Source organism: Eschrichtius robustus, chromosome 18, assembly GCF_028021215.1.
Source record: "Eschrichtius robustus isolate mEscRob2 chromosome 18, mEscRob2.pri, whole genome shotgun sequence".
Classification (NCBI taxonomy): Eukaryota; Metazoa; Chordata; class Mammalia; order Artiodactyla; family Eschrichtiidae; genus Eschrichtius; species Eschrichtius robustus.
Window position 1 is genome coordinate 77,995,292 of NC_090841.1, and position 144,179 is coordinate 78,139,470.

At 38.3% G+C, this 144,179-nt stretch overlaps 3 protein-coding genes across 12 annotated transcripts; 2 read left to right on the forward strand and 1 right to left on the reverse strand.

The window, feature by feature from the left end:
• Positions 1-12,776: 12,776 nt before the first annotated feature.
• Positions 12,777-21,698, reverse strand: LIG4 (DNA ligase 4). Of its 7 annotated transcripts, XM_068526759.1 has the most exons (3): positions 18,980-20,171; positions 17,001-17,145; positions 12,777-15,793 (listed from the first exon to the last, which is right to left on the reverse strand). In XM_068526759.1, the coding sequence occupies exon 3, from the start codon at positions 15,760-15,762 to the stop codon at positions 13,027-13,029; it is 2,736 nt and encodes a 911-aa protein (XP_068382860.1). In that variant the 5' UTR covers positions 15,763-15,793; positions 17,001-17,145; positions 18,980-20,171; the 3' UTR covers positions 12,777-13,026. The 7 variants fall into 7 exon arrangements, with proteins under 7 accessions (XP_068382860.1, XP_068382862.1, XP_068382865.1 ...); XM_068526761.1 differs by lacking the exons at positions 17,001-17,145; positions 18,980-20,171 and adding an exon at positions 21,533-21,698; XM_068526764.1 differs by lacking the exons at positions 17,001-17,145; positions 18,980-20,171 and adding an exon at positions 20,229-20,337.
• Positions 21,699-21,978: 280 nt separating this feature from the next.
• Positions 21,979-39,067, forward strand: ABHD13 (abhydrolase domain containing 13). The gene is made up of 2 exons (XM_068526819.1): positions 21,979-22,096; positions 36,143-39,067. The coding sequence occupies exon 2, from the start codon at positions 36,163-36,165 to the stop codon at positions 37,174-37,176; it is 1,014 nt and encodes a 337-aa protein (XP_068382920.1). The 5' UTR covers positions 21,979-22,096; positions 36,143-36,162; the 3' UTR covers positions 37,177-39,067.
• On the forward strand, positions 22,024-106,077 carry TNFSF13B (TNF superfamily member 13b). 4 transcript variants are annotated; one of them, XM_068526823.1, is made up of 10 exons: positions 22,087-22,096; positions 64,433-64,557; positions 69,557-69,671; positions 70,097-70,726; positions 72,040-72,399; positions 72,478-72,565; positions 87,874-87,930; positions 101,873-101,985; positions 102,073-102,223; positions 105,105-106,077. In XM_068526823.1, the coding sequence occupies exons 5-10, from the start codon at positions 72,070-72,072 to the stop codon at positions 105,215-105,217; spliced, it is 852 nt and encodes a 283-aa protein (XP_068382924.1). In that variant the 5' UTR covers positions 22,087-22,096; positions 64,433-64,557; positions 69,557-69,671; positions 70,097-70,726; positions 72,040-72,069; the 3' UTR covers positions 105,218-106,077. The 4 variants fall into 4 exon arrangements, with proteins under 4 accessions (XP_068382921.1, XP_068382924.1, XP_068382922.1 ...); XM_068526821.1 differs by having other exon boundaries at positions 70,097-72,399; XM_068526822.1 differs by lacking the exon at positions 70,097-70,726.
• Positions 106,078-144,179: the final 38,102 nt, after the last annotated feature.

A 144,179-nucleotide genomic window follows, 5' to 3' on the forward strand; every position in this document is an offset into this window, starting at 1 on the left:
TCGTCTGGGCCCCTCTGCTGTTCCCCAGTTTCAGGACATCTCTAGACGGTCTCTTCAGCAGGGCAACTGGACATCTTACACGATGGTTCAGGCTTCAGGATCAAGGTGGAAACTGCCAGTCCTCTTAAAAGCAAGTCGTGGCCTGTCAGGGCATCACTTCTACCGTGCTCTGTTAGTCAAGACCATCACAGGCCAGTCAAGGTTCCAGGGATGGAGAAATAGGCTTTCTTCCGGACAGGACGAGTGTCAAGGAATGTGCATCCATCTGGAACCTCCCACAGCTGCCTAATCTCAGAGAACAGATGGACATCATGGAACCAGTGCACATCTGTGTATTTGTGTTAAGTGGTAGGAAGAACTGGAACATTTATACTGTTTTTCTCCTCCTTATAATTAATTGGTCATATATTCAAATTGAATTTCTTTGCATCTCTCTTCAATTCACTTGACTGTTGTACAAGATGGAACACATTTACGTTTGCAAATACATTTGTTAGTGTTGAGATATGTATCTCTCTCCTGGTCTCAATTTTCTTCTTATTAAACTGAGTAAGAACTTATGTGATTGCTAAGCCTCCTTGGAACTCCATGATTCCAAGATATTTCATCTATTTTGTCATCTCGTGTAATATACTTATAGTAGTTTTTAAAAATATTTAATATATTTAATGTCTCAAAATTATACCAATCCAAACAAAAAAAGTATGTATATGTACTTATATAATTATATATAATATTATTAATAATATATATTATTATAAATATTATATATAATTACCTATATATGTATAAATTATATATATTATATGTATATTAAATATATATATAGTTACCTATTTATATCCTAACTCTCTGCCTCATCTTTCTTTCTGGCAAGTTCTTCAAGAGCTTCTGCATAATTTAAGTATTGCTTACCTAAAGATTTACCACTTTAATTATAGCATCCTCCCTCTTTGAAAATCCTTTAGATGTTTAGGGAAATCTTACAGCTCATTCAAGCCCATATAATTTATTTATATAACATAATTTTAAAGCTTAACTAAAACCTTCCTCAGTTCAAATTATGATTGTTTTAAATCTTTCGACCTTTTTCTATTTCGTATTAAACATACTCTCGCAGCTATAATTTCCAAAAAAAAGTTAGAGCATAAAAAAAAATTGCACCCATTTACTGCAACCTCTAGCTCCCTCTAAAACTGAGTGATAGTGAATCTTTGGATTGACATTCAAACCTAGAAAAGGGAAGAAAAAGAAGGTTACATTATCATAAAAATATCACAGAATTTTCTAGATGTTTCTTTAAAACTGCTGGTATGTAGTGACTTTTCAAGAGAATGAAAAAACATGTTTGTAACTCAGGCCAGAAAAAGAAAAGGGCTGGGATTAGGAGAACCAAACATCTGCAGATGCGTTAGGTTCAGGCAAAGAGTAAGATGCCTGATGAGAATACAATACAAAACAAGAGATGAAAGGTCAAGATGGAAAAGCCAAGGTGCAGAAGGAAAGGAGGAAGTACAGGGTCTGAAGATTCGGGGCTGATGCCAGCCAGGGGCCTGCAGGCGCCTTTCAGGAAATGCAAACGCTCAGGAAAAGCAGGGACTTGCAGTTGATGTGCCCAAACTCTTGTCCATCCCATTTTAGATGTAAAATGGAAACACTTTAAAGATAGTTCTTAAATATACATGGTTTTATCTCCACATTTGGAAAGTAGCTGTTATGGGCTGAATTGTGTCCCCACCCCATGCCAATTCATATGTTGAAGCTACCTTAGAATGTGACTATCAGTACTTAAGAAGGGCCTTTAAGGAGGTGATTAAGTCAAAACGAGGCCCTAAGGGTGGGTCTAATCCAATCAGACTGGCATTCTCATCCGGAGAGGACACACAGATAGGAAGGATATAGGCACCGAGGAAAGACCACTTGAGGACCTTGATTATCTATCTGGCTGAGGTAGTGTCTCCCACGTGTCTGCACCATAACATTACGCTTTTCCTTCTGTGTACACAGTAAGGAAACATTTCAACCACCCTGAACCTGTTTCTTACTGTGGTAAAATATGGACAAAACCCCCTCACACTGTTTTGGAAGCAATTCTGTGAAATGATGTTTTCATTCTGCTGATGGACCCGAGCAGCATCTACTCTACACTTACCCTGAGCAGGACAGGGGAGCTGCCTGTGCACACAGATTTCACACACACACACACACACACACACACCCCTGCCCCCCATCCCAGCCTGGGCCCAAAGCCAACAAGTGTCTTCTAAAGGGCTCTCTTCCAGCCCATTCCCCATGAGCTGCAGCCCCCAATTTCAGATTCCATCCCCTTTAATACCTCTCCTCGTTTTTTTAGTCAAAGAAATGTTGAGTCATAACAGCCATCACTTAATACAGTCTTCAACGGTACAAAAGTCTACCATACTCTCCCCAGTAAATCTTGTGGCCACTTCTATTCAAAAGTCTGGAAAATAATAAATAGCAAGTAATTTTTTTATCATCATCCCTTGATTTCCTCTTCCACTGGTATCGGTTCCATCAGTTACTCATCAGCAACTTTATGGAATATTTACTTAGCACCTTTTGGACACTATTACTGTTTTTCATTCTAACACTACTAAGATAAAAATACAAATTTAAGAGTATAATAGTACATAATATCTAATCAACTAATGATAGGAGTTTACTATATAAATTATAACTGAAGTGGGAAAACTTCCCCCAAAATAAGGGTAAAAGATTAAATTTCCCTGAAAGAACTATTAAGACTACTACAGCTCTAGATAAAACAGAGTGCTTAAGTACCTTTTTTTTTTTTTTTTTTTTTTTTAGGCTAGGAATACTGTAAGAGTTCAGAGAAAAGGAAAGATTAGAGAAGGCTGTTGTGAATGAAAATGTCACCTGCCATATCAGTAAACAAAGGACTTTGCAGCCATCAGGTTACTGCACCCTATGGTGAGCCCTGAGGGGATTCAGGATGAGAAAACACTGGATACTAACCCCAGAGAGCTAAGGTGCATATGAAAGGAATGATTTCAATGAGCCCAGACTCTTGCATCTTCTCATACATAGAAAAGCACTGAATTCCTTTACTTGAGATGTCTGGTTTTCTTTAATTAACAGCAATCTTTTGATGTTCCCACTGCCTGGTCCGTGTTGCAAAAACCCCTCTAGATCCTGGCTCCTTCCTCACCTCTTGGGAGCCGTCCCGCAGAGCTATCTAGGAGACTGCCTCCCGGGCTTAAGTCCTCAGGAAGTCTGCTGAATAAAACATAATTTGCAACTTTTAGGCTGTGTTTTTTTTCTTCAGCCGATGGTGTATGGAGCAGGTGAGAGTAGGACTGAGCCACATAAAACACGATGGGTGTTTCCAGGCAGAGAGGGGGGTCAAGGGTGCTCTAAAATCTCTGTGAACATAAGGAAGGGTGTATATAATAATGATACATAGATCTTTCCTGGTTTTTTACAGAAATGATTTATTATAGACTGATGGGCCACTGGGAAGCCTGTTGATTAGAACAAAGATTTCATGTTGAGAAATTGAAGCTTAATTTGAGCACTAAAGAGGAGGCTATGGTGAAGAGATGATGGAGATTATTGATAAATAAAGAATGAAGGTTCCAGTGAAGGTTCTTTCTTCCATAGAATGACAGGAAATGGCCTTCTGTGGTTTCTCAGTCCCAGGACATTATTTTTTCTAGTTGCCCTCTCCCTTCTAATTTTTATTTGTTGTCCTTAATAGGCGCAATCTTCAAGCTAGATTTTTGATTAATACAGAAATGCTAAACTGTACTTGTCATTAAGCTCATAGTAAAAGTTCCTGAGAGAGGACTGAAGAAACCAAGAAACCTATGACTCCGGTACAATGCATTTGATATATGTTTCTAGCTTCATAATTTATACTTCCTATTATTTACACAAAGGACACCTGGTGAATTTTTACTTCTTATCTTACTTTATTCTGATATACTGTGCCACAAAATCAGTTCTTTGTTTAAAGAATGCAGAAAAATGTGTATGTAAGGCTCATTCTCATAATATTCTATTAATTCTATTCTAGTCAATTCTATTGTATTCAATTCTATTCTATTCTATAGTCTGGGCCCAGTCACTCTTTCCACATTAGCAGAAGGACTGGAGCGAGGGTCTGTGATACTACAGGCCCTATTTGGTATCAGCAACACCACCAATGGATTAGAACCAGATTATACCTAACAACTTACAATTAGAATAAAATATAACTCCTGCTTTCCCATTAGTAAAAAACTTGTGAAATAATAAAGGAATCATTAGAAAGGAATCTGAAAAATTAAATCAGCCAAAAGAAAAAGAAAAAAGGACGTATCTTATGAATTCCACCAGGAGAGAAAAATAAGATTTCTGATTTCAGTGTTCAGTGTCTCATTTTTTTAAAGTTCATAACAATTTCATTTCCCTGGAACTTTTCCCTCAGTGCAAAAGTACTAAAAAATTTAGGAAAACACAAAGAAAAGGAAGTACTCATAATTAACGCATTTACATATAATTGGTGTTCATATTTTGATATATGATCCACAGGTTATATTTTTTTCTATGCAATTAAGTATTTTTAATTACATACTGTTTATATCATTTTGTACACATTGCATGCTATGAAATCTTCCTCAATAATTTAATGTCTGTCTATCATACCATATACTTCATATAGAAGTACTTTATTTTACTTACCCATTTAGATCCTTCCCAAATTTTTCTATTACCGATGGTACTGTGATAAGCATCCTTGCACATACGTCTCTCCATATATATGGAATTTCATATTGAAGAGTGAAGCTAACCAAGAATTAGATCATGAAAAATGTAACCTCCTCATTCTCACTATGTTCAAATAAATGAGTATGGTTAAAATTATGCATATCATGCCTACCTCTCCCATCAGGTATTTGATGGTAACTGATAATTAGTAACTGCTCCTACAGTGATCTCATTTACACTAATAACAAAATCAAATAAGGTTGAAATTTATTGTCCTGTTCAGTGAATCATGAGTCTGTCAGCTGCTCCTACCAAGGCTGGCGTTTGAGCCTGGCTGTTAACAGACTGTCTGAAAAAGTATTTTGCTGATTATCTTCTAATGAACTTATTCTTCGGAGACAATAGTATAAGAAATACATCACCAGATTTCTCTACTGAAAAAAGTGTAAGCTGATTTTACATGAGGATTTCCAACACAAAAGGGGAAACTCCTTCAATTAATAAGTTTACATTGAAGGAAAACCAGGAAACTCTGGGGAACAGCCATTTTGAGCTACCTTTTGGAGGAGAAAACTGTATCTTCTCCAAGCATTTCCTCTGGTGATGTTGGTCAGAGAAAACAACACTGCTGAGTGGAGAATAAATCCATTTGGCGTTTACTGTGCCCTTTAATTTTCCATCTCATCATCTGAAATTACAGAGTATCCATTATGAACAAGTCAGATCTTATCTTTTTATCTGTATTTACAATACAAGAACCAATATCCAAGGGTGCTCATTGTCAGTGCAATACAAGGAAAGAAAACAGTGGGTCTCTGTTGTAATTAGACAAGGCTCTTAGAATTAGCACTTACTCTTGAAAAACAAACACAAGGTATAGTTTGAATTTAGCTTGGCTATCATGCCAAACATAAATGCCAGGTAAATTTAACCTTTATAAAAATGTGTCAAGGAAATAGTCAAGGCTTCTTCATCTAGGCTATTTCAATGAAATAACATCCTTAACTCCAACAATGTTTCTCCATGATTAAACTGGTATCATTCGTGTGCATTTTTTCAATAAACGAAAACATTTTTATTTTAAAATATTTTATTTCTATGTATCTAATAACCAAAAATATGATATAGTTTTTCAATACCAAATCAATATAAAAATAATGTTTGTTTTCTTACCAGAAAGATGCTTATGACATGGTCACAAGGCAAGGCAATAATATTCCCTACATTCCTGAACAGAGTCATGGTGTGAGTATTGGAAAATGCTAAGGACTATGGTAATTATAGATATTAGTATGAACGGGTATTTCATTCATTGGTCCTTCCTTGTTTTCAATAGATAATATATACATGCTACAAAGTTTAGACCCTCACGTTCCTTTGCCAGAGGAGACACTGTGACAATTCCTGTGCAATCTTGAAGAGATGTGATAGCACATATAGGCATACTAGTATATATCACTCTTAAAAAAATAATGAATGGCCACAGCAATCAGAGAAGAAAAAGAAATAAAAGGAATCCAAATTGGAAAAGAAGAAGTAAAGCTGTCACTGTTTGCAGATGAAATGATAATATATAGAGAGAATCCTAAAGATGCTACCAGAAAACTACTAGAGCTAATCAATGAATTTGATAAAGTAGCAGGATACAAAATTAATGCACAGAAATCTGTTACATTCCTATACACTAATGATGAAAAATCTGAAAGAGAAATTAAGGAAACACTCCCACTTACCATTGCAACAAAAAGAATAAAATACCTAGAAATAAACCTACCTAAGGAGACAAAAGACCTGTATGCAGAAAACTGTAAGACACTGATGAAAGAAATTAAAGACGATACAAACAGATGGAGAGATATACCATGTTCTTGGATTGGAAGAATCAACATTGTGAAAATGTCTATACTACCCAAAGCCGCCTACAGATTCAATGCAATCCCTTTCAAACTACCAATGGCATTTTTCACAGAACTAAAACAAAAAATTTCACAATTTATATGGAAACACAAAAGACCCCGAATAGACAAAGCAATCTTGAGAAAGAAAAACAGAGCTGGAGGAATCAGGCTCCCTGACTTCAGACTATACTACAAAGCTACAGCAATCAAGACAGTATGGTACTGGCATAAAAACAGAAATATAGATCAATGGAACAGGATAGAAAGCCCAGAGATAAACCCATGCACCTATGGCACCTTATTTTTGATAAAGGAGGCAAGAATATACAATGGAGAAAAAGCCTCTTCAATAAGTGGTGCTGGGAAAACTGGACAGCTACACGTAAAAGAATGAAATCAGAACACTCCCTAACAACATACACAAAAATAAACTCAAAATGGATGAAGGACCTAAATGTAAGGCCAGACACTATAAAACTCTTAGAGGAAAACATAGGCAGAACACTCTATGACATAAATCATAGCAAGATCCTTTTTGACCCACCTCCTAGAGAAATGGAAATAAAAACAAAAATAAACAAATGGGACCTAATGAAACTTCAAAGCTTTTACACAGCAAAGGAAACCATAAACAAGACAAAAAGACAACCCTCAGAATGGGAGAAAATACTTGCAAATGAGGCAACTGACAAAGGATTACTCTCCAAAATTTACAAGCAGCTCATGCAGCTCAATATGAAAAAACAAAATACCTAATCCAAAAATGGGCAGAAGACCTAAACAGACATTTCTCCAAAGAAGATATATAGATTGCCAACAAACACATGAAAGGATGCTCAACATCACTAATCATTAGAGAAATGCAAATCAAAACTACAATGAGGTATCACCTCACACCAGTCAGAATAGCCATCATCAAAAAATCTAGAAACAATAAATGCTGGAGAGGGTGTGGAGAAAAGGGAACCCTCTTGCACTGTTGGTGGGAATGTAAATTGATACAGCCACTATGGAGAACAGTATGGAGGGTCCTTAAAAAACTAAAAATAGAACTACCATATGACCCAGCAATCCCACTACTGGGCATATACCCTGAGAAAACCATAATTCAAAAAGAGTCATGTACCACAATGTTCATTGCAGCACTATGTACAATAGCCAGGACATGGAAGCAACCTAAGTGTCCATTGACAGATGAATGGATAAAGAAGATGTGGCACATATATACAATGGAATATTGCTCAGCCATAAAAAGAAATGAAATTGAGTTATATCTAGTGAGGTGGATGGACCTAGAGTCTGTCATACAGAGTGAAGGAAGTCAGAAAGAGAAAAAACAAATATTGTATCTAACACATATATATGGAATCTAAAAATAAATAAATAAATAAATGGTTCTGAAGAACGTAAGGGCAGGACAGGAATAAAGACGCAGACATAGAGAATGGACTTGAGGACATGGGGGAGGGGGAAGGGTAAGCTGGGACTAAGTGAGAGAGTGGTATGGACATATATACACTCCCAAATGTAAAATAGATAGCTAGTGGGAAGCAGCCACATAGCACAGGGAGATCAGCTCGGTGCTTTGTGACCACCTAGAGGGGTGGGATAGGGAGGGTGGGAGGGAGACACAAGAGGGAGGAGATATGGGGATATATGTATATGTATAGCTGATTCACTTTGTTATGAAGCAGAAACTAACACACCATTGTAAAGCAATTATACTCCAAGAAAGATGTTAAAAAAAAAAAAAGAATGGTAAAAGAATCTCCACTGTGTCCTGCAGATTTTTTATTCTGCTTAATATATCTCAAAGATACTTCCCTACTGGTAAATACAGTAGGGAAGTATCTTTGTTTTTTTAAAAATAGTTTTATGTTATCATGGGCTGATATACCATCATTTATTTAACCAAACGTCTGTTACATTTAATTTAATTCCTCTCCTTCATTAGAGTGTAATTTTGCTGTAACTATGCTATGCTTGTAAATGTATGTTTTTGTATGTGTGTAACAACTTCTGAAAGATAAATCACTGAAAATTCATTAAGTTGGCTAGAGTATAAATACATTTAAAATTTTGATAGATGTTGCCATTTCCCCCTACAAATAATCAGTATATACATGATGTAAATATTTGCATCAAAAAAGCATGAGGATATCTTTTTTTTCTCACATTCTTATCAACACAAATTATTATCAAAGTTTTGGTTTGTAAATTTGATAGCAAAAAGAAAAATACAACTTTAGTTTGTCTTTGTTATGGATGAGGAGGATATCTTTTTATAAGTTTAATAGCCAAGTGTTTTCTTTGACATATCTTTGTATCTTTTTATATTTTTGAACAGTTTTACATGTAGTTGTATTTTTTTTTTATTAAATAGTTGATAGCCTTTCTTATGGGAGCTCTTCATATAATAGAGAAAAAAGTCATTTTCCTGCTATTTTGGTACAAATATTTTTCCTGTGTCACCTCCTTTGACTTATGGCATTCACTGTAGAGTATTTTTATCAATCATATAAATTAAATTTAGCAATCTTTTCTTCTCTGGCTTCTATTTTCGTTTTTGTTTTCAATACTTAAAATACCCTTCTCCTAAATTTGTATTATTTGTGTGGCTTTGTTTTCTTACTTTAAATATCTGCTTTATCTGAGATGTATTTAAGCAATAAGAGAAGGTTTGTTTTCTAGATGATTACACAGTTGCCTTCAAACTATTTATTAAATAATCCATGTTTTCCCTCATTGACATGAAACGTCACCTTTATTAAACACTGAAGTTCACATATGCGTCCATCAGAATTTGGCAAAGCCAAATCTCACAGCTCAGAATTATTTACCCCAGTATGTCACTACAGATACTTTATCCAGATTGAAGCTGAGTTAAAGATAACATTGTTATTTAAATCTAGAGGTTAGATTCTACCTCCTAAAAGGAAAATGGTCACCCTAGGTAAAATCAAGAGCCATATTGAAATTTACAGACATTTATACTGTCAAAGGATAAAATTATATTTATGGGACATGATTTACACTTCATACCTAGAGAAAAAACCATACTGTATTATACTCAGTTTCTTGGTTTCTTTAGATTTTTGCAGTTCATTTTATTGTCTTCATTTTATCAGACCCAGTCCGAATTACACAGTGACTCCCAGGCCAGAGAAAACCAGTTTATAAATATAAATAGTAGAATTTTTCTATAAATTAATTGTTTCTTTATAATAATTAAAATTGTATTATGGATTCTTGCTACTCCCCTCCCCCCTGCACCCCCCCCCCCGCATACAGTCCTGTGAAATTGGAAGAAACTGACTCTTGTTTAGCAGACATATCCCAAAGCAAAACCTATAGTTTTCTTAGTCTTAATGAGCCAAGTTATACACAGTCATATCCCAGCCATTGAAAACTGGCTTAGGTCCTGATGCCCATCTTTCTCAGTATAAACGTTCCAGCTTATCAAAAATCACGCAGTGCCTCTTAGGCCTTTGAGGCTTGGCTGTGGTCATGAACAAGGAGGAGCACAGTACGGTCTTCCAGAATGGTAATTAATAATATGTAGCATTTACATACGATTTTACATCTTCAAAGGACTTTGCAAACACTAATTAACCCACTTACTAACCCTTTTAAAGGAAGAAGCGGGGATTAGCTTTCGTTTTATGAATGAAAAACTGGCTCGCAATAAATCACCCCCCCGTCTTGACAATCAAAAAGTCTCCAGATGTTACCAAACCCCAGAAGGGCAAAAATCTTCCCCAGCTGTGAACCACTTCGTAGGAGAAAGGGCCAGAAAAGTTTGGTAATGCCCATTACAGGGTTTTCCCTTACAAACACAGTTCTTTTCTCCAATTCACATTCTATTATTACCATGTATCACAGAACCTCTGCACCTATTATTTTTCCTTCTCACATTATGTACAAAAATAATAACTGATAAGATAGTGTTCTAAACATAGTCATAATACGTATGCACACGTGTGTGTGCGCACACACACACACACAGGGTCCTTACAACCACTGGATAAACCAGTTACCACTATTACCCTATTCTATGCAAGAGGAAACTCAGACACATTTTTCTAAATGGGAAAAGAATTTGAAAAAGAATAGATACATGCATATGTTTAACTGAATCACTTTGCTGTACACCTGAAACTAACACAACATTGTTAACCCACAGTACTCCAATAGAAAATAAAAATTTAAAAAAAAAGATGTTTGTTTGAGAAGTCAGGAATTCTACTATAAAATATCTTTAGATGAAATCATGTGATCTAAGATGACTTCAAAATAATTCAGAGGTCTATAAATATGAAAAAAAGATTGATCATTGATAATTGTTGAGAATGGGTGATGTGCATGCAGGTTCATTATGCTATCCTCCTGGTTGCATTTAAAATTTTTTCTATGATTAAAAAAATAAGTTATGGTTGGACACATTATGTTTGAGAGGCCCATGCGACTTCATGTGGAGATGTTATGTAAACGGTGAGAGATGTGAACTAGAGTTAAGCAAAGAAATCAGGGCTAAAAAAAGTGGGTGTTATTAGCATATTTAAAGCCACTGGGCAGGATGAGAACACCTATGGATTGAAAGGAGAGAGAACAGGTCTAGTACTAAGAAACTGAACTCTCCAAGAAAATCTAGAAAGGCATTCTTGCCAGAATTCTGCAATGTGTCTCAAGTCACTGGAAAATACGTAACTATGAATCAGCAATTCCATTTCTACAAATGTAAACAATTGATTACAAAGCTCAGTAAAAAAGTGAAGGTGACTTAGTGACATACACTAAAAGCCAGGCAATAAGGGCCAGCTGGATACATTACAAACCAGTCAATGGAATATTGTGTGGCAATTAAAAATGATGTAGATATAGTTTAGTGACCTGTAAATATTCTCACAATTTATTAGGTGAGAAAAGCTACTCATAGAAAGCATTATAGCTTATTTTATACTTATTTGTTACACTGTAAATATGCATTTTGTGCTTTCCTTACCATCAGTAACCTAAAATAGATGTTATTATCTTTGGTGGTAAAATTATGTACTTTTCTTCTCACTACACATACTTGTATTTTGTAATTTTTCTCAATAGACATTATATAAAAATATACAAGTTTAAAAATTTTAATGAAGCTCAATCAGTAATGTGAAATTCAAAGGACCTGAAATAGGAACTGACTTGAATCAGTCAAAAATTATATTAATACCGTAATGTCTATTTGACTGAAATAACTATTATGAATTGTTTGAAAATAAAGATAAGAAATTATTTTAATAGCACATTAAATATTTTATTTAAATTAAGAAATATAACAAAATAACATACATTTGTTCCATGGGTTCGATAAAATTTTTAACTACTTACAAATAATCTACACACAGTTTCTCAGGTACCAAATTCCAAGTATTTAATTGATGTCATAAAAACATATTTTTCAAAATGTACAGGCTGCATTCCAAAATTTGGTATATTTTGGTATTTATATATTTGGTACATAAATCCAGACATAATATATATATAAATACTCACACATACTATACAAACTTTACATAACTTAAGGGTAAATAAGTCACTTTAAAAAGTCAAAGCAATGTACTTCTCTGTAAAGAAAGTTATAACACACATGCCATTCTGACACATTCATTGGGTTATACTAAAGAAAATCACTCTTTGTGAATACTATTTATACTGAAGTACAAATTCACATAAAAGTATTTTCTTTAAAACATGCTCTATTTTAGAAAAAACATTAAGTGCGGGCCAAGTACTTTTAAAATTGCAAGAGATTTTAAAAATCAAACTGATCTAACTTTAAGTTTTTAGACTGTTAAATCTCATTCAACTTCCCCTGATTTAGCTAATGACATCATTAACAAGGTATGCATTCATGAGCTTGACTTAACCTTAAAAAATAAATTTGTTCACATTTAAAAGAGGAATTTTAGCCTTCAACTTAAAAAGACATATATTTACAAGTCCAATTGTAACAATTCTGATTTTTTTCTTGCAATGCTTTTATTAGACAAAAACTATTATTAAAATTTTTATTTGACTTCAGAAAATCCTCTTTAGGTCACTGTTTTTAATGACTCTAAAAGCTTCTAAATCTATTTTATTAATATCTGAGTCAAAATTCTAGATTTCTATAAGGAGACTGTAACGTTAAACATTTTATTTCATCTTGGTTATAAAAATAATCAAATACTACACTGTTAAAAATTTTTTTCTTGACATTGGGCCATTGGGTGTCTTTTCTATATCAAAAGTTATGATTACTGTGTTTCTATATCTAATAATACTGCTTAAGCATAGATTTTAAGAGATTAAAATAAAATGTAGTTTAATGCGTCAGCCAGATCAGAGGCTTCCCTCACTAGGAAAGCTAGCTTCAAACCAAATATTGATTTTCCTCCTGTAGTTCACTCTTGTCTATTGATTCAGTTACCCAACGTTCTTGTAGGATTTTAAACTTTCTCTTAAGAGTTCTTCGAAAAGCTTTAAAGTCTGCAACCCGACTCTGATCCTCCCCAATGATGACATGAGACACTCCCTCAGCTAAGCAGGAAACTACTTTTGCTCCATGAAATTGAAGCTCCAGGGCTGTGATAGCTAATCTTGCCCCCTCGAATTTAGTATTTAAGTCATTAATAACAGTATACAAGTCCAAATAAACGGTGTGGTGTCGAAACATGCTAAGAGGAGTGTTGTCCCAGGAATACCGGTGTTCCAAATCGGCAATCACAGGACCCATTTCCCTAGGAGTCTGTTCACCAGCATTTTTAATTCCCGAGAACACTTCCTTCAGTTGGTTCAAATCTGTATCGACAAAGTAACTATCCCCGTAGCAGTCGTATTCCCGGGCGAAGTGCTGTTTTGTTGATGGGCACATGTGGATCATGAAGCGAGGCTGCCACGGCACACAGCTTTTGGTCTCTAAACACTCTAACAGCCACTCCGGCTTGACAACATCGTGTTTATCAGAAGAGATGATGTTTTTCACTCGAATGTTCTCAGACCCTGCAATCACACAGTATGTGTCTGGGCCTGGATTTTGGACTATGTAACCACCAAATTCTGCGATTCTGTTCTCCAGATCAGGCTTTGGATGGCTGTTTGTTCCACTCATGACACAAAACTCCACATCTTCAAATATATTAGAAACTTTGTTTACGTTAGAAAGGTTGGGTGCTTTTAGGTGCTCAATAATTCCAATAACTTTCTTCATCTTTGGGGCAGCTTTCCGCTTTTTTTCTTGTGGTTCATCATCATCACCCACATAAAGGTGTCTAGACGCAAGCTTTCCGGAGGCTTTCCCTCGAAGTTGTTCTAAGTCCTCCAGAGATGTACATTCATGCCATTCTTTGTCTTCTCTTATCTTCTCAATTCGTGGAAAACGCAACGTGCAGCCAGTTTTATACATATCACTGGGGACGATCTCTGTGGCCTTAACCTGAACAATGACCGAATTCCAAGGTTCGATGTAGACCTCTGGCTTCTCTGTTCCACATAAAATGCAACTTGGTGGAGCTCTCCTATGAAAAGGCTTCCAGTGTTTGGCCAACTTCAAACCCAGGTCATACAGTTCTTTCATGGTGTAACCTGAGCCAACACGACAGAGAGTATGAAACACTGATGGTTTTTCACCAGAAGGGGGTTTCTGTGACACCGCACACAAAAAATGAGACATCATTCCACCCCGGGAACCTTTCCCCCAGTAGCCCCCCACAATTAAGATGTCCAGTTCATCCATCAGCCCATTTACATACTCTGGTTTAATTTTTAACCATCCTTCACCTCTTTTATCTGGCTTGTAAATGGACAGAGGATGTTTTATCATGATCCCCTCTTCTCTTTTATCTATTGCTTCATTCAAAGCATCAATTACTTCTTTCTTAGTATGAGCTTGTGTTTTTTGCACTATTTCTATTCTACCTGGTATTGGCGTAAAAACACTATTAAGAATTTCATACCTCTTTCTCAGTGTCTCCTGCCCTAGCTTTTTATCATTAACCATCAATACATCAAAAACACAGTAACAAGTCTGCAGATCAGAATCTTCTACCATTCTTTTAATATCAAACTTATTCCCCTTTTGCATAAAAGTTTGTGTATTAGGGTTGTAGGCCATCATCTCACCATCGAGGATGCAGTTTTGAACATCTGTTTTGAATGTATTATGGATGAACGGTGTAAGGGAACCTTCCTGTGGGGAAGAACCAAACTGATCCTCATAGTTATATCCATTGCGGGAGAAGTACCGATACACGTCCCCATCCTTGTGCATTTGCATACGCTCACCGTCTAGCTTGGTTTCGATGTAGAAACTCTGGTGTTTCATGTCCTTCTCAATTCGCTCGATATCTGCTATAGTGGCCAGCATGGGTTTAAAGGCAGAGAATAAAGTGATAGAAATGTCACTGAGCCCAACTGAAGGATCATGCAGTTGCCTACAGACCTTTTCCAGATCTGTGGTGACATTATGCAACTCAGCAGCATCATTATGAAAAACAGAAAATACAGTTTGCTGACTAAAACCAAGCTTCAAGTCCTTTACAATCATCCGTATCAGCCACTTTTGTTCAAGTGCTGAACTCTGAGTTATAAGCTGAAGAACACTCTTCTTTACTAGGTCCTTCCTTTGGGCAGCATTATTGTTGGCAATGGAGTCTAAAATGTCATTTACCTGCTGTATGGTTAAACTTCCCTTCTGTAAACATCTGGGTTTCAACACAAAGTACGCAATCATCGCAAAGTCTCCAGCATCTCCACGAGTTCCGGTAGGTGTTCTGTAGTTTAGAAGTTTGAGGGCATCTTTTCCTTCTCGAGGTAAGTTAAGCAATTCAATATAAAGCTTAGCAAGCATAGTTTCTTTGATGCCATAGGCCATTCTCTCTCTTTCCAGCTGAGGAAGAATAAGTCTCATGGCTGGATAAAAAGAATCTGTGACATCTTTTTGGTTCTTATGAAGGGCATCATGAAAGTTTCTCCAAGAATCTAAAAATTCTTTGAAGTGTCTGATTTTTTCTGCACGTCCTTTACTTTTCTGTATTCGTTCTAAAGTTGAACATAAATCTGCAAAAGGAACGTGAGATGCAACAGTCTGTGAAGTTTGTGAGGCAGCCATGGAAGAGATGGTGAATCTTCGGGTGGTTTATCTGATAAAGCAAAAAGAGAATAACTGTAAAAGATAAAATTCAACTAAATTTTAATGTAAAGACCTTACAGAAAGTGCCCGGTTCATAACAAATGTTTAATAATGTTTGTTAAATGAAAACAGACCAATGTTACAAATGATGTCTCTTTTCAACCTCTACATTGAATGATAATCAACTATTTTGTTTCAAACCCATTTCACTTCTGGGCTCCTGAGGTCTTTTCTTATATTTCTCCTCTTTTTCTTTCAGACCACCACCACACAGCACCAGAAACAAACATTTTTTTTCAATTTACAAACAATTTTTCCCATTTTATTGTTTTATTTTTTATTAAAGTATAGTTGATTTACAATATTGTGTTAATTTCTGCTGCAAAGTGATTCAGTTATACATATGTATATTCTTTTTTATATTCTTTTCCATTATGGTTTATCACAGGATATTGAATATAGTTCCCTGTGCTATACAGTAGGACCTTGTTGTTTATCCATTATATGTAAAAAAAAAACTTCCTAAAATCATGTTTTTAACAAATCGCTAGCTCACTGAATTGAAATTCGGCTGAACTGAACTTCTACATAGATAGGGTCCTTTCCCCCAAGTAAGTACCCTCTTCTTCCAGACAAAGCCTATGACTATGTTTACTGTCACTTCTTCACTGCTATGACAAATCACTCTAGCATTCAAAACCCAAATCAAAATATCCTCCCCGTGAAATTCTCACTTTACCTATCTCTTAACTCTATTATCATAGTTACTTACAGTTTCATAAATTTAAATTCATTAGTGCACTTTTTTGGCTGATAATCCCATGCCAGTAATCCCAAAACCACTTGCTGACTATATATGGGCCATGCATTGTGCTATGGGCAAATACAGTATGTTTCTGCCTTAGGAGTACATTTTGCAATGAAAAAGAGATGTAATGGGAACAACTATAAAATGCTAAGTGCTTTAACAAAAATATAGCAAAAGTAAAATGTCATGAGACAGAGCTTTTCACTGAAATATCTCCTAAAAGTCAGAGAGGAAATAACAGGGGCCTCATTCTAGACCCTAGACCCTGGACTAGGGTCTAGGATATTTGCTAAGGTGGTCACCACAAGCATAAAATTTCTTTGAAGTTTTAAATAATCATGCAAATTCTATTAGAATCTATAAGATATCAGAATATGGTTTAAACTATGTAACACTAAAATATACTAACTTTTCCAAAAAAAGATTCAAGTAAAATGTGCACTCTAGGAATTTAAGCCATGTTTTATCTTGTGGTTTCCAGATAACTCCTGGCATATCCCCATGTAGCCCAGAGGGCAGGGAATCAGAGCAGCTTCCAGGGAGTGGGGAGGTCTCTTGTGGCGCAGAGTCCATGAAATTCCCGGCCCCAGCAAACAAAAGAGAATCACACAGTATTATTAGCACGAGGCTACACTATCTAGCAGGAGAAATCACATGGTTAACTACAATACCACGTTTACTAAACTGTCAGCCTCTGGAGGTTAGAAATCATGTTGTAATCTGTGCCACTAGCTCCTGGCACATAGTAGTTTGGTTTGTTGAATGAATTACTGAAACCTACAGTTGAGTTCCTGGAAAAGCACACTAGGGAAGGCCAGGAGCTGATCTCTCTCTCTCTCTCTCTCTCTCACACACACACACACACACACACACACACACACACACACACAAAGTGGTGGGGTAGTTTGGTTAAAAACACCCAGCAGCTATGACTGCTCTGGGGAAGGTTAACAAAATCCATTTGGGGGCCTATGGGGAAAAAAACCCCTCACTTCTCAGTCTAATTCCTGACAGAGGAAACCCAAATTCTACGGAGTCCATTAGGCTGAGATAAACCCAGGAGAGACCACAATCCTGGGTCTTTTATCTCTGAATACAGGAACTGCTTCCCCTTGCTGTGTCTCATTTGAATAACTGACTGCCCCACCTGGTTAGGTCTGTTCACTGTCTCATCTCTCAAAACATGCTCCCTCAACCCAGCGCATTACAGTATATAATGCCCTGTTTACAATTCATATATAATATATACCAAACGAAGTATGTTAAGAAGTACTTCTTTGAATGTTCAAGATTGGTATAGGGTTTCTGATTTATCTGTAGATTCTATTACAGTCTCAGAGTCAAAGTTTCCCTGAACAAGTCTCAGGCAAAGACTCAAATTACTTTATACTAATGTTGAAATCCACATAATGATGTAAATATATATGCATCGTAAAACTGCTACATAGATAACAAGGATTCCAAAATTAGTACAAAATGAATAGACTTCAAGTATTTTTACATATTAAAATTGTACAAAAAAGTCGAATATTAGGATTTCCACTGCTTTTTAAATACTCTTTTAATTTTATTTTCTGGATTCTGGGGATTTTAGCTGATGTTTTTGATTTGTGAAAAAGCAATACAAAGAAGTTTGTGGTTAGGGCTCAGGCTCTGGAGTCCAATAAATCTGAGTTTAAATGTGGAGTCTAACACTCCATAGCTGTGTGATATGGGGCAACTATTTAATTTCTCTAAGTTTCAGTTTCCTTAAGTGTTAAGTGGGGTTGATAACTATGTAGAAATTAGGATGATGCCTGAGAATTCACATAAGATGCTTAACACAGTACCTGGCATTTAATAAGCCCCTGATCGATTTTAGTACTATAATGCTTGTTGACCCAAAAGACACTCAACACATGAATATTACAAAATACTAAGCGGATAAGAAGAGAGGAGGACGATTCATTTTGACAAGGATAAGCAAAGCTTTCAAGAGAATATATACAAATAATTAGTACAATAATGACTCATCCATTCAGCTGCTGCCTATATACAACAAGACACACTAGCAAGGTTTTATTCGGTGAATATGGGAGATGACTCAACGCTCTTCTACCGGAGAGAAAGGGATGGCACAGGTGAAGTTTCCTTCGTGCAACCCTCGACAAGACAGAAGGGTTGACAGGAGCCCACCTTCCACAGCACTTTGTGATATTCTGGGAGAACCTCAGGAGAAAGAAATTAGGGGTGAGGAAAAGCCAGAAAGCTGTGGGAGGCGAGAAGTTAGTGAAAGACAAGGTGTAAGAAGAGAAACAAGCATATTCCCTCCCTGCAAAATCACTGGACGGTCCACACTACCCTCATCAACGGATGCCGGGGGAGCCCTGGCCCTGGGCAAACCGTTACCTCTGAGTCCAGGGGTCCCCAGCTGGCGGGGCGGGCGCCGGAATCAGGTCATTCAAGCAGCCAACACGACTCCTGAGAGTCAAAGGCGGGGGACACTACAGTCCCCTCGCCCCACGTCCCAGGGGGTGCGGTCCAGAGCAAGAGCCCCGAACCGGAGACCGGGCTTCTAACGCGGCGGGTCGCCAGGGTGTCGGTGCCCCTCACCCGGGGACCCGAGGAGGATGAACCGAAGGACGAAGAGGAAACCTGAACTCTTAAGACTGTAGCATTTCCTGGACTAAGAAGACGCGACACGGCCCCCTCTTGTTCGGCCACACCTGCCCAGCCTCCGCCTGCCCAGACTCCACCTCTGGATCCTCCGTGGAATCCGAGGCCCCTCCCGGGCCGCCACACAAACCGCCAACCTGACCTGAAGCCGCTGCCGCCGCCGCCACCAAACCGGAAGCGGGAAGACCGAGGGCCGGTTCCGCCAGCTGCTCCCTGCGCAGGCGCAATCGCTTCCTGCGGACGGAGCGGCCCTGACTTCACGCGGCTGATGTACGCGAGCGCCGTCGCCACCTGCGGGCCCAGAGGCTGTGACGTCAGGAAGATGATGTGCGCAGGCGCGGTACCTTTCCGGAGGCACTGGGAGGACCGCCCACCTCGCTGGGCTGCAGAGGCCCCGAGGGAACCGGGGTTACAGTGTGGTCACCAACACATCTCCCGTTGGCCTCAGCAGCAGGTGCTCTTTGCAAACGGTTGGCCCACGAGAGTGGATTTCGTCGCTGAGGGAGACCCCCAAATACTTTGTCCACTGGCTCCTTACTGGGACTTTGAGCCTGAGCCTCTCTGCTTTGGCTACTCTTAGCAAGTGACAGCCTGTCAAAGTTCTGCTCCCTATGTGTAAAGAGTGGTACCATCACTCATTTCCGCGGTTGTGAAAGCACCCAGGGGAGAAGAGGGCATCTTCCCTCCCAAATCGTCTGTTTCATTTAGGTGGAAAAATATGCTTTTGCAAAATTGTCTAAGGCAGTTCTTTCCTATTTGTTTTTCATGATGGTGCAACTGTGATGTGAGCTCTTGTCTCCTAACACAGAAATAATACATAATTCACAATACAGATACAAACAGTTGCATACTCAGAAATCAACAACGGACTCCTAGTTTCTATTCAAGGATTCAAAATAAAACTGTTCCACAAATCTCTACTGAGCACCTACTATGATATTGTAATTGTGCTACATACAGAGGATTGAGAAATGAAAACAACCCGAATCCTTGTGTTCCAGGAGCTGTGGCTTTCTACCAGTATCTTGCTATGGTTTGTCCTCTTCCACCATGGAGAATTGAGAAATTATTCATAAACTGTAGGAGGAAACAACTTTTAGAATTACTTCATTTTAGCATAAAATATTATTGCTTTAAAATGAAAGTGAAATTTTGCTACAACAAGCTCTGAGAATACATTTTGGAATTTTAAGTGCCCTTAGGAGTTGTCTAATGTACAAAAGCCTCTTTTTACAAACTGACACACATTTAATCCACAGTACTAATTTGTAGTAAAGCTAGACTTAAGGCTCCTTCTAGCTCAACAACAATTATATGTCACATCAGCTATGTTATCTACTTTTCTAAAATCACTTGAGTCATAAAGTCACATGGTACTGTTTTGTGGGTAATTTTTCCACCTACTAGTCAACTTAATTATCAATTTACTTTGGAGGCGCAGCCAATACTGTTAAGTTAGAGGACCCTCCACGTGCCCATCTTTTGCGAAGGCCTTTGTGTACATTTTTGTACCCTGTTCAACATCTACTGAGCTTGTATAATGTCGGAGATAGCACTTTGTATTAGTGATATAAGAGGGGAACAAGGAAACCAGACAAACTCCAAGTTGTTTCAAATCCCCGTCTCCAAGTTACCATGTTATTTTAGCCTTCTGATGCTTGGTTCAAAGAGAATCAAGAGTTTTTCATTGAGTATCGTCTAGAGTTGCTTTGATTATTAGTTTATTTTTGTAAGTGGTCGATCTACCACGGTGGGTGGTGCGTATCAGATGATGTACCACCTGATAACAATTCCTGATAATAATAGGAATTATTATCAAGAGCCTCTCTGACCTGGAGCTCTCAAGTTGGTAGCAGATTCCAAGCTTTAAAAAATTGTTACATATCCTCTGTATATATAACACAGGGTACAGAGAATAGGGAATGGCGGGGGTGGGGTCAGACATCTATAAACAAACAATTGAGTACAATTTGGTGCGCAAGGCGGTTGTCAGTGAAGGTAATGACGCTCCAGCTTCAGGGGCCCATTTGTATGGTCACTTCCAAGGCCTTGGAAGGGGCCCTAGCAATGTTTTCATGGTCTTGTGCTTCTATAAAATTTGGAAAAGTAAGGTAATGTTCCATTCTCTTTCTTTACAAGGTCCGTCTAAATGGTACAAGTTTCGGGCCTCATAAAACATGCATCCGCCCGTGACGGTCCACTCTGTCAAAGGTAGGAGCGGCCTGGGTTGGGAGAAGACAAAAAGAGAAACAAAGTTAAGGAAGCGATTTAAGTGCCGGAACTCACTCCTATACCCCTAACAACCGACTGGGGCAGACACCGTTTCTTCGGGAAGACATGCATCCTGCAGGCGGATCCGGCAGGCTCCGAGCTCTCACCCCGGAGGCCTCGGAGGCGGGGCGAGAGGCCTCCCGGTGATCGGAGGGAAGAGAGGCTGCGGGTCAACCCGCCGCTGGGTACCCGGCCCATCGCGAGCATGCGCGTGCGGGCGGCCCGTTCCCGCGGTATCTTGTCCGTCCGGGCCGCCGTCGCGGGGGGTGGGGACACTCCTCCGGCCGCGGGCTCTGCGCATGCCCGGGAGGGCGGGCCGGCTTCCCACTCCCGGGAGGAAGGCGAGAGCAGGTGATGTGGGAGCCGGCGGGTGTATTTGCCGGCTACACCGAGCGTGAGCCGGAAGTGGAGGAGCCGAGAGCGGCGCCGCAGGAGCTCCGGGCTACACCGTGGCGACGGCGGCGGCCCCTCGGCTGGAGGAGGACGATGAGGAGCGACGGAAGCGGCGCGGGGGGACGCTTCTGCGCGGCGCCGGGTTCCGAGTCCGCGGCCGACTGCGCAGCCTGCGAGCAGGTCTAAGTAAGTGCGGTGCGGGCCGCCGAGCCGCGGGGCCGCCGTGTCCCGGGGCCGCGGGGGGCGGCCGGCGGGGGCCTCCCGGGAGCGCGGGGCTGCGCGCCCAGGGCCGTGCGGGACCGGACGGAGCCCGCTCCGCAGCCTCGCCGGCCGAGGGGGGGAGAACCCCAAACGGACGCCGGTGTGGGAACCGAGGCGCGCCGATTCCCGACCGCCCTCCGGTGCGGCGCCGGGACGCTGTCCTAGAAGGTGTCTTAGAATGCGCTGTCAGTGGTGTTTCCAGTAACGTGTACGAACCGGCGCGTGGACACCATCCGTCCCCAGCCCAGCCCTCCCCCGCACACAGGAAAAGTGCAGAGAAAATCCCAGCTGCCAGGTGTGAGGCATGGAGTGGTCCTGATCCACTCACGTCAAGAACAGGTTTAGCCCTGCGAATTCCGTGGCAGGAACTTTGGGGTGTTTATGAAACAGGGCGGTTGCACCCCACAGAATTGAAGTCAGTTTTGCTGTAGAGTCTTGTCAACATGTGTTTTCTGCAAAATGCATTACGAGAGTTATTGCCCAAGGTATCAGAACCCCAAACAAAGTCTTTTATTAGATAGCTCTTTGACTTAGGTTCACCATGTTACAGTAACTGCATAGAAAGGCACAAGAAGATGTGGGCTTTAAGTTTTGGTGCTTGGTTTTTCATGGATCCTCTCCTGGTATCTTTCGGCACGCGTTAAGAACTTGTGTGCAGGCGTGGGTTAATCACGTATCTTGCTGAGAGGTTAAGTTTTATTCCACAAGCTAAGAACTCTTGGTTGACCATCTAGTGGTATGTCATAGTTGTCCTGCTTACGCTCTAGACGGCTCAATTCAGTAGTTGTTAATAGAGACTTACTGTGTGCCAGGCATTGCTCTGTCGACTGAAAATACGGATTTGCATAAGATGATGTCACTGTCATCAAGGAACTCACAGTCTCTGTAAAGCAGATGAATTACACTACGGTAGTGAGTGCCGCCACATGAATTTGTACAAACTGCAGGATGTGGAATGGTTGGCAGTAGGGAGTAGAGGACCAGGGAAGGCTTTCTGAAGGAGCTGCTACCTGAGCTGGGTTTTGACAGGAAAAAATAAGGCAGCGCCCTAATTCCTTCCTGTGTGCACCTACTCAGGTGATCTCCAGTGAGTCCTACCATTATTTCATCCAGGTCTGGCAGACCTTCTGGTTGTACTTACTCTGCTCTAGTAGATAATAAAATGTTTTAACTTTTGTCTCGCGCAAGTAGCTGCATGTATTAACACACTGTGTTACAGTTGATCTCAGCCGTGTTTCAGTTACGTGTTTGACCCCCTTTATACACACCAGGAGACATATATTTAGAAAGCTTAAGTGAGTTGTCAGAAGCCGCCCAGCTGTCAACGTACAGAGCCTGAAAACACCCTCCTTCCCACAGCACGACGCTGCCTGCGATTGATAGGTCCTTTGGAATGATGTAAGTGAGCCAGCTTATGAATATCTGTGCATACGGACCTTGGCAAGCCTCCTGGCTTCTCAGCCTCACCTCGGGCCTGAACGAGAGCATTTACTAACCAAGTTGTCCTGGGTCAACATTGTGACTTTAGAAGTGGGAACAGGAAACAATCCAACCTACCCTTTTTCTGTGATCTTTCCTCTCTGGTCACTTACCTCAGGGAAATCTACTTCTGTTTCTCTGTTTTTCTTTAATTTAGAACTCGGTTGTTACTCAGAGATTCTAAAATCTTTCTAATTATTGTTTAGTCACCTCAGGAATGTTTGAGGCCCTTATATACTCTTTTTAGAATAAACCTAAAAAAAAAAAAGGGTTCTAGTTTTTCTAATTAAGATTTTTTCCCCCTCAAATGATAGACTGCATAATAAATTATTACATTTTATGTTGCTGTTTCATATAAGTCTCAGCTCCTACAGCAGTATATTGTACTGGAATTGCAAAACTGTAGTATTTCCAGGGTGTGAACTGTGTGCATTTATGAGCTAGCCTGAGAATCTTACTTCTTCTGTAACACTGATTTTATAACAAAATAAATTCTAAGTTTCACCCATTTAGTTAATAGTATTTAGAACACTATCCCGTCGTAAGTTGGAAACTTACTGAATTTCATTATCAGTTTTAATTCTAACATCACTGTTTGCATTTTTAGCCTTGTGGATCTATTTTTTTAACCCTTTTCTTTCTTTGATATTTATAATCTCAGAATAAATTGTGATTGATTTCCACAGTGACAAGAAACTGTTATCTTTGTTTTCTCAGAGTTGACTATATTTGTGAAGTCTTCTGTGCTTCAAGCAAAAGAGAAAGCACAAAAATGCTGCTAAGTTGTGCCTGGTATAATGTTCCAGATGTCTGCTCAAGCCGATTGAAATCCCAGTTTAAATCCAGCATCTCTATAGGCAGTTACTGTTGATTTGTCCCATAGGACTATTAATACACACTTTTTCATTATTGATGACACGTGGGTAACCATTAGGGAAATAGATAATTCATCCTGTGGTGTCTCCAGCACACTGATAGTGGCTGTTTGTGTTTTCATTTCAGCTGTGCAGCTGGCATGGTTTCTTAACTTTCCAGTGCTTAGCAGAAAAGGAGATCCATTGATGCAGCAGGGCTGAATCTGCTTTCTCTATTACTTGAAATGTGATTGGAAGCTGTGAATTCCCCTAGAGGATACCATTCTCCGCCTGTGATGTAGACGTTAGGCGTGACACATGAATTTGCTTTCCACTTTTTAGTCTTCCCTTGAACCTACACATGGTTTTGTCACTTGTCGGTATGTTTCTTTAATGTACGAGCAGTTTTTATTTTTAAACAAGATGTTCCTAAAATTATCAATCGAGATGGATATAAAGGCCTTTAAAATAATAGTACATTTATGACTTTTTAAAATTGTATTTATAATTGGTTACTCTTTAGTCAGATTGTTTTTGGGGAAGTCATATTTAATTCATGTATAGGTAAAACATCTTTTATAGTTTTCAAAGACCTTTTACTGTTGGCAGAATCAGTAAATGAATATATACTGTGCAATACAATATAAACATCTGCATTTAAAAAGTAATGAGAATAATTAGCATTTACTTTTTTTTTTTGTGAGACAGTTCCAGCCTTCATTAAAGTATAATTTTATCTGCCATTGAAAGAGTAACATATTTGTTCAGTTTACTCTGCTAGTATTATTGGGGCAGTCATAATTAAATGTATCCATTCCCATAGTTTGAGTTTTAGTTCTTGACATATCTAAGTTGTTAATCTTTATTTATTTTAAATTTTTGGATAAAATATTGCTAAATGAACAAAAATAAGTGGCATAGACAGCTGTTTGATGGAAAGTAAGAGAAATTCTTAACCCTAGAGTTGTACTTTGTCCTGTTTTTAAAAAATTGGCAAAAATTTCCCCATGGTTTCTTTAAGTATTCAAGCGTAATGAAATCCAGAGATTACTAAAATTATGTTGTGAAGGGCACATAGTTAAGGTTTTCTTTTTCTTTTGCTCTATTTAAGGACAGTGTTATCTTTCTCTAATTTTCCTTGGCTCCTCTATAATTAAATTTATGTTAGACATATACAGTTATATATGTCCATGATTCCTGAGTAGATCGAGGGTTACTGAGTAGATCATGAGCTACTTAAGAATAAGACTGCATATTTATAAATTTTAAATAGTCTACAGTGTCTGAGCACTATGATTCAGATAGCAGATGTCTGCAAGTATTGGTGGCATTGTCTTTAATCTTTAAATAGTATGATAGGATGCATTGGAATCTGATGAGGCTGGGAAACCAACCCTGGGACCATTTTGTGGTCTGGGCTGGGTTTGAGGACTCCCTTGGGGGACGTGTAGTTGTGTTCTGAGGACTCATATGATTGAGGGTGGGCATACGTTTGGTATTGATCTCTCTTTTTTTTTAAGCCTCAGCTTATTGAACAGTTATTTAAATATTTTTCCTTAGAAATGGAACCATTTGCGATCTTCCAAGTACATATATGAGGGAGCACATAAGGTGATTACAGGAGGTCAGATGCACATGTTCATCACTCACTCAGTTGACTTGTCACTCAGCTCACACTGTAACCAACATGGTGGTTCTGACAGCTTCACAGCTATAAATTGTTTATATTTTTAGCCTTAAATGGGTTATTGTGTGCTTATATGGGCTGATATTTAAAGATAGGGAGCATATGGAGCAATAAAGGTGAACAAAACAAGTTAATGACTATGGAATTCTCAAGATGATCATCATCAGATTTCTACTTTTCATTCATCTGATCGAAGTGCTTATAGAGTATAAAAAGATATGACTAATATTTCAAAACCATTCTTTTAAAAAGAAAACAATCATAATTAGATTTACTTTGTACATTATAATAAAAATTAGTCATGTTTTTAATAGATTATTTCTTGAGAAGTGCTCACTAATATCAGTATGACACCTCTAACCACTTCATCTAAATAAAAAGCACAAAAACTGTTTTTAAGGTTGATTTTTTTTCATTCAGATATAAGACCTGTGCATGTTATAATAATGTACCTATTATTGATATTGTAACATAGTTAAATTTACTTTGCATGTTATTTTATATGTAGCTCTAGAATCAATTGTTTTTAAAAAATGTATTTGTTTACACATCATGTTTTTTTTGTTCATAATTAACATAAAGCATGTAAAACATTAGATGAGGAGGATTTGTGTAGTTTTGGATAAGTCTGTGTTGTTAACGAAGCATCAGGTACTCAAGGAACAGATAAATTGAGATTATAGATGGAGTAGACATGGAGAATGGGAATAATTCATAAACAAGTATGATGGTTGGAGCCATGAGAAAGAATGAAATCCCTGAGGGAAAGAAAGGTAAATATACGGATCCTTGGAAAATGCCTACATTTAGGTGTGGGTCAGAGGGAGAAACACAGGGATTTGATTATACTGGAAGCTGAGGAAGATTCCAGGTTTGGTGCTACTTAGGGGTACGGTGTTGCAGTGTGGATTGAGAAAAGTCCATTGGCTTTATTAGTAAGTGAGGTTTGCTTTTTATGAGAGATCGTCACAAGAGCTCACGCATCAGATTCTCTGCTAGTGAGTAGTTAGCAGTTACTGGGGTGGTTGAAGCCATAGATGGGCTTTAGAGACATTTGATATGTGAGAGCTGGTGTGATAATTTGGCAAAGGCAGAATTGAGAAATGGGAATAAGTGAGGTATTTATTTAAGATGTAGGCATAAGATTAAAAACAGAGTAATAATGTAGAAGAAGAATGGCAGATGAAGGATATTGGTTGACCGAGCTTCTATGCTCTACAGGTCTAATGTTCTTTCCCTCTAAGAAGCCTTTTTAATTAGTATAAACATTGATTTCACTTGGAGTATATTAAACTCACATTTCTCTTGATTGTTTATGATGCTAAGATGTTATCAGCAAGTGCATTGCAGCATGCAAAAGAACCTGGCAAATAACCATCTCTTCTGGCAACACATTTCATAAATTTTCCTCATAGGATGTACTTTTTAAGGGGTAACTAATTGCTTTGCTTATTCTGCATGACCAGCAGCAATGGTCTTGGATTCAGCTGGACATTCTCATTCTCAGAAGACCATACCTGGCACCAGCCTCCCTCTGCTGTGTGGAAAGACGCGGGTAGAAAACCTGGCCTGGCAGCATCAGGTAGATTGTTCCAAGTAATAGCTCAGGTTTGTGGAAAGATGGCACTTGGGTGGGAGCAGGTGCCACCGTGAGTTAGCTGCTTCGTGCTCCACAGGAAACGGTATTTTTTGTTGCAGCGCAAGGGCATAGCGAGCAGGACTCAGCAGAGGACGCACAGTGTGTCCCCTCTTTGCGTTCCCGCTGGGCATTGCAGCACAGCTCACTGTCCTCTCAGTCCAGGCTTAGCTCACTAGCAGGGGTCAGGTTTACCGCACAAAATGCTGCTGAGAAACATAGCGGAATCCCACCTTTATGAGGTTTCCAGGGAAGCAGTGCTAGAAGGTTAACCAGAGGTCACTTTTTTTCATGGAGGAGAAAAGCTTTTTGTTTTTCTATTTTTTAAATTTTATTTATTGATTTTTGGCTGCGTTGGGTCTTTGTTGCCGCGCGCGGGCTTTCTCTAGTTGTGGCGAGCGGGGGCTACTCTTCGTTGTGGTGCGCGAGCTCCTCATTGCGGTGGCTTCTCGTTGCAGAGCACGGGCTCTAGGTGCGTGGGCTTCAGTAGTTGTGGCACGTGGGCTCAGTAGTTGTGGCTCGCGGGCTCTAGAGCGCGGGCTCAGTAGTTGTGGCTCACGGGCTTAGTTGCTCTGCGGCATGTGGAATCTTCCTGGACCAGGGCTTGAACCCATGTCCCCTGCATTGGCAGGCAGATTCTTTTTTTTTTTTTTTTTAAACTTAGAGCCAAAGATACTGTGTCCGAGGTGGGGATTAAGGAGACGTGTGGAATCATGCTATGGAACTAATTATGTATGTGAATTTAAAATTAATTCTCTTTTTTTTTTTTTAATTTATTTTATTTTATTTTTGGCTGTGTTGGGTCTTCGTTTCTGTGCGAGGGCTTTCTCTAGTTGTGGCAAGTGGGGGCCACTCTTCATCGCGGTGCACGGGCCTCTCACTATTGCGGCCTCTCTTGTTGCGGAGCACAGGCTCCAGACGCGCAGGCTCAGTAGTTGTGGCTCACGGGCCTAGTTGCTCCGCGGCATGTGGGATCTTCCAGACCAGGGCTCGAACCCGTGTCCCCTGCAGATTCTTAACCACTGCATCACCAGGGAAGTCCGAGAAAAGGTTTTGTTAACCCTTTATTCAAACTAATTTTTTGGCAAAATAAGTGGAAAACTTACTGTTAGCTCTAGTATCTGTGCAGTGGACTGTACCTGAGGCAGTGTTCATTTTTATTGATCATCATAGCATCTGGGTTTATGTGAAGTTGTCTTTACATCTCAGCAGATGGCTCTAGTAATTGTACTTTGTTGATAGTTTCAGCAAATTTATCAAATAAAAAATCCTCCCTATATTGTTTGATAGGTCCAGTTCCATTAAGAGCATGGAGGTATGATATAGAAGGAGGAGCAGAAATTATTGGCTAATTAGGTTAGGAAAAATAAGGCAGTTCGTGAGTGGAGGTCTCTTTGTAAACCACCAATATGCCGTAATGTATTAAAGAGAAGAGACACACACTCTAGAACAGTTTTTATTAACCTGTCCTTAAAATTGACTTCCATTTGATATTCCTCAAAATGAATTGACTTTTATTGACTTCCACAGTTTAACAATCCATTGCAAGATTACCTTTGTTTATTGCAAAGTCATTTAATTAAGGCAGCTTTTCAGGAATGCTTTGCGGAAAACTGCAAGGTTAATCCCTATTGTTCCTAACCAATAATGGACTCAAATATGCCATTTTTCTGATGTCCAGTCTTAAATATATATGTCTGACACTCAGAATGCAGTTGTGTTTTCTTAGAAATCTAATAATTCAGATACATTACTGGATTGTTCATTTAAAAAACATTTTAGTTTTGAATATATGTAAAGTGGTGTACTACCCATAGGGATACAGTAGTGAAAAAGAAAAATACAGTTCTTGGGCTTACAGATTTAAATTCAATATTGTATGTTGAAAAGATGCTGAAGACAAAGCAGCTGTTATAGGAAATTACCAGTGATTTAAGAAGCATCCATACCATGAACATAATGAGATTCTAAGAGACTCAGAAATAGTTAGATGCTTTGAAATCAGAGATTAAGAGCTTTGGGTCAAAAAGGCTTGATTTCTTGTCTTGTCTCTAGCATTAATCAGCCTTGTAAATGTTAGCAAGTTGCTTCACCTCTCTACCTGTTTTGGTTTTTTTTTTTTCATCTGTAAAAGGGAAATAACATTACATGCTTCCTTAAGTTGTGAGGATTAAATGACTTGAATTGGAAAAATGAGTCAGCTGAAAATTAATGAAAATTGCTCAGACATTGTTACAGCCCTCAGAGATGCCACCAGAGCATGAGGTATACTGGGGGCTGTGGTTCCTGACGGAGGAGCCCAGGAAGACGGCTGCTGTTATTCACTAACCGTGATCACAGGGAGACCACACGTCTGTCCCAGCCTCACTTCACTTCGAAATATGTCATCTCAGCCAGTGAGCCGGTCTCCGGATATTGAGAGCTAGCGCATCAACAATTCCCTATTCCGGGGTTAAAATGACCTTAAATATTTCTATAGTTACAAATGGGAGAGCTGGTTGGATCGACAGTGAGATGCTTGAGCACAACTTATTTCAGAAGCTCTCAGTGGTCACGGATCCTGTCCTGTTCCCATCCTCTGGAAGAAAGAGGAGAAGGGAGAGCCCAGTGCGAGAGACCAAAAGGTTGATCCCTGTACAGAGCTTGTGATTTCTGGGGAAGAGCTCAGAAACTTGTTTTCAGGAAATTTCTCAACAAAAGATTTGACTGTCATGTGATGCTGGCATTTCTCATGTTCTCAGGCATTTCTCATTATATCAGGTTAGATTTACTGTATATATTATAGAAAGACCTTTAAAAAATAGATGTTTTGCCATAATTTCCTATGAATGATCATAAATATATGCAAGCAACTGTGTGTTTAAAAAAGCAAATTTATCTTTAAACATCTAGTTGCAGTTCCCAAGAAGGACAGAAAGAAATAGGGTGATGTAAAAACAGAGATGATGGTAATGATGATGGTAGCTGTAGCTGTTTACTGAGCCTTTTCTGTGAGTGAAGTCTTGTTTTGGAGGCAGCAAAAAAAAAAAAAAAGAAATAGGCTGCTTTTTTAAAAAAGATATTTTTTCAAAGTTTGAAAATCGAAAACTTTAACTATATAGTTTAATCTATGTAGGTGGTTTGAATTTCAAAATATGCCCTGTCCATGTATTAGGAGCTTTATGTTTTATTTAGTGTTGTATTAGTTTTTTATAAGAACTTTGATTTGAAAACTTGAGTCAATTCACTCCTGATTATCCAGGTTGTAGGAGTGCTTTGCCATGCCCTTATCAAATTCCTAGATTTTTTTTTTCTTATAGGTGCTTGGTAAGTTCTAATTTTGATGTTAATTCAAGCAGAACATGGTTAAGAATGTAGTAGTACAGCCAGAAATACTAGTCCCAAAAGCAAATGAAGTTAATGTATCTGTAGCATTTGTAAGTGCTTTTTAATTAATTTTATTTAATAATGCTGACCAGCTTTATAAACAGGCATTTTTAGAATTCTCATTCTACTGAAAAGGAAATTCAAACTGGAAATAACTGATACGATTATTTAACAAATATATGGTAGAGCAGACTTTAAGCGTGATGGAATTTTAGTGTGTTTTTTTCTACTATATCACCAAATAAGTGATATTTGAGTTACTCATCTCTCTGATACTTCTGTCATAAACGATTGGCTTGACTATGAAAAAAAGTACATTTTTTCCCTAAAGAAATATCTTAAATGGTATCTTATTTTCCAAATGATACAGTGCCTTAGTATATTTGTATGTTATATCCCAAACCTTGTTAATCCTAATCATTATACAAAAATTATTTTATTTTGATGTATAAAGTAAATGCCAGTCTGTTTTCAGATTTTCCTAATACAACTTCTGGGTACAAATGAAAATCATTCTCTTAAAGAAATAAAATTAAGTAAGCATTAGATGAAAAATTTAAGTGCTCAGATGTGTTATTCAGACTTATCCACTACAGTGAAGGATTATAGAGTAGCCCTGTATAATTTAAGTTGTTGATGAATAGTGGTCAGAGATTGTAAACAGCATTGATTATTGACCTGGAACAGTTATTCAGTATTCAGTGTAATTGGCTTATTTGGCTGCTGTAGTGTAGTCTCTTTCAATCTGGCTCTTATCCAGGTCTGACACCTAATGCTCAGGTATTGCTTCTGTAGTTGTTAAGCTTGGATTTTTGGTTTACCTCACATACCTGCTTTTCTCTGGCTTACCATAGTGCTTATTGTAATAAAACTTGCTGCAACTGGGTGGCAGTGTTGATTTTAGATGAAACTTCAGAAAAATGCTACACTGTTGGTTTATGTTCATAGAGAGTTATTTGAACACAAATTCAGATTTGAAAGTCCATGTTTAGCAGAATAGTAAAATATTTTTGGTGAGATAATAGTGAAAAATCGAATCTATTAAATCGTCTAACTCATCTTTGTAGCCAGTATAATTTAACTTGGTTTTCAGTGCTTAAATCTAATTTGATGAACTAAAATGCCACACTTATTAGCTTATGGCGTACAGTAAAATTTTAAAGATAAGTCATTAACAATTATTTATTAAATTTAAGAATAACTTCTTTATGGTAGCTTTGTTAGTGAGTAAAAGAGAATGTAATTTTTAAAAATGGTAAATATATAAGTAAATGAGTACTACATAAGAAAAATTGTAACGTCTCACCTCTTGTGCCTTTTTAAGACGACACACATAAACTTTATTTGATAACAAAAACAATGACTTCTGAAAACTTTTCTTTTGTATTTTCTTTACATCAGTTATGGTTTTTAGCAAACTTCAAAAAGATTTTTCTCCAGTAAGTCGTTTTCTTCATTTATCTCTGGTTCCGAAATAGAATTTCTTTGTCTTTGTTTCACACTTATCCCCCAAGTGTTTATGGCCTTATCGGTATACTGTAGCAATCTTTGTTTACCCACTGGTATGAAATTGCAGTAAGGGCGCTATAAAAGATTGAGCGTATTTCACAGTATTAACAGTCTAAAGTTTCTTTTTAATCAGATATGAAAGACAAATTATTAGATACAATATTAGAAACTAGTGTTCCATTTAAATTATTTTTTAAATTTAGCTGTGAGAACCTCCAAATAGAAGGGAAAATATTTTATATTTTTTATTTTAGTTTAATTATAATTTTTTTCTATAATGTGAAAAAGAAAATTGACAATAAATTCTATTGGATTGGTCTTGATAAGTTAGAATCTGTTAACTACCTCTTTAATAAAATTTGCCCTCAACCTACCTAGCTCAGTGAAGTTGTAGGATACAAAATCAATATAAAAAAGTCTGTCATGTTTCTATATGCTAATAATGAACTGTCAGAGAAATTAAAATGATCACATTTACAGTTCCATCAAAAAGAATAAAATAGCTAGGCAGAACACTCTTTGACATAAATTTCAACAATATTTTTTTGGGTCCATCTCCTAGAGAAATGGAAACAAAAGCAAAAATAGACAAATGGGACTTAAACCTAAAAGCTTTTTCACAACAAAGTAAATCATAAACAAAATGAAAAGACAGCCTATGGACTGGGAGAAAATATTTGCAAACCATGAGACCAACAAGAGCTTAATTTCCAAAATATACAAACAGTTTATACAGCTCAATATCAAAAAAAACCAAACAAACCCGCAACCCAATCAAAAAATGGGCAGAAGACCTAAATAGACATTTCTCCAAAGAAGACATACAGATGGCCAGTGGCACATGAAAAGATGCTCAGCATCACTAATTATTAGAGAAATGCAAATCAAAACTACAATGACATACCACCTCACACTGATCAATCAAAATGGCCATCATCAAAAAGTCTATAAATAATAAATACTGAAGAGGTTGTGGAGAAAAGGAAGCTCTCCTAAGCTGTTGGTGAGAATGTAAATTGGTGCAGCCATTATGGAGAACAGGATAGAGGTTCCTTAAAAACTAAATATAGAATTACTCTATGATCGAGCAGTCTCATTCCTGGGCATATATCCAGAAAAGATGAAAACTGTAATTCGAAAAGATGGATGCACCCCAGTGTTCATAGCAGCACTATTTACAATAGCCAAGATGTGGAAGCAACCTAAATATCCATCAACAGATGAATGGATAAAGAAGATGTGACGCGCGTGTGCGGGCACACACACGCACACACACACATATAGTGGAATATTACTCAGCCCTAAAAAAGAATGAAATAATGCCATTTGCAACAACATGGATGGACCTAGAGATTGCCATGTTAATTGAACTAAGTCAGACAGAGAAAGATAAATATCATATGGTGTCACTTATATGTGGAATATAAAAAAATTATGCAAATGAATTTATTTACAAAACAGAAATAGACTCACAGGTATAGAAAGCAAAGTTATGGTTACCAAAGGGGAAAGAGGGGGAGATAAACTGGGAATTTGGGATTAACAGGTATACACTACTACATATAAAATAGATAAACAAGGACCTACTATGTAACCTAAGATACATTCAATATCTTGTAATAACATAATGGAAAAGAATCTGAAAAAGTTGTATATATGTATATATATATATAAAACTGAATCACTTTGCTGTACACCTAGAACATTGTAAGTCAACTATACTTCAATGTAAAAAAAGAATAAAATACCCAGGAATAAATTTAACCAAGGAGGTAAAAGAATTGAACACTGAAGACTATAAGACATTAATGAAAGAAATTGAAGGATACACAAAAAAGTGGAAAGGTATTTGGGACTCATGGATTGGAAGAATTAATATTGTTCATACTGCCCAAAGCAGTCTACAGATTCAGTACAATTCCTATCAAAATTCCAGGGGCATTTATCTCAGAAAAAAAAGAAATAATCCTAAAATTTGTATGGAACTACAAAAGACTGAATAGTCAAAGCATTCTTGAGAAAGGAAAACAAAGGTGGAGACATCATGCTTCCTGATTTCAAACTATATTACAAAGCTATAGTAATCAGAACAGTATGGTATTGGCATAAAAACAAACACATAGATCAGTGGAACAGAATAGAGAGCCCAGAAATAAACCCACACATATATGTTAATTAATTTATGACAAAGGAGCCAAGAATATACAATGGGGAATGGACAGTTTCTTCAATAAATGATGTTGGGTAAACTGGGTAACCACATGAAGAAGAATGAAACTGGACTACTGTTTTACACCATACAGAAAAATTAACTCAAAATGGATTAAAGACTTGAAATTTAGCACTAACTCAAAAAGATACATGCACCACCATGTTCACTGTAGCGTTATTTACAATAGCCAGGATACGGAGACAACCTAGGTGTTCATTGATGGATGAATGAATAAAGAAAATGTGGGATGTGTGTGTGTGCACACACACACAGTGGAGTATTATTCATCCATTAAAAAGGAGGACATTTTGCCATTTACAACAACATGGATAGATCTTGAGGACATTATACTAAGTAAGTCAGAGAAGGACAAATACTGTATGATCTCACTTATGTGTAGATTCTGAAAACAAACAAAACAACCCCATACTCATAGATAGAGGGAACATATTGGTTGTTGCCAGAAGCTGGGGGTAGTGAGCAAAATAAGAGAAGTGGGTCAAAAGGTATAAACTTAACAGTTGTAAAATAAGTCATGGGGATGTTATGTACGGCATGGTGACAGGTTAATAATACTGTATTGCATGTTTGAAAGTTGCTAAGCGTAGATCTTAAAAGTTCTCATCACAAGAAAAAAATTTTGTAACTATGTATGGTGATGGATGTTAACTAGATTTATTGTGATCATTTTGCAGTATATACAGATATTGAATCATTATGTTGTACACCTGAAATTAATGTGGTATATGTCAGTTTTACCTCAAACTAAAAAATTGCCCTCACCTTACGTAGCTGACCAGTGGGTGCACCAGGAGCCTTAGAAGCATGCTCCTTAGTCTCCAGGCTCTTCTGCCTGCAAAGCTGGGACACGGCCACTCCACTTATGCTCCAGAGCCTTTGTTCCCTCATATAAAAAATTGGGAACATGGCATCAACTTATTTTTCTGTCAAATCAAGGAGAATACATGAATGAAAGTACCTGCATTTTTTTAGAAAATGAATATAGTTTGATGAATATTTGTGTTTCATATATACAGCAGTGGAGGGAGAAAGGAGACCTTGAGAACTGAAGGGATGAGGAAAAGTAGAACAATCGATTTTGTGGATGGATTGATGTAGGTTTCCAAGAATTCACCTAGTACCATGATTTATTACATCATGGATCTAACTTTTAAAATAATAGATATAGGTTGAATTACTGATTCTCCCTATCTCTGTCTCTCTTCAGGACGCTTACGGAGAGCCACAATGGAAAAGTCCTGGATGCTGTGGAACTTTGTTGAAAGATGGCTAATAGCTTTGGCTTCATGGTCTTGGGCTCTCTGCCGTATTTCTCTTTTACCTTTAATAGTGACTTTCCATCTGTATGGAGGCATTATCTTACTTTTGTTAATATTCATATCAATAGCAGGTATTCTCTATAAATTCCAGGATGTATTGCTTTATTTCCCAGAGCAGCCGTCTTCTTCACGCCTTTATGTTCCCATGCCGACTGGTATTCCACATGAAAACATTTTCATCAGAACCAAAGATGGAGTGCGTCTAAATCTTATTTTGATAAGATACACTGGAGACAGTTCGCCCTATTCCCCAACTATAATTTATTTTCATGGGAATGCAGGCAACATAGGTCACAGGTTACCGAATGCATTGCTTATGTTGGTTAACCTCAAAGTTAATCTTTTACTTGTTGATTATCGAGGATATGGAAAAAGTGAAGGAGAAGCAAGTGAAGATGGACTCTACCTAGATTCTGAGGCTGTGCTAGACTACGTGATGACTAGACCTGACCTTGACAAAACAAAAATTTTTCTTTTTGGCCGTTCCTTGGGAGGGGCAGTAGCTATTCATTTGGCCTCTGAAAATTCACATAGGATCTCAGCCATTATGGTGGAGAACACATTTTTAAGCATACCGCATATGGCCAGCACTTTATTTTCATTCTTTCCAATGCGTTACCTTCCTTTATGGTGCTACAAAAATAAATTTTTGTCCTACAGAAAAATCTCTCAGTGCAGAATGCCTTCTCTTTTCATCTCTGGACTCTCTGACCAATTAATCCCACCAGTAATGATGAAGCAACTTTATGAACTCTCCCCATCTCGGACTAAGAGATTAGCCATTTTTCCTGATGGAACTCATAATGATACATGGCAATGCCAGGGTTACTTCACTGCCCTTGAACAGTTCATCAAAGAAGTAATAAAGAGTCATTCTCCTGAAGAAATGGCAAAAACTTCATCTAATGTAACAATTATATAATGTTTTTCTTTTTGATTAATGCATTGTATTTTAATTTGTGCAGAATGATAAAGTATGTTCCTTTCTAGAAGTGTGTTATATCTGTACTTGTCTGAAGAGTGACATTAAACTTTGAAAGGACTTCAGTGCTCCTTTAAAATGATCCAAATAGTTTTTTACATTTGAAGAACTATAATTATTGGGATTTCATACATTTTCATCGAACCTTTCAATATGGTTATGTATCCATACCTTTAGTTTAATATGCTATCATAATAGCATATTATATTCAAAAGTTTCTTGTTGCTAAAGTTGTGTAATCTATGTGACACTTAGATTAATGACTAAGTGTGGAAGGAGACATGTAAACAAGAAACCTTTGGGTATTATTCCTTTAGTAAATATTGGGACAGTCATGGTAAGCAAACTTAGTTCTGTAATTGCATTTTTCACCTTAAAAGTTAAAATGAAATGCATGATGGTATTTTATTCCTTGACTTATGCAATGCAATGTTTTTAATGTAAATACTGATCATATACCAATGTATATGGTAACCTGGGTTATATCTATTTTTATGTAAACTCTATTTTGTTTTTAGCAAGAAATGAGATTGAGGCCTATGTGCAGGTTGCCATTGAATTTTGCTCTGGTGAATGCTGAGATCCAGCTTTTTCTTACAAATAAATGGGACCCCATTTTCCAATATAAACGTACCGTGTTTTGTTAGGTACAGTCTGGATCATGGCATGTAAAAATAGAAATCGAGAATTTTACTGCAGCTTTGATGTGCATATTTGAACTTTTTAACATTTGTAATTTTGGTGGCAAAGAGAATTTTAGCTTCTGTCGATTTTGTAAGTCTACAGCTGAACCACTAATAGCAGTCATAATGAAGATTAGAATCTGTTTAAGAATTAGGAAGTCTTATCATTACATTATTGTACATACTGTTTTACAAGAATTCCCACATTTCATTTTTAAGTCCAAGTATCTAGGTATATCTATCCCACTAAAGCCAGGATATCATTTATTGGACTTTATGAAAATAAAAGTTACAAAAACAAAAGTAAATGAAAACTATATTCTTTGGTCTGATGTTTCAGTTATGAAATAGAAGAACTGCATCAAAAGACAGCTTTAGGAAGTCTTATTTATTTTCTACATGTGAGAATGTGCGGATAAAGGAACTCTAGAGCTTTTGATCACAGAACGTGTGACCACATTTAACAATTAAATGGCTGTAAGTGGGAAGTAGTATTTAGACATATAGAAGGTAAGAAGAATCTTATTTAAAAAAAGAGCCCCTTAAAACTTACAGGATTTACCTTAATATATATAAGCTAAGTTGTTTCAAGCAGTCCTCAAAAATTAGATGTAATTGAGCTCTGTACGTTATGTCAGCTTTAACATATGATATTCTGAGTATTTTAGCTATATTTATTGGCTTTGTGCAAGCAGCTAGGGCAGAGAAATAATGGGTCAATAATCTTGACCTTAATTGAAACTCTTTCCATGGAGATAGGGCTAGAAATACTTTTGCCAAATAACATTCTTATCATTCACTTTATGTCAGTATTTAGAAAAAAATATAGCAAGTGTGATTTCTAAAGGATAATGTTTTCTATAAATTGTAAAAAAGTCATGGCGTTTTTAAAAAAAGTTGGAAACGCGTATTATGGAAGGTGTATTTTGTATTTATAAATTCACTACAATTAAAGGCTACTTTTCATCTTGTCAATCATTGCTATGTAGAATGACTATCCTAAATAGTAATGTATTAACAAGAACGTTAATACAACAAAATGTAGTGTATTTAGACATGAGCTTAAATGGCACACCTTAGACTTGTATCATTCTTTAAAGTTTACATAGTACCTTATGTTTTCATGTGATGATTTAGTCTAGTACACTATGGAGGAATTTATCAACTTTAGTTACAAATATTATGCTGATGAAGTATAAAAAGCTTTTTCTTCATCAGTGTTTTGTTTTATGCTGCTCTTTTTTTTTTTTTTTTTTTTTTTTTTTTTTTAGTATTCCAGGTTTATTAACAATCCCCCCCCTCTTCTTTTTGACCCAGGACTTAAGAAGTTGTGGAGTACATGTGTCCCATCCCTACCTTCATTCTCCTCTTTGGGTTGAGGAGCCTTTCTTTCTGCAGCAAAAGGAAAAGGTGTCTAGGGTTGTAGCACATCTTTCCTTCCTAGCTTCCTTCTGTATTTGAGACTGGTTCCTTAGATGGGAAGGGGGTAGAAGACAAACTCCTATTATCAGGGGTCCATGAAACCTGTGGCATCATTTTTAATAAAACGTGAATTTTTCATGAGTCACACCTTCATTTTGGGCTCATCTCTTAGTGGAATAGGTGTGTGTCTATCTTGTTTATTAATTTCTGGCTCATTGATGTAAGAGCAGCTGTAGGAGTTTCTGAATGAGTTTTTAAGTTATTAAGCTACTGGAATTTGGAAACCCTAGAGTGATTTTAAGTATGGCAAGATAAAATCCACTGAGATCAAAATCCATTATTTTAAAAGGGATTATTGGGGGTAAAACGGCAAAAAAGATCCTAAAAAAAGATATTGCAAGATACAGGAAGAAATCATTTGTAACAGATAAAAGAATATTAATAGGATAGAAACAACTGGAAAGGGAAATGTGACATTCTTAAATGTAGATCTAGGAAATAATTAGCTGGTGAGGTTGGTGAAAAGCATAACATGTAAAACATCATTTGAACTCATGGTGCTTCTAACAGAGAAGGCAACTGGAGCACCTGATACTGCATCTACCCTATGTTTTTGCAAACACTTTGACTGTAAAATTGGTGTTTTCATTAAAATGGTATTCTGAAATTTGTTATGGGGCAGCTTAAATTTATTTTTTCATGACTGTAGACAGTTGATAATAACCCAAATTCTACCTTTGGTAATGCGTCACCAGATTAATGATACCGTAATATTTATTGAGAATTCATACCACCTGATGCTTTCATACTCATTTCTTATGTTTATAAGATTTGGTTTGAGGTGGGTATGGGCTTGTTTGGTGGAATTAAAGAATGAAGGCCATATTCAGTTTTATATAAACTATCATGCAAGCCCAGCCAAAGTGTCGTTTTTGACTGAGTCCTGTCCTTGAGGTTAGGAATAAATAAGGTAAACCTTAAAAGAGGGTGTCGCAGAAGTCACTTTTTAAATTAGATCATGATTGAGATATACTGAAAACCTCCACTGACCTCTCCCCTCTCTGTTTTTCTTATTATGTTTGACAGCAATTATGGAGAAAGAAATGTGAAAAGAATTAGTCATAATGCTTTTGGATTATCCTTAAATTTATGTATTTTCATATCACTCAGGTAAAGTTGGGAAATGACAGAGCACAGACATTTTTTAAATCAGAGTAGAAAATAAAAAGCACTTCTGTTGACTTATATTGCCATATGCGCACATCATCTCAACTAATCAGAAATAGTATATTCATTTGTATGACAAAATAAATGCATTCATCCTAATAGTAGTCAACACATTTTGCCAGATGGTGCAAATATACCTCCATTTATATTTTGTATCTTAAAAATGTAGTTTAACAATAGGACTGTGTGTAAGAGACACTTCTTTTACGGAAAGTGTCATATATACATATGTAACAGGGATGAGTGTGTTGTTTAACATCACTTATAACAGAATTTCTGTCAGTACTCCGTATACTGAAAATTCAAGTTGTTTTCAACCTATTCAGATACGTTCAGGATAAAATAAGTTAATCCAACTTCATAATGTAAATCATATTTTTGTTATTTGCCATATTTTATTTGAAGCAGTGATAAAATTTTATAATTCAAATCTGAATGTTACAGTACATTATGTGCTAATCATGGCAAAAGCAAACATTTACATTTGTGTTTTTACAATAAATTTCTTTTAAAATACACTTTCTATTTTTCTGTACTGACATATGCAATAAATTGATACATTAAAAGTTTGATTAATGTCTTAAGATAGTTTGTATTCAGTCTTTTCTATTAACCTAGATTATATGGTAGGACATTAAAGCTTCCTTAATGATCAAATAAACTCCTGAATTTGTACTGAAATTAATTTTTATTGTACTAATGGTGTGAATAAAAAGTAGAAGTTAGATTTATTTTCCCTCTCCTCGTATTTTTCTCCCACATACATTTCATTTAGGCTAATATTAAATATTTTCTATATGTGAACTGCTGGTGAGTGAATAGATCCAAAGCATTTGATTAGTTACATTAATCTAGGAATGAAAAGATTTTAACTGTTCATAGTCATGTTGTCTTGAGATTTCATAAAGTGCCTTTTCATGAAATTTGCTTTTTTTTCTCTTATTAGTACTGTGTTAATGATTTGGGATGATTACAAAAATGGCCTAATATTCATTCGACCTTGAGGGGGCTGTAGCTTGCTTTCCCTAACCAGAAATTTGCATGCTTGAATAGTGTCACAACCAGCTGGATGATAGGAAATGTATGACAAACCTTAAATGGCCCCCTGTAAGTGCAGATGAAGAATTCACCTAGTGGAGACCATTTTTCCATGGGTAGATCTGGTGGGAAGAAGCATCCCTCATGTGCTTCCCTGAGAGATCACCAACCTGAATCCTTTAGATAACTAGTTCTTATTTTCAAGCGATAATTTTTTCACATTCCTATTTCACTCTTCAGCTCCTGCTTTACATCCTAAAGATGATGAGCAGTTGGATCTGGTTAGACTGTAACTCCTGTCTTACGAAGGGGAAGGGAGGGAAAAGATACCCTTTGAATACCTACAAGTGTAGAATGTGTTAATGTCATTGAACCCTCACAGCAAACTGCCTAGTAATTTGCACATAAAAGTCCCATTTTATAATAAACAGGCTCAGAGTGGTTCAGTAATATGCTCAAGATTACCCAGAATGGAGCCGGGATCTGAATGTGTCTCCAGTTCTCAATCTAGGACAACTGCACATTGCCTCATTTACTCAATGAAACAATTTGTTTTTATCCATGTTGGAGTTGATTTAAGACATTGAAATGAAATTAAAAGTGATTATGTATAGAAAACTAGGAATATAGAAGAAACTACACTTTTTTCAGAGTAGTTAAATGTATGTCCCTGCAGGAAAATGTAGACGTTAATTAACCTCATAAGACTTCTCATCCTCTTTCCTCAGCCTTTTATAGAAAAATTTAGGAGTCATCTTCCTCGTGAAGTGAAACTGATATATTTGATCTTGCTGTTTCTTTTTCCAATAAGATTTATTTTCCCAGCCTTTCCACTATTACCATACCACCATACCAGTCCCTGGAATTATTTTATAATAGCTGACGTTTTAATTGAATGCTTGTTATGTACCAAGTATTGTTCTGACTCCTTTTTGTCATTCTTTTTTTTTTAATTTTTTGGCTGCCCTATATGGCTTGTGGGATTCTAGTTCCCCGACCAGGGATTGAACCATGGTCCACAGCAGTGAGAGCGGAGTCCCAACCACTGGACCGCCAGGGAATTCCCTGTTATTTATTCTTGATAACTGAATAGTCTATGATCTGGTGTCCAAATCCACTGACCCCACTCCTCCATGTTTGTCCTGTTCTAATTTGTCAGAAAAAATCTGCATGCCTTTCCCTAAGAGTATTTAGTGACTTCATTTCTCATTAAAGTCAAGACTTCTTGGTCTATAAGATCCTTCACCAACTAAACAATCTCGTTGTGAAAGAAGTTTTCTCTATCTGTTTCATAAGCCAAACTCATTCCTCCTCTATGCGTTTACCTATGTCCGGTGCTTTAACTGCTAGGTGGAATGTCCTCTCACCTTGCTAGGCTCCCAAGCTCATCACCCGAATTCAACATTGTACTGGAGGTTCCATGCAGGACAGTTAGGCAGGAAATAAAAAGCATCTAGAGCAGAAAGGGAGAAGTAATATTATATTTACAGATGATGTGAGCTTGTGTATAGGAAATCCTAAGGAATCCACTAAAAATATGAGAACTAATAAATAAACTCAGCAAGGTTGCAGGATTCAAGATCCATATACAAAAATCAATTTCATTTGTATACACCGTCAATAAACAACCCCCAAATGAGAGTTTTGTAGCTTGGATTATGTACCCCAAAAAGATATGTTGAAGTCCTAACACCTGGTACCTATGAATGTGACGTTACTGGAAATAGGGTTTTTGCAAATGTCATTAAGATGTAATTCAAATGAGATCCTTCAGGAGTGGGGTGTACCATTAATATAATATGACTGGTGTCCTTATCATAAAAAGAGAAAAGACATAGAAACAGACATACATGGAGAGGAGAATAACATGTGAAGACACAGACAGAGGAAAGATGGTCGTGTGGCAATGAAGACAGATTGGATTTATGCAGCAGCACCAAGGAATGGCAAGGATTTCTATCAGCCATTAGAAGCTAGGAGAGAGAGTATGGTCCTGCTGACACTTTGATTTCAGATTTCTCTCATTCAGAACTGTGAGAGAATGAATTTTTGTTGTTTAAGTCACTTAGTTTGTGGTTCTTTGTTATGGCAGCCCTAATATATTTTTAAAAATTCCATTTACAATAGCACCAAAAATAATGAAATACTTAGGAATGTACTTAGCAATAAAAGCAAAATGTCTTCTCTGCAAACTACATAACACTTTTTAAAGAAATAAAAGAAGACAAATAAATGGAAACTAATCACATATTTGTAGATTGAAAAATTTATTATTGTTAAGATGGCAATCAAGGGGTCAATCCAAGAAGAAGATATAACAATTGTAAATATTTATGCACCCAACATAGGAGCACCTCAATACATAAGGCAAATGCTAACAGCCATAAAAGAGGAAATCGACAGTAGCACAATCATAGTAGGGGACTTTAACACCCCACTTTCACCAATGGATAGATCATCCAGAATGAAAATGAGTAAGGAAACACAAGCTTTAAATGATACATTAAACAAGATGGACTTAATTGATATTTATAGGACATTCCATCCAAAAACAACAGAATACACTTTCTTCTCAAGTTCTCATGGAACATTCTCCAGGATAGATCATATCTTGGGTCACAAATCAAGCCTTGGTAAATTTAAGAAAATTGAAATTGTATCAAGTATCTTTTCCGACCACAACGCTATGAGACTAGATATCAACTACAGGAAAAAAAAATGTAAGAGATACAAACACATGGAGGCTAAACAATACGCTACTAAATAACCAAGAGATCACTGAAGAAATCAAAGAGGAAATCAAAAAATACCTAGAACCAAATGACAATGAAAACACGATGACCCAAAACCTATGGCATGCAGCAAAAGCAGTTCTAAGAGGAAAGTTTACAGCAATACAATCCTACCTCAAGAAACAAGAAACATCTCAAATAAACAACTTAAACTTACACCTAAAGCAATTACAGAAAGAAGAACAAAAAGAACCCAAAGTTATCAGAAGGAAAGAAATCATAAAGATCAGATCAGAAATAAATGAAAAAGAAATCAAGAAAACAATAGCAAAGATCAATAAAACTAAAAGCTGGTTCTTTGAGAAGATAAACAAAATTGATCAATCATTACCCAGACTCATCAAGAAAAAAAGGGAGAAGACTCAAATCAATAGAATTAGAAGTGAAAAAGGAGACATAACGACTGACACTGCAGAAATACAGAGGATCATGAGAGATTACTACAAGCAACTCGATGCCAATAAAATGGACAACCTGGAAGAAATGGACAAGTTCTTAGAAAAGCACAACTTTCCGAGACTGAACCAGGAAGAAACAGAAAATATAAACAGACCAATCACCAATCACAAGCACTGAAATTGAGACTGTGATTAAAAATCTTCCAACAAACAAAAGCCCAGGACCAGATGGCTTCACAGGCGAATTCTATCAAACATGTAGAGAAGAGCTAACATCTATCCTTCTCAAACCCTTCCAAAATACAGATTGCCAACAGACACATGAAAGGATGCTCAACATCACTAATCATTAGAGAAATTCAAATCAGAAATACAATGAGGTATCACCTCACACCAGTCAGAATGGCCATCATCAAAAAATCTACAAACAATAAATGCTGGAGAGGGTGTGGAGAAAAGGGAACCCTCTTGCACTGTTGGTGGGAATGTAAATTGATACAGCCACTATGGAGAACAGTATGGAGGGTCCTTAAAAAACTAAAAATAGAACTACCGTATGACCCAGCAGTCCCACTACTGGGCATATACCCTGAGAAAACCGTAATTCAAAAAGAGTCATGTACCACAGTGTTCATTGCAGCTCTATTTATAATAGCCAGGACATGGAAGCAACCTAAGTGTCCATCGACAGATGAATGGATAAAGAAGATGTGGCACATATATACAAGAGAATATTACTCAGCCAGAAAAAGAAACGAAATTGAGTTATATCTAGTGAGGTGGATGGACCTAGAGTCTGTCATACAGAGTGAAGTAAGTCAGAAAGAGAAAAACAAATACCATATGCTAACACACACACACACATATATATAGATTCCATATATATATATCTATATATCTCTCTATATATATAGATTCCATATATATATATACGGAATCTAGAAAAAAAAATGGCTCTGAAGAACCTAGGGGCAGGACAGGAATAAAGATGCAGACATAGAGAATAGACTTGAAGACACAGAGAGGGAGAAGCGTAAGCTGGGATGAAGTGAGAGAGTGGCATGGATATATATACACTCCCAAATGTAAAATAGATAGCTAGTGGGAAGCAGCCGCATAGCACAGGGAGGTCAGCTCGGTGCTTTGTGTCCACCTAGAGGGGTGGGATAGGGAGGGTGGGAGGAGACACAAGAGGGAGGAGATATGGGGATATATGTATATGTATAGCTGATTCACTTTGTTATAAAGCAGAAACTAACACACCATTGTAAAGCAATTATACTCCAAGAAAGATGTTAAAAAAAAAAAAAAGATGGCAGTACTCCCCAGTTTGATCAATGGATCAAAACACTCCCTATCAAATCTGTCTCTTTTTTTTTGCAGAAGTTAACAAGCTGATCTTAAAATTCATGCATAAATGCAAGGGATCTAGAATAGCTAGAACGATCTTTAAAAGAAGAACAAGGTCAGAGGTCTCATATATCCTGATTTTAAAACTTGCTGGAAAGGTATAACGGTCAAGACATACAGGCATAAGGATAGACATATAAATCAATGGCCTACAATTGAAAGTCCATAAATAAATATATATTTACAGTTAACTGATTTTGGACAAAAGTGCCAAGATAATTCATTGTTGAAAGAACAGTCTTTTAGCAAATGGTGTTGTGTCAACTGGATATTCACATGCATACGAATGAACTTGGACTCCTACATCTTACCATATAAAAAATTAATTAAAAAGGGAGTAAAGACCCATGTGTAAGAGCTACAACTGTAAAACTCTTGGTAGAAAACGTAGTCACATCTTTGCAACTTAGATTAGACAATGGTTTCTTGGTATGACACAAAAAGCACAAAGGACAAAAGAAAAAAAATAGATTAATTGGGCTTGATTAAAAAAATATTCCTCAAAGGACATTATATATTATCAAGAGAGTGAAAGACAACTTATAAAATGGGAGAAAATGTTTGCAAATCTTATATCTGATAAGGAACTTGTTTCCAGAACGTGAAGAACACTTACAACTCAATGATATAAAGACAAACAACCCAATTTAAAAATGGGCAAAGGCTTTGAATAGACGTTCTCCAAGGAAGACATACAGGTGGCCAATAAGCACGTAAAGAGATGTTCACTCTCGTTAATAATAAGGGAAGTGCAAATCAAAACTACAATGAGACACTTCTTCATATCCAGTAAGACAGGTATAATCAAAGAGACAGAAAACAGTGTGTCAGCGAGTGTCCGCGAGGATGTGGAGAAATTTTGAACACTCACATTGCTGGTGGGAATGAAAAATGGAGTAGCCACTTTGGAAAACATCTAGCAGTTCTTAAAATGTTGAAAATGGAGTTAGCATATGACCAGGATCTGCACTACTAGGTATGTATCTAAGAGAACTGAAAACACATGTTCATACAAAACTAGTACATGAATGTTCATAGCAGCATTCTTCATAACGGCAAGAGTGGAAACAATCCAATAGCTAATGATTGAGTAAATAACATGTGATGAATCCTACAATGTAATGTTATTCAGCAATGAAAAGAAATGGAATTCTGATAGATGCTACACATAGACAAACCTTGAAAATATGCAAAGTGAAAGAAGCCAGTCACAAAGGACTATTCATTTGCAAAGTCCAAAATAGGCAACTCCATTGATATAGAAGGCAGATTAGTGGTTGTCTGAGTGTAGGGGTATTGGGTGGGGGGGAATGGGGAGTGACTGTTAATGGATATAGAGTTTCTTTTGGGGAAGATGATAATGTTCTAAAATAGATTGTTGTGATCAATCTATCACGACTCTGAAAATACTGAAAATCATTGAATTGTACCTTTAAATGCATGAATAGTGTTGCATGTAAATTATATTCAATAAAGCTGTTATAATGGGTGAGACTAGCAATATTCTAAGTAAAAACTCTTGGATTTAAATGATGGTAGTGGATCTCGAGAGAAGTGGATGGATTCAAGATATACTTGGGGTGTAAGTGATTGTGGGAGGTCCAGAAGACTATAGAATGAATACGTCTATATCTCTGCCTTTCATACCTGGTTGATTAAAAGAACCCAAGAATGTTCTGGGAGAAATATCAGGAGTTCAAGTTAAATTCATAATGAGTTTGAAGTGTCTACTAAAGAAGGTATGAGCATTCTTCATCCTTTTCAGCTGCCTAGCACCTGCCCTTTGCTTTGGCAAATGTTCCATCTGATGGGTCAGAGCTGGATGCTCCTCTTGCAGCTGTGATGACCCAGACTTTGTCAACGAGGTACACTTGGTGTCAACCAGGTAGAGGCTGGTGATGTGGGAAAGGAAGGCCATTATAATATCCATGCTAATGTGGCAGTACCAGTGAGCCCCAGCAGCAGCCAGATGCAGATTTCAGAGCCTCCAGCACCTATGCTTCTAGCAGCAGGTACCCAGAGCTATGACTGCAAGTGGTGGTCTGTGCCCAGTTGTAACAGCAGTGGTATTTTTATGGGCTCACTTCTGTATTGTGATTGCGAGAGGTATATATATTCAATCCTCCAAACATGATTAAGCATGATTCTCTAATTCTTTCCATAGATTCTGCAAGTTACCCTAAATCCTTTCAATAGAATCCTTTCTATCTGATTAGCTAGAGATGGTTTATGTTGCTTGCACCTAAGAGAAACCTGAGTGGTATGACATCCAAAAGAAGATGCTGAAAAGGCCGTTAGGTTTGGGGAAAGAGATCGGAGCTGAAGATACGAGTGTGAATAGCCATCAGTGATACTGTTGATACAAGAATTGGTGGTGCACAGCAGTGTGCTTGTACCTAATACACTGAACTGTTTATCAAAAAATGGATGAAATGGTAAATTTTGTGTTATGTATATTTGTCCACAAGAAAAAAAAAGAAAAACAAGAAGGAATGGATGAGAATGTTTAGGGCAAGAGTCTAAAAGGAAAGGAGAACGTAGGACCTAGGCTGAGGCATTTGAACCTTTAAAGGATAGGAGAAAGAGATATGTCCCTAAAGGAGAAAGAGAATGAGGTGTTTTATTCAGCTCTGCGGAGTAGCTGGCACTGGGTAGTCTTGGAACAAGGTTTGTAGCCTTGTTCCAAATCTGAATGAATGAATGAGTTTACTCTTCAACTGGGGAGCTCCTGAGCTTGTTGAGTGTTAATTGCGTCTGTAATTACACATGGGTTATAAAATTTGGTGTATAGCATCATGGTGAACAAGATTAGCAGTTGGGGTCATGGCATAGAACAGCTCCTTTTATTATAGTGCAGAGTCCACAGGAATCCAGGGTCCAGGACGGGGACTGAGAGACACAGTACTGTTTACTCTGCACGTAATCAGAAGCAAGGCGCCATTGCCTGAAAACACTTTTATTCAGTCTTCACCTACAATCATATTCCCGACATACAATCTAATTCAGTTTATTGTTTCTCTGACAGTGAGATTTCTTCATGAATTTGGGCCACGTTCTGCAGCTATTATCAACAACCTTCACTACGATCGATTGCCACACCTTTCTTTACTTAGTAACATCCACTCCGCTAAGGTGGCAATAAAAATAATGACAAAGTTAAGTCTTATATTTTCTTTTTTTCCTTAGCTGGATACTTAGAGGTGGCAGAAGTGAACATATATATGATTAGGATAAAGCGGAAGAAAGCGAGATGATGGCATTTAGGTTTAGACTTTCTGTTACTGTGAAATTTTAAGATTTGGAATTATAACCACTCATTGGCCAAGAGCAGATGATCAAGACAGTTTTTGATAATATTGACTCTGCTGCTTTTGTAGCAGCTGAGAGACAGAGACAGACAGACCGACACAGAGTTTCTGGCCTTTTTATTCTGTCCCATTGACTTCTCTACCTTTATTTCAGTACCACTCGCTTACTTATTAAAGCTTTCTAGAATGTTTTGAAATCGTTCAGTGTAAATCCTCAACATTTATTCTTTTTCAAGATTTTTTCACTATTCTGAATCATTTTCATTTCCATACAAATATTGAAATGTTATTTTCTTTAAAAAAAAAAACCCATCAAATTGATGAACTATTTGGGTCAAATTAATATCTTAAAACTATTCATCTTGAGGCTTTCTTTAAGTTCTCTCAGCATTCTTTTTAAATTTACAGTTTATCTTCAAATAATTTTAGACCTCTTCACATGAAATTTGAGAACCTATAAATGGTATACTTATGTTCTTCCCCCTCTTGCCTTTGTGCTATTTTGGTCATATATTTTGCTTCTGTATATGTTATAAATTTCACAACTGTAATTATTTTGTCATTAGTCAGTTATCTTTTTTTCTTGTGGTAAAAGTCACAAACATAAAATTTACCATCTTAATCAGTATTGAGTATATGGTACCTTAGTGTTAACTATATGCACTGTGCAACGGATCTCTAGATTTTTTTCATCTTACAAAACTGAGACTCTCTACCCTTTGAACAACTTCCATTTCCCCCTCCCCAAGCCCCTGGCAACTATAATTCTACTTTCTGTTTCTTTGAATTTGACTACTTTACATACTCCGTGTAAATGGAATCATGCAACATTTGTCTCCTTGTGACTACTTCACTTAGCATAATGTCCTCAAGGTTCATCCATGTTATAGCATAAAACAGGCTTTCCTTCTATTTTAAGTATTCCATTGTGTGTATACATCACATTTTCTTTATCCAGTCATCAGCCAGTAGACATTTAGGTTGCTTCCACCTCTTGGCTATTGTGAATAATGCTGCAATGAAAATAGGTGTGCAAATACCTCTTTGAAATCTTGTTTTCAATCCTTTGGCATATATACTAGGAAGTAAGATTTGCTGGATCACATAGCAATTCTTTTTTTTTTTTGGTGCGTATATATATATATATTTATATATTTATATATTTTAATTAATTAATTAATTTTTGGCTGTGTTGGGTCTTCGTTTCTGTGCGAGGGCTTTCTCCATTTGCGGCGAGCGGGGGCCACTCTTCATCGCGGTGCGCGGGCCTCTCACCGTCGCGGCCTCTCCCGTTGCGGAGCACAGGCTCCAGACGCGCAGGCTCAGTAGTTGTGGCTCACGGGCCCAGTTGCTCCGCGGCACGTGGGATCTTCCCAGACCAGGGCTCGAACCCGTGTCCCCTGCATTGGCAGGCAGATTCTCAACCACTGCGCCACCAGGGAAGCCCAGCAATTCTATTTTTAATTTTTCGAGGAACTTTCATACTGTTTTCCATACTATCTGCGCCATTTTACATTCCCACCAACAGAGCACAAGGGTACCAATTTCTCCATATCCTTGCCAACACTTTACTTTCTTTCTTTTTTCTTAATAGTGACCATTGTAACGGATGTGAGGTGGTATCCCATTGTGGTTTTGATTTGCATTTCCCTGATGATTAGTGATGTTGAGCATCTTTTCATGTGCTTGTTGACCATTTACAAATTATCTTCTTTGGAGACAGGTCTATTCAAGTCCTCTGTTGATTATTAAAGCAGGTTTTGGGGGGATTTTTGTTGTTGTTGAGTTGTAGTTTTTTATGTATCCTGGATACTAATTCCTTATCAGATCTGTGGTTTGCAATATTTTCTTCCATTCTGTAGATTGCTTTTTCGTTTTCTTCATTGTTTCCTTTGCTATGCAGAAGTTTTTAAGTTTGACGTAGTTCCATTTGTCTGCTTTTGCTTTTTATGCCTGTTCTTTGGGTACCGTATCTAAGAAATCATTGACAAATCCAACGTCGTGAAGTTTTTCCTGTATGATTTCTTCTAGGAGTTTATAGTTTCAGGTCTTACATTTAGGTATCTAATCAATTTTGAGTTGATTTTTATATATGGTATAATATAAGGGCCCCATTTTATTGTTTTGCATGTGGATATTCAGTTTTCCTAGCACCGTTTGTTGAAGAGACTATCTCTTCCCCATTGTGTAGCCCCAAAAACTTTGTCAAAGATCATTTGACCATAGATGTGAGCGTTTATTTCTGTGCTCTCTCTTAAATGCTGTTCCATTGGTCCATGTGTCTGTTTTCATGCCAGTACAATACTGTAAATTTGTGCTATGTTTTAAAATCAGCAATTGTAAAGACTCTATAGTTTTTTTGTTCGTTTTCCTGTGAAGACTCTAGTTTTGTTTTTTGTCTTTCTTAAGATTGTTTTAGCTACTTGGAGCCCTTTGAGATTCCATATGAATTTTAAGATGATTATTTCTATTTCTGTGAAAAATGCCATTGATAGTTCGGCATGGACTGCATTGAATCTGTAGATCGCTTTGAGTATTACAAATATTTTAACAATATTAACTCCTTTAACCCATGAACATGGAATGTTTTTCTACTTATTTGTGTCTTGTTTAATTACTTTCAGCAATGTTTTATAGTTTTCAGTGTGCATGCCATTTACCTACTTGGTTAAGTTTATTCCTAATTATTTTATTCTTTTTAATGCTATTGTAGATGGGAGTATATTCTTAATTTCCTTTTCAGACGGTTCATTGTTAGTGTACAAAAACACAACTGATTTTTGTGTGTTGATTTTATATTCTGCAACTTTACTGAATTTACTCTAACAATATTTTTGTGGAATCTTAGGGTTTTGTCCATATAAGATCATGTCATCTGTAAACAGACAATTTTACTTCTTCCCTTCCAATTTGGAAGCCTTTTATTTCTTCTATTTGCCTAATTGCTCTAGTTAGGGCTCCCAGTACTGTTTTGAATAGAAGCGTCAAAAATGGGCATTCTGGCCTTGTTACTAAGAGGGAAAGTTTTCAGTTTTTCACCATTGAGTATGATGTTAGCTGTGGGCTTTTTAAAAAAATTTATTGAATCATAGCTGATTTACAATGTTGTGTGAAGTTTTGCTGTACAGCAAAGTGATTCAGTTATACCAATACATATATGTATATTCTTTTTCATATTATTTTCCATTATGATTTATCACAGGATACTGAATATAGTTCCCTGTGCTGTATGGTAGGACCTTGTTGTTTATCCATCCTATATATAATAGTTTACACCTGCTAATCCCAAACTCCCAATCCTTCTCTCCCCAACCCCCATCCCCCTCGGCAACCACAAGTCTGTTCTCTGTCTATGGGTCTATTTCTGTTTTGTATATAAGTTAATTTGTATCATTTTTTTTTAGAGTCCACATATAAGTGATATATGATATTTGTCTTTCTCTAAGTGACTTACTTCACTTAGTATGACAATCTCTAGGTCCTTATGTAACAACTTAAATGGGAAAAGAATTTGAAAAAGAATAGATACGTGTATATGTATAACTGAATCACTTTGCTGTACACCTGAAACTGTCACAACACTGTTAACTATAATCCAGTATAAAATAAAAAGTTAAAAAAAATCTCTAGGTCCATCCATGTTGCTGCAAATGGCATTATTTCATTCTTTTTTATGGCAGAGTAATATTCCATTGTATATATATACAACGTCTTTATCCATTCACCTGTTGATGGACATTTGTTTCCATGTCTTGGCTATTGTAAATAGTGCCGCTGTGAACATTGGGGTGCACGTGTCTCTTTGAATTAGAGTTTTCTCTGGATATATGCCCAGGAGAGGGATGGCTGGATCATACGGCAACTCTATTTTTATTTTTTTGAGGAAACTCCATACTCTTCTCCATAGTGGCTGCACCAGTTTACATTCCCACCAACAGTGTAGGAGGGTTCCCTTTTCTCCACACCCTCACCAGCATTTATTATTTATAGACATTTTGGTTTTGGCTGTGCCATGTGGCTTGTGGGATTTTAGTTCCCCAACCAGGGATCGAACCCGGGTCCTCAGCAGTGAGAGCACAGAGTCCTAACCACTGGACTGCCCGGGAATTCCCTGTTTGTAGACTTTTTAATGATGGCCATTCTGACCGGTGTGAGGTGGTACCTCATTATAGTTTTGATTTGCATTTCTCTAAAGATTAGCTGTGGGCTTTTCATATATGGCTTTCATTATGTTGAGGTAATTTCCTTCTATTTTAGTTTGTTGAATGTTTTTAATCATGAAAGAGTGTTGAATTTTGTAAAATGCCAACAGAAGCAGACCCTGCCATGACCATTTGATCAAAGAATCAATGAATGAAGCTTCTCTCTGGCTGGTCTGGAGTCACATGGTCTCATATCTCTGCTTTCTCTTAGCAGATCGACTTCTGCTCTGCTTGGACTTAGCCCACAATTGGTGTCACCAAAGATGCCTGCAGCTCCCAGCCCAGTTATTGGGCTATGCATGGGGCAGATGGTCCAAGAAGGGGATGTGAAAAAGGGAGGAGGGTCAATTAGCATCTTTAGTACTAGTTTATTTCTTTGGCATGTATGAGTTCTGGGAGGATTTGTTGGTTATTATATTTTAAAATCACAAGAATTTAATTTTTAGTAAAATTAGTATAGAATTAGGACTTTCTACTCCAGAGGTAGCTGGAATAACAGTTTAATTTGGTGTCAGTGTATAAACAATACACTGTTTTGTTTTTCAAGTTTAACAGGAACAAAATTTAAATAATTGATAAAATCTCATGCTGGCAAGAGTACAAGGAAGTGTTGCTGGCAGGATTGTGAATTGCTACATTTTGGAGACCAGATTGAGTACATCTGTGAAACATTAAGTTTTGTTTTATCACTTTTTTTTTCAATTTAATTAATTAATTAATTTACTTATGGGTGCGTTGGGTCTTTGTTGCTGTGCGCGGGCTTTCTCTAGTTGCGGTGAGCGGGGGCTACCGTTCGTTGTGGTGCGCGGGCTTCTCATTGTGGTGGCTTCTCTTGTTGCAGAGCATGGGCTCTAGATGCCCAGGCTTCAGGAGTTACGGCTTGCAGGCTCTGGAGTGCAGGGTCAGTAGTTGTGGCGCACAGGGCTTAGTTGGTCCACGGCATGTGGGATCTTCGCGGACCAAGGCTCGAACCTGTGTCCCCTGCATTGGCAGGCAGATTCTTAACCACTGTGCCACCAGGGAAGCCCCTGTTTTATCACTTTTAATCCAGTTTTCACTTTGGGAAATCTATCCTAAAAATATAATTAGTTGAGAGCATGTGTAAAATTATATCTTAATGGAGCATATATTTGGTAGTAGCCAAAACAAAGAAGCAAACAAACAAAAACCCTGCAAAATAGCTTGAAACTCCATCAGTGAGAAATAATAAAATAAATTATAAAAGGAATTAAAATCTATATTTTTGATCTGGAAAAATACCCTTGATATATTTTATTGAAGAAAATCTGTTGCAGTGTAATGTGAACAGTATTAGTCCATTAGAAAGCATATATATACATATAATAATATGTACGTGTTTGTGTATATATGTATACATATAAAGAGAGTGGTGTTGGCTTAAAATTTTTTTGTATATGCTATCTGACTGTTTATATATGATATACAGTACATGCATTAAACTGGTTTTTTTTTTTTCTGATGAAGTACAATTTATCAATTTTTTTCTCTCTTTTTTTTTTTAAAGCATATATTACTTTTCACATATTTATTTATTTATTTATTTATGGCTGTGTTGGGTCCTCGTTGCTGTGCATGGGCCTTCTCCAGTTGCGGCGAACGGGGGCCACTCTTCGCTGCAGTGCACGAGCCCCTCATTGCAGTGGCCTCTCATGCTGCGGAGCACGGGCTCCAGGCACGCGGGCCCCAGTAGTTGTGGCACGTGGGCTCAGCAGCTGTGGCTCACAGGCTCTAGAGTGCAGGCTCAGCAGCCGTGGCACACGGGCTCAGCTGCTCCATGGCATGCGGGATCCTCCCGGACCGGGGCTCGAACCCGTGTCCCCTGCACTAGCAGGTGGACTCCCAACCACTGCGCCACCAGGGAAGTTCCCTAAACTGTTGATATTAATTACATATCAGGGAAAGATTGCTACAGAGGGGAGAAGGCAGGAAGAGATCATTAGTTGGTATAGAACTCAAAATTGTTTGACTTATACATAGCATGCATTGTATCGACAAAGTATAAGTGAAATAATTCTTAATAAAAAGGAACCTTTGGGGACTTCCCTGGTGGCGCAGTGGTTAAGAATCCGCCTGCCAGTGCAGGGGACACAGGTTCAAGCCACAACTACTGAGCCTGTGCTCTGGAGCCCGCGAGCCACAACTACTGATCCCGAGTGCCACAGCTACTGAAGCCCGTGCGCCTAGACCCCGTGCTCCGCAACAAGAGAAGCCACCGCAATGAGAAACCTGCATACTGCAACGAAGAGTAGCCCCCGCTCATTGCTACTAGAGAAAGCCTGTGCACAGCAATGGAGACCCAACGCAGCCAAAAAACAAAAAAAAACAAAAAAAGCACCTTGGACAAAAATGTGGGTTTTCATGTACTTAACACTGAAAAGATAAAGGAGAGTTTGTATGTGATAGCTTTAATAATTTCCCCCTCCCCTAGTTCATAGAAGAAATCTTTTCTAGTGATATGTCTGGTTTTAAAAGTCAGAGCACTGTGGGAATTCCCTGGTGGTCCAGTGGTTAGGACTCCACACTTTCACTGCTGAAGGTGCAAGTTCAATCCCTGGTCTGGGAACTAAAATCCTGCAAGCCATGGGGAGTGGCCAAAAAGAAAATAATAAGAATAATAATAATAAAATGGCTAAAAAGGAAGTCACAGTGTTGTGGATCAGCTTGTAAATTTGCCTGAAATATAGAAACGTTATTTAAAGTATTTCGGTTGTAAATTGCCGAACAACAGTCATTATATATACACTATATATATATATACATACATATATATCTATAAAATATTCCATATATCCCCCATCCATCTATATCTATCTGTTTGTCTATCTATCTGTCTGTCTGTCTGTCTGTCTGTCTGTCTGTCTGTCTATCTATCTGTCTATCATCTCAGTCTATCCATCTGTCTCCACTGACTTCATCCTAGGGGTGTAGTAGCATTAGATACACAATTTTCTCCACCATTCATTTTCCACCTAATATGTTTAGGAGTATTTTTAAAATGTAAGAGAAGTATTTTCATATTGTTGAAATCTGAAGGATCTAAACTTAATTAGAAAGCACAAAAGCTTATATTGATCTTCAGATTTCAAGTCCCTTTAACTGACGAAGTTTATTTCCTAGATCGTCAGCTGTAGCAAATATGCTTATACTTGTGAGTCTCTAGATTCTCTACATGTTAGAGGCACCTAGCACCCAGACAGATGTTACTACGAGAGCAGGTCTCAGACTGAGTTCCTCTACGTGCACAGACTCTAATTCTCAACCAGCGTGACACATCGGATAGAGGGGAAGAGGTTCTTTGCTCTGTCCTCTGGTCCTTCTAACACCTGTATCAAACACCTGTATCAATGGGTCACTCCAACGTTATTTGATAACGTTTTTGAGACAGGAGCCGCATGCTTTGTGGGTCAGCAGCGTAGCAGGATTTCCCTTGAAATAGATGCAAGGTTAGCAGGACCCATGCTTGCGGGGCACCGTGGATGGCTGGGCTCGCCAGCTTCTCATCCGTGTGCGTGCAAAGGCCGTGGGCCCTGCCGTACCAGTACTCACTAACACGTATCTTGTAGTCCACTGATTTTGCCAATGAAAGATAATCTCTGACAATCTTTACATTTCTTACAAAACCTAAGATGTAATACGGACAAGCTAACTCTTTACAATGATTACTTAATGTCTATTAACTAATTCTAATTAATTCACATGTAGCACATTTGCCATACTGAAGTGTAAACAAATTACCAGAAATCCAAATATATTGTCAACTGAAGACATGCTGATGAGATTTTGATATGGAAGAATGTTGAAATAATGTGAAATAGGACAAAATAGCTGAAATGTTTATATATATATATATATATATTCCATTAATAAGCAACTGCACATTTAGATAAACTAGCCTCAATTATTGATTGATTTATAGCCTAAATTATAATTATTGATTATATATAATTATACTATATATAGTATATAATGTACATAATATTATATAATAATATAATGGATATTATTTGTTTCATTAATTGTTTAAATGAATGGAGCATTTATAGTGTGTTCTGTCACTGTACTGTATTTTGGTTCCATAAAGGCAAGCAAAACAGACGCAGCTTCTGCCTTCATGGAATTTGAGAGATGAACAATGAACAGGTAAATAAATAAATATATACACATGCAGTACAAATAGTACATGTTATAATTAGAAAGAATAGATTTCTCTGAAAGAGAATGTACTCCCTTGTACTTGGGAGCAGGAAAGATCCTGTTTCCTTGTTTTTCTACATCAAATTAAATCTGACTCAGCCTTCATTGATCTTCCTGGCTGGATTGTTAATCTTGGTGATCAAATGGTTCTGCTGTCAGGGTCCCCTAATCTCTTTCTTGAGACGGTTCTAGAGCCATTTGACTTATGGGATCTAAGACAGTTGGAGCAGTGCCTCAGGTTTTCAATATAATATGATAACTTCTGGGATGCTTGCTATTTAAATCTTGTTGGGTCTTTCTACTCCAGAGTTTGTTCTAAGGCGGCACCGTTCCTTCCACACCAGGCTCAGCCATGAGTCTATTTTCCACGGCTTCTAGGGACACTGTGTGTCTCTGGCCTCCACACAGACCCCCCATCAGAGGCCCTGCAGGTGGCAGATGCGGGTTTCCCTACTTGGCGGAAACCATCCCCTTGTCTTTCCAGTCTCTCCTGAGTGCCGGTCTGTTGGAAACTGACGAAGATGCTGCATGATTTAAAAATCCAGAATCAACAGAGCATGTGATGGGCATAGATTCTGAAGGATAAGAGTACAAAGAAGCTGACCTGCCTTCTGGAAGAAAGGGCAGAAGCAAGAGAAAGTATCATTAAAGCTCACACATCTTACTTTTTAGAAAAAGGATTGTTATGTACGTGGACGATAGACGGAGGGGCTGCCTCCAATGTTTTCTTTTCACAGAACTTGTAAGAAAAAGGTGATTGACCTTTTGTTCCATTTGTGGGGTTACAAAGTTTTCATGCATACGGAGCTATTGAGACAGGGGTAAAATGGATAACCATTCACTTGGCACTTAGATTCAGAATTTGCTCATGTTTTTCTCCATATTTGCTTCACCTGTCAATCTGTTATATCCATCATATATCTATTATTTTATGTTGAACTATTTCAAAGTAAGTTGCAGGTATGATGACACTTTACCCATAAATACTACAGGATGCATCACCTAAGAATAAGGGTGTTCTCCTACGGAAGCACAATACCACTATTACACCTAAGATACTTAACAACAAAGTAGCCAATCTGTATTCATCTCTCCTCAATCTCTCCCCAAATTTCTTTGAGCTTTTTTTTTTTTTTTGATCCAGGATCTTCATCTGGTTATATATTGCATTTGGATTTTATGTTTTATATTATAGAACAAACAATAATAGATTAAACATATGCAAAGTCTCCTTAAAAAGTAGAACGTTTCAGGAAAACAGTGTCTCAATTAGAGAGGAGTGGTCAGGAGTGGGGCCTGAAAAATGGAAGTCAGATTAGCAGTAAGTCTCCCACATGACCGAGGAGACTGTGACCTAGAGAGTGGGGTGTAAGGGCAGGTGTGTCCTTATAGACGATGTAGGTTTATTTTGCTAACATGGGTTGATAACAGTAACTGTGAAATTAATCCAAGAAATCCCCTGCTCAATTCCAAAACCTGTGCTTCTAATGTTGCTTCACTAGTGTATTTACACATGAATATCTGAGCATATTTGAGAAAACTTGCTGATCAATAAACAAGAGCTGTATCTATAGTTTTTTTCACATTGTTAATAAGTTAGCTTCTAAACGATTTTTTAAAATGATTTAGATAATATTTATATTGGTCTTTGATCGGTTCCTGATGCAGAGTTCCTAAATCCTTTGGAATATCCTAGGTGATAGTAGTGTCTTTTGTTCTGATGAGGAGACTCTTGGTCACCGAATGAGGGGTGGTCACCAAAAAGACCAAGCCATGATTAGAAGTTTGGAATTTTCAGCCCCACTTCTCATTCTCCAGAGATGGGGCTGGAGCTGGAGTTAATGGGCAATCATGCCTAGTGAAGCTTTCAGAAAAGTTCCAGAAGTGTGGGGTTGGTGACCGCCTGGAGGTGCTGGGAGCATGGCATCCTGGAGGGGGTGTGGAAGCAAGGCACCGCTTCCCCCATACCTCTTCTGTCTGGGTGTTCATATGTACCCTTTATCGTATCCTTTTATAACAAATTGGTAAACACTAATTAAACCATTTTCTTGAGTTCTGTGGGCAAATTAATCAAACCCAAGGATCGGGTCGTGGGTTCCTCTGATTTATAACCAGTCTATCAGAAGCACAGTGACAGCCTGGACTTGTGGTTGCCATCTGCAGTGGGCTGGAGTTAGTCTTGTGGGACTGAGCCCTCAGCCTGTGGAACCTGAGACGAACTCCAGATAGATGTGTCAGAATTGAATTAAACTGTAGGACAGCCAGCCGGCCTCACAGAGAAGCGCCCACACATTTGGTGTCAGAAGAGTTGAGAGATTGGTAGTGGTGTGACGGTAAAAAGATACATAGAAAGATAAAACAAACAAACAGAAAACTAAATTAAAAAAAAGGAAAAAAGATACATAGGAGGAAGATTGAGGTTTTCTTTACAAGCCTATTTGAGAAGATGTGCCAGTCAACGCACAAGAACTGTCTATAATTTTATTTCACATTGTAAATAAGTTAGCATTTGTGTTATTTTTTAAAGTAAACTTTAAAGACCTTCAAAAAATGTCCATTGTTCATGACTAATCAGGGAAATGGAAATCAAATCCACAATGACATATCACTTCACTTCTGTTGGATGGCTACTATCAAAAAACGGACAATAAGAAGTATTGGCAGGGATGTGGAGAAACTGGAACCCTTGAGCACTTTGATGGACATGTATCAATAAAATGGGTGCAGCCGCTACAGAAAACAGTATGGAGGTTCCGCAAAAAATTAAAAATAGAATTAACATATGATTCAGCAACTCCACTTCTGTGTATTTGTCCAAAGGTATTGAAAGCAGGATCTCAAAGAGATTTTGCACACTCATATTCATAGCAGCATTATTCACAGTAGCTAAGATGTGGAAGCAACCCAAACTGATCACTGAGAAACCCAAGTTGATTATCATCCGTCATCGGATGGATGAATGGATAAACAAAATGTGGTATTATATTAATCAGTGTTTTCCAGAACCAACAGGATGTGTAAATATACATGTATTCCAGTATGTGTGTGTGTGTATACACACACACACACACACACACACATACATACATACATACATACATATTCCAGTACAGGTCTGAAGTCCTGATAACCAGGGGATCTGATATTGTAGGTTCCACTATGAAAGTTAGCAGGCTCAAGACCCTGGAAAAGCCAGTGTTTCAGTTCAAGTCTTGAGGCAGGAAAAGACACGTGTCCCCCTTAACAGGTAGGACGAGTTCATTCTTACTCAAGGGAAAGTCAGCCTCTTTGTTTTCTGCAGACCTTCGATGGATTGGATGAGGGCTACCTACATTACTATCACAGGCAAACATATGTACATTGGAATATTATGCAACACTGAAAAGGAAGGGAATTCTGACACATGCCATCCCATGGATGAACCTTGAGGACATAATGCTAAGTGAAATAAGCCAGTCACAGAAAGACAAATATTGTATGATTCCACCTATATGAGTATCTGGAGTAGTCAAAATTATTGAGATAGAAAGTGGAATGGTGGTGACCAGGGCCTGGGGGAGAGGAAAGGGAGTTCTTAGTTCAACGGGTATGGACGTTCATTTTTGCAAGATGAAAAAGTTCTGGAGAAAGATGGTGGTGATGGTTGCACAACAGGGTAAATGCACTTAACACTACTGAATTGTACCCTAAAAGTTGTTAAGATGGTAAATTTTATGGTATGTGTTTTTAAACCACAATTTGAAAAAAAAAATCTAGGGCCACAGGGGACACTGTAGGTAAAGGACAGTCCTGGGAATCAAAATGCCTTTCTCTGTACTGATGAGAGTGGAAGAGACCTGAAAGAGAAGTGAATATCCTTCCACAGAGGAATGAGATGAAACCCAAGGGTGAAGGGACCAGACCTAGTCACACAACTGTAATCAGGACGCAGATTTTCTGAGTGCTGGCCGGGGATTTGTCCGCCACGCACTGCCACCTTCTGGAGCCTGAGATGATGTGTACAGTGCCTCCTACAGTCCTCTTCGTGTTGCAAATCCATGACATATGGAAGTTTCCCCAAATGAGATACCTTTCCTTATCTGGGATGGGGTGAGGATTATAAATTCAAAAGTTAACCATATTGGGACTTCCCTGGTGGCGCAGTGGTTAAGAATCTGCCTGCTGATGCAGGGGACACAGGTTTGATTCCTGGTCCTGGAAGATCCCACATGCCGCGGAGCAACTAAGCCTGTGTGCCACAACTACTGAGCCCGCATGCCACAACTACTGAAGCCCATGTGCCTAGAGCCCGTGCTCTGCAAAGAGAGAAGCCACTGCAATGAGAAGCCCGCGCACCGCAACGAAGTGTAGCCCCCACTCGCCGCAACTAGAGAAAAGCCCACGTGCAGCAACGAAGACCCAACACAGCCAAAAATAAATTAAAAAATAAATAAATTTATTAAAAAAAAAGTCAACCATATTAAAGAGAAGTTGAAAAGTGACTTCAAAAGGGTAAGGTGGATACAAACGACTATATATAAAATAGATAAACAACAAGGACCTACTGTATAGCACAGGGAACTATATTCAGTATCCTGTAATAAACCATAATGGAAAAGAATCTGAAAAAGAATATGTATATAGGTATAACTGAATCACTTTGCTGTACACTGGAAACTAACACAACATTGTAAATCAACTACACTTCAATTTAAAAAAAGGTAAGGTGGTAAATTTTATGTTCCGTGTATTTTAACACAATTTTTTTTTAATCAAAAAGATGTGGTACATATACAGTAGAATACTACTCACCCATGAGAAAGGGGGAAATCTTGCCATTGGTGACAACATGGATGGACCTTGAGGGTATTATGCTAAGTGTGATAAGTCAGATCGATAAAGACAAATACTGTTTGGTTTCACTTACATGTGGAATATAAAAAACAAACAGACAAAACAAAACAAAACTCAGATACAGAGAGCAGATTGGTGGTTATCAGAGGGGAAGGGGCTTGGGGAGGGTGGGTGAAGGGGATCAGTTGTACAGTAACAGATGTTAACTAGACTTACTGTGGTGATCACTTTGTAGCGCAAAGATTGAATTATGTTATACACCTGAAATAACATAATGTCATATGCCAATTTTACCTCAGTTAAAAAACCTCAAAAAATGTCTACAGTTAATGATTTAAGATTAGTGTTCTAAAATACTGAAGGAGTTTAATAGTCACCAGCAGAGCCCAGTTTATACTTTATTTTATTTGACTTGTTATCCTTGGTTAATTATTAACTAATACTGCTGGCTGATAAGTGATAGTGAAAATTTCACGTGAATTTTGTATTGCATCGTGATCACTTCTCTTGAGTGTGGAAATACGAACATGGGTCTGGATTGTGTTTAATTTTTGAAACTAATAGAAACTCATTATTTAGTTTAAAATATGTAAACAGCTGTAGCTGTGAGATAACAGATTATGCTTTTGGTTAAAATTCTGGAAATCACCCTCTTATTTTTATACCAGTGGTAGAACAAAGAGGCTTATATTTAAAAGGAATAGACAAAAATCAGCAAATTCATTTTAAATGCAGTGCATTCAGATGTAATTAACAATAAATGCAATTTATGAACTCTGACATATTAGACATGTTTTACGATACTTCACGATTATCTAATACAGCTTTTGCAAATTTTCCTATAAAATTATATTTCTGTTGAGCAATCAGACTTGGTAATAAAACAATCTGAGATTAAGAGAGTCTTTATGTTTATATTTTGAGTAGCAGGAAAACACAAGAAGAGAAGTTGCAGATTTCCAATAGAGGACTAAACATAATGGAATTTAATTTTACCTGAGACTTTATATGTTTGCAATTTTCTACTGTTTTTTCCTCTCACGGATAGATTTTCACCAGTAAGATCGTTGAGCTGAAGTGTCTATGTGTTTTCGTTGTTACTAGGTATTGCCAGAGTCGTTTCCAAAACAACTTTATTATTTTATATTTTTGAAAGAGTACCCTTTACTCACATTCTAACTAGCAATCATAATTAACAATTAATCATCAATGTTTATTATCTTTACTAGTTTTCATTTCCTGGATTATTTTGCCTTATTTTATTCCTTTTCTGATTTCTTCAGATAAGCATTTGATTCCTTTGAATATCATATGTTTTGATCATAGCTTTGTTTTCAATGCCATAATTTTATTAATGAGTATTGCCTTTGCTGTTTTAGTATATAAATTGCTTTCCTTCTCCTTGCTTTCTGGGTAGTTTCTAACTTCAGTTTTCCATACCTTTTTGCTTCACAGTTTGTGAATGTATTGTTACATTTTCAAGTAAACAACTCTCTGACCTTTCGTAATGATTTCTACTTTTATTAACTACAACCAATGAATGTGATATTTCAGTTATCTGTTGCTAAGTAACAAACCACCCTAACTTAGTGGCTTATAAAAGTGATGATTTGTTACTTTTGTGATTCTGTGGGCTTCCCCCACCTCAGTTCTCTCTTGTGGCTGCAGGTCCCTGGCAGCCTGGCTGGGCTGGAATGTTCGAGATGACCTCACTCACACATGTGGCAGCAGATGCTGGCTCTTGGCTGGGCAGTTTGGTGCCTCTTCATGTGTCTTCTCATTCCCCAGTAGAGGTGAGATTGACTTTCTTACACGGTGGTCTCAGGGAAGCAGTCCAAGAGAGTGGAAGCTGGAACTCAGTCATATCTGCCATATCCTACTGGTCAAAGCAACTCACAAGCTCAGCTCAGATTCAGGGGCAAGAAATTAGAGAACCTTTTGACAGAATACAGAGTCACTTTGCAAATGGGTTTCCTCCAGAGGGTTTGTTCTCACAGTCTTTGCAAACTATCCATCACAGCAGCCTGTAAAAAACTCTTTTTTTGAGTCATTAGTTAAATTTTGTAAGTGTTCCTTGTACATTTGGGGAAAAAAATCTCTTTTTACTAGACATGAGTAAGCATCACCCTCTTTTTTGAATATCCTTATGCTAAATAATATAATAAATAATATAACATCAGTAATCGTAAAGTTAAAACCAAAGGAGAAACAACGGGAAATACCTAGAAAAAACACTAGTTGTAGGAGACTTTAGCTGATCTCCATTAGTCTGTGACAGACCATATTAAAAAAAAAAAAAAGATATTGAAGATTTAAATAATAAAATTAATAAGATTGTACCTTATTTTCAAGTGCCTGTGTTATATTCACACAAATGACAGTATTATTAATCTACAGAGAAACTCTAACTAAATTTTGTAAATAGAAATAGTAAAAGAAAATTATAATGCAATGAGTAGAAATTAGTAAGACAATGGAAAAAATGCTTGAAAAATTAAAACAAATTAATAAATACCTCTTAAAATGACTTTTTGAGTCAAAGTAGGAATCCAAACCAAATTGTCAGATTTTCTTTAAAATATTAATGATAAAAACGTTGCTTATCAAATAGGATTTAATTTCACTCAGCAATGCTCATAGGAAATTTAATAGACTATATATTGAGATCAAATAAAAAAGGAAATGAATGTTTAAGCATTCCACTGAAGAAGTTAGAACAAAGAACAACAAAATAAACTTAAGACAAGTAGAATGAGGCAAATCACAAAGATAATAAGTAAAACCATCTGTTGATTACTTAAACAACAATAACAAAACAAACAAGTTTTGGCTATCCTCCCATGAAATAAAGGGAGAAATCACAAGTAGACAATTTTTGAAAAAGAGAGAGAGCCACAGATTGAAATTGAAATGGAAAACCAGAGAAGAAACTATTTTGCATAAATCTATCAAATGAAATTTGAAATTGTTCAAAATGGATGATCTCATACAATAGAATTTAAGCTCCATGAAGCAGGAGTTTTCAATTTTTCTTTCTTTCTAGTACCTAGAACATTAATGAAGAACTAAATGTTGACTGCCCTTCATCTGGCAACCACCTTCCCTGCTTTATTATTTCATTTTCCTTGTACACAATATAGAAATGTATGTAAACTCCCATTCCCCCTTATTATTACTGCAAAAATTTGTTCATTTGTTACTTTCTTTTTAGCATCTGTAATAGCTCTAGAAATGTCCCCTTTTTCATTTGTTAGTGCAACTTTGTGCTTTCCTTTTTTTCTTCGATTTGTCTTCCCCCAAATTATTCATTTTGCCATTTCAAATAACCAATTTTCTTTATCCTCTCTATTGCGTGGTCGCTTGCTATCTATTTCATTAACTTCTTCTCTTCTTTTTATATTTCTTTATCTTTAAGCTTAATTTGCTTTTACTTTAATTTTTTTTAGGACCGTGTGAACTATATTCACTTTTTTTATTCTTCTTTTCTAAAATATGCAATTGAAACTGTCATTTACATCATAAAAATAGATTTAAATGCATCTCACAAACTGTGAATGTCCCACACATTTTGCTACTTTCAGGAATTTCATCAGGTCTTGCTTGGGTCTATTTTTCTGAGTTTCCACTTGGTGAGAACTTTCAAACTGCAGTTTGAGGTCCTTCATAGATTAAGAAAGGTATTTTCTTTCTACAAGCTTTTAAATCATTGTCTTTTAATCTATCGCCCACCCCCCTGCCCCTAACATCTCCTGTGTTGTACATGTTAGCTCTCTACTCTGTGTTTTGAGGTTTTACTTCCACTTAAGCCAACAGGCCAGTAATTCAGACCTCAAAAGTGACCATCCTTTCCTTTCTAATTCGTCTATTAAACTGTTTCATTGGAAAATGATGGGGATCTTTTTTAGTTTCTAAGAAAACTTCCTGCAGTTGAATATTCTATTAATTTTTAGAACTCAAATTGTCCATCGCCTCTGTTTTGCATGTTCGCGAGAGGATTCCTGTTTCTCTTTCCTTCTGTGCCTGTTCACCTCTCCTAAGCATCCTATCATCAGTTTTCTTTACTCGCTCAGCTGCTGGGAAACCAAGTCCTCTCCATCCGGATAAGCCAGCCTGGTGCCGGCAGAGAAGCTTGCCGCCTACAGATGAGACATGGGCGTTGGGGAGGCTTTCGTTTCCTCTCACCCCTTACATTGTCCCAGCTCCAGGGACGGGAGGAATACCTCCACTCATCTGGTTCCTCCATGCCCTCTCCAGGTCAAGGACAGCTGGCACACTCATGGGGGGCTGATGGCCCCCACTGCCTGGGCCCACAGATTTCTGCTCTGCCATTTATTCAAAGACCCACTGAGACTCCAGTCCCAGATTCAATACTGTACCTAACCTTGCTTTGGGGGAAGAAGCCTCACATCATTTTTCTTTGTCTAAGACCTGTCAGAGCCCAACATCCAGCTGCCTCTGGGTTCCTCTGTAGTTTGGCTCAAGAAAGACGGATAACTCAGAGCCTGTACGAAGGAGAAGAAAAATGGATTCAGGCTGCATTTTTCTCAGAATACGCTGGGCTTCCTTTGGTTTTTCTTTAATTCGAGGTGATTCCCTCCTTACATGGTGACCCACAATTCTGATTTCCTATTTCCCTTTCTGAAGAGGTGACTGAATTTATTCTGGGTCCACATAGAAAAGACAGATCCCTTCAATACATCTCCACAGAATAACACTTTTAAAGATGTTGTTTTCTTAAGTTTCCTGATTCTACTAAATAATTGAAGTTATCAAAAAGTAACTTTATAGTAGAAATGGAAATAAGATTCTTCTTAATGAATGAGCTAGTTTTTCCAGCAGTAAATGCTAGATGGAATATAAAACAAAAATTTCTCTTTACATTGTAATTTTTAACATGAAGACATTTGGAAAAATTCTGGAAGAACATTCGAAACACAGAGTTTTTTGGTTGTAGGAATATAAATATCCTCAAGCTAGCAGAATTAGTTAGGATGTTTTGGGATCCATTAACATCTAATCTTGTCTCGAATTGGCTTAAAGAATAAGGCACAAGTATTACTCAGTGTAAAATATCCCCAAATAGGGAACACGAGGAGCTGATTAATTCAGCAGCACAACAGTGCAGTTAGAGACCCAGGTTTTCTTCCTACCCTCCACCTGTCGGCCTGGACAGCACAGCAGTTGGTGGGTGGCCAGCACAGTTCTGTGTTGTCATATGTCAACATCTGGCAGTGCAGGAAGGATGTCTTTTTCTTGGGTTGCTCTTTAAAGAAGATGAACGCTTTCTCATGAGCCCCCAAAGGGACCGCCCCTCCCATCTGATTGTTAGAAACCTCTCTTACCCGTCCACTCTTAGCAATCAATGCTGATGCGGATGGAATCACCAGGACTGCGTTGCAGGGATTAGAATGGAAGCTTGCAGTGGGTCAGCGTCCCAGCAAAATGGCTATCTAAACAAGATCAGTTTCTGGATTTGGGGCAGGAAAGAGTCTGTTAGGATGGTAAAACAAAATCGGGCACACAGATGTGTCTGACTTCAGAGGCCGTACATCTCACCCCCATCGTTCTACTTCTCACATTTAATAAGCACAATTTCAAATAGGATTAAAATTAAAATATAAAATTGAAATTGAAATTGAAAAATGTTTGCAAACTCTGCTTTACTCGTTTTTAAAGACAGAGAGAATTTCGTAAGTAATGTTCCCTGCATGGATAGAATTAATCCTTTCTCCCAACATTTTTGAGATGGTCAGATCTGACCAGGTGTTATTTGAGTGCCCCTCTGTGTCAGTGTGTATTGTCTGTGTCATGCATGTAAAATAGAAAAATTAGTTGACGTATATGAAATAGATAGATGGTCACATGGACTGCCACATATTCATCTTAATACTCATGAAAATATTCTCGTAAGTATTATAAAGGTAAAGAATAACAAACTAAATTGCACTTTAATTGAAAATAGTATTAAACAGAAATTTCTTAAAAACACACACTTAAACACTCAAGAGAATTAAATCTGAAAGCACTTACACTACACATTGAGGACAATGCACAAATGAAACTGAATTCTTAGCGGATTTTTTTTCCAAAACGGACAAAAATTAAGCTCCAGTAAATACATACACCTCATTTGAATATAACTATTAAGAAATAGAAATCAACATCGCAGGCGCTGACATTATTTTTTGTATAAGAAATGACCCGTGTTGTCTATGTTTAAAATCACACCCTTACTTCCTGGTTCAGTTTCACAGAGCGATTAGCACTTGGCCTTCCAACTCAAGTTTCACTATAATTATAATAGCAACTGACTGCATGTATATATTTCTACAAGAAAACAACATGATTTTTTCTGAAATTAATAATTATTTGCATCAAGCCATCTTCCATGTTCTGAGCACGTGAGGAAGCCAGCTTTACCTAGATCTATTTTTAGGTACATACGCATTTCTAGAAGAGCTGCTATCTCCATGCTTGAGTTGTCCAAATCCTTATGAAAGACACTTTTTTCCTCAAAGAAATGGGTAAAGGATAGATTTCTCAAACCAGCTAATTCTTTATAGGATTGTTAAGCCAGAAGTTTAAAATTAAGCTTTCTGAGTTTTTTTGAGGTTGTCACTACAAGAAGCAAGCAGTCGGAGTGGATGTTTGTTTTATGCTGTGTTTCATCCATCAGACAAACTCCCGACTTCAGTTCTTTTCAAATATACTCTCCCGTGTTCCTGTCTACCCTCTCCTGAATAGATGGGACGGGAAACATGGGACTCACTTTGTTTATTCAGTTTGTTTCAGCTCTGTTGCAGGAGAATGGTTTACACTCCAATTGAGAAAAAGAAGTGGGTGAAAAGGAGCTGAACCACGGAAGAGAACTGTTTCTCAGGTCCAGCCCTGAATAAACGTGAATGTGGTGAGCTAGTCAATGACTATGGACTGCTTGCTATCTGTTGAACAGAATTTCAGTTAAATTATTGTCACACCCTTTCCTTTGCAGGAAACAGATCCTTGATTGATGGAGTAATAACTTCCTTTTGTTCCTCTAATAAGAAATTCGAGAGCACATAAATGCCACTTCGTTTTCTACCTGTCTTCTGAGAAACTGCGTTGTGTGATGGCTGTGGAGGACATCTCCTGGCCATGTCCAGTCTGGGCCAGCTGCCCTGCTGCCTTTGGTCGAGGGGGCACTAGCCCTCCTCTGCTGGGGCTGCCCGCTGGTGGTCCAAGACCAGCTCCTGGTTCCACGCTGGCTGCAGGCAGACTGCTCAGTGGCTCTCCCAGGAGAGCAGCTGAGGGCAAAGGTGATTCCCTAAAGCAAGTTATTCCCTCTCTCTTCAGAACTTTTACAGCAGAACACGGAGCGGAGTGGCCTGCCAGAAGGGGAAGAATGTCCATTCACAGAAAGAAGCGGTGGCTGCAGGTGTCCAGGGTGGAAAAGGGAGTAATTGGTTTCTAGCACCGCCTTGAATTCTTTTATATCTCTCTGTATTTAGGTACTATGAATGCACACACATATAATCTGAGAGAGTTTCAATTACTTTCAGTCAGAAAGTAATCCCCAAACTTGTCCTTTTTGAAAAAATTGAAACGTTATCTAGTATGTTTCACCGTGATTGATCTGGAAACAAGGACTGTCACAAAGGAGTTGCATTACACGAAAGAATCTGCACGCTCACTTATAGAAGACAACTTCCACCTGAGAACAGCTAACTGGGGGGACCACGGGAATCACTAAAACCTTTTTTTAAACAGAAAAAAAATTTTAAGTCGTTTTGAAAGGTCTTGGAACTTGCAGATGCAAAGGAAAAAACAAGAATCCCAAGAGGTAAAAATGAATAAGGCGGATGACATCGCACTTAGTGAGACAAGGATGAAACAGGCGGTCCTGGGAGGGAGCTCAGAGACACCTGGTCAAGGTGACTATGTGCTCTTCTCCAGCAGGTGTGTGCAGCTGTGACCAGGGGACAGGTACAAAGACGTCTATTGCAGCACTGTTTGTAAGAATGAAAAATATTCCATGGACTGAATAAATGAAACACTCCGTTCATAAAATGAATGAATGAAATAGATTCCACATGACGAATGAATGTAATGAATGGAAATGAATGAAAAATGGGAACATCTTAAAGGTAGCTTGTTCTACATTCCTGTAAGTCTCCTTACAGCTCTCAGGGACAGTTATCACCCCATCCAGCAGACGAGGACACTGAATCACAGGCGGGATTGGTGTCCTTACAGCCACGTCACGTCCAACAATAGAGATTTGAAACTATAGTCTGTCTGGGTCGAGTCGGGTCGTCTTGTATACAGGTTAGATTGGGGCAGAGTCAGCCTAATGTGGACGAGCAGATAAGCTGCTTTAGGGAAAGAGCAGTTAATGACGGGACCCAGGCATCTGGAGCTGAGCTAAGACCGATTCTCCCCCAAGTGGTGTCAGACGGAGCAGGGGCTTGCAGCTCCAGAGGTGGGGACGGCAGAGGTGGGACAGCTCCGGGGGACTGGCCATCCTGTGGGTGACTGCCTCTCTAGCAGTGAGTCCCAGGAGGAAGAGGATTGCTTAGGGTCCCTTTCCAAATGCATACACCTGCATATAAAGAATCCCCTGCGTACCTGATCTAAATAGGTCCCCCAAATTTAGGCACATTCTTCTTATTACATTGCTAAGGTGATAGTGGGGAGAGTACTCCCCAGCGGACTTTTATGCCTCGTCTGAGGACATTTCATTTTATTTCCCACTTAGAGACTGTTAATAAATCACTCTCCAGCTGACTACAGTTCAATGCTAGTGTACTTAGCTTATCTGACCTTGGCATCCATTAATTTTATCACACCAGCAGGAACTTATTAATGTTCTTTTCCCCCTTCCCTACAAAGCCACGTGGCCCCAAGTGGACCCAGTTCTCTCCTAATGCCTGAGGGGGAGCTCCTTAAACACCTTTCTATCTTAAAAGTTGTCCGGAGGGTGCTGGTCCAAACCCCCAACTCCTTCCCGTCAGTAGATTTAAGCGGCCCGTTTGTGCATGAGTGTTCTGAGATGCCATTAAAATTCTTACAAAAACTGAAAGTGAAATGAGGAAGACTGATTGAGCAATCACATAGAAGGGCGAATGCCAGGAAGACCTATCGTACAGTAGGGGCAGAGATGCAGCCGGGCAGAGAGAAGAAAATTCAGGAGAACTCTCCGGAGGGCGAGCGCCGGGCTGGGCCATGTAGTCAATGTAGGACATCAACAAACACAGATGACAGGAAATGATACGTTCTCTGTGGTCACTTATTCTAAGGGCCCGAACCTTCAAAGCTCGAGGAGGGAAATGGATGAGTCCACAGGGGAGCAGTCACGCCTTTCTCGCCCTAAGACCAGAGACGAAATGAAACCGAAGGAGACAGTCTCCATCCTCCCCCAGGAGGAAAGCCCCTCTGTGCGCTTCTGCAAAGACGGAAAGCTGCTGGCCGTGACGCTGCTGCTGGCCCTGCTGTCCTGCTGCCTCACGGTGCTGTCCTTCTGCCGCGTGGCCGCCCTGCAAGCGGAGCTGGGAAGGCTCCGGGCGGAGCTGCGGGAGCTGCCCGGCGCCCCCCAGGCGGGAGCCGCAGCCCCCAGGGCCGCCCTGCGGGAGGCTGCGGCCGCCACCTCCGCGCTGCAGGTGAGTCTGCGGCAGCCCCAGCCCCATGCTCCCGCGCCCAGACGCCCTGGCAATAACGGGGGGCTCTTCTCTTGACAGGGGAGCTTGGCGCTACCAGCTCCAGGAGAGAGCAACTCCAGCCAAAGCAGCAGGAGTAAGCGTGGCCTGCCGGATGCAGAAGAAACAGGTATGTTTGGGGCACAGAAGCGGCTAGGAGCCAGGGATCCCAGTTCACAGGTGAGGAGGAGAGGGGAGCCAAACAGGACCTAGGAACTTGGAAACTTACCATGCCAGCCAGGTGTGGCTCCAGGGCCAAGCCAAGCCCTGGCCGACGTCATAGGCCGACAGCACGTTTTGTCCTACAGTGAGCACATTTCGTGGGGAGAGGTATTTATCTGTGCGGCACTTTAGGAAAGGGGCGAGGGGCCCACATTTCCCCTCAAATAGGTAGTTCGCTCCTATGTCAGGAGCATCGTCTGGCAGTGCAGGAGCAAAGCACCACGTGCCAGTGCAGAATGAGCTTTTGTCAGAGGAGGGCAGCCAGACAGCATCTCCTGGGGGGCGTAGCCGCTGTGAAACCACGTGTAGATCAGCCCGGAAGCAGGTGCATGTTTGTGCTTTATTTGGTGTCTTGCTTTTTTAAAAAAGCTTATCGTACACACACACACACACACACACACACACACACACACACACACACAGATTTTAATGCTTTTCTTTAATGTGTGCTTTTCCTGGAGCTCCACACGTTTATAATCTTCTTGTAATAGTTCCTTAGTGATTGCTACCTTTCTTCCAGCTCCACGTGTTCCACAGAATTGTATGGATTCCTGACACCTCAGGTTTGGTGGGGCCTCCCAAGACGTGATTCAGCTCTAGTTCCTTCATTTCAGGGCTGAGAAAGAAGCATTTGCATTGCATTTACTAATATTGCAATTTAACAAATCCTTGGTGCTGTTTCCCTTTTATATTGAAGGAACCTTTTCTTAAGCCCCTAGAATGTGCCAGGCAGGCTTGTACTAGGAGAGGTGTGTCCTTTAGTCTTCACGGTGAGTGTGAGGCAGACCCAACAGGTGTAATTATTTACATGTATTTGTACTTCTGAACAGAAGTGCACGAGAGACAGAATAGGTGTCCTATCACACACACACACACACACACACACACACACACACACAGGATGCTCCTTCTGTAAACTTATTTGTCACTAAATGCCTTATTCGTGGAAAAAATTCTTCCTCGTTTTATACAACCGTAAATTTTGTATCTGGTTATCATATCTTTGTGCCAATTATCAGAAACAATTGGGTTTAAACATTTTAAAACTGGAAAACACTCATATTTTTACTATACTTTAACACATCGATTATTTTCATATTTTGCGTCTTATCATCTATATTTTTTACATAACTGAAAAAATACAGTATATATATACTGTGGTATATTTTTGTATTCACTTATTACACAATAAACGTTTTCCTTGTTTCTAAGTAATTCTCACACATCCATATTTATTTGTTATCATACAATCATTTATCATGATCATTTCCAATTTTTTTGATAGAATGGAACATGCCAAAATTTTTGTGCAGATCTCTTTGTTTCTGAGGAATTGTATGCATATATTGAATATAAATTCCATACATGGAATGTCTGAGCCAAAGAGGATGAACATCTTTAGCACCCTTGCTACCTGTTGCCATACTGTTTTCAAAATGAATTACAAATGTATGCAATCAGAAATGCAGTGTACAAGTTCTCCACATTCTTACAGCATTTTATCTTTAAAAATATATTTTGGCTAGTTTAGTAGTTGTAAAGCAGTGCCTCAAATTTAATTTTTTGCTTGCTTACAAATAAGAATTATCTTCTTTCTGCATATTTTGATAAATTCTAATTTTATCTTCTGCTAATTTTTATTTATGACTTCCCTCATTTGTCCTAATTTTAAAATAATTTTGAATAAACTCTATATTAGGCATATTGTTTATCAAAATTTTGATGTAAATATTTTCACAATATCTTGCAGTTTTTTAAACTTGTACGGAGATTTTGCATCTGTATATTTTAATGTGATACACTTTTTAAATTTTCTGTAATACATCAAAGCTAAAAATATATTTGTTCATAATCTCTTAAGTAGTTTATTCTTTTCTCTGCCATTTTGAATTTTTTTAATTTAGTGTTGTAGTTTGGTATTTAATCCATTAGTCCTGGAGTTTATTTTGGTAGGTCATGTCATACTAACTTCCTTTCTTAGGAACTTCCTTCCTTCCTTCCTTAACTTCCCCTTTCTTCTTTTACTTTTTCCTTCCAAACTGTTGCTAAATATCTCGGCCAAATTCATTAGATGATTCTTTTTAACTCATTTGCATTGGAACGCTTACTATATTATATTAAGTTCCTCATTTATAGTTGAATCTATTTTGAGACTGTTTTTTTTCATTGATTTATTTCCTATTTATCTGTATTAAATATTTTAAGTAATTTTATAATAAAGTGAGCGTCAATGTCTAGTAAGGTGAGGATGCCTCAGTCTTCTTCAACCTTGTCTGCTAGTATTCCCCTGCCTCTAAATATTAATATTAAAAATAAACCCTAACTTTTCCATTCCAAAGAGGAGATAGACTCATTACAGCAGATTTAAGAAGGAAAGAATTGAGTAAGAAATCAATAACTCCCTGAGTCCCACTTGACCAAAATATGTTCTATTAATTTTTTAAAATTTCCTCCCATGTGAATATTTTTTCATATTTGTGTTACTAGGGCATCCAAAAGTTGTATACTGACAAAAATTTTCCCCAAATAATTTGCAATTTTTAGAAAGTTTGGAGAATAGCAGAAAGTTCTAACCAATGAGTCAGAATGCACCCGGTTTCCATAGCCCAGATGTAGTCACTATGGTCATTATCATGGTTTGCCTCAGATTTTTATAAACCCTCATGTAGCATATATATGGTGTTTGTGTGTATATATATATATACACATATATATACACATATATATGTATATATATGTATTGTATATATATATACTGTATAAATATACTTAGTACATATATATCTCTAAATCTCTCTCTGCATATATTTATAACATTCATAGATCCCAGATGAAAGGTGTGAAGACCAGAACCTTAGTGATAGGTAATATCAATTATTCCTGGTCAATGAAATTGGCATGAATGTTGTTTTAGACACTATCCTTTTGTGCAGGGAAAATTTATTTTGTTTAGCCTTACTCCAAAATTAATGCATATATATATATATATATATATATACCAAGAAGGTTGTCTGAAACTCCATGATTTTTGTTTGTTTTCTGTTAAATACAGAATTTTAAATTTCACAATAAGACAGTTTTCCTTACATAGGTTTCACTATTCTTTCATAGTTAAATGAAAAAGGGTTTACTGCTATTAGAAGTCTTAGCATTTTCAAATAGCTTGTTAAACTGCTAAAAAACATAGAATTTTCAGTAAATGATATAGTATTTGATCTCAAGCTTTTTATTTAAGCCACGTCAGTAGTACACTCAGTGGATTTATACTTAACAGAATTATAATATCATTCTAGATTTTTTCTAACATACCCTGCTTTCTGTATATACTCCTCAACATCAGTTTGCCATTATTTTATAACTGTGTCAAAAAGGTTCACTGCTGAATATTGCTAAGTAACATACCAGAATGTTACTCATTCTTATTTTTCTATAAATCCAACCCAAATTTCACCAGGCATCTCAATTTTATTGTGTGGATATTCAGTTTGTAAGTAAATTTCAGTATGTTGTGGGCTAGAAAGTCGAACCTCCCCAGCACACAGCAAGCCCAGTTATTGCGTTGGCATTTGATACTCATCACGTATTACCTAGGAAGGTTGTTTTCTTTTCATTTGTGTATACCCCGTCTGTTCAACTAAAGAGTAGAGACTTCTGTGGTCTGGTCCTATTTCTCCTTTTGTATATTCATCATGACACTTGCACCCTGTAGGTATTCCATGAATATGTGTTCATCAATTTTGGGCTCAATATCAAATAAGATAGAATGATTTGGCATCATTTTTTGGGGGGGAAGGGATTTTCCCATATTTCTTCATTTGTCAGGTTTTGATCAAAGGCCATCTTATGAAATTTTTTTAACTTGACCTTTAAAATAACTAATTAACCAAAGAATCAGCATGATCATGAAGCTAAAGTTGCAGGGGCAGTCTGGAAACCCCTTGCTTCAGACTCTCTTGGTGCACCAGGTAGAGGCACTATTTGGGCTCATTGAAAAGTCATAGAGAAGCTCCCATATTCAGCAGCTTCTTTAACTATAATTTCATGGGTTTTTAGCTTAAGTTTTAAAATTTTAATCGGCATATTATTTACATACAGAAAAGGGCATGTATCTTCAGGACACGAGTCAGTGAAATTCACAAGCTGAACAGCAGTAGATGAAGGGCAGACATCACCATCAGCCTACACACCCATTTAGTATTTCTTGCAGGCCACCCCCGGAGTAAACGCGCTGCTTTTACTTCATTCTAGAATTTGGTGCTGTGGCTCCAGTTTTGTTTTTCTTAATTACGTTGTGTTTCAAATGAAAGTCTTAGTAAGTTTCATGTGTTTCATAAGATAATTTCTGATTACAATATAACAAACAGAAATGTGGGGAAATCCAGGATTAAAATTGCCAAATGGCTTACAATAGCCAAAAATTCACTTTTAAGCCCATAAGTGTATTTGGAGATAGTCCCAATTGAAAAAAAACAAAAACAAAAACACTAAAGTCACATGGCTTTGAAAATATTACGCATGAAAATTTCTTCACAGGTGAAATCATGATGACCCACGTTTTGAACCTGCACTTAATTATAATTCTATTTATCTTAAGAATCTAAAGATAAGCCTCTTCAGAGTCCATCAAGAAAGTGAATTCTTCCAAATGGGTTCCTACTGAGCTAAAACAGTTTATTAATAAAATTAGGTGACCTTTCATTTTTTCCCTTGTTATTCAGTAGGGAATTTAAAAGTTATCAGAAACCCATGTATTTTAGATTATAGAAAGACAAAAATTGTCTTTTATTAATAATGTTTAGTGTATTCATCTCAACTGTAATATTAAAAATAGTGGTGAAAGGGACTTCCCTGGCAGTCCAGGCTTAAGACTCTGTGCTCCCGATGAAGGGGGTGTGGGTTCTATCCCTGGTCAGGGAACTAAGATCCCCCTGCTGCATGGCACAGGCAAAAAGTTAAAAAAAAACCCAAAAAACAAAAAAAGTAATGAAGTGGTGAAAGCATGAGCATTTCAAAGAAATATAAAAACAAGAGCAGAAAAATTTGCCCATATTTTATCTTTCAAATATTTCTTGTAAAATTCTGACCAATCTACTTTATTTTTCTCCATTTTTAAATAAACTTTTTAGTTTGAAATTATTTTAGAATTACAGAAAAGTTGCAATAACAGTGCAGTGAGCTGCCATATACCCCTCATGCCGTTTCCCCTAATGTTAACATCTTATGTTACCATGGTACCTTTGTCACAACTTAGAGACCAACACTGGGATTTAACTGAACTCCCGACTTTATTTGAATTTCAGCAGCTTTTCCGCTAAGGTCTTTTCATGTTCCAGGAGCCATCCAGGACACCAGAATGCATTTAATAGTTTTTAAAAATCCGAGTTTTGAATATAATGCACATAAATTAACACCTAATAGTATAACTAAAGTATTTCTCTGGGGTAAACATTTTTGTTGTTAAACATAAAGATATCAGTACTATTAATATTTTTGAAATATTAGTATTTCTTTCTTGAAATCCATAGTCCATTTCCTTTGCAAGAAAAGATGGGGTGTCTGAGGGGTCTGTAACATCCAGTCTTTGCTTCATTGGCATTTTGGGCTCAGCTGTAACTTACAAGGCTGTAAAGTGAGTGTTAAAAGCATGCAGTGTATAACTCAACCATCCTATTTGGCCCCAGATGAGGCTAACGGCAGCCTCTTACCCAGCAAGGGTGTGTTCCTTCCTAGAACAGAAACAGCTGGCTGCTGTCATGGTGATCTTTGACCAGAATCTTCCCTGAGTGTTATTTTTCTTTTCCCCTGCTTCAAATAACGAGAGCCTTCTTTTCAGTGTTGCAAGAGCTGGATTCTGTTCAATTTCCACAAAAGTATTTAAAATGGAAATAGTGACCTGGTAACCAAACCTTTGAACCCTGTTCTTATCAAGTTTAAAGTTTTGGGAAACAGAAGAGCCAGGAAGCGAATCAACCAGTGCAGCCAGAAGCGATACTGTATCTCTTCCAATCTTCCCTGACCTAGGAGGTCCAAGCACTGTTCTAGTTGTTGCGTATTGATTAGAAAACAAACAGATAAAAGTTTCCCGTGCATTGGAGATTACACTGCAGTGAGGTGGAAAGCCATAGAAAATAATCAATAAACATAATTAATGAGGAAATTATAATACTAGAAAATGTCAAATACATTGCAAAAGTGAAAAATTTAGGGCAGGGTTAAGAGAACCAGCAGAGTTAAGGGTGAAGAAGGGTAAGAGGACATGTCTGTATTTTAAATAGGGAAGCCAGGGTAAGTCTTTCTATCTAATCCCTGAAAGCTCAATAATTCTTTATACTTTCAACATTTAAAAAAATTGCAGACACGCGTAGGTATTTTAAAAATAAATTCATAATGTCGAGGGATGCATTCTCATTAATAGTTCGTAGAAATGGGTGATATTAGTTTTAATGGTTAATTATGCTTTTTATAGGTCAAGTCCTACTTACAGGATCTGCACTGGGCAGCTGCTCTTTTGTTGTGGTGGGATTTTCTTTGACCTAAATAGACATTTCTCCAAAGAAGATACACAGATTGCCAACAAACACATGAAAAGATGCTCAACATCACTAATTATTAGAGAAATGCAAATCAAAACTACAGTGAGGTATCACCTCACACCAGTCAGAATGGCCATCATCAAAAAATCTAGAAACAATAAATGCTGGAGAGGGTGTGGAGAAAAGGGAACCCTCTTGCACTGTTGGTGGGAATGTAAATTGATACAGCCACTATGGAGAACAGTATGGAGGTTCCTGAAAAAACTAAAACTAGAACTACCATATGACCCAGCAATCCCACTACTAGGCATATGCCCTGAGAAAACCATAATTCAAAAAGAGTCATGTACCACAATGTTCACTGCAGCACTTTTTACAATAGCCAGGACATGGAAGCAACCTAAGTGTCCATTGACAGATGAATGGATAAAGAAGATGTGGCACATTTATACAATGGACTATTACTCAGCCATAAAAAGAAACGAAATTGAGTTATTTGTAGTGAGGTGGATGGACCTAGAGTCTGTCATACAGAGTGAAGTCAGTCAGAGAAAAACAAATACTGTATGGTAACACATATATATGGAATCTGAAAAAAAAAAAATGGTTCTGATGAACGGAGGGGCAGGACAGGAATAAAGACGCAGACGTAGAGAATGGACTTGAGGACACGGGGAGGGGGAAGGGTAAGCTGGGACGAAGTGAGAGAGTGACATGGACATACATACACTACCAAATGTAAAATAGATAGCTAGTGGGAAGCAGCCGCATAGCACAGGGAGATCAGCTCAGTGCTTTGTGACCACTGAGAGGAGTGGGATAGGGAGGGTGGGAGGGAGACGCAAGAGGGAGGAGGTATGGGGATATATGTATGCATATAGCTGATTCACTTTGTTATACAGCAGAAACTAACACACCATTGTAAAGCAATTATACTCCAATAAAGATGTTAAAAAAATAAAAATTCCTCAAAGGACATATTAAAAAAAAAAAAAAGTATCCCCATTTCTGAGGAGTTAGAGAAGAAACAGACTTTTCTCAAAATAGAGGAGACACCTACTGTGCAAAGCTCTGAGGTAGGCTCTCCAGAATATACAGAAAGGGGGAGAGAAATGAAATTAGCCGAGTATGGTCCATGTAAAAGCTCTGGGTTAAGCCCTGTGGACCTATGATTATCATTTGCCCTCTTCATAACCCTGCAGTGCTGGCATTATTGTCTGCATTTTAGGTGAGAGAATTGAAGCCCAGGCACAGCCAACCCCTCTTTTCAGAAACCCAGTATTGAGTTGGAGAAATTTTTAAAAACTAATGTAAATCAATTAAAAAATAACAATGTCTTTTGCCTTTACAAAACACATGCAAATTATGACTTCAACTAATTGTCAACACTATGAAATAGATATTGTTTTTTTCATTTTACAGATAAGAAAAAATATTTCAAAATTAAGTGTCAATCTCATGATTAAATAGCTAATCGGTTTAAGAACTAAGGTTGAATTTATTATCTTGACTATAAATTCTGAGTTTTTTTGATCATGTGAGCTATATGTGCTTAACATTCAAATAAAGCACCAGATTTGAGAAAAATTATTGGATCCTGGAGAAGCCTAAATTATTATTAATATTATTACCAGTGAGAAGGATGGCTAGTTATGGAATCATAGAATGTCAGTAGTGGAGATCACAGACTGAAAGATTATCTAGACCATGGTCGAGAAGAGCTGAGCTGGGTTTTAAAGGTTGATAGATGTGGGTAAGAGGAGAGTATATCCAAGGTATGGGAACAGTAATAAAACAGGAAATAGAAAAAATACAAGAGACCTTATTATAGTAAGCGGCCATCTCCTTGGGGATTTTTGCAAATGTTGATTGATTGAAGTTCAGGCTTTCCTCTTCTCCTCTCCATCCCTCTCCCCTGACTGTCCTGTGTCAGGTAGACAAAGAAATGGAAAATAAGTGCTTCCTGGTATCTGCTGACACAAGTTGTGAAGCTACACTTCAGCTCATCTTTTCTCCCTTCTATCTACTACCCTAGAGCTTCTTCTGGCAACTAGAGAGTAAGAAATTCTAGAGAAATAGCACACAACCATTTACTTTAAAAAATATTATAGCGTGCTACAGTTCTGTGGATGACGTTTCAAGAACTTATTGAGATTATTCGTTATGAAGAATGTTTTCCATAAAACCATGGACCCAAAGATTTATTGTTACAGAGTTCAGACATCATGGACATAGGTTTTTTTTTTTTTTAATGGAACCTATTTTCCCTAAAACATTAATTTAATTTGATTTAACATGTATTGTAAATTTGGATGTAAGAATGAGGTTTTTAAGAATTATTTGGAAAGGTTAGATGTTGGTATGATATCTACTTTCTTTTCTAAATTGTTCCACAGACTTTTTTTTTAATGTGCTGTAAATCAGACGCTGCAAATTTGTAAATGATGGCCCTTAATATGAAGTGACTCACAGTCTAGGGATGGAAGCAGTTATAGAAACAATTAGTACATATAGTGAAATGTATTTCAATAGATGTACGTACAAAGTGTAATGGCATCAAATATTTAGCTAGAAGGATCAGGGAAAGATTTGATATGTGGCCTGAGCCCTGAAGCATGAATGAAGTTTCACCAATTGGAAAGGTGAGGAATATTTAGCCGTAGGGAATGGCGGATACAAGGTCCTGGAAACATGAAGCCGACCTCCTGTTCTGAGAAGGCGTGTTTAAGTACAGCGGGGGTGGGAGAGGAGGGTCATGAGGCTGTGCAGGTAGACTTGGATTTTGTGTGCAAAGAAACCCTTTGAAGGAGTTACAAACATGAAAAGGACAAGACAGGATTTGGGTTTAGGAAGATAATTCTGGAGGAAATGCAAGTGATGGACTAGGAATTGTAGAAAATGGAAGAGGCACAACTAGGTAGGCAAAGGTAATTGTGAAGAATGGTGAGGTTAAAGATCTGAATTTAGGCTACGATGCTCCCCATCTTACCATTTCTCCCTCTTTTTCTCCCTCTCTCTCTTTCCCTCTCTCCCTCTCTCTCTCCCTCTCTCTCTCTCTCCCTCTCTCTCTCTCTTTCTCCCTCTCTCTCCCTCCTTCAGCCAAACTTGCCACCGTTCAAAGAAGCCTTCCTCATTGGATCAGATGTCTGGGCACTGTATCTCTCTTACAGTTGCAATTTTAATTCTGCTTTGGTGCTACTGATTCATGCCTGTTCTTCCCACTAGATTGTAAGCTCCATGGGGGTAGGAATTATATCTCCTTTTTTTTGGTATCCCTGAGTGCAACATGTGACACAAATTTAGTGCTCAGTAAAATTGTTGAATGGATGAATGAGAGATGAAATCTTAATTGAACGAAAGTTAAAAGTTCAAACCATTAGAACTTGGTTATTAGTTGAATTTCAAGATTGAGGAGGAAGGAATAAGGCATGTTTATAAAGTTTCTAGTTTGGGCAACTCAGAGGACAGTTATATATCCACTAAGAGAGAAAACAGAGAAGGAGTGAGACGTGAGTGTGTGTGGAGAAGATCAAGAAATAGATTTGAGGCAGATGAAACTTGAGGTATCACTATGGCGTTCAGGTGGGAATGTCCAAGTGGGAGTTGAAAATGTAACAGCCAACTGTGCAATTTATTGCTACCTTTCTCCAGATATTCAGGTGTATTTCTATTTTTGGTTTTACCTTCCTTGACTTCAGACCTGTTTGCACGTTGTGTTATGAAGCTAATGTCCTTCACTGGTAAGTTAGCGATACCCAGTGCCTTCCGAATATGCGTCATTAATAAAGTGAAATATCCTAAAATAATGCAAAGAAGTCATGACCAAAGAAAAAACATCCTGTGGAGATGATGACAACTATAAAATTGGTAATTTTAAGTTAAAATATTTGATCATTTGCAAAATTAAACAACATTAGATGAAGATGGTATTTTTGGTTTTTTTTTTGTCTTTGTTACTTTACTCTTACGAGGCTACCAGAGGGCTGCCATCTTACATATCCTGCCTTACTTTAGCCATAGAACATGATTATATTGTGAGTGGTACATGGCAACTTGCAGTTCATGTCAAGACTCTTTCTGTGCACATATACACATAGAAAATCTTCAATTCAAATATACTTCTTTACTTCTATCAGTTATATTTATTTCTACTTTATCAACTTCATTCCAAGCCCTCCAAAAATTCAGCACCCCTTTCTTACTTCCCCAAGGCCTGCTGCCATCTTTGTGAATTCCCCAGAATTGAAAACCTGCTTTTATTATTAGTTTTTAATTCTCCTTCAAACACATATACTCATTAGTCAGAAACTTTTAAATTTTTTTCACAGTTTGTCTTGGGTGCTCCACTTATATAATTGCATTTTAGACCAAATCACCCACATATTATATTTATTACCAGTCAAGAGCTGAACCTTGGCTTTCATTCTTCCTTTACAGCAATTTGTTCTACACATAGACACATGTATGACCTTTCTCAAGCACAACATGTATCAGGCAAGCCCCTCTCAAGATTAAGAATTCCTAATATTTTTTCTATTTTCTAGTAAGTCAAATACAGACTTCTCAACCTAGCTCCCTAGAAATTCTTTCAAGACTCTCTCAATTCATTGTTTTTGTAAGTTACCAATAAGTAACTTAATAAATGTTGCCAGTTACACAAACTGCTTATCCCTGATCAAATAAAACTTTATAATCCAGTTTCCACCCCTAAAATTTTGTCTTCCCGTTCCAGTAGAAATGTTTATCCTAAAACCATGATTTCTTTGATTTCTTCATAAATCTATGCCCAGCATTAGGTCAATATTTAGAACTTTAAGGGATTTCTCTTAATTAAACTTTTCCAGCCACTGATGATTTATTCAAAACTAGCTCAAGAAAATTCCAACTCCTACATTTGTCATGACTTCCGTATACTGAATGAAAGCTCTACAGAAATGAAGACAGACATCATCTTCAGAGTCCTCATTCTTGAAAAATGTACAATGTAATAAGTAAGACAACAGAAAAAAGAAGAAAGATAAAAGAAGATGAAGGAAGGGCATCTCATTCAGACTGACGAGCTTAGACGAAGCTTCTTGAATGAGATGAGTGAGAACTATGGGAGTTAGTGGGTGTAGGTCATATGGATAGGACACGAGTAATGGGAAAAGCTCATTGCGGGATGCTTTTCATGGGAACCACGCATAATCTGCAATAATTGCATTATTTACAGTAGTTTCTATTAGATTTAGCTTTGTTGAAATAATGTATAATAAACTGGATTCCAGTTTGAAAAGGTTTGGTTCCAACACAGAAAACAATACAACAGATATTAGCAATTCCATAAACCTATAAATCTCTTTTCCTGATTAAAAGCCACTTTAAAAGGTGGCTTTCAATCTCAATCAGTCCAACCACTATTCTAATTGTGAAGTTGGTTGGATCTTATTGTATCAAATATTGAGCAATAGCAAATGACTTTTGTCTAAAAGTTCTTATTTTAGGAATTCTCTTTTGTAAGCTAGTTTTGTCATCAATATAATGTTTTGTTTTCAGAAATATTTTTCACATGGTTTAATATTGTGAGTAAATTTTCTTATGCTGTAAAAATGTACTTAAGATTAATTATCTGTGGTTCTCACATCATTATAATATGAAATATTATACATACATATATATATATTTAGAAATATGTGTCTCCCTATTGACACAGAAATGTTTTAATGTATGCTACTGCCTTGCTTAGTTAAAAAGATAAACCATTCTCAAACTCTTGTATAATTCCCCTCAATTGTAGCAGCAGGAAAGATGTGTGAAAGACATTTGAAATCCAAACACAGTCAATTAATACTACAATTGTTATCAATATTATGTTTCTTATATTAGACTATGCATTCTCAAAACTCTTGTGGCTAGATATGTATGCTATTGGGAGATACAAAAACAGTACTGCTCTCTTTTGGCCAACTTTTAGTGAGCAATAATCTATAGTCTAAAATCAGATCTATGTTGAATTGGAAAGAGAATCCTAAAAGACTGAACTGGAGATAAGTTGATAATAGATATCAAATTTCCTTAAAAGGAAGAGTTGAAAGCTGAAGAGGTAAGTAGCACTGATAGGGTTGATGGGACCTGAACAGCATCTAATGAGGGCAGGATGGAAAGTCCTGTTCTTATTTCCAAGAACTTGTCTTCTTGAAAAGCCCAGTGACTTTCTCTGGAATAAGGAAAACTAATGAATAGCACTAGCTTTAGTGAGTATAATTCAAACACTACTCTTGAACTGTCATTTTAATATCTCATTTTCTTTTCTGAAGAGTATTTCATGAAATAAAAATTTCTCTCCATAGTGTATTTTCTTCTAAAAGTTAGATTTCTGCTACTGTGTGATAGAATAGACCATAGTTTTTCAATGTGTAGGTTGTGGCCAAGTTTTAGTTGGGCTTTGGAGATTAAAATTCAGATATTTTCATATCAGTTTGGTAGTTTCCAGGCAGCACTCATTAGGTAAACCCCTTTCTGTCTAAATAGAAAAGGTACGTCTCCTACAGGAGTCTGTGGAAACAGTCAAGGAGAGGGCTAATTGGAATAGTATTTCTAGGGACTTCCCTGGAGGTCCAGAGGTTAAGACTCCACGTTTCCACTGCAGGGGTGCAGGGGGCAAGTGTTGGATACCTGGTTGGGGAACTAAGATCCCAGGTGCCTCGCGTGGCCAAAAGAAAGAAAGAAATAGTATTTCTAGTATTTCCTTGGGCCCTTTATCAGCTTCACTTGGTCTTCTTGCTCTCCTAATGTCCTTCCCTCATGTTCCCAGTTTATTTGGTCCGATGCTACTAAGAACAATACCACTAATAATAGCCAAGATTGACTTTACAATTATTATGTCCCAAGTACAGTACTAAATGTTTCAGATGTATTATCTCACTTAATCTTTACAATATGCATGCACACGACAAAGGAAAGATGGAAAATTTGGAAATTGAACTTTGACTTTCATCAAGATCCTCTTCTTTTTCGTTGTGGAGGAAAGATTAGAGCTTTTCATGCTCTGATTGGCCCTTGCATCCCTCACAAAACTTGTCATGGTGCCTTGTATGTAGTAATTCCTCAAGAAGTGTTTGTTAGAAAAATAGGTTTAATATGGTGACTCTGGACCTTGTGCTTTTCAGACTTTGGCTGCTTTGGATGTTCTGTTGTTCCTTTCTTTCAAGCTGTCCTTATTCACAGCTATTCTGCCTGTTACGACGCTTTTCCATATTTTCTGTGGCAGAGGGTCTGCCACAGTAACTGCAGTAATGAGTCACATTTCCCTGTGGCATAGATATCGCTGCCATTGTTTTCCAGGTCAATAAAAGAACCACAAAGTGGCCAAAATGTTCTGCTCCTATCCAAACCATCACATTAACATAAAAATGTGTTAGAAAAGTCTCGTGGTTATAAAGGAATTGCAGTTTTTAACATTATAGTTCCACCTTTAAATACCAAGGGAAATTTCTTAACGGATTTTCGTATGTGATCACTGCCTGTAACAGTATTCTTTTTAGGCCTATGCATTTGCACAGCTTCAGAATATTACATAATTATTACATCTGTTATTGCATGTTTTCCATTAGTGACTTGCAGCAGGAACTCTCCACTCTGTTAATAAGCTCCTAAAATGTATACATTGCGAAGCATGTTTTTAAAGCATTACTTCAACGCAGAATAAACTACTTGCTATATAATAAACGATCTAAACTAATATTTTCTTAATTTAAAATAGGCACACTTAGGTTCATGTTCCATATTTTTCATAGATATTTACTGCTTTGTTTTCTTTTCCTACAGGCAGTGTACCTATTTTGCCTTTACCTGAAGGCATTGTCTTTATTTAATAGAGTAGTTATGTATTCTTTGGAATACCCTGTGTAATACTCTATATGTGATGTGTGATGTGAATTAATGCTTCCCAGAAGCTTTACTGGTGATGCAGTCTCAGGGAAATCTTCCATTTTATCTTAAAATGACATTGTAGCTCTCTTTCTCTTTCTAGTCCAAAACATTTTACCAAAAGCCTGGCTTCAGCTCCAGAGTGAAACAGGCGTGATTAAATTCTGGCCCTGTCACTTTCTATCCCTGGGGACTGGACAAGTTGTTTACACTTTCCATGACGTAGTTTCCAGTATGTAAATCTTGGGATTTTTGTGAAGTTGCCTGGATTTATATTAGCTCAATGCATTTTAGCAATTATTTCTATTTTCAGTAATGTTAATAGTGGTATTTTCAGTACTAGTGAGTTATTACTTAATGTTAGATTTTTTAAAACAAAAAATCATTTTAGAGTAATCTGATGATTTGGCTTGTGTAATTTGAGAGAATTGAAAAACAAATGACAGTGGCTAAACTTGCTTTCTATACAGGCATAACATTTTAGAATAAGTTAAGCTAAACTGTTCAGATGATATACTTACTGTATTTCAACAGCATATAGAGTTTTTCTAAAGCTTGAATTTCAAGTACATATTGTATTTCAAATACAAGTTATATTAAGAACCTGTGGGCACATTTCCTAAAGTAATTTTAAGAACAGCATACAGGCAATATAGAAAGTATAACTGATTTGGTGTCACTGGAAGAGTGGGTTTACAGCTTTGTATTCTTGGTCATCTTTATTCCCTTACTATTTCTATTCAAGTAACTAAAATGATATATTTTTGCTTTTCAGTCACTCAAGACTGCTTGCAATTGATTGCAGACAGTGACACGCCTACCATACGAAAAGGTAATAAAATATTCCCAGGAACGTTTCCACTTAGAATTCAATTCAGTCCAATTACCTGTTCATTTCAAGTCTAAAGATTGTATTCAAACTCCATCTCAAATCACCTATCTGCCTCAAAATTTCTTACAATCAGATTTAAAATAATACATTTATTTAAAATGATTGGGGAGTAAATATTTAGGCTAATGTAATAACCTAACAAAGAGAATTACCTTAAGGATACTAATACGTACAAATTTTAAATAAGTAGCACATGATAAAACAAAATCAGTACTAAATCAAATTCAGTATTTTATTATTTAGAAATGATTTTGGCTTCTATGGTGCCTCAAGATCCTCTTCACAAATATTCATTCTCTGTTATATTAGGTTGTAGAATATTACAATAGGATGAAGATAAAACTGAACATACATTTTATATTAATTTATCAATAAGTATATGTACAAATAAGTATAACATTTTTGTGATAAATCTCCAGTGTGAAATTATTGCTTTATATTTTACATATACTGGTTAAAAACATGCAATGTTCCAGTTACTGTGTGGGTATTGGGGCTCAGCAGTGAAACATATATATAGGTCCTCATTTTTATGGAATTTACCTTCTCATGAAGGGAAAACAGAAAAGCAAACAAATGAATGAGTAAAATGTAGAATGATAAAATTAAATGGTATGGAGAAAAATAAAGCAGGCGGGGGGCAAGGGAATATTTGAGTTGTGAACCACAAGGGGGAGTTCAGAAGTGTCAGGAAGTTAAGCTGGGGGCCAGGAGTGGAGACACAAGAAAGATAATGAATTTGGATTGGCCTTTGCAATGATTCCTGGGAATGCTATCTTTCATCTGTATTCTTCTATGTGACTTAATTATCCTAAATGTAACCCAAATACTAAAATACTTGAAATTCTCTTATTATTTATTGTTCTGCATTTTCCAAAGTCATATGTTTGCAACTTTTATTAGGTAGCAAATTGTTCCCTAAGAATTAAGATAGAGCCAGAAGGAGACCCTAAGGACCAATTAAAAAATATAACTTGGAAAAGGTTTGTTTTACACATTTGGCCAAAACCAAAAATGCTGTAAATCATGCAAAAAAATGCAGCTGCTACTCCACTGTGAGCTTGAATTTCACAGAGTTGTGATCTTCCTGGTGTGGTGGCTGCTCTACATTGATCCTCCTTGGAAGATCTGGGTGCTTATCTGGGTGCTTTGCCATTTGGGCTGATGCGTTATGATGCCAGTAAACCTTGAACGTGCAAATGTTAGGGTGTGTGGACATTTCAGCAGTGCTGCATCCTGTAAGTTTTGGTATGTTGTGTTTTCATTTTTATTTGTCTTAAGATATTTTTTGATTTACCTTTTGATTTCTTTTTTGACTCCCTGGTTGTTCGGGAGTGTATTGTTTAATTTCCACATATTTGTGAGTTTTTCAAATTTTCTCCTGTTACTGATTTCTGGTTTCAGACCATTTTAGTCGGAAAAGATGCTTGATATGATTTCAGTCTTCTTTAATTTGTTAAGACTTATTTTGTGTCCTAACATTTCATCCATCTTAGAGAATTTTCCTTGTGCACTTAAGAATGTATATTTTGCTACAGTAGGATAGAATGTTCTCTATATATCTGTTAAGTTCGTTTGGTCTGTAGGGTTGTTCAAGTATGCTATATCCTTACTGATTTTCTTTTGGGTGATCTATCCATTGTTGAAAATGGGGTACTGAATTATCCTATTGTTGTTGTATTGCTGTCTATTTCTTCCTTCAGATCTGTTAATATTTGTTTTACAAATTTAGGAGCTCCACTGTTGAGTGCATATATATTTATATTTGTTATATCCCCTTGATGAACTGATCCATTTATCATTACATAATGACCCTCTTTGTCTCATGTGACAGGTTTTGACTTAAAGTCTATTTTGTCTGATTTAAGAAAAGCCACTTCTTCTTTCTTGTTTACCATTTGAATGGCATATTGTTTTCCAACCCTTCACTTTCAGTCTATGTGTGTCCTTAAAGCTACAGTGAGTCTATTGTAGGCAACATATGGTTGGATTTTGTTCTTTCCAATCCATTCAACCACTCTATGCGTTTTGACTGGGGAATTTAATCCATTTACATTTAAAGTAATTATTGATAGTGAAGACTTATTATTTCCCTTTTGTTAATTGTTTTCTGGCTGTTTCACAGTTCATTTTTTCCTTTCTTCCTCTCTTAATGTCTTTCTCTGTGTTCTTTGATTATTTTTTGTAGTGGTATGCTTTGATTCTCTTTACATTTTGTGTATCTACTACAGGTTTTTATTTCTGCTAACCATGGGGTTTACGTAAAACAACCTAGTGATAATAGTCTACTTTAAGCTAATAACAACTTAACTTTGATCTTATGCCAGAACTGCACTGTTACTTCTCCCTCCCCTACACTTTAGCTTGTTAATGTGACAACTTACATCTGCTTATCTTGTGTATGTATTAACACATTATTGTAGTCATAATTCTTTTTTTAAAAAATACTTTTGTCTTTTAGCTTTTATATTTACTAGAGTTGAAAGTGATTCACAACTCATTATAGCCATTTCTCTCAGGTTGTTTACTGGAGATTTTTTTTCTTCCTTTGTGTTGTGTTTTCTCGATTCCTCATATTCCTTGTAGATTTGCTTTGTTGTCTGTGCGTTTGAAGAAGCAGCTACTTCTCCCCATCTTCTTGGACTGATTTTGACTGGGATACACTTTCACTGTCAGCAGTGCTCAGTGATAGTCACTCTAAGGCTGGGAGCAAAGCCCCTTTGCCTCCTTCCTTCCCTCCTGAGGAAAAGTATCAGTTCTCTGCTTTTCCACAATCATGACAAAAAAATTGCTGACTATAAGGGGATGCACTCCCCTTTTTTGCTTCTAACTGTCTCAAGGGACCAAGATCTTTTGATTGTTCAGTGCTCAGTATGAGGCAAGATAGAAACCAGTTCCTCAGAAGGCACCCTGGGAGGCCATGAGGCCTTGTACACAGTCCAACCTCACCATCCCTCCATGCGAGCATCATGGGCTGAGGCAGTCTTCTTGGGGTGGAGCTGAGCCTATTTGGAGGAGGGACTGATGTGAGTAAATTGAAATTGCTTTTCTTACCTGTATCAATATGACTGCTTCTCAGTTTGTGCTCCTCTAGGCTGCTTCTACTTCTTAGCTGGATCCTGAATGTCTCTTCACGGTATTTTGATAACAATATTATTGTTAAATCAGCATTTCTGTGGAGGGATGAGGGGTAAGTCTCCCTACTCTACCATGTTACTGGCATAATTCCTCATTCAGAACCTTAAGTATGTCATCCCACTGCCTTTTGATTACATAGTTTCAAGTAAGAAATCAGCTGTTAATCTTATAGAGCATCCCTTGTACTTGAGGAATTGCTTTTCTCTTGCTACTTTCAAAATTCTGTGCTTGCCTTTGTCTCTCAGCTGCTAGTTATAATGCATCTTGGTATGGCTCTCTTTAAGTTTATTCTCCTTGAAATTCATTCAGCTTTGTGGATATGTAGATTCATTCTTTCTACAAAGTTGGGAAGAGTTTGGCCATTATTTTTTCAAATATTCTTTCTGCATTTTCTCTTCTTCTTCTGGGACTCCTATAATGCATATATTAGTCTGATTGAGAGTGTCCTATGGGTCCTTGATGCTCTTTTCACTTCCTTTTATTCCTTTTTATTTCTGCTACTCAGACTGGATAATCTCAACTGTCCTATATTCAAGTTTGCTGATTCCATCTTCTGCCTGGTGAAGTCTGCTGTGTAACCTCTCCAGTAAAAATTTTATTTCAGCTATTTTAATTTTTAGCTCCACAAGTTCTTTTTAAAGAAAGAGTTTGGTTCCTTTTACAATAATTTTTATCTCTTAACTGATAGTGTCTATTTGTTCATACACTTTTCTCCCAGTTTTCTTAAGTTCTCTGTCCATGGTATCCTTTAGCTCTTTAAACATTTAAAATATGTAATATCTTTGTCTAGTAAGTCCAATATCTGGGCTTCCTCAGAAATGGTTTCTGCCAATGTTTTTCCCTGTGAATGGTCCATAATTTTCTGTTTGTTTGTATGCTTTATATTTTTCTTTGTAAATTGGACAATTTGAATATTACAGTGTGGTAACTCTGGAAATCCCATCCCCAGGGTTTGCTGCTGTTGATTGTGTGGGCTGCAGTTGTCCATTTGTTTATTGAATTTTCCAAAATATTTTTTCAAAAAATAAACTGTACTCCTTGTTCTGTATGGTCACTGAAGTCTTTTTTCTGTTATCTCTGCAGTAATCCTGTTGGAGATTCTTTTATCTCCAATCCTAATCCTGATAGAGATTTACTTTAATGCCAGGAACCAAAACCAAAACCACCACCAACAACAAAAACCAAACTCCCTTTTTCTGAGCAGATAATCTCTGGTCTGGGGCACTCCTTCAACATTTAGCTAGGCTACCAGCAACTGTGCCTTAGACTTCCCATCCTGCTTGAGCAAAAAGCAAAGATCAACTAGAGATGTTAGCTTAGGGTTCTTTCAGGTGTTTTCTGAACATGCATCCTGCTCTGGTCGTGCACAATCCACTGCAGATTCCTTGGTGTATGTGGTAACACTTCAAAGCCCTTATTCCTTGAAGTATCTTCCTCCTTAGCCTCATCCTTCTCAGGCTTTTTGTCAGTCTGCTGCCTGCCCTATCCACTGTTCCTTGTTACAGGTGGCGACAGGTAGTGTATTTCTGTAAAGCTTTTGACTGACATCAGTCTGAGGAGCTGCTCCCATCTAGAGGGAAAGTCCAGGCAGGTCAAAATCCAGAGTCACAGTGTTTTGAGAACAAAGTGAGTATTGCACTTCCTGGCATCAGCAAGACACCAACCGGAACTCAGGCCACCATCTCCATGGCTGCCACTAAGCTGGAGAATGAGGGGTGGTACATGAGTAAGCAAAAATACCACAATACTTTCTTACTGAAATTTACGCCTTGTTTCATTAAACACTCCCTTGGTTTCTATAAGTTTTTTACTAGATTTCATATATCCAAAAACATGGATTCTATAAGTTCTTGCAAGCTTAATTGCTGCCTTAGCAAAGGGACTTTTCTTTTTCTTTTTCTTTTTTTGATTTTTGAATTTTATTTTATTTATTTTTTTATACAACAGGTTCTTATTAGTTATCCATTTTATACATATTAGTGTATATATGTCAATCCCAATCTCCCAATTCATCACACCACTACCACCCCCCATGCCACTATCCCCCCTTGATGTCCATACGTTTGTTCTCTACATCTGTGTCTCAATTTCTGCCCTGCAAACTGGTTCATCTGTACCATTTTTCTAGGTTCCACATATATGTGTTAATATACGATATTTGTTTTTCTCTTTCTGACTTACTTCACTCTGTATGACAGTCTCTAGATCCATCCACGTCTCTACAAATGACCCAATTTCGTTCCTTTTTATGGCTGAGTAATATTCCATTGTATATATGTACCACATCTTCTTTATCCATTCGTCTGTCGATGGGCATTTAGGTTGCTTCCATGGCCTGGCTATTGTAAATAGTGCTGCAATGAACATTGGGGTGCATGTGTCTTTTTGAATTATGGTTTTCTCTGGATATATGCCCAGTAGTGGGATTGCTGGGTCACATGGTAATTCTATTTTTAGTTTTTTAAGAAACCTCCATACTGTTCTCCATAGTGGCTGTAGCAATTTACATTCCCACCAACAGTGCAAGAGGGTTCCCTTTTCTCCACACCCTCTCCAGCATTTGTTGTTTGTAGATTTTCTGATGATTCCCATTCTAACTGGTGTGAGGTGGTACCTCATTGTAGTTTTGATTTGCATTTCTCTAATAAGTAGTGATGTTGAGCAGCTTTTCATGTGCTTCGTGGCCATCTGTATGTCTTCTTTGGAAAAATGTCTATTTAGGTCTTCTGCCCATTTTTGGATTGAGTTGTTTGTTTTTTTGATACGGAGCTGCATGAGCTGCTTGTAAATTTTGGAGATTAATCCTTTGTCAGTTGCCTCATTTGCAAATATTTTCTCCCATTCTGAGGGTTGTCTTTTCATCTTGTTTGTAGTTTCCTTTGCTTTGCAAAAGCTTTTAAGTTTCATTAGGTCCCATTTGTTTATTTTTGTTTTTATTTCCATTACTCTAGGAGGTGGATCAAAAAAGATCTTGCTGTGATTTATGTCAAAGAGTGTTCTTCCTATGTTTTCCTCTAAGAGTTTTATAGTATCCGGTCTTACATTTAGGTCTCTAATCCATTTTGAGTTTATTTTTGTGTATGGTGTTAGGGGGTGTTCTAATTTCATTCTTTTACATGGAGCTGTCCAGTTTTCCCAGCACCACTTATTGAAGAGACTGTCTTTTCTCCATTGTATACCCTTGCCTCCGCAAAGGGACTTATTTTTGAGCTTTCTACTCTGTCATTTTTCATGATGTTACTCTGACATCTATAATTAAATCTTTAGATAATATATATTGATTGTCTACTCTGGTCTGTAATAAAATTAAATATGATTTTTCTTTATTTTCTCTGTCATTCCTGTCCTCCACCATCCATTTTTTGGATAGTGATATTATATTTCTTAATGATCATCTACATACTGTTACAATGTTTATATTTCTATTACTTGATCTCTCAACTTTAATTTATATCCTTTGAGCCCCAGCTGTTACAAATGAGGCAATTGATGAATTTACTGTCAACATTTTTTTCTCCACTACTTCCCAGCATTTGCTAGTTATATAATCTCTACATTGTCATGGCATAAAACTGTTTTATTCTTTATCATCAAACCATCCTCTTTATGTGTTTTTACAGTAAATATATTCAATACCCATTGCAAGTCCTTTTGCTATGGTTTCCTCATTCATATCTTAGTTTCCTGAATTTCGTTTTCTACTAGTTTATTCAAAATCGCCACAGGAGAACAATGCTCTTTTAGTGTTTACATTAATAAAGCTGTTTCCTTGTAGTTTTTATACTTTAAGGACAGATGCCTGGGTATGAAATCCTCAGTTTACCCTTTCTTTACCTGGGTAACTTGTAGGAATTTCTCCAGTGTCTTTTGCCTTTGGCATTATATGCACTTGGAAGAAAACTAAAGTAAGAGAAAATTTTCTTCTCATAAGTGGCTTGACTATCTTGCCTAGTTACACAAAGAATTATATATTTACCTTAAAATTTCAGTACTTATTTTATTATATATCTGAAGGTAGACTATTGTGGTGGGTAGAAATATATTTCCTCAGACATGTCCACACTGTAATCCCTGAAACCTGTGAGTTTATTACCTCACCTGGCAAAAGGGACTTTGAAGATGTGATTAAGATAAGGAATGTGGGCATATTATCCTGGATTATCTGGGTGGTCCCAGTATAATCACAAAGATCCTTGTTATGAGGGAGTTAACAGGGTCAGAGTCAGAGAAGGTGATGTGGCGATGAAAACAGAGTTCAGAATGATGTGATTGCTGTCTGGGAAGAGGAAGGGCCACAAGCCCAGAAAAGCAGGCAGACTGTAGAAGCTGGAAAAGGCAAGGGATGGGCATTCCAGTGTCCAGAAAGAACACAACTTGCCAACACCTTGATTTTTGCCCAGTGAGACTTCTGCTGTTTCAAATGGGAGATAATAAATGTGTATTGTTTTAAGCCACTAAGTTTGTGGTAATTTGTTACAGCTGCAATAAGAAACTAATAAAACTCTGAATCAACTTTCCCTAACACATAATGGGACTTTTAATTCTGCAGTAGCTCTAAGTGGTTGTTCTGCTTGACTTTTTGTTGTTTTTGTTTTGTCTCTCTGGGTTCCAATTATGTACATGCTGGTAATTCTTTACCTATCTTTTATATTCTATAGTTTTACAATTTTTCTCAAATTCTTAACTCTTTTTTTTAAATTTCCATCTCATTTTGTTTTGTATGAAACCTATTTTCCCTTCTGAAACTTTTACTTTTACTTTCATTTAAGTGAGCACTTTCCCTCCCTAATTTCCCAAATTCTTTTAGCTGATATTGACATTTCCTGTATTGTTTGTTTGTAGATTTCTGTGTGTGTGTGCGGGACTCATCACCTTTAGTGAGTTGATTTTGCTGACTCTATGTGAACTTTGCTGCTTCCAGGCCATTGACTATTTCCTTTGCTTCTTCTCTTCACTTTTATGCTCAGCTTCAGTGTGATCTCAGTTGCTTTTGGCATCCCTTGCAGTTATTTTGGAGAACACACATCTACGTTTCATAGGATTTACAGGAGGTAAAAAAGGAGAGATGTGATTTCCACAATCATATTGATAGTGGAAGTCTCTTGTTTATTCTGTTTTTCAACATAATTATTTCATAGAGGCAAGGATGAGATTTAATCTCACAGTAGAATTTGACACTTATTGATTCCCTTCTTTTTGAAACACGTGCTTTTCTTGGTTTGTTTCTCCAACCATGTTCCTAGCTTTTTTGGCCACTGCTTTTTCAACTTCTTTGCAGATTATTCTTAAATTTCTTAGTATTGATGTTTTTCAGACCTCTGACACAGTCCCATTCTCTTCATTCTTATTTCTTTGGCATTCCTAAATCCTCCTATGTTGTCACTTAACATGCATGTGTGATGGCTTAACTGTAGATCTTTAGCCCAGATGACTTTTCCGAGATCCAAGCCTATATATACTTCTGTCTAGTTAACATCTTTTCCTGAGTATCTTGGTGGCATATCAGCGTGAACTCTTTAGAACTTTTCCCCAAGTCTGGTCTTTTTCCAGTGTCTCCTATTTCAGTAAGTGCTGACCACGTCTTCAGCTGTTCAATCCAGAATTCTGGGTGTCATTCTTGACTGCTTCCTCGAAGTCAGTACGTTAATCTCAAAACTTTATCAGTGATTCCTCATATATATAATTTGAACTAATCTGTTTTTCTTCATTTTCATTTCACCATCCTAGTATAAACCACCATCATCTCTCACCTTGGCTGGTTTCCTTGCCTCCAGTTTTGCACATTTCTTACCTGGAAACTACATAGAGATGTTTCTAAAACACAGATATAGTCATTTTTTCCCCACTGCTCACAGCCCCTACAGGGCTTCTCATTGCCCTTCTGGTAGCTCAGCCTGCATGGCTCTGCCTGTCTGGCTTCTGTTTCTGTTGATTGTCCTAGTCTTGCCTCATCTACAGAATCAGGCATATGATTACATGGATTTCACTGCTAAACTATATTTGTTCAATAAAAAAAAAAAAATCCCTATTTCTTTTTTAAAAATCCCTATTTCTTAAATTGGTTTACTTAATCTATCTTCAAAAAATATTATTAGTATCTTCTCCCTTAAAACTATTTCCAGGAGTTTTAAGATAATAAAATAGAAAATCAGGAGAAATAACCAAATGTGATAGCTGTGATTGACAGCTGCTCTCTGGAGCATTTATATTCAATTACTGAGGGAAATAACACTGGAAGTATAAATATTTGGGAGGAAATTTCCTATTCATAAAATAGAATAGAAAACAAATATTAATGAAATAGATCTGATTTTCCTATACAAATTTGTCGTCCTAAAATTTATCTATAGGTCTTTCATATATGTCAGTACAGGAAAGATCTACTCTTTCAAAAGCAGGCATTTTCAGAAATACATGTAAATTATTTTTACATTTAAATACTGGCATTATTTTTATTTAATTTCACATATTAATGTACACAGTAATTTATTAAGTTTTCCAAAACATTTAAATATATCAAGTATTTAAAGCTGAGTGGAGCTGGGAAGTTCACACTGTATATACCAAGATATATCAGTATTTTAGCTGTTGACTAGCAAAATTAAGCATTAATACTCCTAGAATTTACTTCCCCTGACTGAAATAAAAACGCACAATATAAGATCTATGAGTTGGAGTTCATTCTGTGTCTTATTGAGGACTATAGCCCGGGAGACAGCCTCTCAGATAGCTCTGAGAAACAGTTCCAAAAAGGCAAGGGAGGAACCTGGATATATCTAATTTTTTTTTTTTTTCTGGAAAAAAATGTTTAGTCGAACATCAAAAGACGACTGCTAATCGCAAAGCATAGACTCTCAGTTTAATGACTTTAGTGCTTTTCTGTGTATGAGGAGAAGATGTAAGAATCTGTGGTCGTTGAGATTTTTCCTTTCCAAATTCCTAAATACTATAAGGAGTGATTCATACTAGTTTAGATAAGCATCCTACGGAATAGTCATTTAGTGCATATTTTCTCGTTAGCATCTATCTGTGGTCTAACTAGCAGGCAAAAAAATCTAAGTGAGTTTTAAGCTGTAGAAACGGGCTTCCCTGGTGGCGCAGTGGCTGAGAATCTGCCTGCCAATGCAGGGGACACGGGTTCGAGCCCTGGTCTGGGAAGATCCCACATGCCACAGAGCAGCTAGGCCTGTGAGCCACAATTACTGAGCCTGCGCGTCTGGAGCCTGTGCTTCGCAATGGGAGAGGCCGCGATAGTGAGAGGCCCGCGCACCGCGATGAAGAGTGGCCCCCGCTCGCCGCAACTAGAGAAAGCCCTCGCACAGAAACGGAGACCCAACACAGCCATAAATAAATAAATAAATACATAAATTTGTTAAAAAGAAAAAAAAAGGTGTAGGAACATAACATTTATGCTTAAGTTTATAATTACTTTAGCTTTTAATTAATTGTTCAGTCTGTTTTCTTAAATTAAAAATTCATTGAGCAGCACATGTTGATTGAGTGCATACTGTGTGCTAGGCGCCATTCTTGGCGTCCGGGTTTCCAGCTGTGACTACAGCATAGTAATTGCCTTGGCCTAATAGAGTATCATCCGTGTGTGTGTGTGTGTGTGTGCACACACGCGTATGTGTGAGGGTGGGGTTGGGAGGAGACACATAGACAGTATATAAAGACAAGTAAATGTATACTCTCTCTCTCTTTAATAAGAATATTTCCAGCGAGGTATGATGAAATGCCAAAAGCAAAAGAGTAAATAAGAATATAAACCTAATAACTACTTGTTTTTCTTTCTATTATGACAATACAGCAGTGGAATTTGGTAAGAACTGCCTAATTTTATAGATATAAGTATTGTATAAAGAAATAGGGGATCAGTTTCAAGTATGGCAAAAAAGTTTTTTTAGTCAATAAATATCTCTAGTCAGAATATAAACAAGCAGTTTTAGAAATATGTGTTTTATTTCAAGAGTTCGTATTACCTCTATAGTGGAGGGTGTTTCATTTCCAAGAGTTTCAGTAAGCAGGTAATAAAATGCTTTTAAAAAACAATCGAATGCTAGTGACTAATTGCCTAGTACCCCACCATTTTGAATTATTTTATGTTTAAAGTTGAATTAGTTAACTCAATAAATATTTGCTGCATCTGCTGTGGGCCAGGTATCATTTTAGGCCCTGGGGAAACAGCAGGGAACCAAACAGAAACAGTCCCCAAACTCAGAGAAATTAGAGTCTATGATGTGTATAGTTTTGAAGGGGAAGGAAAGCCCTTTGTGGTCAGAGTACCAAATAAGTATCACTTCCATGAAAACAATCACGTTCAGTCATCAGCTTACATTTTACAATAATAACAACCATGATATTAATTTTTCCTCATGTTTTCAGAACTCTACCTTAAAGAATGCTTTGGGCACGTGATCTTTATTTAAACAGAACTAAAAACTACGTCATTATAATCTTTTCACCGAAATAATATTTTATAAAAACAGGTGGTGATGAGATTACCTCTGTTATTTGTAAATGAGGAGATCTTTATTCGTGGACTGTCATTACCCAGTGTGTGGCACTGGAGAGTTTTCATTTAAGGAAATGGTTTCTCAGAGACCATCTTTGTGGACAGCAGATTGGGGAGATCAGACCTGCCTCATGTGTCAGGGGGAGCATTCACTCCTCCTGAGAGATGGAGCCATTCAGGGGAGCACAGGAGAGGAGTGGAGATCTGTGGGGTCCCCTCCTGCTGCTTCCTCTCTCCTCTCTCCACCCACCCCTCCCTCTCAGCTCTCTCCCTCTGTCTGTGGAATGTGATCTTGGAGGGCTGCCTTAAGGAATTGTTTCATTGTAACTTGAATTCACAGTGTAGTGGCTTTGTTGCACCACTCAGGCTCTTAATTCCTCAGAAATATTCAGAAAATATGTGGTTCTTCTTTTGTATTCTTCCCTCGAGAATCCTATTTGGGAAAAGTTCAAGTAGGATGGTTTTGCCTTGGGGACACCATTGAAGTGGGCATGTCCACTTAGCAATTGTATTTATGAACATGAAAGCATTGTCAACTATTGCATCCTAGGGCGCCCCCTTAGGAAAATCCACAGGGGAAAATTTCCTTTATGCTCAATCTAGGACAAGTTGTTCTTTTCTTGAGCTTCTGTCATACCGTCTTGTAGACTTCTGAATTTTATTATTGATTTTGTTTCTCTTTTTGTTATGACCAAGGTGAAGCTTGGGGACACATGTGGTCCAACATTGCCAATTATATGGGAACATTTTTTGTATGATTTTAGACTACCACAGTTTCATTTTACTATTTTTTTCTTGTACTGCCATTTCCCTAATCTTCTTTTCCCTTACTTTATGCCATTTTATTTATACCCCAAATTTCCCAGCCCCTAGCCTCAGGGTCCGCTGTTTACTCCAATATATGCATAACATGATGGTGGGAAATCCAGTGACCTTAGCGTGTGAATTCACCGGAAAGTAGTGTTTACTCTTTCAGTGGGCATTCCGGCTCAGCCATCTGCACCCCTTTTGCCGACGCATTTCTTTGGCCTCTGTCTTCTCTCTGCCTCTTTATCCGACTCTTGAGAACCGTGGCTCTCCTGCCACTCCCCAAGTGATGTTTGAGAGATAGTGGAGGAGAATTGGTGTATTGAACAGAAACCACTTCAACTTGAACATTACGGATGATTATCACAACATTCCTGGACCATTTCCTAGGAGAGGTTGCGTCTCAGTAATTTCTCTCCCTCTCCTTAAGCTCTGTCTTATTGCCATGTTGGGGAGAGGGTGGCTTCCTCCCCATATTCTTTGCTAAACTCTCCACGTACAAACTCCCTCCTCTCTGGGAACTGGAGGGGAGCAAAATTTGCTGTCCCAAAATGTGTCTCTTTGACATGAGGATTAATTTAGGCTGATTATTTTTAGCGATTATTTTTAAGAAGACTCAGGAAGTTTTTCTTGTTACCTCTCCCCTTAACTGCCTAAAAGAATTTGGATAGAGGACTTGTTCCTAGAACAGAGCCATCATGAGAGACGCCTGCAAAGAATATGGGCTGAGGGTAGTGGGGGAGACTCTGGTAGGGCTTAGCGACCAGAGCCCACTCTGTGTCCCACTGTCTCTGGTGGCCCAGCAGACATTTGTTTTTCCATCTCTTTGTGAACCCGTACCCCCAACATCCTCCTTTGTCTTTAGCTGAAGATAGTATTCAAAGTGAGGGCTTTGCCCACTTTGAGGAGTTACTCAGTCTTCCTGGGACTCTCCCATGTATGCATATTATTAAACTTTTGTGTGATTTTCTCCTGTTGATCTGTCTCATGTCAGTTTAATTCTTAGACCAGCCAGAAGAACCAAGAAGGGTAGAGGAAAATCTCTTCCTCCCCAACAGAATCAAAGGAGAACCAAAAATTTCTCTTGGTGTGTTATTCAGAGACAGTTTGTCCATTTTTTTGGCCTCAAACTGTCCCATCCAGACCAGACTATATTTTGAAAATTGCTGAAATACAGAAGAAATCAAAACCCCAGACATTACATATGAAGTGTTTGCTTTCAAGTTCCTGTATCTGATAATTGCCTGGGTGAGTATATAAATGATGGCTGAGAAACCAGTGGAGGATTGTGATTTCTCTTCTTTTCCCCTTTTTTTAAAAGATGAAATTCTCCTCTAAGTTTCAGACTTAGTTTAGCAGCTAAGTGGAGGTGAAAAACTGCTTTTCTCAGTTTTTTTTTCTTATAAATCATTCTCTTCATTGTAGGAGCTTACACATTTGTTCCGTGGCTTCTCAGCTTTAAAAGAGGAAGAGCCCTAGAAGAAAGAGAGAATAAAATATTGGTCAAAGAAACGGGTTACTTCTTTATATACGGTCAGGTAGGTTCAGCCCTAATGCCTCTGTCTCTGTCCAATGCCTCCCATTTTGTGCTGACTTCTGACAAAGTTCTTTGGTTTGTTTCTCAGGTTTTATACACCGATAACACCTTTGCCATGGGACACCTAATACAGAGGAAAAAAGTCCATGTCTTTGGGGACGAATTGAGTCTGGTGACTTTGTTCCGATGTATTCAAAATATGCCTGAAACACTACCCAATAATTCCTGTTATTCAGCTGGTAAATAATAGTTCTATATACATAGCCAGAAAGACATTCCTCAATATACTGTGTGGTTTTTATTATCTTGAATGATAAACTAGTCTGTTTTAATAGAGACAAAATCATTATTAATAGGTTTATCATTTTTATATACATTTAGAAAGGGCAGTAACTTCACAGCAATCCACACTAGAACAATTGTAAGCTGGGTTTTCTTCAACCTGTAATAACAATGCTGGAATAATAAGAGAATGGTAACCACGTGCCAGGCACTTTACCTGTGCCCCTTCCTTTAATCCTCCCTGTGGAAGGGAGGTGGGGTCTGAGGCACGGAGAGGAAGCACACATTGTCTTAGGCTGCACAGAACTTAGTTTAAACCAGCCAGTCTGACCCCAGTGGGACTCACAGAATCTCTTCTTTACCTCCTGAGGAAGAAGTGCCTTTGGCCGGTTTGAGGGTCAGTGGCACAGTGGCTTTGCTGGTGTCAATGGACACCAGGTGGATGCGTCTGGGATGTGAAAGTGTAGGAGTGAGGCTGCATTTCAATTCAGAAAAGGGAAAGGGCAGGCTCGCTTCATTTCAGGTCTCTTTGGGCTGTAATTGCCATCGGAGCCTTCATTTTGTCTTGGGGTAATTTCAAATTAATCGAGGCCAGTATCTGAAAAAAAAAAATTGCCTTCGACACATTTATTTCTCTCTGGTGATTTTGGCAAATCCATTCAGGACCCCGAAGAATGTCTTCCCTTCCAGACAGTTAGCGCGAATTACAGTGTGGAACATGGGGTGCAACGGGGCTGTGCGATTTGAAGCACTGTATTCCGAAGGCGTTTACTGACAAAGGCACGATGAAACAAGTGAGAAAGCAAAATAGTTCCCAATAATGGAGACGATTGTCATCCTGGATCCACAGCCATAAATAGCTTTGACAGGGTGATGAGGAAGTTTACTGAATTGGAATTCCCTAATTTTCAAAGAGAAATGTTTCCCTGCAGCCAGTGGTAACCAGTATTTTGGTGCTGCAAAATATTTGTAAATGGTGAGATTACTTCAGTCTGTTATATTTATTTACATTAATTAGTACTTAGAGCTTTACAACACACTCTTTTTCAAATTTTCTAATCATCAGCCCCTCATGGTTACTTTCTCAGCCAGATTTCCTAGGTGCCTTACTTTTTAAGAGTAATTAACTTGACCTTAAAGATATTTCTCAGTGCTAGTAGCTTAGTATTATTTACAAAAAGTGTTTTCTAGGAAATTTCAGGTTTTCAATCTTTATCTGTTCTAGAACGAATTTGTTTAAAACCATTAAAAGCTACACATTGGTGTATACGTGTATAAAGTGCTTCCATAATAATCTGGAAAAAATTAAAATGGTCCATTTGAGGAGCCCAACGAAGCTGAATCTTATTATTTCATTAACAAGTTGAATGTGTTTATTGTAGAAAAAGTTAGAGCTGATTGCTATAATCTGGAAGAATTGAAATAGCCCATAACTCAGTGCTGAAATTTTAAATAGAACCTACTTTGAAACGTAGTTGGTTCACACAGACTTTATTTTGAGAGTTACTATTACTTAATGATCTGTCATCTATAGCCTTTGTCAAATTATTAGATTATCTTCAATCTCTATGATACTGACTAATCCATTCAACAGATAACTTCAATCTTTTTTTTTTTTCTACTACTTAATGTAATCATCAAATGCCTTGCCAATCCTAAAAGTGTACACTTTACCCTTAACAATACCTAAAACTATGTTCTTTTGTTTGTTGTCTGTCTTGGTCTATTAACAAAAAACAAGATCCTTGTAGACAGACGCTTTGGTTATTCTGATCACCGCCCTATGAGGGCCTACGAAGGTGTCTGGTATATCTGAGGTGCTCAGTAAATAAACACCCACTGGCTATTGCTGCAGGACACCCAGGTGCTTTGGCTTGACAGTGGAATAGAGGTTAACGTAGATGTGTTCCTGTAAATACATTTTCATGGCATGTTAATGAAACAATGCAACTACTTTTAAAATTGTTAGTTGAAAGTACTGACAATTTAGATGCTATTTCCTTTGTTATTTCCTTGGTTTTATTCTCTGCCCCTCCTCCTCTTTCTTTTTCTTTATCTTTTTCTTTTAAAATGGAGTCAAGAATGACCTGATATACTGAGTGTAGTTCCGGAGTTGTGTTTTGTATTCCTGAATCACAGGCTGCATTATTGTAAATTAGGCGCATGCATGCAGATTAGTTGATCAGTTTTGAGAAGCTAATTGCATTGTTGCTTTTGATTGTAAAAACAAGTATGGAAACACAAATTATAGAGGGCTATAAAAGTAATCCAAATGACTCCTCATCCCATAGTTTGTACTCTAGAGAAAGACTATGTTAGCAGATGTGCTTTGTGAATAAGTGGTGTTTTGTTTTTCACTTTTAAATAATTTATGCATTTTGTATGCACATTTGAAAGTATATTTAGGACTATGCAGTATATATACGTGGGTGTGCTCATTTTTTTGTATTTTTATTTAACATTATTTTTTAAAGATTCCCATGTCAATAAAATGAAGCAAAACCACTTTTAACTATATAACCTTCCATCAAGGGACGTGCTATGAATTCCTAAACTTTTTTTTCTTATAGTTAGATGTTTGGTTCCTGTTTAGATTCTCCATTTTACGAACAGTAGGTGACACATCCATTTATGTCTGTTATAACTCCTTCTGCTTGTTTCTTTTACTTTTTTGGGGGGGTGTTTAGGCAAATAATAACTGGTTTAGAAGTCCACTGGTGTAATTTGAAGGGTGAATGCCTATGTTACTATTTTTTTCCAAAACAAAGTAGTTGTCTTTAATGTTCTCCCCTCCCCCTCCTTTCCTGCTTAAAGTTCTTGCAAATCATTCTTTTCCAGGCATCGCAAAGCTGGAGGAAGGGGATGAACTCCAACTGGCAATACCACGCGAAGATGCTAAAATATCCCGGGATGGAGACGGCACGTTTTTTGGTGCACTGAAACTTCTGTGACCTACTTACACACCTTGGCGTGGCTGTTTTCCTCCCTTTCTTTGTACCTCTAAAGAGAAAACACTTAACTGGAAATACCAAAAAAAAAAAAAGGTAGTTACCATAGCCTGGTTTGCTGAAACTAGACCAAAACAGGAAATTTAACAGACAACCACAGCCAAAGTGTGTCATGTGAATTACAAGAACTAGAGCCCGTTTAAGGAAAAATAGAACTAGAAAGACTTTTCGCTATAATGCCATGTTGAACACCTTAGTCAATAGTTTCTTACCTTGGAAGAAGCACAAGATTCAAAGGGGCAGTAATCATTTCTTCAAAAATGGTATCCCACTGTTTGCTATGGAACAGCGCCCGTGCCTGTAGGACATTAAGACATTTGGGGGAAATCTCAGGATTTATCCTCTATTTTTATGTTAAATACCCTTTCTCCTTTTTCAGTTAATATTGAGGAAACTAAAAAAAAAGGAAAAAAAAAGTATAGAAATCTTGCATTCCATACATGAAAAAGTAACTAAAAGTTTAAATTTAAATATCATATTAAACAATTGGACTCAAAATAGGATATAGGCACTATTTAAGTCTTTTAGGTTTATTTCAAGTTTGCAATTTTTAGCTCTAATATCATATATTACCCGCTGGAACACTCCTGGACATCTTTCACAGGAGGGAAATAATTCTCTCATGTGTTTACACTTAGGTGTATTTTTTATAGCTAATTTCAGTTGCTTCAGAAACTTTTAATGTAGGGTAATTCCAATTCATGCATATAAGCATTAATTGAAAGAAATAACTATAGGTGTTTTTACCTAAAAATAAAATCTGCCATAGAAGTTAATAAGTACATTTGTAATAATGTAATATCATTTCCCTTTATTTCCTATCCTTCTGTTTTAAACTGCTGGTATTGTAGTTCACATATCCCAGCCTTTAAAAAATACTCATGTTATTAGCTTTACAGAAGTTGAGGTTTAATTAAAGTTCTTGGCATCCTGAGTATGTTACATGCCATGTGCTTGTTCCAAAGATTATCACATGCCAGAAGACATTGTCCTAATTTTCATTTTATAAAGACTCATTTTTGAGAATGCTGTAATACTTATCTTTTATAACGTCATGTGTTTTGCTTATATTTTTAAATGTCATCAGTTTAAACAGTTTACTTCATTGTTTAAACAGATGGAAAAATAGACCCTGGTCTACACTAGTTTTCCCCAGTTTACATTAAAATATTTTTAAAGGTATTTTTTTCAAAACAAAATTATTTTTATTTTGTGCCTAAAATTAAACTTTGTTTAAAACTGATTTCTATAGTTTTGGCTTTTTGGTTAAAATAAAATACACTTTGCAGTTTATTCTGTTTTACAATATTGTAATAAAAAAATAAGTGATAGGTGAGGTAGAAGTTTCAATACTAGAAGGAAGTCAGAGATTTTCTTAGTGTTGCTGCTAAGTAGATTGCCAAATAAAAAATGTTAGTGCCTTTTGCCTCATTTTTGGATTGTTTGTCTAACACTACTCATCTTTTGGTTTCTCTCCATAACACTGAATGTTGTCTTAAAAATTAGGTGCATGCAGGGAACTATAGTCAATATCCTGTGATTAAACCATAATGGAAAAGAATATGGAAAAGAATGTATATATATGTATAACTGAATCACTTTGCTGTACAGAAATGAACACAATATTGTAAATCAACTATACTTCAATTAAAAAGACTAAGTAAAATGATAAAAAAAATTAGGTGCATAAATTGTAGAACATTATAAAGTAGTATGTGTTAGGGTATGATATAAAGTATTTGAAGTCATAAATATTTTACATGTTTCAAAAAGGATTTGGTCACCTCAATACTATATATATAAAGTTATGGATTAAATATTTCTTAGAGCCTAGGTTAAAAAAAGATAAAACTACATTGTAATAGGCTTGCACCCTAATCTCTTGTAAATCTACAGCTTGCAACATTTTTCTTTCTAAATGGCTTAGCATATTTTGTCAGCAGATGTAGAATTCAGCCACATAAAATGGTCTTAAATCTTATTTTGCTTTCTGTTCAAACCAGCCTTAAAATGTGAATCTTACCTTCCTCGTCAGTGAAATTGTGAGGAAAATCAGACTTTGGTTGAGTCAAAGTTTATGCAGTTATCAGGAAGTTGAATTAAGTCAGAAAGAGAAAGACAAATACCATATGATATTACTTATATGTGGAATCTAAAATATGACACAAATGAACCTATCTATGAAACAGAAGCAGAATCAGGGACATAGAAAATAGACTGGTGGTTGCCAAGGAGGAGGGGGGTGGGAGAGGGTTGGATTGGGAGTTTGGGAATAGCAGATGCAAACTGGTATATATATAAAATGGATAAACAACAAAGGTCCTACTGTAGAGCACAGGGAACTATATTCAATAACCTGGGATAAACCATAATGGAAAAGACTATGAAAAAGAATGTAGATATATGTATAACTGAGTCACTTTGCTGTACAGCAGTAATTAACACGGTGTTGTAATTCAACTATACTTCAATAAAAAATAAATTTAAAAAAAAGATCAGGTAAATAGAGGTGTGTGGGGATGTGGCCGCAACAGTGAGTGAGATTGCCCAAGTTCAGCCTTTGCTATCTTTCCTCCAATTTATTTTAGCAGAAAAGGATGTTATCCTGGGATTTCCTATGAAAGAAAATTTCTAAGGTTTAAGTATATGGGCCCAGGCCAGATACTCTTCTGTCTTAAATGCGAAGTCAAGATTCGTGGTGCTACCTAATCACCCAGTGAGGGCCCTCGGTGCATTAGCAGAACATGCGGAGGAAGTAATGTGCTGGCCTCACTGGCGCCTGGAGTAACCCCTCCGCTGGCTGGTCACCGAGCAGAGAAGCTCCTCCCAGTGTACTCTGTTATGGGTGCAGTGACCTACTGATAGAAGGGCTTAATAAATCCTATTGTCATTCGAAGTCCGAACCAGAAAATATTACTCTGAAGATGTCCCTGCCCTAGGAGACCCGTGCAGCCCCCTGACGTGTTTGGTTTGGCTCCCATGTTGCTTCGCAATTTTTGAGTTTGTTTCTAAGATAAAAATCTAGATTCATTACATGAAACAGGACACTCAAATTTCTTTCAGAAATACAGACGTTTTATTTTACAACCTTGGAGGGTGATATATAATATACGTACAATAATATTCAGAATCTTTAGGGCACGGTTTGGTGATGCATTTTTACAAAGTGGACCCCTCCTGAGGCCACCTCCCCAATCTCAGCACAGGACATCGCCAGCACCCCGAAGCCTGTCACCTCCTCCCCGACTTTAAGTAATCACCATTCTGACTTCTGTCTTCAAGGAAGAGTTTTGCCATTTGAACTTTATGCAAATGGCACCTCACGGGATGTCATCTTCTCAACATCTGCTCACCACGTTGTGAAATCTTTCCACAGTGTTTCCTGTAGGAAGGGTTCATTCTCTTTCTCTGCTGAATAGAATTTCAATATATTTGTCCATTTTACTATTGAAAGACCTGTGGGCTATTTTCAGTTTGGGGCTATTATGAGTTGTGTTTCTGTGAATATTCTCTGAAAATATTTTGGGGCCCCTATGTACCTATTTCCGCTGGATCTATACCTGGGAGTGGAATTGTTACGACATAGACTATGCATACGTCCGGCTTCAGTTAATGCTGCCAAAACGATTTCTGAATGATAATTTCAGAAAATCACACAGAACCAGGCTATTCAAGGCCACAATTGACAGGGCTAATTTTTCTCTGCCCACTGCAGCCAGACAAGTGCTCTCTGCTTTGCTGCAGACCCCTGGGAGTCTCTTTGCGCCCCCCCCTGTTGTCTGTCCGGCCTGTGCTAGGATCCTGGGGATTATAAAGAGAGTTTACTCCGGATATCTGTGGGCTCATTCACTTTTCTAAATTAATTTTGTAAATGTGCATAAATCTGATTAACTTTCACAGATTCATCATGGTTAAAGGGGGTCCAAGATCTCTAGGCGTCCATCAAATCAGCTTCTCCTTTCTGGTTTCCCTTCTCCTGTGGAGGAGGGGAGGGCCCCAAGGGCTGGCATGGGGCCCTCAGCAACTCCAAACACTGGGGATGTCCCTGCTCAGCCATGCCCGGGCCATCAAGCAGTGAATGCAATTTTCTTTTAAGCTCCGTTTGAGGTTGTCTTTGATTGCCTCCTCACCTTCCCCATCGCTAAGTTGACTAAGTCTTTTGTTACTTAAAAAAAAAGGAAATAATGTTTAAGATCATTGAACAAATAAAGATAATAAAATAAAATTGTAGAAGGATGTTAATAACAGTTATGAGTATCAATGTGTTGTTTATTTAGATTTATTTTACAATCTTATGCTAGCGTGATCCTCACCAATACTTAAGATCATGTATTTAGAGTATGCGATACTTTTCCTGCATACTTCTTAATTCTGTGCAAGTGAAAAGATTTTAGGCATTTGTTTAGTTTTTGTTTTATCTTGCGTTTCTAGACCCTGCTGCGATCACACACTGTATTTAAAACTAATCGCAAAGGTGGGAACTAATGGGCTGGGATGGAGTGGGTAGCTCTGTGTGAGGGACTGTTAGGTATGGTGTTATGATATGGAACTGTCAATTTAGATCTCCCAATGGCTAGTTAATTTGTCACTTTAAAGGACTAAACAAACAAGATCAACAGCACAAAACTATGATATATCTGGTATTCCAGAGTACAAGTTGATTAATTTTTCTGGGTCTTATTTTTTCCATCTGTTTAGCAACGACTTTTTTCACGAATGAATGGGAAAACTCACAAAATCCATTTTAGACCACTTAGAGGGAAACACTGATTATATCATTACCTTTAGGCATGTATTTACAGTGGTAGAATATATTCTATGAGAACTTTTTGGATAAAACATTTTATTGTGTGTATATGTATATAAAACTTCGATAGTGACTCTAGACCTTGTGCTTTTCAGACTTTGGCTGCTTTGGGTGTTCTGTTGTTCCTTTCTTTCAAGCTGTCCTTATTCACAGCTATTCTGCCTGTTACGATGCTTTTCCATGTTTTCTGTGGCAGAGGGTCTGCCATAGTAACTGCAGTAATGAGTCACATTTCCCTGTGGCATAGATATCGCTGCCGTTGTTTTCCAGGTCAATAAAAGAACCACAAAGTGGCCAAAATGTTCTGCTCCTGTCCAGACCATCACATTAACATAAAAATGTGTTAGAAAAGTCTCGTGGTTATAAAGGAATTGCAGTTTTTAACATTATAGTTCCACCTTTAAATACCAAGGGAAATTTCTTAACGGATTTTCGTATGTGATCACTGCCTGTAACAGTATTCTTTTTAGGCCTATGCATTTGCACAGCTTCAGAATATTACATAATTATTACACCTATTATTCCATGTTTTCCATTAATAGCAATTGGCGTATAGGTACTAAGTGCTTTTGCTTAAAAGACACCCCCATCCTCAAACACACACATAAGAGGAGGGATTTGAACCGGAATTCAAAAGAAGGAAAGAGACATGCACTATTCGGTTTTATTTTAGAAAAAATATGCAAGTTAAATTGGAAGGAAATTGAGAAATCTAGTTTTATTATTTTGTTTTAACATCTCTTGAATAGACCAGAAAAAAAGAAACCAAAACAGAGAGAAAGCGGCCCCCTGGGACTGGGAACACCTCTCCTGCCCTTCTTCAGCCCCATGGGAGCCTCCTTCGGCCCAGTAGTGCGAATGGAAAAGGAAACACACAGCCCTGACCACATCCTGCCCGGAGGCTACGTGTTTCCAGGATTTAAGAGGCAGGTGGGGCGAGAGCTTCAGTGTGGAAGCAGAAGTTTGCCCTAAATTTAACTTGATGGAAGGAGTGAAAGGAACCAGGATTCGGGAGATCTGGGGAGAGTGGCAAGAAAGCAGAATAAGGGGGAGTTTATGAGAAAGAAAACGTCCATGGGAAAGAGTCTTTCCGGGGCCGGGGGCTGTCCGTATGGGAGCAGCCTACAGGTGTGAGCTGGGGCAAGTAGGGAGATGGGGGTGTGGTCTGCTCACATTCCCTCAGGACCGCCCCTACCTAGCCTCTCTCTAAATGCTGAGAAAGGATTGATCCTCTTAAGGGGTCTTGTCAGGGAGGAGCATAGGGTTGGGGTCCCTGGTCCCCCACGGGAATAGGAGCCACACTCAATATGAACAGAACTGTGTGGGTAGAGAATCACTTGGAAATGAGAACAGCCCACTTTCTCCTTTTGCATTTCAGAGAAGCCTGTTGCATAATACATAACAATTTGACTCCCTTGGAAGTGAAGAAAATTTGATTATTTTTTTTTTGAAGTGTTAACCTCAGAGTTGACAGGGCTGCCCGATTAGAGTCTGAAAATCACAGTAAAAGTGAACAAGACATTTCTAAACAGCTTCCCGCCCACGGAGGATTCCCCTCTGCCACCTTGGAAGGTTGTCATCCAGCCTCGGAGGAAACACCTCCAGAGAAGACAGCCTGCTTTAGTGCTGAAATCCGCATCTCCTTCGGGAAACTAGGATGCGGTCTGTGCTTTCAGAGATCCCTCTCCCCACATCCCAGGAGAGGAAATTCAGCACTTAGCAGAAGTTCCTTTTAACCCCCATTATCTGAGTGGATACGTCCAGCCATTTGGAAGAGTTTGGAAAGCTGCAAGAATTTTCATTTGTGAAAATTAAAACTAATTGGAGTTCTAGCGGTTGCTTGAGTCTTATCTCAGGGAATGGGGTGGTCCACTTGGGCCTCACGTAGGGGGAAGCCTGCTTCTGCACATGTGGTGAAAGAGCCCCCGGATTTCCCACTGTCACCTGATAGTGAGAAACGTGCAAAAGGTCAAGGAAGGAAGTGTCAAGAAATTAGAAATTTCTGTACAAGAGAAAAAAATGAAAAAGAAAGCCCCTGCCCCCCAAAGAAGTCAAAAAAGACAGAGAGGAAGAGCAAGGAAGGAAGGGAGGAAGGAAAGAAGGAAGAAAGGGAGAAAGGGAGGGAGGGAGGAGAAAAGGAGGGAGAGAGGAGGGAAGGAAGGAAGAAACTTTTTCAATATTTAAAGAGGCATAACATGCCAGAGGGTAAAACTAGAATCAATGGGTAGAACTTACAGAATTTTTTCTTTTTTTAATTTAATTTTTATTTTATATTAGAGTACAGTTGATTCACAATGTTGTGTTAGTTTCAGGTGTACAGCAAAGTGATTCAGTTATACATACATATACATATATATATATATATATATATATATATATATATATATATATACACACATTATTTTTCCGATTCTTTTCCCTTACAGGGTATTACAAGATATTGAGTAGAGTTCCCTGTGCTATACAGTAGGTCCTTGTTGATTATCTATTTTATATATAATAGTGTGTATATGTTATCCCTCCCGGAATTTTTTCTTTTTTAAACAACTTTTTTAAGGTACGAATGACATACTATAAAATTTACCTGTTTAAAATACATTTGAAGAGTTGTGCAGAAAGTGACCAAATTTAATTAAAAACCTTAGGAACTTGAAATTATAGTCTCAGGAAGGAAAGGGAGAGGCTTAGGGAAAGATCTAAAATGAAGAAGAAAAAGAATTTTCTGAGAAAAGATTTTGCGCATTCTTCTATATTAAAATTGATTTAGATTTACAAAAGGTTACAAAGATAGTACAGTGTTTTGTACACTCCTCACCCAGCTTCCCATATAGTTAGTGTCATACATACATGACATTGTCACAACGAAGAAACAAACACTAGTACGTTACTGTTAACTGAACTCCATACTTTATTAGGATTTTATTGGCTTTTCTACTGCTGTCCTCTTGCTTTCCTGGATCCAACCCAGGGCACTTCATTGCATTTAGTTGTCACACCCCCTTCGCCTCCTCTGATCTGTGACTGTTTCTCAGACTGTCCTTGTTTTCATGGCCCTGGCAGCTTTGAGGGTGTTTTGTAGGATGACCCTCAGTTTGGGTTAGCCTGATATTTTTCTCATGGTTAGGATGGAGTTATTATGCCTTCTGGGGAAGAACACCAAAGAAGTGCCCTTCTCATCACATCAAATCAGACAGAATCACCTGGCCAGGTAGTGTTTGCCAAATTCCCAAGAGATCACTTGGAAATTCATGTTTCTCACTACTTTGGAAACACAGCAGTGTCTTACCTCTGCCTTGTTGAGATGTTGTACCCATGTACAACCACCAGAGGGAAACCGAGAACAACTAAAGTAAATTGTCTTTTTTTTTTAAAGTCTTTATTGAATTTTTTACAAGATTGCTTCTGTTTTTTGTTTTGGTTTTTTAGCCGCAAGGCATGTGGGATCTTAGTTCCCCAACCAGGGATCCAACCCGAACTCCCTGCATTGGAAGGCGAAGTCTTAACCACTGGACAGCCAGGGAAGTCCCAAATGGTCTTTTTTTTTTTTTTAACATCTTTATTGGAGTATAATTGCTTTACATTGTTGTGTTAGTTGCTGCTGTGTAACAAAGTGAATCAGCTATATGTATACATATATCCCCATATCCCCTCCCTCTTGCGTCTCCCTCCCACCCTCCCTATCCCACCCCTCTAGGTGGTCACAAAGCACTGAGCTGATCTCCCTGTGCTATGCGGCTGCTTCCCACTAGCTAGCTATTTTACATTTGGTAGTGTATATATGTCCATGCCACTCTCTCACTTCATCCCAGCTTTCCCTTCCCCCACCCCATGTGCTTAAGTCCATTCTCTACGTCTGCGTCTTTATTCCTGTCCTGCCCCTATGTTCATCAGAACCATTTTTTTTTAGATTCCATATATATGTGTTAGCATACGGTATTTGTTTTTCTCTTTCTGACTTACTTCACTCTGTATGACAAACTCTAGGTCCATCCACCTCACTACAAATAACTCAATCCAAATGGTTTATTTTTAAATGTAACTAAGTGGGTAGAGAAATACTAAAAATGATAAAACCAGGAACTGGACAAGCGTTAAAAGACCAACCAGACCGTTTTAGTGATTTCTCAATCACATCCAACTCCTAATGAAAGCTTTGCAATGTCACAGTTTCTCCTCTGTCCCGTGTGACGCAGACTGATTCCTGTGGGGTTGTTCTAACTGGTTGGCAAACCTGGAAAATGTGGCCAATGTGTAGAGTCCGCACAAGTTAGGGGCAGAAGGATGGCAGGGAGAACCTGGAGAAAGGAAGTTTGGAGGACAGCCTCCTTCTTAAGTTTTCGTAGAAATCTCTTCCCATCTCTGACTTTTTAACCAGGAAATGGTGAGCGGTAAGTTTTAATACCTATATATAATGCATATTGTCTACATCTGTTTAATTTAAAAAATCATTTATCTACATAACCGCACTAAGCCAATTTGTACACACTAATTTTTAATTAAAAAAATTAATAGACAATTTTTTAGAGCAGTTTTGTGTTGGCAGAAAAACTGAACAGAGAGAGCCCGTCCACTTAATCATCACCACCTCAACTCCCCCTGTTATTAACATATTGTATTTATGTGGTAAATTTGCTATAATCAATGAACCCACATTGATACACAATTGTTAACTAAAGTTCTACAGTTTACATTAAGGTTCTTGGTGTTGGACAGTCTATAGGTTTTGACAAATGCTTAAAGCCATGTATCCACCATTACAGGATCATATAGAGTACTTCCACTGCCCTGAAAGTCCCCCGTGCTCCCCCATTCATCCCTCCACTCCCTTCACGCCCCGCCCTGAGGCTCTGGCAACCACTCAGCTCTTTTACTGTCTGCATAGTTTTGCCTTTTCCAGAATGTCATAGAGTTGGAATCACACAGTATATATAGTCTTTTTTTTTTTTACATGTTTATTTTTTTATTTTATTTTTTAAATTGAAGTAGAGTTGATTTATAACGTTGGGTTAGTTGTTTCAGGTGTACAGCACAGTGATTCAGTTTCAGATTCTTTTCCCTCATAGGTTATTACAAAATATTGAGTATAGTTCCCTGTGCTCTACAGTAGGTCCTTGTTGGTTATCTATTTTATACATAGTAGTGTGTATATGTTAATCCCAAACTCCTAATTTATCCTCCCCCTTTCCCGTTTGGTATCCATAAGTTGTCTGGCTTCTTTCACTTGCAATATGACTTAAGATTCCTCTATGTCTTTTTGTAGCTTGACGCTTGTTTCTTTTTACTGCTGAATAATGCTCCATTGTACGAATGATTGGCAGTTGTTAATCTATTCACCTATGAAAGGACATCTGAGTTGCTCCCAAGTTTTGATAATTATGAATGAAGCTGCTATAAACATTTGTGCACAGAATTTTGCGTGGACGTACATTTTCAAATCACTAGGGTAAAAGTCCAGGAGCACAAGTGCAGGAACGTATGGTAAGACTCGGCTTAGCTTTGTAAGAAACTGCCCAAGTGTCTTCCAAAGGGGCTGGACCACTTTGCCTCCTTACCAGCAGTGAATGAGCGTTCCTGTTGCTCCACGTCCTGGCCGGCATTTGGCGAGGGTCTCACTGTCAGTGGTTCAGATTTTAGCCGTTTAATAGGTGAGCAGAGTTGCCTCCTTGTTTTAACTTGTAGTTCCCTCCTGACACGTGATGTTGAGCACCTTTTCAGGTGTCTTTGCCGCCCGCAGATCTTCTTTGCTGAGGTGTCTGCTCAGGCCTTTTGGCCACTTTTCAATTGGTGTGTGTTTTCTTACTGTTGGGTTGTAAGAGTTCTTTGTCTGTTTTTAGCAGAAGTCCTTTGTCAGATGTGTGTTCTGTGAAGGTCTCCTTCTAGTCTGTCATTTTTCTTTCTGTTCCCTTAAATCTAATTTAGTTTTCACCACAACCCTAGGATTGCAGGTGCTATTATTCCCTCTATTTTATAGACGAGGAGCTGGGGCCATATCTCATGCAAGGTCTCAGAAACTAGAGTATGTGCATCCGGACCGTGACCCCTGATGGGGACAGGGTCTGCAGAGCCAATTGCTTCTTCACTTTCATATTCAGTGTTTATCAGCTTTATACCCCTTTGTGCTCCATTGAGGTCAGTAGTGATGCTGAGACCCTGATATTGGTCCACTTTCCATATATGTTGCCCTAGATACTGGTGCCTACTTGGACATGCAGTGAGCTAGCAAGAGTCAGTGTTTGAGAATAGACTTTTAAATACTGTAAAATCAAATGCAGCTTCCAAAAAGTTGCATTCAGACCAACAGCAGGGGGTTTTTCAATGTCAGGGAACAATGCAATGGTTTCCTGAAAGAGCAGGGAAAAATCTGCTATAACTTAACCCAGGGGATTTTCGTTTGGTCCTTGGTAGAAGTGAAAATGAAGCTTCAGAAGTCAGGCCATGGGGTCAACTATCCTTACTTTTAATCACTTTGGCCTGGAAATTTCCCGGCAGAGGGCTAGACTATTCACTTCATCCAAACAGATGCACAGGAGAAAAGATGGATGAGTAACACAGTGGGTATATTATCACCTCTACCAATCTGTCTTAAAAAAGAAAGAGAGAGAGAGAGGGAGAGGGAGAGGGAGAGGACTTGGGAGATGAGATAGGGGAGGGCGGTGGAGGGCGGCACGAGTGGTACCTTCGCGCTTTTTAAGCGCTTTCTTTAAGCAGCAGCAACATCTTTTGGTCCTGCGCATCTCCTGAGAGCGCGATCAACGAGGTTCAAAAGGAGGCCAGTTGTTTGGTTTTTCTTTCAACACAAGGAAATGTTTTCCGACAAGTACAGCTGCCCCGACGTGGAATGGGCTACTGTATCATCAAAGTGCCTGGTGCCATCAGCCTTTCCCACATTCGCCAGGCTGCAGGGCTGGAACCATCTAATTTCTCAGCATCAGCGCGCGGCCTGGAGGAGATGAGGGGAGGGGTCCCCGGAACGGAGGCGGAGGAGAGACGCGCCTGGGGAGAAGGTGAGGCTTTCGGGCCCGGTTAGAAGTCAGTGTGCGAGGGGCGGAGGAGTCATGGGCGGGCCTTGGGAAAACCGAAGCAAAGCGTTGTATTTCAAGGAGTTTGATGACGAGAGATGATAGTCTCTCGGCCCTCGGATGATGAAAGAGCAGTGAGGGAAGCAGCTGGAAGGGCACCCCGGCCGGCATGCGGGCTCCAGTCCTGGGTCCAGGGAAGAGATGGCTGGAAGGTAGACAAGAGGGAGGCCCTGGGAGATCCGGGGAGGGTGAGAGGCGTGGGGCCTGGTGGGAAAGCAGGGAGGTCGCTTTAGGTACCGCTTCACCTGAGGCAGGCCGGAAGCACCTACGCGTAGAGGAGGCAGAAGGTGGGTCCAGAGAAGGAAAAGGACACTATGCCCGAGAGACCTTGTTTTCTTTGTGACTTAAGAGGTGAGTTTCCTGACTGCGCAGACGGTGCCGGATTCCGGGCCGAGGGCTCTGATTCTCTGTGGCCCGGTCCTCCCAGCTTCTGCGCCCCCATCCCTGCTGGGCTGTCGGGGAACCGCCCGCCCCACGGCCGCTGCCGGCACTGGTGCCCCTCGCCTCCTTCACTCCCCCCCCCCCCCCCTCCCTCCAGCCGCACAGGTGGGGCCGATGCTTTGGAGTCCGTTGCTTTTTTCACTCATACTCCCCCATCAACTCTACGTGAACGTCCAAAGTCCCCATGGCCTTCTTTGTTAAAGGACTTGGTGGTTCTATTTTCAAACGGTTTAATAAGGCAACAATAAGATCGTTTTAATAAGTGGTTTAACGAGGTGTTTCCGCACTGCCCACCGCGAGATGCACAAACGGGGGGATGGCGCGCCAGTCCCACCCCGCCCCCCAGGCGAACCCCCTAACTCTTCCTTCTGTGAGCTGCACAGCTGCTCAGGGCCTTCGCTTTATTTTTTATTTTTTAAAATTTTTATTTATTTATTTATTTTTATGGCGGTGTTGGGTCTTCGTTTCTGTGCGAAGGCCTTCTCTAGTTGCGGCAAGCGGGGGCCTCTCACCGTCGCGGCCTCTCTTGCTGCGGGGCACAGGCTCCAGACGCGCAGGCTCAGTAGTTGTGGCTCATGGGCCACAGCTGCTCCGCGGCATGTGGGATCCTCCCAGACCAGGGCTCGAACCCGTGTCCCCTGAATCGGCAGGCGGATTCTCAACCACTGTGCCACCAGGGAAGCCCCTCGCCTTCGCTTTAAATGCTGACAAAACGTTTTCTTTAAACTGAATACTCCCAAGTCCCATTGAAGCTCTTGAGGTGAAGTTCCGTTCACGCTTAAATGATCAGAACCTTCACATTGTTTCTGAGCCAAACTGCTTCCATTCATGGTAGAGAGCGCAGCTATATCCCTCTCTCTTCCGTTCTAATTAGATTCTGAGTTTAATAAAAAATTAAGTTTAATAGACCCTGAGTCTAGAGGCAGCCTCACTGAATTTCACTTACTTTTGTTTGAACTGGACCAGCCATGCATCACTAGGAGTGAACGGATTTCTCTCTGTTGGGAATCGTATTAATAACATACTATAAAGTATGAAAAATTTAATGATCGTGTTACCAATACCCAGAAATATTATAGTTTTAATGACTGTGTTATTCATCTTTATCTTGGAGTTTCAGACCATCAATTTTCTTTTAAATTTATGCACCAGACCAAAACAATGTAAAAGTACAGGGCATAATTGATATTTCAAAGACCATACATATTTTGCTCTTTAACTAAGAAAAGCCTTCTGTAAATCTTCACCCGCACACGTTTCTCTGAACATACAAGCTTTGAATTAATAACTGCGGAGCAGTGTACACACGTCTCTAAAATGGCAGTTGGGGTGGAATCACTTCCATTTTGCTTGATTAATTAAAAGTTGAATACCAGTGTGTACTTGTCTAGGAATTTACTTTCTTTGCCATGAAGATTTTGCATTTCTCTCCATTTGGGAGCTGCTTAAGCCTTTTGCTGAAATGACACAGAACTTCATTTTTACCTATTTGGTGTATCTTATTAAATAACCCCTAAAAGCAGTATAGAGTTGTGACAGGATCATGGAGTCCTGGAGTCCAATGAACTGGTTTGAATTGCAACTGTGTTAATTTTAGATATGCGTTCTTGAGTAAGCCCTTAACTCTTCCAAGTCTCAGTTTTTTGATCTGTAAAACAGGGATAGGAACCTGTACAGAATTGATGTGGGAACCAGAGGTAAGTTTATAAAACTTACAAGCTCACTCAGTAGCTCAGTTCCTGCCCATGGCAGGTGTGGTAATGATCTCCATCTCATGTGTGCCTTTATTACCAGGCTGATGCTGATCAGGGCAAAGGACATCTCTGTCTTACCCACTTTTCTATCCCCCATCACTTAGCCCAGTGTTTTGCTCATAAAAGATATCAGCTTACGTTTCTTAATAGAGAAATAAATTACTAAAGGAACGTATTCACAATAGCCAAGACATGGAAATAACCTAAATGTACATTGACAGATGAATGGATAAAGAAGATGTGGTACATATATACAATGGAATACTACTCAGCCATAAAAAAGAATGAAATAATGCCATTTACAGCAACATGGTTGGATTTGGAGATTATCAGACTAAGTGAAATAAGTCAGACAGAGAAAGACAAATACCATGTGATATCACTTATATGTGGAATCTAAAATATGACACAAATGAACTTACAAAACGGAAACAGACTCACAGACACAGAGAACAGACTTGTGGTTGCCGAGGGGGAGGGAGAGTGGGGGAGGGATAGATTGGGAGATTGGGATTAGCAGATGCAAAGTATTCTATATAGAATGGATAAACAACAAGGTCCTACTGTAGAGCACAGGGAACTCTATTCAATATCCTGTGATAACCATAATGGAAAAGACTGTGAAAAAGAATGTATATATGTGTGCACTTAAGCCACTTTGCTGTACAGCAGAAATGAACACAATATTGTAAATCAACTCTACTTCAATAAAATAAATTTTAAAAAATTATTAAGGGCATGAAGCGCCTCATAACCTCTAACTTAAGAAAATCTGGAAATCGGTGCCATGTCTACTTTCTTGCCCCTACATCAATTTCTTTCCACATATTATGCCAGTTTGTCAAGAGATGGAGGCCCTTTCATTGTGCGTCATCTATGGTCTTACTGAGAGAAGTAAAACATTTTTGCATCTCCAGTAGATAGAGAAAGTGGAAATGCCCACAGAGAATTTGCTGAGGATGCTGTATTGTTTCCTGTGTACACAACGCCTGTTGTGTCCACACAGCAGTTCAGTAGCACTTGTGGTCAATAGCTAGTAATAAAAATGACTCCGGCTAAGTCGCAATTCAGATAGCAAAGATTTGATGTAAAGTTGATATTGTTTGGGTTCCTTGGATTTAAACGCCATAGAAAAAGGCTAACTGGAAAAGTAATACAACTGTCTACATGTTTTAAGGGAGAAACTGAGGGCATTTGCACCTGGCTTACTTTTCCCTCTTTAGTCCAAGCATCGTCTCCTTTGGAGATTTCTGATAATGATGGGAATTAACTGTTAGGATGAGAGTCGGAGAGCTTCTGTTGGCAGGAGTCTATCTTTCTCCAAAAATGGACCAAGTCTCTACCAGACAAAGCCCTGGAAGAAAAAACTATAAAGATTGGACATGTACAAAAACTACCTGGAGGCCATGGGGGTGAGGAGAAGCCAGCAGACTCCGGGGGGAGAGCACGCTTGCTTGAACCGGGAGGTGGAACTGTACACGGAGATTTCTCTGGAGGGCTGTGGGACACATGTGGAAAAATCCAGAAGGATTTCTAGGAAATCAGAAATGAGCTGGTAAAACATGACTGTTGAGGAGTGTGGGGAATCCTGGAAGGAAGGAGTCTGAGACTGGATGTCCAAAATCTACCTCCCCACCTCTCTCTCTCTCTTTTTTTTTTTTTTTTTTTTTTTTTTTTTGCCCCACTGCTTGGCTTGTGGGATCTCAGTTCCCTCACCGGGGACTGAACCTGTGCCCCCTGCACTGGGAGTGAAGAGTCCTAACCACTGGACTGCCAGGGAAGTCCCTCCTCCTCATCTCTAATCAACAGATGCAAAGCACAAACGCTGAGGACAAAATATCTGAACTGAGACCCAAACTAACCGCTGAGGAAATCCAGTTTGTAGCCCAAACTCAGCTAACATGATTTTCTACAGTTACTGACATTCACCTACCTATATACCTAAAATTATATATGCCGTTATATATAAACACTATCTTAGTAAGAAAGAAACAATGAAGGTAAACTAGGGTCAGAAAAGCCTGATTTAACTGTAAGTGAGAATTTTGTCTCTTTTGTGGGCTATTTTCAGCTAATTTAATCCTTTTTTTTTTTTTTTAACAAGTAGCTCCAAAAGAAAAATGCCCTACCAATTTATCTTTTTAGATTTTCATTGCAGTTTTTTTTTGATGGATTCATAATTTATGAAACAAATTTTATTTCTCTCTATATGTATTTTTTCACTTATTTATTGTTAACATTTTTTTTTCTGGAAAAAATTTAAACTGTATTTACGCTCTTAAATTTTGGTTTGATTACCTTCAGGGTCTTGTACTGGCATATCCAACCATTTATCTCGTTACTTAATGAATTAAACTTTTTCTGAGACAGATATACATCTGTTGAAAATGGACATAGTCTGGTGATGCGTAATTGCCATATCCTTTTGGGGGGGTATCAGTGGTTTCTAACAATTAGAGGCAGGTACCTCTCTGCACCCCGGCAAGCTGTCTACCAGGAGGTGTACTCCAGAGAGAGAGTACTGTGTTTTGCCTATAGTCACATGGTCAGTTCTCTGTCCTTTTCGGTACTTCAGTAAGTACTTTTTAAAAAAAATTTTAATTTCATTTTTTAGTGAAGTTTAGTTGATTTACAATGTCATGTTAGTGTCAGGTGTATAGCCCAGTACTTTGCGAGAAAGGTTTCCTAAGATGCAAATTCAGCAATGTTCTGAAGGTGGATGTACCACGTTTTTTGAAGCTCTTGGTCACATGATTGACTAGAATTTTAAACTTTTGGCACCTTTTTGGAAAGTTAAGCTACTTTACTCTCCAGGTTTTTCTATATGATCACGTAAAAGTTGAAATGCCCCCAAACAACTTTTGCAGCCATACAGGGTGAACACGGCCCATTCCTCCCATGAACTATTATTTATGACATCTCTTATGCAGATTCACAGTCCTGCAGTGCAGAATGGAGCTGGCATCACAGGAAGAGCTGCGTAGCCCCCTGGAGGCTGGAATGCCAACGAGGGTCTTCGAGTTGCCCACCCGGAGTTCGTTTCCTGATTCCTCCTTGTTGACCCCCAGCCCTCCCTTATGAACGAAAGGCAACTTGCACACACACACGTGTGTCCTTCCGTCTACACTGAAGTATATAAAGGAAATGATAGGTCACATAACAACACTATCAGGTGAAATTCCCTGAGAACAGCTGTTTTCAAGCCCTTCAGATTTGGTAGAAGGCTGGCAGCTTGGTTCTGGAGCACACTGAGGAAGAGGAGGCGAGGTGGCCACAGGCAACACTGAGAGGGGAAGGGGTCACATTGACAGCAGGCTCCCAGAGGTGACCAGCAAGCACTGAGGATGCAGGATGGCAGAGGCAGTGAGGCTGCTGCCAGAGAAGCAAACGTGGAAGGTGTAGGGCCGATAAAAAGGGAAAAGAAGAGGCATCATTCTACCTGTTAGAGATCAGGGAGAAGCTTCTTCCCCTCCCTTTTCTTAGAACATTTTCTTTAAAAAACTTGCAAGTTCTTTCTCTGTCTCTTCGAAGTATTCGTAAATCTTTCCAAGAGCTAAACTTAGGTTTCCCAGCCCGGGAAAGTCTTTCTCAAGGACCTGGGAGCCATCTCCTTGAGGTGTAACATCAAGGAAGGTAAGGGCTCCGTCTCCTGCCGTAGAGAGATCGGTGTTTGTTTTTCCTTTGTGTAAAGTCAATTAACCAACACGGATGGTCACCCCAACTACCAGGTGGATTTAGGATGAATTACATGGTACGAATGTTTCTGTCAAGTCCTGTTCCTTGAGGACTAGTTACTGTTTATCCTGAGAACGTGTATCTAATGGGTCGCCTCCGCTTGGTGACAAAAGGGGGCTTTCTGTCCTTGCAACCTCTTAGCAGACTACCTGCTATGTGCATCACATTCTGGTTTAATGCTTATTCAACAATAAAACTATTTTCTTTCTCTACTGACTTAATGGAGAGGATTTCCGGGTTGGAAGAATATTCTGTTTCTGTTTTAAATTATATTTCTCGGGCTTCCCTGGTGGCGCAGTGGTTGAGAATCTGCCTGCCAATGCAGGGGACACGGGTTCGAGCCCTGGTCTGGGAAGATCCCACATGCCGCGGAGCAGCTGTGGCCCGTGAGCCACAATTACTGAGCCTGCGCGTCTGGAGCCTGTGCTACGCAACAAGAGAGGCCGCGATGGTGAGAGGCCTGCGCACCGCGATGAAGAGTGGTCCCCACTTGCCTCAACTAGAGAAAGCCCTCGCACAGAAACGAAGACTCAATGCAGTCATAAAAATAAATAAATAAATAAATAAATAAATAAAAGAACGTGAATTTCTTTAAAAAAAATAAATAAATAAATTATATTTCTCCACTAAAGGCTAATGCTTGGGGAAAGTCTTCACGATTTCTTTGCTATTTTTATTGCAGCATGATGATGACAAGGTGTTCTCCTCAAACATTTTCTCTTTGTTTATAGGAATAGGATTTATTTTCTAGCAGGTGAGCATATTGTAATGTAGTTGCCCCTTTATCTCTGATCAATCTAATTCTTTTCCCTGACTGAGCCCTGAGGCCTTTCTGTCCATCCCTCTGTGCTCATAGGTTGATCAATATTGTTTAGCCAAGTGTCAGCAGGGCCCCAGGATAATTTAGTCAAATAATAATGTTAGAGGTAATGATTAACATACAATATTCCTTGAATGGTGATACTTTTGGTGCCTCACTGGAGTTTTGCCTGTCTTTCTGCCTTTCAATATTTCCATCAAATTTTTAGATCTTTACCAATAGCTTCAATTTCTTTTTTATAATTTTTCTAATTGATTTAGTTCTATTTGTAATACACTGAAGTAGAAAAATAAAAGTGTTCCCCCTCCAAAGGACCTATCACAACATTAAAGACCCAGAGATAATCACTAGAAAGACTTCACAATTCTCCGTGTGTGGGTAGCTGGACTTTTCCGTATTTCTGCTATTGCAAAGAGTACACGGCAGTAAGAGAAGAATATAAATTTTAAAAAAGCGAATCAGGAGTGTGAACTAAAATATTGCCTGTCATATCAGTAAACAAAGGATGTTGCAGCCATTACGCCATCACATTACAGGTGCCCGGATGGTGAGCCCTGAGGGAACTCAGGATGGAGACAAAAGGTCTGCCCACTGGCAAGTCCATCTAGCAGTCAGCTGCTGCAGGCACAGGATGAGAGAGCACAGGATATTGGCCCCAGAGAGCTGAGGTGCATATCAAAGGAATGATTTCAGGGAGCCCAAATTCTTGCATCTTCCCATACATAGCAAAGTGCTAAATTCCTTAACTTGAGATATCTGGTTTCCTTGTATTAACAGTAATCTTTTGATGTTCTGAATTCCTTGTCTTTTTATTTTTTATTTTTTTGGCCGTGCCACCAGGCATGTGGGATCTTAGTTCCCTCTTCCCTGCAGTGGTAGTACAGAGTCCCAACCAATGGACCCAACCAATGGACCAAAGTCCCTGACTTCCTTGTCTTTTGTTGCCAAAAACTCCTATATATCCTGGTCCCCTCCCCTCCCCCCTTGCCTCTTTGGAAGAGTTTCTCACAGTTATCTGAGATGCTGTGTCCCTGGCTTAAGTCCTCAGATTTGTCCACCGAATAAAACATAATTCTCAACTTTTAGGCTGTGCATGTTTTTCAGTTGACAGGAAGGAGTAAAATGGAAATCTTTCTCTCCAAAATTCTTAGATATTTAAGAAATCATTTTGCGAAGCACCATACTAAAAGACAAGTGCATCATTGGAAGAATACTCATTTTCAATTAGGCTTTTAAGCAGAACATCTTACTTTCGGTTCCATCACAGTGAGCCAAATTGCTTTGGCTAAATTGCTTTCAGCCTAATCATATGCGATTTCTTAACACAGGGCTTTGTGTAGCTACTACCAATTAATTGGAGTGATCTTAAAGGGTTCTTTTTCATTAGCGAGATTGTCTTTAGGGATAAATGAATCATTTGCTTGGAGTTTGTAAGAAAAAAAATCAGGATTGAGAAACAGTTTCCAAATTGCAAGACACTCTTAGTATTTTGTTGCTTGCTTGAAAAGTGTAAGCCTTTAGCAGCACCTAAACAAACAATAGGGTATTTACATAGACACTAGTATTAGTAAAATGTTAATGCCAGAACTTTAAATTCCTGCATTATAAAATTATATTAAAGATACCTTCTTCTGAGAAGAGGGAAGAGACACAATAAAAGGGAAGTGATGATTTATTTAGGCTAATCTTGAACTATGATGATCTTTGATAATTACCTCTCATTTCATTTAAATCTTCAAAGAAATACATTTCTTCCTCAAGTATCAGCCTTACATTTCACTGGCTGATCGTCTCACAGCTAAAAAAAAATTAATACTTTTCCAGGTGGCTTAATTTATAAGAGGGAACAGTTGAAGGCACGAGAAAATTTGGCTTCAATCCCATCCCGGTCCTTGATTTTGAATCCAAAAAGCTGCTCTATGTCTCAGCAGTGATGACCACTAGATGGAGTGCAGCAACAATGCCTGCTTCTCCTTTTCTTCAGTGGCTAATAATAGAAAGCTTGTCTTCTCAGCAACTGCAAAAACTGTACACTCAAATGCTCACATAACTGATAAATTGTCTTTTGAAAATGAGAGATCGATCATTTAATTGTCATTGAGTCCAGCCGCCTGTTTTACCACTTCTGTGTTTGCATAGCCCTTTGCCCAATCCCTGCTCTGTCCTCTAGCTGCTGCCTTCTAGTTCCCCTGAGAAATAACTGGAAGTGACCACAATGCGAGGTAATCAGTGATGGCAGGACGCTGGTGGCATGGGAGTGCTGGTAATTTGAGAAATCAACACCAGGAGGGCCTATAGTAATAATATCCGAATATTTTACCTACAGGCCAAAGAAGGGAGACCTGAGCCTTAAAATCTCTAAAGCAAAGCTCAATGTTGATGTCTTGTCCTTGTTGCCAAGGAGATAAAAGGGAAAATGGAAATGGAGGCGTGCAAGAGGGAACTGACATTTTTGGTTGACGTTGCAGAATCAGAATCGAACACTTTGCTTTGCTGCTAAGATGTCTAAGAACTGTCATAAAAGATACTGTGTGCCCTTGGGATAAACCAAAACTAACAGATCACACTTATGCGTTCTGGAATGCCCAAAAGATAAAATCTTGACTATTTTGTATAAATCTGGACTTAACAAAAAATTTTATCCCTGATTTTTTTTTAATGTCTTGGTGTTTGAACATAACTTTGTGAACATGATAACTGCTTGAGAATTGCTCTTTTTCCACCATGAGCAGACTAATATAAATGTACTAAGCTTGGTCATTTGCCATTGTTAAAAATATCTGTTGCATTTTATGTTTGGTGAGCCAGTCTTCTGAAGCCTGACTTTCCTAGAAGGCTTTGTGAAAAAATGCTTTCTCTGCTTTTTAAAGTGATTCTGCTTCTGAGTCTTCCTTTGACAAGACATACACTGTGTCCAAAGATGTTTGATAAAGAAGAAATCTAGCTTTTAGAAATAACTTTGAGATCTTGACTAATCCACAGAATAGACGGTATTTCCATTGACCTATGTAAGTCTTTTCACTACTTTTTCCAACCAAATAGTTGGAACCACAGCCTATAATTCTGTAAAATCTTCACTGTGGAGCATTTTGCCAGTTGACCTCAATATCCATCCTGTCCTTCCTTCATAGCAACAGAAGTTTTCACCAGGTTAATTGCTTCTCAGAATAAACATTATGTTAATTAGCATCTCACACAAGAGATGGATGGGGCCATTTAACTTAATTCTGCCCAAAGGATTTTAGCAAAAGTACTTGGGAAAACTTTCTTAACAGATAACTTGCTTATGCTCTTTGCCACTTTCTCCTTTGTCCAGTACTACTTCCTGCTAGCTGGAATATAGTCATTATGGCTGGTGCTGCAGCAATAGTTTTGGTCCATGAGGTGAATTTAGGGAAAACATCCATGCCAAGCTGAGAAAAAAGAGCTTGCTAACCTGAGAATGTTGTTGGGCAGTAAACCAGCTATTTACATAATATCCTTAGATTATACAAGAAATAATCAGTTTCTGTCTTGTATAAATCACTGTTATTTTGGATCTTTTTTTTTATTTTTTTATTTTTTATTTATGGCTGTGCTGGGTCTTCATTTCTGTGCGAGGGCTTTCTCCAGTTGCGGCAAGTGGGGGCCACTCTTCATCGTGGTGCGCGGGCCTCTCACTATCGCGGCCTCTCCCGTTTCGGAGCACAGGCTCCAGACGCGCAGGCTCAGCAATTGTGGCTCACGGGCCCAGTTGCTCCGCGGCATGTGGGATCCTCCCAGACCAGGGCTCGAACCCGTGTCCCCCGCATTGGCAGGCAGACTCTCAACAACTGCACCACCAGGGAAGCCCCTAGTTTGGATCTTTCATGGGTTGAATTGTGTCTTCCCTTCAAATTCATATGTTGAAGGTCTAACCCCTAGTACCTCAGAATGTGGTCTTATTTGGAGATACAGTCTTTACTAAGATAATTAAGTAAAAATGAGGTCAGTAGGGTTGGCCCTAATCTAGTAAGGTTGGTGTCCTTAAAAAAAGGGGAAATTTGGAAACACCTATATTCACAGGGAGAATGGAATGTGAAGAGACATAGGAAGAAGATGGCCATTTACAAACCAAGGAGAGAGGAATGAAAAAGAGCATCCCTTACAGCCCTGGGAAGAAACAGACTCTGGGGGCACCTCCATCCTGGACTCCCAGGTTCCAGGCTATGAGACAGTAAAGGTCTGCTGTTTAAGTCTACAGTCTGTGCGACTTTGTTCTGCCAGCCCCAGAAAACTAAGACAGGGTCTGAGAACCAAGGAGGATTTTGTCAGAGAAACAGAAATCACTCTCAGTGTTTCAAGTTTAAAGGATTTAATATAGGGAATTGAGATTATGGAAACTGCTAGAATGCCTGGGAGACTGAGCCTTGATCACTTGGCTCAGGTAGTGTTTATCAGATTTCTCCACTGCAAAATTATTCTGTTTTTTTAATCCCCTTGATACGGTATACTTTGGAAGGAGATCACTGTTCAGCCAATACCTAAGGAATGGAAGTTATGCTTCAGCTTCTGAGGGTAGAGTATCTATACAAATTACTTGAAATTCTTCTTCATGGAAGATTTGTTTCTTCTCTAATATTTATTAATTTATTCAATTTTTTATTTATAGCATATGGACTTATGGATGTTTCCTCTATACTCTGGGTTATAATCCAATACTACTTTATTGCTCAAATTTTTTCAACTTTGGCTACTGGAGGTTCTTTCAGTTGACTTCTTGTAGGCCTTTGACATGTCCCCATCACTGTGGGATTTCTTTACTTTCTGTTCATTGTGGGTTTTTTTAAAAATAAAAAGTGTCTGGTTAAGGGGAAACCTATCTAGAATTGCACTTGGGATCTTTACTATCCTTACTGATCTTTGGCCCACTAGCTATCTCTTGCACCAAGAGTGTGTTTCTATCTATCCCGTGTCTTCCATAGTTTCTGTCTTATGAAGGAATTGTGTTATTTAGAGTCTATTCATACCTCCTATATCTTAGTATAAAATGTTTAAAATAACTAAATGGCATTTAATTCATTTCATTTGCCATTTTTAATTCAAATTCTATCATCTGCTATCAGGATCAGCACCCTGATATTCTATTGTTTCCATTGGCCTCGTGTATTTTGCTTATCCTCTAGTTTGGCTTTGCTGAATCACTTTGTTTTGAGTGTGTCTCTTGCTTTGTGAACCAAATTTAAAATACTGATATGACTGATATGATTAGTTTCAGCTCTGTCATGTCATTTTTATTGAATTTGTTGTGCTTTCCATTAATATTGTTTTGCTGCAGGCATAATATTTATTTGGTGCTATTTGTTCTTCTTGGTGATCTAAATAGTGTTTTGAAGGATGTGTAAAGTGGTTCAGAGTTAAGTGGCTGACCGTCCCTCGGTTACCTAGAAGTTCCCCACCAATATTTCCTCTTAACATTTATTTTTCTTTTCTTACTCTCAAGAATGCTATAAAAAGGCAGAATAGCTTTGAGATGTCTGAAATGGCTACCTTGGTTTGTCATACCCTTTTTGTAAAATAATTAACAGGACCTTTAATAAAGAAATTAAAATGTATCTGACATTTTCAAAAAGCCAGTCATAATAAAGAACATGGTTTACAGCACAAGTCAATTCTCTAAATATTAATATGTAAATTTAATTAAATTTACAATTTAAATTCCAGTGGAATTTATCCAATTTGGAATTGGATAAAATGATCTTAAAATTCATATGGAAGTGCAAATCTTTGGAGAGGGCCAAGAAAACTCTTTTTAAAACCTATTTGGCAGATGTCAACAAATACTATAAAGCCAGTAGAATCGACTCAATACGGTGTTGGAATACAGATAGATAAATAGATTAGTTTAACATAGTGGTAAACCAAATCATTTTAACCAAAGAGAATCTAGAAATACAGTCCAGTACACATGCGATAAAATATTAGACGTAAGCGGTGTTTTAGTCCAGTGAGAAAAGTGTGGCTTATTTAACAGTGACAGTGACAGTGATAGTGCTGGCACAACTGCTCACCCACATAAGAGAATATTTGAGGGGATGCGAGCTGAGTCCCACCAGTGACCCCACGTGCCGGTGTTTGTGGCCAGAAGGGAACGGTGAGGGGCTAAGGCTGGTGAGTGAGAAGGCTTTTAGACCGTGCAGGTCTTTACACGTCACCTAAGGAGGGAAATTCAACCTTGTAGGAAAAATGGGGAATCCATTTTTCTATTAAGCAGAAGGAAGGCAGTTATGTATATGTGCTAGGACAAAGTGGGCAAAAGTGTGAAGGCTGTTGGAGGGGAGAAAATGAGAGTGTTGGAGGTGGCTAGGAAAAGAGGGCATGGGAGCCAAGAAGTGGAAAGACAGAGGCTTGTAAAAAGCAGGGGAAGAAAGAGCTCTGAAAACTGGGCTGGCAGACCCCGTCATACTTGGCCTGCTTCACCATTTGCTTCCTCGTGGAATTCCCTTGCCATGTACATTTCAGATATATTCCTGGTCTCGTGTTCTATCTCTCCGGCTCCATGGTTACAGTGATCCAGAGAGTGTATGATCTGTGTTTAGCCAATAGTTTCTCTACCAACACCATGGCCCTGCTTTGTCAGTTCCTGGAACCCACTTTCATTACCCTGACCTCCCATCCTCTTTGCTGACCTCGGTTACAGCCTTCAGGTCTCCGGTAAAGTGCTCCCTCAAGGGAAAACGAAAATCTTGTGGTTCAAAACCCAACTGGCGTGTTCCCAAGCACAAGGGAAGGCGCACAATCGAAATATTGCTCTATGTCAAGAAGCAGTGGCACCAGCTGGCGGGGCTGAGTTTCTATCTGCAACTTGTAGCAGCCGTCAATTGTCTGAAGAGACAGGTGGAGCCCAGCTGGGACGCAGCGGACCTACAGCTGTTTGACTAGGGTGGCTAAGGTGTAGATCTTTTAAAAAACAAAACCGAGGTTAGGTTCGAAGTCCCCTCAAACTGCATAATGCAGAAAGTCACTGTGAAAACACAGGACATAAACAAAGATGAAAACAAGAGTGAAAATAAATGTCTTCATGTCACATGAGGATTTCTGCTTTGTGTTTTACAATCTATACCATGACTATTGCCTTGAAAGATTTCGGAAGCAGTGTCTTTTCTTTCTTCTTAGGCTTTCTGCCACTACTGTTTTCTGTTATTATTATTATTACTATATATTATTCTGACACTAGTTTATTCAGTAAATACTTTGTGCGAGGTATTCGGATAAGAGTATTTATTCTTCATTCTCAAGTCGTTTTATTCTCAGAACCATTTAATTTTATCAGCAAGGTTAACTAATTTTTCCATAGTCACACAACCAGAAAGTGAAAAACTTGTCTTTTAATTCAAGTGTACACAAATACACTTGAAGTAAATATGCTCTTCTACGTTATATTTCTAAAAAATATGCTCTTTCTACATTATATTTCCTCTTGATTAGGCAAAAGCAACTAGTTCGAATAGAGAAAAGTCAGAATCATTTTGGTAACTCTTTTTACCTTTCATGCAAATTGCCTTTGTGCCTGCAGTCTTAATGGAATAAATCAACCAGCCACTTTGATGTGAGCACTGAATATGAAGAGGGTGTTTTTCAGCATTTTTCCTTGTAGCCTTACTGACTGGGTTTAGAATCTGATAGTTATTAGATGATTATTTAGGATAAGTTTCTTAAATTTGCTAAACCATGGTTTACTCATCTATAAAATGGATTGTTCCAGACATTAAATATGAATATATATAAACACGTCTAGAGAATAATACTCACTAAATAAGTGACAATCTCCCTCCTCTCTATCATGCATCTCCTCTCAGCTCTATAGTGTCCTTAGACCCCTAAAAGTTTATACTTCATATTGTAAATAATGCTCTTGTGGTAAGCATGGCATTTGACCAAAGAAATAAATATGCGATAATTGAATTTTATTATTACAGTAAACCAGGAAAAATGATAAGTTGTAAGATCTTCTTGGAACATTCTCAAATCTTAGCAAATTGGTGTCTGTTTCTTTAAAAAGTACTGTGAAAATATAAGTTTTGGCCAGTATCCATTGACAAAGTCAGGCATTGTAAAAAAGGAAGGAGCGTTTGAAAGGGAAAGAACAGGACATGCACACAGACAGGTTAAGACAAATATTTTCCATATCAAAGCATACAAAAATTAAAAACGGTAAAAGAATAGTGAAGAAATGAGAAATAAACCATTAAATGAACCATTTTGATAGAAAGCTTTGAATATTGCTAATGTTTAATATTGTCATTTTAGTCTCTTAAGGTCATAGTGTTAATGAAAAATTTTAAATCCATTTGGTTTGATATAAATCCACTAGTCACCATGGATTATCTCAGCCAGAGAAACAAAGGGTGGAGTGAGAATAAAGGATGACCTTCAATACGAAGGCGCAAGAGCTGGCTGCTTTCACTGTTCAAAGACAGCAGAACAAGAAGAGATCCACAGAATGCAGTATTCAGGTTCTATTTTTCCTGAAAGTGACTCATGAGCATTGCAATTATGTGCCGAGGGAAATTGTGCAGTTCTTCCTCTAGAGATTTTGGCATGGCTCTGCCAAAAAATAATGCATGACCCTACTATCACAGTTGCTCCTCTGGCCCTTTGGGGATATAATTCTTTATTTCAAGAGCCCAAGCTGCGTTCTGCTATGTTTCAAAGACTCTGGAATTCTATGACTGCCATAGGAAAAAGAATGTCATTGTGTTTTGGCAATTTGTCAGATTGAAAATAGAATTCAAAGTCTTTGTCAAGTTCACCTTTTTCTTAGATAATCCTCTGAGAGCTCTTGTATGTGAAGTTGAAACAGAGCGCTGGATGCATTGAACCTCTCAGAGGTGACTAAGAACTCTCTCAGCTGAGCAAGGTACTTATGTCCAAAGTGATATACACACGTATTCAAAACTACCTCATGTCAAAGAAGACAAACTGTTGGAAGGATCTGGCATATTTTGAACTTTGTTTGACATACAGGAAATAAGGGAGCAAAAATGTTCTGTCATTGAGTCTCAGTAATTGAAGAATCACTGAGTCGAAGCCTGAATAGAAAGAAAGACAGGAAGATGAATTCAGCTTTTCTCTTCATCAGTATGATATTGACAGTATAGCTCTTGAATGAAAAACTGTTAAGTAAGGCTGACAGATACACTGGTGAGGTCTGCTCTCTTGCTTCGTTCTGATGGGTTTATCTTTGGGGACACATCAGCTTTACTTAAAATATTCAATGGAAAGTTGAGATGCAATAGTTTATTCTAAAAGCTTCACATGTCTCATTCCATCAACAATCATTTTTGAGTACATGCGAGATAGATGTCAGACTCACAGAGTTCAAGATGGAAAAGACATGGACCCTCTTTTCAAGGAAGACTCAGTCATCCTTTGGGGATGCTGGGTTCCAACTCCCCAGAATGGAACTTCTGCACTCGTTAAATTTTGATCTAGTGAGTGATCAGCAACTAGGTTGCAATTCCTGTTGTGCTATTTGACTCTCACACACGTTTATAATAAATTCTGTTCTGCTACAGATGAAACCAGAGAAGGGGTCATGGAGAAGGCAGTGTTCATCCAAGGAGGGGGTGATGAGCCCTCGTCCAGGCAATCAACACTCGTTATTAATATTCCGCTCACCTCATGAGCAACAGAGTAAGATGCTCCCAGGAAGGTCACCAGACACTTTCTTCAGCCCTTGGAGGAGCAGGTAGAGCCTAAGGCTCTGGGCAGTGAGGAGCATTTACCTTGTTCTTTTGTAAGGCTGCTATGTCAGTCATAGGGCTGTTGCCACGTGTGCATATGTTTGGCGTCCATCTCAGGGAAGGTGGTGTTTTGGCTTCTCTGACACGCCTCTTCTGTTTCTATTGTGGTAATAACAGATGCACAGATAACAAGAATCTACCCTCTGAACAAAATTTTAAGTGGAGGATATAACGTTGTTAACTTCAAGCCCAATGTCCTATCTCTGGTCTCCAGCGCTTCTTTATCGTCTTGTATAACTGAAACTCTGTGTCCCTTGAATAGCAATTCCTCATCTCCCCCCCTCCCCAGGCCCTGAATGCCACCATTCAACTTTCTGCTTATCAGAGGTATTGAAAATTGTCAAACTCATGGAAGCTCCAGATATTCTGGAAACGTAACAGATCATGACTCAGACGTGAAAGGGGACACACAGTCTATGTGTCTTTAGGCTGTTGAGTTAACTGATCACATGAGTGGATTCAAATATGAGTCAACCTGTTTCTTTGCTCATTTATTTAACTGAATGTACTCTCTTGATGGGCTCTTTTGGTGTTGCCTGTATAAAACCATAATCCCATGTCTTGCTCTCTAGACCACAACCCTTGAAGAGTCATCCTTAAAGCCCTGTAGACGAATGTGAAACAAATTTTAATTGACAGCCTGTTCCATGTCAGTCCCTGCTTTAGTTTTGGGAGATGTTGGAAGGAAGAAGACAAAAATCTCCGCTCAGGGAGCTTCCATTCCAGCGGAGGACACAGGCGATAAGCAAGTTGAATACGTAAAGCAGACAGTATATGCACCAGTAGTAAGTGCTTAAGAGAAACTAGCAAAGAGGGAGGTGGGGCTATGGAGAGTTGGAGTCCAGGGAAGGAGTGGGTATTGACATTTTAGAGAGTGTAGACACAGAAAGCCTCACGGAGAGAGCGACTTGTGAAATAAAACTGAATGAAGGCGGGAGCAGGTCACGTGGCTGACAGGAGGGGAGCAGAAAGGGAGGGGTCCGTGGAAAGCGCGGGGGCGGGGGGAATGCCCGGCGTGTTGGGGAACTTGGCACCTGGGGAGCAGAGCAGCAGGAGATGATGTCAGACAGGCAGTGGGGGCCTTGTACGGGGAGGAAAGGATTCTGCTTTTACCCCGAGATGGGACTCTCCTGCAGAGTTGTGCCTGGGGAGTGACAACGTGTGACTTAGGCTTTAATAGGTTCGTACCGATACTTGTGTTGAGAGTATACAGTAAGAAGCTGTGGTAGAATCAGGGAGAAGTTAGATCAATAGTTAAACACAGGGTTCATGATGCCCTTGACCAGGGGAGTTGGTCCTGAGGACAGTGAGAAAAGACAACATGATTCATTCCTGGAAGATATGTAGGATGTGAGAGGAGGAACAGAGTCAAGAATGAAGGTTCGTAGCATAGAGTTCCCACTGCCTGAGATGGGGAAGACTTCGTGGGATAAGATCACATTCGTGGGAATATAGAAACTTGTTTTTAGATATAACTATTCTTATTTTTGCTTTATTTATTTATTTTTAATTAAAATACAGTTGATTTACAATTGTATATTAGTTTCAGGTGTACAACATAGTGAGTCAATATTTTTATAGATTATACTCCATGTCAGGTTGTTACAAAACAACGGCTGTATTTCCCTGTGCTGTACAATATATCCTTGTGGCTTATCTTTCTTTCCTTTTCGTTTCCTTTTTTATTTTTTGTTTTACATTGGAGGCGTATATTTGATTAACAATGTTGTGTTAGTTTCAAGTGTACAGCAAAGTGATTCAGTTATACATATACACGTATCTATTCTTTTTCAAATTATTTTACCATTTAGGTTGTTACGGAACATTGAGCAGAGTTCCCTGTGCTATACAGTAGGTCTTTGTTGGTTATCTGTTTTATGCATAATAGTTTTTACCTTTTAATCCCATGCCCCTGTCTCGTCCCTCGCCCTGTTCACTTTCCTCAGCGGTAACCACTAGTTTGTTCTCTATTATCTGTGAGTCCATTTGTTTCATAGACGTAACTTTTTAATACTAGTAGGATTCTCAATGCAGGGACCAGTAGATGGGTGGACATATGGTTTCTGGAATTTGGGGAAAAGTCTGAACTGGAGATATATACTTGGGACACATCAACAGACAGGTAGTATTTAAAGCTACGAAGCCGGATGATACCAACTAGAGAATTAGTCAGATTGTTCCAAAAGCCTCATCAGAACAGACAAAGAGGCAGAGATTGGAGCTGAGGCTGGCCCAACGTGGGATGTTCAGAGCAGGCCTGTGCTGGTGGCTGGAATGTCAGAGGAATTCCAGGCCCTGCCTTGGGAGCAGCTTCTAGTTAGGATTCACAGTGCATCACTGACTTGGTTAAAGATTGACCTTGGCTTTGACTATTACATAACTGTGGAATCCGAGTCTTCGTTGCATGTACAGGAGAAGGGTTGAAGTAGCAGAACTGTTCAGTCATTAGTAGTTCTGCAGATGCAAATATTCCCTCACAAATATAAATAAACATATTCATATATGAAAATATTTTCCCCACAATTGAGCATTCTATTTTGTTCTTCATTGGTTTATTCGTTTACAATGAGATTACCAACTAGACAGTAAAGTGTTTTGTTTTTGTTTTGGTTTTACAGAGGAAGGATCTATTTTGCACAATTCACAATAATGTTAGACACCTAGTAGGCCCTCAATGAATACTTACTTGTTTAGAGATAAAAATTGTATAACCATATTTTTCTTTTAGAACCATGATAATGGTCCTAATTTTAAACTATTGTTATAGGACTCAGGCAGAGATGAGAGTCCTGAATGAATATGAGACTCCATATTCATGATTTCAGTTTTCAGAAGTGTGTCTTGGTGATTACTTATTGACCCTCCCATCAAGGTACACTTGTCAACTGTGTCAGGGTCTATTACTTGCAGAGAGCATAAATTTTAGAAAAAGGAAAGAAACCCAATTCTCTTCTGAGAATCCCCATAATAATATTATCTTTTAACTATATTTTGACTCCTGCCTCCCGTAGTTGGAGAGTGTGGTGCTAAAAATACCATCTGGGACAGCTGGGTGGTAGATTACAGAAACTACAGCTGTTCTGGGGTAAACTTTTGATGGATGTCATCTGAGCACCAGTTGTTAATTACTACCATAGCAAAGGTTTTCTTTTTCCTTAAAAAAAAAAAAAAAAAACTGAAATGAAAGCCACAGAATTCTACCTCTCAAGCAGCATGGAATACTTTTAAAAAACCCTCACAGTATGATACTATAATATAATGAAGTATATGAAAGACGTGTCTGAATAGAGTGTTGCTAGAAGAATCGACAGCCGAAAGCCAAATATGTGCAGCACAGTTGCACAGCTACTAGTGATGGGTAAAAACTCACCAAGACAAGGCAAAAATGTGAAGTAGATTTATAAATTGCATTTTTTACAAGGAGCAAAATACATGTGGCAAACACGAATGCTGTTCATCCTAACTCAGCCTTACTGAATTGAACCTGGTCCTCCTTGAGTGCTTTCAAATAATACTATTTGCTGAGCACCTACTGGGGTCCACGTGACATCCACGATCTCATTTAACCCTTGCAACAATCTTTGGAATGTGTATTATTTTCCACATTTTACAGGTGTGGGGATATATTCTCACACAGGGCAAAGTATACTTGCCCGAATTATCCTTTAGTTCTTGTAGATTCACAGTATAAAATTAAGGGTTACAATTTAAAAGTTTAATTATAAGGAGTGCAGACTAAGGACAAAAGAAGTGAAGGAAATTTACATGGAGTGACCCGCAAATCCTCCCACACCATAGAGGTGCCTCTAAGGGCACATCTTCCCAAAGATAGGTCAGAGATGTCACCTACCTACCAGAGGGACAGAGCATGAAAATGAAAAGTCTGTGGTTTTAGAATCACAGATGGACTGAAAGTACTACGATTTTTGCCTCTAAATGGAGGTGACAGTGATACCCTACGTAGCACATGATTAAGCAACTGTTTTTATAACTGTAAAAGTATATACTTAGAAGGCATTTCAACCACAGCAAAACATTAGGAATAATAACGCTCTTTGTAGTGTGCCCCTATATTTGCTCTGAATTAATTCTTGCTAGTGCTATTTTGCTGAAATGTTAATGAATTCAGTTAAGGCAGAGGTGTGATGCAGAATAACACAGCGACAAGGATTTTCACCGAGCGTTCCTTCCTTTACTTCCTTTGCATCAACCCTAACTTTAATGGAATCGGTGTTCATGATGACAAATGTGAAGAAAAATAAAAACAGGAATCACAAAAATCGCTTTTCAAGTAAAAAACAAAGCTCATTCTTGCTCTGTAATAGACGGTTGACCTATAATTAAGGCTGGACAGACACCTCCCTCATTGTCATCCCTCACATATGGGAACAAGTGTGACTTTGTGGGACAAGGTGACCTTGAGTCCTAAGACTTGACCTCTAGTCTCTGCTTTGTGCTGATCGGCTACATAACTCAAAGTCTCTACGGCCAAGTTTCCCACTAAAAAGAAGGTAAAACACGGTTTATCTTGACTGCTTGTCAAGGATACTTGGAAAATCCAAAGAGGGAGTAAGCGTGAGGGGAAGAACTCTGATCTCTGAGAGGGGTGAGTTAAGCAGGGGTTCCAGTCACCTGGGGTGGGGTTTTTAACATTCCTGAAGCTCCAGCCACTCTGCAGACCGATTCAATCAGAAACTTTGGGAGTGGGACCCAGGCGTTCATGCACTGATACTTTTTGAAAGCAGCCCAGGGGAGTCCCCTGTGTAGTCTTGAGAACCCCAGGGCTGGGGCGGGGGGAGGAGTTGAGAGCACCCCTAATGCACTGGAACCTCTTCCTCATCCTGTGATGCCTCCACAGTCATGGGTGATGGACCGTTGACCCCAGATGACAACAATGTAGTATCCTTGACCCCAGATGACCACAATGTAGTATCATTACTACACCCAATGCTGTATCTCTCCCACTAGCAGATTGGCACAGATTTAAAGGAAAAAATGGACTAACTAAAAACTTGAGACCTAAAGAGATGACCTTCAAAGGACTTACAGCATGACATTTTATAGACGAACACATTGCACAATTTTTTCCCCAAGAGCCAGTACAAAATACAAATTATCCGAATAATGAAATGTTTCCGATCCACGGTAGAAATAGCCATTTATTCAATTTGTATGTGCACCTCAAGTTTCAATTTTTATTTTATTTAAACAGTTTTTTTTGAACTATACTTGACATAAATCATTGTATTAGTTTCAGGTGTAGAACATAATGATTCTACATTTGTATGTATTGTGAAATGATGATCACAGTAAGTCTAATTAACATCACCACACACGAAGGGTGTTTTTATAAGGTAATCACAAATTTAGGGAGTGGAGATAGTTATGACTTAAGTGTAGAATTTGAATTGTGTGGACATACTTATTACCATTGCGCTCTTACTAAGATAAGTAAATTATTCTTTGGATGACTACGGCAGGCTGTCTTTATGGCATTAGATGTTATGAAATTTTATATCCTGTGGGAAAAATTGTGTATTCACTCAATCCTTGAGGGTCCACACAATCTAAGAAGGTTTAAAAAATGTACTTGAAAGAGACCAATTTATTTTTGCGGAGTCAGCCAGCAGCTACCTATTCATCAATGGAACAATTAACGTTTAGCAGCCCCATTTTACAAGACAGGAGTTTTAACAAGACTATTTCACAGTCAATCTGAACCACTAGGCAAAGCAATTTCAAAGTGGACTTTGATTTGCCCCCTGTCAGGGTTCATCAATTATAGCAACACTATTCATGGGAAGCATACATACAGCATAAATATGACCAAAGAGAGTGGTCAGTTTCAGATATAGACCTGGTTGGAGAGAGTCTATCATTAATCTTTGAATTTTATTTTTGGAAAGGGTGAACAACTCAGTAATCATAGTAGCAAATGCTGAGTGCCTGAGACATGGTTTATACCCATCCCATAAGAAGGGCAATGCAGGCTTATGAGCTGTAATAAACCCATCTTATATCGTGCATTTACTTGTCACTCACACACCTGAAAATCCTCTTTGCCCTGAATTAATGAGACAAGTATAGACTCTAAACTTACTGAGAAAATCCAGATTCCCATAATTGAGGTAGTCTCTCTGAGTCCTGAGTTTTGTTTATTACTTATCCCGGTCACTTTGAGTAAACGGGTCCTAGCTTTCACCCCGTGGATCTGGTGACTGTTGGGGAAGCATGGGAAAACAAAGGCATTGGAAACCCTAGCTTTTATACATCACTTGAGAGCACAGAAGGGGTAGAGAGTGTTGGGATTTTCTATTAGGAGGAAGACTATTGAGTATTCTATATTTCTATTCCTAGAATATACACAGAGCTAAGGAAATTTTTATTCAATAACAAAATGATCAGGCAGAAAACGAGGCTGAGGGATTCTGAAAGACACTAGTGGATTCCAAGTGGGAGTGAAGCCAGTGATGGTGCGGAGCTGGCAGGTGGGAGGACCAGCTGAGGACACACATGAGTGGATGGGTGTTGGATGGCAGGTCAGGGGGCTGGCAGATCTTGCACCTGGCACACTCAGCCCGGGGCAACCACACCAGTTGCTCAGCATCTTGGGTGGAGAAGAGCTGGCGGTGAGAGAGGGCACATGAACAAACACCAGCCAGCTGACGTTTGGATTGCCATGTGCCAAGCACAGCAAGGAGTCAGAAAGATTTTATTCTTACTTATTTTACCTCTGTTTTCACTATACTAAAATATTTACAGAGAATGGATGGGCATGTATACATCAATGAATATTTTAGGCTATGTACTGATACAATACTACAGTTCCACAAGGGGATTCAGCAAATGTTTGAGTGGCTAAGTATCCCTGCATTCAGGTTTGGGTTCAAGTCCCCACACAGCCACTTTCCCAGATGTGACAATCTCATAACCTTTCTGTGCTGAGTTCAATCACGTAGACAATGAGGATTATGTTTATAACTACTTCATAGGGTTGTTGTGAATTTAAATACATTTATTCTGAAGAAAAACACCGAACCAAAAAATAATAGCAGCTATTGTTTTCTCAAAAGCCTTTTAACCAAGTGGACTAAAATATATCATCAAGAAAGCACTGAATCATTAAGGTTTTCCATCCCAGCCTCTTCACTGGGTGAACTGGCTCAGGGGCAGAGGTATGGCTCTCAGAGTAAACTTCCATCATTGGGTTGAATTCATCTCATTACCAGGAATGCAGCGAAAACTTGAAAAGCTTTTTTTTTTAAAATACGATTATAAGTACGTCAAACAAGTTATACGTTATGTATAGGAAAGCAAATAGTGCAGAAGCACCTAAAATAAAAAGAAATTATCTCCTGATTCCATGTTTCTCATTCCCAGGCTTTCTTCCAAAGCAATAAATTTAAAATTTTGAATAATAGCATATATGTACAGGAAAGGGCACAAATGATCAAAGTGCAAGGTGAATTTTTACAGTGAGCACACCATGTACCCACCACCTAGATCAGCTGTTGAGCTACCTGGTCCAATGCAGTAGCCATGGGCACTTATGACGTAGGATGTACATACTTAGGAGAACTGATAATTGATTCAATTATTGGACAATATTCAACTATATTTGGAACAGCTTGAGTATATGAATCTACTTTTCTGTCTGTAAAATTTACAAAATCTAAGTATCAATCAAGAATTTCTGTTGAAAAATTAATGTCTGAATTGAGAGCCATAAAAGACTGATTGCAAAGACATGGTACAAAAATTTAAAATATGCCAGTAATTTTTATACTGATTTCCTGTTGGATTAAATAAAGTTCACAAAAATAGTTTTATCTGTTTCCTTTTACTTTTTAAAAGTGTGACTACTAAGTATTTTAAATCACATGTAGCTCACTTCGTGTATTTACTCTGGTCAGTGCTGATCTAGAACATTACCAGGACCCCTGACTCTGCCTTGCGTCCACGTCTAGCTAGTAGTAGTAGTCAGTTATCTTTACTGATTTTTAACAGCCCATTGTTTGACAACACCACAATGTATTTATTTATCCATTCTACTGTGAATGGTCCTTGGTGGGGGGGGGGGTTGCCTTTTTATTGGTCTTCCTGTTATCTGGTTCTAGAAGCTAGGCTTCTGTAACTCTTCAAGGATCCAGTTTTTATGGAATGTCCCTATTCCTACAATTTCTGCACATGTATTGTTCTCCAACTCTCTCTCGAGCTCACTTCTGTCTTATAATATACGGCTAATGCAGTCCACTGCAACCAACATACACTTTTACATTCTGTTCTCCAGCCTTTTGTATCACAGCTTGTACTTTTACCAAATGTTTTTCTATTGCATAGCATGGATTTCCTGTGATACACCCTGCACAGTTGTTTCTTCACCACGACTCTTTTATTGCAATGCCAGTGCTACATACTTTAGATGTTTATTGTAGCAACATCAGTTTAAGTCAAGGTATCAGTTTCTATTTCAGTCAGAGTGTATGAACTGCTGGAAAAAAGGCCCCCAAATCTCAGTTTACCATAATAACTTTGTATTTCTTGCACCCTCATAGCACTGGTTCAGTAGTGGACGGCTGGGGGATGCATGCCTTGGTGGTACGTCCCAGGAGAAAAGGAGTCATATGGGTAGTTCAAAGCTCTGTTAAACTACCTGTGGGGTCTTCCTATTGAGTTCATCTGCCCTTCAACTTTGGAGATGATCACATGTCACTCTTTGGTAATTTATTTTCCCCTCTTTTGAAAAATTGCTATAAATTGTAAGTTGTACCTCCTGTAATGATAGTCTATGTCACTTACCTTTTCCTCTCATGTTTTCTTTTTCCTCTTTCATTTCTTGACTTTGTATGCACCTCCTAATTAAAGTTTTCTTTCTTGTTGTTATTTTCTGTTCCTTGAATTATCTTCCTGGGCCATTTGGTTTTTTTCTTGGATTTTCCCTTTCATATTATAAGGGTTCTTAAAATAACTGGTTCCTCATATTAAAGGAGAAGGTGGTAGAGAAGCTGAATAGAAACTCTGTGTTTGTTGGTGGGCTTATATATGGACAGACTTCACTCTGTGATGGTTGGAAAAGAGCCAGGACCCTCAGATATGAAAAATAGGTTGTACTTATGCTGGGACAAAAACCGTCTCGCTTTTGCTTGCTCTTCCCCCAGACTGTCTTCAGAGAATAGGTCCAACAGTTATCTACTGTGTCTTGTTTATGCTTTGGGTGTTACCCAAACGCATGTGCTCTGTGTGCTGTTTCTAGAGAGAGCCTATTGGTCACCTTCTCCCCCTCTGCCTCTTCCCACACTGAGGACCTCTCAGGGGCTCTGTCCAGCAGGTTGGCCATATCGTCTTGATTATAGTAGCTTTACAGTGAGAGTTAAAATTGAGTCATGGGAGTCTTCCAATTTTATTCGACAACCAATCCAAACTTCCTTAAAGAAATAAAATGTGGTATGTGTGTTCTTCAAGTTTAGTTTCAATTTTTTAACGTATGCTTTTATGGGGATTGGCAGCTTATGATGAGTTGTCAGTGAGTTAAGTCCCACCCTGTTTCAATTTTAGTACTTCCCCTACATAGTCACAATATATGCATTAAGGAAAAAAGTATCAATTGGAGAACCAAAGTTTGTAAATACACCACAGTTGCACACTCTAAAGTTTTCTTGGGGACAGTTTGACCTCGATTTTCAGTTAAATAGGTTCATGCAGTGAAGGCTGTATTATAGGATGTCCAGCCCCACGTGTCTCTGATAACCTTCACCTTCTAGAACATCCACATGGATTATACAGTTTTCGTACTTTTCAAGCTTGGCTACGCTGCCCTATTGGCTTGGGAAAAAGAGGTCAGCACAGGAATCATTTATAAAACACATGGATTTCCTTTGAAACCCATTGAGGGTCTGGGGCATGAACCCTCCTGGGTGGAGTTGCTAAGGCTGAAAACACAGGTATCCTTTTATAGTCTCCACTGAATTGTTTCCACAGTAATTACTTTAATGGGAGGACAATTTCACTTGTGAACTACAGTGGCTGGATAATATGAGTCAGAAAATTGGATGGAGAATGCATACAGTTTTATTTCCCGAACTGTCACACCCTCTTTGAAAAACGTCTCCCTTGAAACATTTACTGGCTAATTTGTGAAGTGTATTTAGAGGATATCTGAAGTTGGAGCCTATTAAGTGACTAAAGAACTAGTTCATATTTTAAGAAATTGAAAGATTTTACATCATTTCATTCAGATTTGTAATCCAGTTAGATGGGGTTTTCTCAACCATGACAGTATTGGCATTTCGGGCTGGATAATTCTTTGTAGTGGGGGCAGTCCTGTGCATTGTGGGATGTTTAGCGGCATTGGTGTCGTGTACCCAGTGGATGCCAATGGCTCTCCCCCTGCCTTCCCTATCAGTCCTGACCATCAGAAATGTCCCCAGACATTGTTAACTGTCCTTGAGGGGTGGGAGCCAAACTGTCCCCAGCTGAGACTGAGTTAGATAATAGCAGCTGAGTAG

What these genes read in the sequence shown, in the direction of transcription:
- ABHD13 (XM_068526819.1), top strand. Translation starts at nt 36,163, where the DNA reads ATGGAAAAGTCCTGGATGCTGTGGAACTTTGTTGAAAGATGGCTAATA.
- LIG4 (XM_068526761.1), bottom strand. Translation starts at nt 15,762, where the DNA reads ATGGCTGCCTCACAAACTTCACAGACTGTTGCATCTCACGTTCCTTTT.
- TNFSF13B (XM_068526820.1), top strand. Translation starts at nt 64,459, where the DNA reads ATGTTCGAGATGACCTCACTCACACATGTGGCAGCAGATGCTGGCTCT. An exon ending in CACGCCTACCATACGAAAAG is followed by an intron (nt 87,931 to 101,872) that starts GTAATAAAATAT and finishes TCTTCATTGTAG; the next exon opens with GAGCTTACACATTTGTTCCG. An exon ending in TAATTCCTGTTATTCAGCTG is followed by an intron (nt 102,224 to 105,104) that starts GTAAATAATAGT and finishes ATTCTTTTCCAG; the next exon opens with GCATCGCAAAGCTGGAGGAA.